Source organism: Anas platyrhynchos, chromosome 5 (genome assembly GCF_047663525.1).
Source record: "Anas platyrhynchos isolate ZD024472 breed Pekin duck chromosome 5, IASCAAS_PekinDuck_T2T, whole genome shotgun sequence".
In the NCBI taxonomy this organism is placed as follows: domain Eukaryota; kingdom Metazoa; phylum Chordata; class Aves; order Anseriformes; family Anatidae; genus Anas; species Anas platyrhynchos.
The window spans coordinates 49117161-49261339 of NC_092591.1; the positions used below are offsets into that span (position 1 = coordinate 49117161).

General features: G+C 38.3%; 2 protein-coding genes and 2 long non-coding RNA genes across 5 annotated transcripts; 1 reads left to right on the plus strand and 3 right to left on the minus strand.

Moving 5' to 3' along the window:
* Positions 1 to 18633: 18633 nt before the first annotated feature.
* Positions 18634 to 20178, minus strand: LOC113843884 (uncharacterized). The gene is made up of 2 exons (XR_003497792.3): positions 20051 to 20178; positions 18634 to 19112 (listed from the first exon to the last, which is right to left on the minus strand). It is a non-coding gene; the product is annotated as an uncharacterized lncRNA (long non-coding RNA).
* A 33540-nt stretch (positions 20179 to 53718) lies between these two features.
* APIP (APAF1 interacting protein) lies at positions 53719 to 68770 on the minus strand. Of its 2 annotated transcripts, none has more exons than XM_027458059.3 (8): positions 68563 to 68770; positions 64607 to 64707; positions 62182 to 62230; positions 60785 to 60902; positions 59366 to 59501; positions 56330 to 56497; positions 55663 to 55776; positions 53719 to 54473 (listed from the first exon to the last, which is right to left on the minus strand). In XM_027458059.3, the coding sequence occupies exons 1-7, from the start codon at positions 68599 to 68601 to the stop codon at positions 55677 to 55679; spliced, it is 711 nt and encodes a 236-aa protein (XP_027313860.1). In that variant the 5' UTR covers positions 68602 to 68770; the 3' UTR covers positions 53719 to 54473; positions 55663 to 55676. The 2 variants fall into 2 exon arrangements, with proteins under 2 accessions (XP_027313860.1, XP_021122419.3); XM_021266744.4 differs by lacking the exon at positions 68563 to 68770 and adding an exon at positions 61464 to 61623 and having other exon boundaries at positions 54336 to 54473.
* PDHX (pyruvate dehydrogenase complex component X) lies at positions 68664 to 108909 on the plus strand. Its single transcript, XM_072039003.1, has 11 exons — positions 68664 to 68825; positions 75772 to 75855; positions 79771 to 79871; positions 87022 to 87230; positions 89175 to 89273; positions 94166 to 94349; positions 95018 to 95165; positions 97436 to 97494; positions 99633 to 99791; positions 105121 to 105185; positions 107199 to 108909. Exons 1-11 carry the CDS (start codon positions 68699 to 68701, stop codon positions 107461 to 107463), a joined length of 1500 nt encoding a protein of 499 aa, XP_071895104.1. The 5' UTR covers positions 68664 to 68698; the 3' UTR covers positions 107464 to 108909.
* Positions 108910 to 123568: 14659 nt separating this feature from the next.
* On the minus strand, positions 123569 to 131902 carry LOC106014471 (uncharacterized). Its single transcript, XR_011809353.1, has 4 exons — positions 131651 to 131902; positions 129688 to 130451; positions 127408 to 127458; positions 123569 to 127266 (listed from the first exon to the last, which is right to left on the minus strand). It is a non-coding gene; the product is annotated as an uncharacterized lncRNA (long non-coding RNA).
* Positions 131903 to 144179: the final 12277 nt, after the last annotated feature.

Sequence of the window (144179 nt, forward strand, 5' to 3'; positions counted from 1 at the left end):
AAGTTTTATTTTTAAACGCAGGCATAACCCCTGTGTTTAGCAGACAGAACCAAGCAAGTTCCCTGAAAGGGCTGTCGTAGTTTGAGAACGCAAGAGTCCCGAGCCAGCTTTCGAAAAGAATTGGAACCAGATATCAAGCAAGTTCAGACTGAATTTTAAATAAGCACACAGCTGGTTTTCCAGTAAATGGTTGGGCTTTTTGTTTCAAGCAAGCTGAGGCCAATATTTGAGCCAAAGACAAATGAGAATATTGTCTGGAAACATGCAAATAAATGCCTATTTAAAAACAAACAACAAAAAAAGACCCTCTTCTGTGCTTGTGACTTAAAATCAAGCAAAACTGCAGCTTTCAGCCACACTCTAAGGCCATATGAAATAAACATTCAAGGTAAAATTCAATTTGCAAGTCCTATGTAAATTGAGAGTAAGTAAAAGGAGCACTGGAAACAGACTTTCTTCCAAGCTACATCTAAACACGAGATACATTTGCGTGCATGTCTGCAGCAAGGGTGAGTGAGAATTGGTTCAGGTAAGTGAAATCTGGTACTGCAGACAGATGTGCAATTAAAAGTTACCAATACTAATGGCTTCCAAGCAGTGTCAATGTGATAATTATAATAATTTTGGAGATGGATTATCTATCTGGGTTTGCAGTGTTTGCTCCCCTGCTGACAGAGCTTTGCGCAAGGCGGTCCAAGTCCTGAGTGGCTGTGGAAGAACATAGCTCTGCTCAGCTTTGTGCCAGCCAGGAATTTCCTCCGACAAGCACTCTTGCTGCCTTTCCACAGTTATTCAGCTCCTTCAGTCACCCAGCACTGTTTCAACATGTGAAGATGTTCGATAAAATGCCAGAAAGATTAAAAAACAAAACAAAACAAAACAACAAAAAAAAAAAGTAGGAGAAAAGCTGAGTGGATGGCCATGTCTTACTGCACCGAACTTTTCTGCGTGGAAATACAAAGGCAGAAAAAACGATGATGACTGACTGAAACCTACAGCTTCCCATCAGAATTTGGTTGCAAAAATTAAATACAAAGTGGTGTTTACAAGTCTGTAACTGGAAGGGGAACAAGAAATTAGAACAATATGCCTACATAACCTTGTAAAGCTAAACAAAATGTTTAATTATCGAAGTGAAATAACTGAAAACATTTTTTCATGTTTTTTTTTTGCTGAAGAATTTTCCTCCTCTGTCTTCAAAATTGTATAATATTCTCTTTTGCTCTCACCTCCTTTTGAATTTTCAACGATAAGATTTGGTCTTAACACAGGCAATGAGGAGGGAGAGGGGTGATAAGTAATACTGCACCACATATTGCAAAACAAATAGGCAAATTATAGCTTCCTCTTCCTCAGCTATTTGGCTCGTTATTCAGCATACTTACTGTTCCTAGGAAAAGGGTACTTTGTGTGAGGTTCGGGATAAATTTTTGTGTAAATATGAAATGTCAATAAAATGAAAAGGAAAAATAAAATTATTCTTAAGTTTAAAAAACTTTATTTTTTCCAGGGAAGCTCTGATGAATCTACCCCTATCAGTAACTATACTGGGCGATATTTTTTTTCTTGAGACTGTTAACTTGAAAGATAAATTTATTTGAAAAGTGCTGATTATTTCTGTGAGAAATTTTGAACATTCTCAGGTGTTTTCATTTTGATGTGCTTTTATATTTTTTCCACAGGAAAAATTTAACAAGATATATCATGCAAGAGTATTTTTAATATTCAAAAGCTATGATTGGCAAAATTTGTTACTGAAAAACAGATTTCCAACAAGCCAGGAAAACAAAACAACACAAATCAGGAGAGAATTTTTTTTTTTTTTGGTAATATTATTTTTCATTTTTAAGAAAAGGTTAAGTAATACCTTTCCTTTTAACATTTTGTTTCTGTCTTTTACATAGTAGTCATTACCTCAGAATTGAATCTGTTTGAATGAATGGAGTCATCCTTTAAAAAATATTTTGTATTTTCTGTATCCTATGAAGCAGATGAAGAAACTGGTACAGTTTCGGTGAAAGCTAGTGAAACATTTGCACTTCTCCAGTGATTCACCCATTTTTGGAAGATCCAAAGATAAAAATACATCAGAGTTGTGAGAAACTTTAATCACAGAACTCAAGACTGCATGAAAATTGCATGCAGCATCTGCATCAGTAGCTCTGTATTCGGCCGTCCCTCACTGGAAAGTTTGTTCTGGTCTGAGGTTTTTCTAGGAGAACCTGATTAATGAAACTTTCCGGGTAAAAGTCAGTATGCTGGCAGTCACGACTGCATTTTGTTTAAAGCAATATAGTTCATAGTTTTACAGCAGATCTGGCATAAACAAGTATATATTTTCATTCTAATTAAACTAATTAAGGATCTGTCCCACAAATTTTACATCGTGATGGATCATTGCTGCTACCTTGATTACTACCCTTTTTACCACAGGCCATCTCTTTTCACTGTCATCCCCAACACACGCTGCTTAATACCTATTTGATGCAGAGTATTTGATGTTCCAAGTGTTCCCTTGAATTCTAAATTAAAAGTGAGAAAATCTGAATGCAAATCTCCAAAATTTCAGCATTGCAATTCTTTTTTCCTCTCACATCTTGCCTAGGGTTGGGGAGACAGGATGGGCCAGAAATGCAGTTTCTCTTCCTAAAGTTGGCCTGCCAGGCCTGCTGAAGAGCAACGCAAAATATGTTTTTGCCCTTTGCCTTTACAAACAAGGTTGCTGCATAGGCAACACTTCTTGGCTTCAGGGAATTAGGAAGGCTTCATAAATATTTGTCATCTGGTGTTACAGATTTTATGTATGTCTTGTACTTGTTTTTTTTGTTTGTATCTGAGTCTGCAGTTTTACACCTCTCTAGATGTTGAGATAGTTTCTTCTTCCAGAGAATTACTTTAAGTGATTTATTGTTTAAATTAATTGATAGCAAAATGAGATTAACAGGTGGACTATTTATTGCAACTATCATTCATTATGAAAGTCACTATTTCCATTGGCAGATGCTTCTTGACTGATCCCAGGTTTCTGCATAAGTGAATGATATGCACTAGGCTTTCCTCATTTCAGGCTGTGGGCAGAGGAGTGAATGCCTTTTTAAGCAATGATTTCAGTATCAGCGACACATCTTGTGCATTTTGCAGAGGAGCCTCCCTCTCTCTGCCTGTCTTTGGAGTGGTGAAGAGAGCATTAAAGCCCAAAGAGCCTATACAAGCCTCATTTGTGGAAGTGAGGGCACTCGGGGCTGACCACAACACCTCACATGCCACTTTTCAAAGTTCCCTTCTGCATCTTGAAAACCTTGGGCAATAACGTGACCTTCAGCATTGTGTGGCAAGGAGATTATTGTGCTTCACAGCTTTCTAAGGCAGGCTGGAAGAAAGCTCCATAGCTACCTACAGGTGAGAAGTGCTGCATTTGTCCAGGTTGCAGCCTCTGGAGCCCGTAGGATTCACGGGACAGAGGGGCATGGTGCTGCTCTGCACCCTCACCTCCTGGGCCGTGGATCCAGCATTTCTCCAATGTGCTGCACAGATGTAGGCACCCTGAATGCCATGACAGTGAGTACTGCAGAAAGATCAGGAGATGAATGGGACTGCAGAACATCCGGGAGGTGATGGTACCTTGAGGATGCTGAGACATGGCCCTTCGTGGAGAGCATGAAGAGCTCTGGGGGAGTGGACTGAACCATCTCCTTCAAGTCTTGCCAGTTTCTCTCACTGTTTGTTAGCTCCTACCTCTGCTCCCTTCTCCCAGCCTTTTTTCCCAGGTGGGTGGTTACAAAATCACCAGCCATACTCACAAAAACTGTTCTTTCCCTGGAAGCTGTCAGCTCACCAGTCTTCTGAGATAGGCTAAGAATAAACTAGCCCTTTGGCTCTAGCTCACACAGTTATAAGCTTTGAATTTGCCAAGTCATGGAAATTCAAATGTGCAAACCAAATCTCCTTCCAGGGGCTGTCTTACTCTCAGTCAGCACAGCTGGGAGAGAATGGAGGATAACACCAGAGGTCTGCTGCTGTCCCATCTCCAGTGAACTATAGTACTTCTCCTCGATACAGCCACCCCACCAACCCAGCATCTGAACACTGACAGGAGGAGAAGCAGCATTTGTCACTGGAGACTTGCAGACTGCACTCTTATGCTCTCTAAGAGCCCTATATTTTCAAAGAAAGCTTAAATAGACAGACAATTAATTAAAAAGGGGGGATGGGAAACGCCTTAAATTTTATCCTTCTTACGGCAGATATAATCATAATGTTTGAGGTAATTAGCTTTGCCTTAGCTGATGATCACTCATTTTGGGAGCTTATAAAATCTATGAGTAGCGATGTGAGGCAACATGCAAGTCTCCATGCATTCTTCTAGAGTTCTATCTGTACTCTTGTATCTCTCTCTAAATCATAGCTCCTCTCCTCGGGAAAGGCTCACTGGTGCTTATCAGATTCAATTACTGCTGTTTCATATCAATGTTCTCATGTGAAACCAGAATACAAATAAGCTAAGACTACTTCCATACCCCTAAACAATTACAAATGCTGATGATTCACCAGTTATTCATGCCAAACCAATATTTTTCAGTATTTTACAGAGCACCAGTGAAACATTTTGATATGTTCAGGCTGAAATCACTGGCATGCCAGGAGGCATCTAGTGGAGAAGGCTGCTCTGCGTGGGGACACATGGCATGCTCAGCAGCTGTCACACAACCGTGAAAAGTTAATGGATACTCTTCGCTTTTCCTGTAGATCTGGCTAGAGGGAGATAAGAAAAGGTATATTTGCATATTCCCAGGCCCTTTCCCATCCTGGGGCTGCCCCATGGCCCTGCAAAAGGATTCACTTCTGTAGAGCTCTGCTCAAGCTGGCCCAGCCAAGGGGGAAACCACCCTGTCACATCGGACCCTGTCACGTCTGCCACCATCAGCAGCTGCAGAGGATTGGCAGCATGGCAGATGGAGCTGTCCTTTAATTTTGCTATAAAAACTGAGATCGAGGTTGACAGTGCTGAAAATTCAAAGACCGGAAGACTGCAATAAATTTTGAGGCTAAGAAACACCCTTTGATTCCCTGAAACTTCAGCTCATGGCTTCAGTGCAGGAAAGTAACTCACGCTGGACTGTGTGCTCACACAGGTGAGGAACAACCTGGTGCTATCAAATTTAAGGGGGCAGAATACAAAGACCCACTGTGGGTGTCCTGGGATCCACGCAGGCACCATCTCATCCCTGTCATGTTCTGTTGCCATGAAGCTTGGTCTCCTTCAGCGGTGGTAATGAGACCTGCTTTCATCTCTGTTTCCATCAGATGTAATTTTTCAATACATATACAATGAAAAGTTTTGTGCTGAAGCTTAAACCCCTTTCTTCTGGTGTGCAGAAAGAATTTAATTCACTACATACGGATAACCCATTTGTTTATAGTCAAGTTAAGAACAAAGCCAGCTATTAAGCTTTGCTGTCACCTTTAATAAATGGTTTCACAAGATAATAACTCCATGCAGCTACGCCCAAGGGCCATCAGCATTTTTAAAGCCTCTTTACGTGTCAAGAAAAAGCCACACTGTAACAACCAACAACACTGTGGGAGAAATATTACAAGCTGATATTTCAGTTGGACATCAAGGTTATAAGTTACAGGGACCTGCAGGCAAAGGTGAAGCTTTAAGCAGATCCCCCTGCCCTAGAAAGGGGGGAGCAGGCTTTCCCTCAGCTTGGAGAAAGACAAGGCTGGAAGCGGGGCCTTATCAGAAGCATATGTGCCAGCCTAGCTTCCATGTGAAATACCTTGAGCCTGATTGCAGGTTAATTTACTCATAGTCTCTATAAACTGACCTGAGACTGCTGCTGAAAGGGTGGCTTTCACTCCCTTGCTTTGCTGTTCTGTGCCTGCTGCTGTACTGGGCTGGCCCCACTTGCTGATGGATCCAAAAATTAGTCTGAAATAGAGACGGATAAGATTTTTTTTTTTTGAATCCCTGCACCCTGAGGCTGCAGGTTTGTTGGCCCCAACTTAAGGGAGAAGGTTGGAATCTTTGGTTAGACGAGCAGGAGAGGGAGGTGACCTCCTGTCCCTTGAAGAGCTGCTTCAGGTTAGATCGACGTGAGCCAGTTGTGAGACCTGAAGTGATCGTCTGCTTCGTAGCAAGGACAGAGGACACATGTATGAGCCATGCAGGGGCACCTAACAGGTGTATTATGCTTTGATAAACATACTGACACCTTCCCCTAAATTCTTCATGGTAATGAAGTGATGTACTGTGCTTCCACCACAGTGTTTCTATGGCTCTAGGAGTGCTTTTCTGTGCCTAGCAAAGTGCAACTGTGATGAGATCAGGGTGCAAACCTATGGAACTGCCCCACTGCCTGGCACAAACCAGGGGCATCCAGGATGATTGCAAACCTCCTCGGCTAAGCTGCAAGGACAAGTTTGTTGAGGAGTTGCGAGCGTAGGGTGTTAGTTTGGGAAAGAAACCTCCCACCAGCGAGCGTTACCTCAGGAGGCTGCGTGAGTCACAGGGCCCTGCTCGCTGTGCGCAAGGGTAGGCACAGCCTGTGGGGAGCGGGGACCCAAGGGGACCAGAGCTTCTGAGGTACAGTATGGAGCGGGGTTGTATACTGCTGGATGAAGAGATGGGTGGTAAGTGGGGGAACGTCCATAAGAAAAGGAGGAACTGGAAAGATGGATTTGGGGAGTAACTGCCAGGCTGTGCAGCAAGTCCCTGCTGAGCGCTGGCTGTGGGGCTGGAGGTGCTCAGGCTGCAGGGCTGCACCGTACTCACTCGCAGTGTGCGATCAGAATTAGCAACCATTATAACTGTAATGACTGAAATTGCAGCATGATGCGTCTAGGCCTTTTGAACTCTGGATGCAGCATTTGCATACTAATATCTGAGAACAATTACCTCATGTCTCCTAAGGGAAGTGGTTGAGGCCCCATCTCTGAACACCAGTAGGGCCTGATTTTCAGAGGCAGTGAGCAATCACCTATCCCATGAAAAGTCAAGCTGGAAAATAAACTGCAGATAACAATCTGGTACTGGCAGAGGGATAGAATAGGTGGGACCTATTATGTTTTTTTTCCATCTTAAAATTTTATGATTTGGCTGTTCACCCGATATGCTACTTTAAAAAATAATAATACTGTGTGATCAACCCACACAGCTCCATTCCTCAGTCAGTTCCCACACCTTCGTTCCCCAGCTTATTCAAAGGGATTGGTTGGGGAAGAAAAAAAAAGCAAAACACAACACACAAAGAAACCACAAGCAGAGCGGATCACCACAACACTGCAATGACTTGGTTACTGATAATTAATTTCTTTGGGCTAGATTATCCCCTGGGTTTACACACCTGCCCAAAAGAGCGAGGCAGAAGAGAGCATCTCCTGCCTGATGCTGAGGAGCTCCAAGATGTTTGGGTTGAGGTATGATGCCCAGGTCAGGTCTCCCTTCTATGCACTCCTTGCCAAGAGCAAGGAGCTACAGCAGTGCTTCTCCAGCGATGGAAAAGGGGGAAATGGGAACTCCTCTGAGAGGAGTAAAAGGCATTACTTAACTTCCAAGGAAATTCAGGAAAGAAAATATGACCCTCAGTGGGCAATTCTGAGGGATTTTTTTAAGGAAAATGACTGCAAGTATCCTTTCAATCTAGCCTTGCATAAAGAGCTCAGGGTTGTAAAAGGTCTGTGGCTTACAGTTAGCAGAAAAAAGTGCTCCTTTAGGAGGCTGAGGTAATGCGGTAAACAACATTCATCCTTTTGTGCCTGCCGTGCTATGGTGAGAAACAGGCAGGTGCAGTGCAGGTGCCTTGCGATGGAAAGGGACAGTACTGAACAAATTTAAGTCGTACTTTTTAAAGATGTTCTTGAATATGTTGTTTTGTCTCTACCATGTGCAGTAAAGCATAAATCATAAATACAACCTGGATCATTACCTGTATGTGAAAATGTACCCATGTGATCATACCCAAGTGGTTTCTCAGAAAAAGACAATTATCTTAACGATGGAGTCCAAACTTGTTAATCACTCCGTCATGTGTTCTCTCCTTTTCTCATCAGTACCATCAGTAATGTGTTTTTTTTCTTCAGCTGCTGTCTTAAGATGCTGGAGCTGGAGGCTTCATAGTTTTCCTTCAGTGTATTTGTAGATGTGTTTTTCCTAAATAGGTCAGGCTTCTGATAAACAGAGTAGTATGTTCATACCTATGTGGAGTGCTATGTGGTTATTTATTATGAGACTTTTTATGTGCATGGGGGCATAAAATGTGCTGAACTGATTTTGATCACTTGGAGAGATCCTGCAGTGAATGGTCTCTGCTATTTCAGACAGACACTCTCCTGTTTACCAGTGCTGTATACCAGACATAAATCTTTCTCAATGCCTCAAGTGATTGCAGCTGGAGCATTGCATGCAGAAAGCTGACTTGTGACACGTAAATATGTGTGAGATGTGAGATATGTGAAGGATTTAGCTGCAATACCTAGTCTCACTAAATTACTATTTCTGGAGAGTGGTGTATTTGAAAAGACTATTTCTGCAGTGCTCTGAAAATATATTAGATCAATGCTTTTGTTTTATTTTATAGCTTTATTTTATGTACTGTTCTGCTCTAACATGGAGAAAGCAATAGCTTGCTAAAGAGGACCTGTATAATCCACAGATGAGATAGCTCAGGTTGCAGGCAGAGGTCTCTGGAGCTGTTTGCCCGTAAACCTTTAATTCCATTTTAGACCTGTCAGTTTTACTTCACCGCATAGAAATCATAGCTGAGATATTCAATATTGAAAGACATATAACACAGCTTTAAAATCTCAATACATTTAGTATGGAGTGAAAGAAGAAAATTGCTGCTAGTAAGTTTTCCCCCCAGGTATGTCCCAGGTGAAACAGAGAAGAAATACTAATCTTCTTAAACAAATCACAATATTTTCTATTATTTTTCAGAAGACAGTACAAGTAAGTAAAAACAACCATGATTTATAACTTTAAAGGTTTTACTGTTTAAAAATTTTCTTAAAAGTTTTTGCTAAATGCATTGGGTTATAAATAATGTTATTTTTCAGTTTGGAAAAGATTTGTTTCTTTATCTTTCTTTCACTGTTCCCATCTATCTAGAAAGAGCATTTTGAACTTTTATAGCCCTCCCACTGGAAACGTGGCTGTACTTCTGATCAGTATGTCCACAGAAATTAACAATAGCAAAAAGAAGTGAGACTTTACACTGGAAAGGTAAAAGAAAGATGGTTCAGATCAACTGGAGGTTTTAAAATCCATTCAGAACTCATTAGTGAAGTGGCTGAGGCACTCTGAATTGTTAACAAAGAAGTTCCAAGCAGCGATCTAGTAAACTGAAAATTTTAAATGCAAAAAATGATACTTTTAAAGGGGATGGTGAGCAGAAGATGACTAAGACAAATATAGGTCAAGCAGTATAGCTTCAGTGTCTAGTGGTACTAATAATGTATTTGAAAAATGCCTACAAAAGTCATAATGAATTTCCAAGCTCAGTCCCAACCAATGTTATTCTGTGATAGCATGACAGGTTAACATTTCCTTAATAGGAGAGAAAATGTGCTGGGTTTAGTGTGCTACGCTTCTGACTTATTACTGCTTCATAAGATATTTTCATCATCAAGGTATGGAAACATGGTCTTGATGAAATTAGTCCAAACTGTGTTCAAACGGGTTGCCAAATTGTACTGCAAGAGTGGTTATTAGTGATTCACTGTCAAACTGAGTTGCATTTAATGTGGCTCCACTGTGATCCGTCACGGGCCAGGTTCTATTCAATATTTTCATTAATGACTTTGCTCATGGAAAAAAAAAAAAGTCAATTTACTGAGTTTGTAGGTCATGCCAGCTGGAAGATGCAGCAAGCCCTTTGAAAGACAGCATGAAAACTCAAAATGATGATGACGCATTAGAGAAGTGATTTCAAATAAATAAAAGGTGTTTTTGACAGACACAAACAAGATCAGTGGCACAATAGCAATACACAGTTGCTCAAATATGAGATGATAAATGGTTTACTGGATGTCTGCTTCACATAAAAAAGGAGCGTAATGTTGCAAGTTAAACATTAGTTGGCAGTGCCATGCTGCTGCAAAAAATATGTACAAAAACACATAAGCAGACTTGACTTCTGTGAAAAAACAGTGCCTTTCCAGCCTGCTCACTGCTTTAGCTAGAATATTGTGTCCAGCTTCATACACTACTTCAAAGACATCAGGATCCCCGCAGAGTAGCAAGAAGCGCTAGAGATCCAGGAAACATGCTTTATGAAGAAAGATTAGAATAGAAAATCAGGGTTAACATAAAGGGAGAGGACAAGAATAAGAAGAAAGATGGTTCCAGTCTTAAAATATGTAAAAAGCTGCCAGAAAGGAGGTAAACCTTCTCCCATTTCCAGTGTGACAAAGCAAGAACTAAGGCTAACAATTGCAAAGGAAACTCAGGTTGGATGCAAGCAAGAGATTCGTAAAGGTACAAGTAGGAGTCCCGTCAGCAGACACAAGAACAGGTTAGATCAAGATCTCTGGAATTATGTAAGCTCAGCTGACCTTTTCTTTGGGTGAGGGATGGACTGGCATGATCTTAGACCACTGCCAGCTTGACTTTCTATGACTCTGCAGAATGTCTTCATGAGTCATATAGGCTTTGATGAAATGATTGATGTCTCAATGGAAAAAAATAGATTTTTTTTCAAAAACTTTTGGCCACCTCTAGCTGCATGCACTGACAACTCCTAAAGCCACCTTGTGTTAGGATTTCACTGATATAGTCAGTCACTTGAGTCTACATTCTGTAAGAAATGTTTAGACATTCAAAGAACAGAAGAGTATCATACAGACATCCAGTTTAAATTAGAATGTATGCAAAATTCAAACTGGTTGAAGACGACAAAGGGGGGAACAGATCATACTGACCTATCCTGAGTTTTGTCAGAGCCTCACCTATACAGCCGGGTAGGTACTCGTTTACTGTTTCCCTGCAGGTAAATGATACAGCAAGTTCAAGTTTTAAAAGGAAATGAGAGAGGTTGTTAATGCCATTAGATTGTAGGGAGTGTTAACCTGGATTGGTCTATCCTTCTACTCTGACAGGATCATGTGCTGCAAATAACTGCCTTTCTATCTACAAAGAGATAAGATGAAAATTTTCCTGTGTGTATATAACACATACAGCTCATACCGGTGTAGTATCCTAAAGCACCTTGCGATCCTGTCCTCACAGTATTGGTGTCAGAAACGGAAGTACAGTTATCCTCTTTTTATACACTGTTTATACACAGAAAATAAAGTCCAGATCTCTTCGGTGTTTTTGAAATGCTTATCTATCTGCATGTAGACTTGAGATGAAGCAATTTCCTCAAAGTTGTAGAAACAGAGAGATCCTGAATGTGAATGCATTTGCCATATGCTGTCAGCTGCCCTGCGCTGGGATTGTTCTTTCATTTGCCTGTCTTGAAGCACAAAATCATCTAGAGTGACAAAATTGTCACTCTAGTGGTGTGAAATGCTTTCGTTTCTTCTTAAAGTGCTATAAAAAATAAGGTTTCATTTATTAAGTTTTATTGTAAAGATTTTTTAATGGATTATTGTAAAGATTTTTTAAATTTAACCTGCAAATCTGTGCAAAATTTGGACTATGGTAACTGAATGGTGCAAAATTTTAGTAAAACAATACTTAATTACTACAATTAATACAATACTTAAAAAGACATGACAAAGCCTGAAAAATACGATGTAACATAGACATTTCTGGTTTGACAGGAAAACCCATCAATCCAGTTAACCAGCCTGCCCAGTTGACTTTTTTTGAAGGAAAATTAAAATTTTTAGCCAATCCCATTCTTGTTGACCAGTGGGAGACAGAGTCTCATCGGAAAGTGGGTATGGGGAAGAAGCAGTGTTAGAAGCACGCTTTAGAGTTTGTGCCACTTTTTCCTTTCACGTACAATATGTACACCATCTGTTTTGTGACACTTTAATTCTGAAGCTATTTTGCAGTTAAGTTCTTAATGAGTAGTTAAAGAGCTGAGGGAAGGACTAGGATGGAGAATGTTTTTTTGTTAAATAAACCAACAAAATAAACAGTGATACGTCCATCCAGAATACAGCTGATACACAAAAAATACAATAGCATCAGTCTTCTAAGATGACTAATGCTTGGTATTTATGAAGGTAGTAACAAAAGGCTGGCTGCAGCCTACCAAGACTAATCATCTGAGGATCATCTGTAGTCAATGAAAGCTTTGTGTTTGGGACGTACAGGATATGTGATTCCTGTGTTGGGCGAGTCAGCAGGCAAACTCACAATGGGTACTCTGCACAGTGCTCCAGGAGGAGGCAAAACCTATGCAAGGCATATGCTAGCTCTGCTATCAGACCAGATTAGTTTGTAATACCTAAAGAAAATGCTAGCAACTAATTAACTTCATACTAATCAGTTTGTCCCACTACTTAGGACAAACTTCTCTCTGTCTTGGTGTCTGGAGGATTTCAGTGCAAAATGAGAATATCTAGAGAGGGTTATCTGAGTTAATCAGATGGAAATGCCTTATTGATCTTGCCAAATCACAGAAAAAAAAAAGGATCCTGGCCATCTAGAATGACTTGGCACCTGGTAGTGTCGTCCTCAGGCACATGAAATGATGTGGGAGTTGGGTGTGTCAGGAAGCAAGCACTGAGCCTCATGCTGCTATCTTCTAAGGATAACTTGCTGTCTTCCTGATGCCTAATAGGAACTGGGGTATGCCTAATCAGACCAAACAAAAGATGTAGAGATTAAACTGCACCATTAGTATGCAGTAATGAGATGACTAGAAAAGATCTCTCACATGCAACACCTTCATTTCCATGCTTAAATGATTTACTTCTTTATTAAGTCCACTTGAATCAGCATTTCATCCAGGGAAATTAAATATATGTAGAAGAACAGTTGGCATCTTGACCACAAGCTATGCTATGGATGTGGATTTAAATGCACAAGCCTCAGAGTTAGATATTGCTTATGAATGAAACAGAGCAGGAAAAATAAAAAATAAAAAAAAAATTGCATATGACTGTTCTTGCCAAAAGTCTTACAGAAATACAGCAAGATAAATGAAGAGTATTTAAAAGATGCAAGAAAGAAAAGCACTAGCCAAATATAATTTCTCATAGTGCTGCTGTTTCGCTTCACAAATAGACTATTGATTTCAGCAAAGTAGGAAGGGTGGTTGAAGTATCTGTTTGTACTTGTGATCCTTACAGCTTTAGGAATCTGCTTGTTAGCTGACATTCTAGGAAAAAAGGTATAGCCTGTGAATAGCCCACATCCTGCACCGCTCCAGCCCAGAAGCAGACATATTTCAGCAAGAAATGTTCTATTTCTAGAAACTTCTAAAATTTTTGCATATGATTTTTCTGCAGATGTCTAAATATTTCATCATCATCTTGGAGTCAGCTCCTGGCTCACCTCTTGCCCACTGCAGGACAGAGGAGGAGGTCAGGGGAAGGCGGTCCTATTAGGCACCGCCTTGGTGCACCAGGGTTGATGGTGTTGCAGTGGTACCATGCAGCAAGAAGCTGCAGTCACTCCCAACAAGGGATGTGAATTGGAGTTGACTGCTCCAGATGAAAGGCTCCGTATCCCAATTACTCACAGCTCAGCTATCCAACACACCCAAGTTTTTCAATTTGTAAGAAAAACACATTTTGATCTTGATTCTCTGGAAAGAGGGCTTGGGCAATTTGTTAACCATGAACTAATAGGATTGGTTCTTGTCATACCAAATTGTTCAGCTGGGTTTTGAGAGTTTTGCAAATTTACTGTGGCACAGAAACTGGAAACGTTTCCATACTAGGGTTTTCACTTTCACTCACAGAAAAGTCACCTGAAATCTAAGATGTTGGGTAACTTAACTTTTCAGCATGGATTTCAGTTGAATTGTTGATGAAATAAAGATGTCAGTAAAAATAATTAGGAAGCATTTCGAGTTGATTATAGGATAAATCTCCATAAACAGTTATTTGCATTCATATGAAGTGTTTTAGATTAATATTTATTGACTTATGGACTGATAAACAATTTACCTTGCTGTCGTAAAACTAAATTGTAGCAACACATGACGAATCAGTCATCACAAGTGATGCACAAATGTTAAGCCCTTCCCAGTAGCTGACAAGAAGTGGTGCACAGAAATGTCAGGCGGCATGCTTTGATAGTTGAACTTAAAACAAAACCCGACAAAAGGAGCCCTAATTTTGGGATCTGAGCATCCCACAGCCATCCTAGCATTGATCACCCGTCAAGTCTTGAGCGGTGGAGAACATCAATTACTTGTATATTACAGAGAGCAGAGCTGCCCAGCCTGGATGTTGGTTTGCTCCAGGCCATACAGAGTGTGTGGCAAAGCAGGGACGTGCTCTGGGATGGCCACGATACTCAGCAGTTCCTCTGAGCTGGACAACCTCCTCCTCACATGGTATTTTTCCTCCCTTGCAGCTCAGATCCCCTGGTTGAACCTAGGAGGGGAACTTCTGTGGATTTCCCCTGCTCTGTCCAATGACTGAAACCTTTTCTTTTTTTTCTTTTTTTTTTTTTTTTTTTCTTTTTTCTGTTTTCTAAGCTTTTGGGCTGCCCATTACCAGTAACATCTTTGCATGGGAGAACAGAGGCCATCCAGGGTGATTTGGGGAGTGCCACAGTGCTTGGTAGGGATAGGGCACTCCCATGGCTCATTTCTGTTGATCTGTTTTGTGTGTGTGGTTTTTTTTTTTTTTTTCTGTTCATCGTATGGATGAACATAGCCTAAACAGAAAACCTGGCAGATGAGTGAATTTTAGGAGCTGTTTAAAACTAGCAGTGTAAGATTTTTATAAATAAATGCAGGTCATCAAGCATTTGAGTGAAATAAGAAATAAGAAGAAAATGTCACCAAATCACTATTTTTAAGTGTCAGGAGGAAGGATTTGGCAAAGAGAGTGCAGCACACTGGGCAGCTGCTCAGTGTATCTCCCTGGCCTTTTGGACACCTCTGAACAAAAACCCAAGTGACCAGCAAGTGGAGGCCGGGGACTTTTCAGTACCATGGCATTTTCTGCAGAATTACTGTAGGTGAGAGGAGCACGTCCCTGTTTCCTGGAGCTTGTTTGGCAATGCAGAGCTATGGTTATGTTTGAATGGGGCAGCCAGAAATAGCTGGAATTTTTTTCTGAGGTGACTTTGTTTCCCTTTGTTTACAGGCTGCAACTGCACATGCTGTTAAGAGTGGAGGGGCACTGCTCTGTGCAGGAGGCATAACCGGCAGCTTTGCCTTCCTGACCCCTCATACTGCGATCCTGCACGCTTGCTGTGCAGTGAAGCATGTTTCCCTCTGCACGAACTGCATGATGTTGGCTGCTCTGTTGGTGCCTTAACCTGGGCTTATCTTGAAGTGTGGGTGCTTACCCAGTCACCTGGGCGGTAAAACTTTGTCCATCCCCTTAGTCCTCTAATTTCTGTATGTAAATATATCATTTTATTTATATTTCTCATTTTCCTGTCTCTTTATGTTACATGTGTGATGCTAGAGCAACCTCAACAAGGAGATGGTGAAGTTGCAAAAGGAGTCGGTTTATCTGATTGTATTTGTTTTCCTTCACTGTTCCTTAAAAATAATTATATGTGATTTGTAATATTTGCTGTAGCCTGGCAATATGTATAGCGGCAACAGCTCAGATTCAATCTCAGATGAAGCCATCATCCTCCGCTAATCAGGGTGTGGGAGAGGCATGCAGACAACATGTTCAGCCCATTTATTCAGTTATGTAATGGCCTTTTAAACATTTTCCATTTATGGTCTCTATTTAATTTACTGTAAGTCACAATGGTTTAATGTAAATTCAAGCCATAACATATACCTGACAGCTCAACCATAAATCAGACCAACCTCTGGTCTTAGTGCATTTATTCTTCTATGAAATAACAGAATGTCCATTACTTGCCTTTTAAAACAGTCTGGAGAATATAAATCATTTTTGTTAATGCCTTGAACAAACCAGTTCAGAGAGACTGGGTCTTTGCCCACAACAAATGCAAGAAAGGTTTAGAAACTCTTCCTTTTAAAAATATTTTCACTCACCTTGTGTGTTATCTGGCTTCGGCTGCGACTGAAAGAGAAAACAAGGTAGGGAAAATCTCTCCTGCAGTGTAACTTGCAAACTTCCCAACGTCAGGAGCACGGGAAGGCTCTTTTTGCAAGATTTCCAAGTGTCTCATTAAAGGAGGTTTGGACTGGTGTCTGAACTAGGATACTTACTGAACTAAGCAAAACCTTGGCTCTACTGTAAACAAGTCATAGCATGAGTTGCAGCAGTGTGTGCTTCCTCATTCATCTCCACGTTGGAGCTTTGCTCTCTTAGCTTTTCCAACCAGGATCTGCCTAGCACAGCAGCTGAGCTTGGGTTGTTTTCTGGTGAAGGTGCCGATCATATAACCTGCGATATTTGGCCTTTCCTCTGCATCCCTCCTCCCTGCAAGCCTGCCCCAGAGCACCAGCTGCGCTGACAGGGCCCGGGCAGCACAGCCCAAACCCCACAGAGACAGTCTGGCCCCAAAACCAGCCCCGTCCCTCTGATGCATGGCTGGAAAACTCATCCCAGGTGGCGTCACACAAGCCAGCTAGGGTTGCTGCGGCCCCCTAATTAGCAGGGCTTGCCTCTGACATCGTTAGGTGGCTCACTGCTCTGAGAGGTGCTGTGCTGGGTGGTTGGGCTCGCGCACATACGTCTGCACGGTGCTGCCTGGCTCGCTGGCAGACACACTGGTCCCTCTGGTCACATCTTGTGTCCCTGAGGGAATCGTCCCTGTCAGTCCACCTGAGAGCCCTGGGCAGGGCTTAGGACAGGGCAGGGCCTCTGCTGCAGGTCTCAGAGGAGATCTGCTGAGGTTAACGCACCTCTGGGAAATACTCTGGGGAGAAGCAGGCCAAGTCCCTTCTGGGACACGTGAAAAAAGCACAACTCGTTGTGGTTTATTTCAGCCCAAAAGGCTCGTCCCGAGGTCTGCTGGCTTAAGGGCACAGTGTAGAGGAAGAGTAGAGCTGCCGGGCCTACTCCTGCATTAATGAAGACAGAGTGTACCCGATATTTCTTCTCTGTACTGACTTTATCAAGTGGAAATCTGATGGGTCTGGTGTATTTGCGAGAGCCTTGTGTGCATTGTTCTGCTGTTTGGTTTTGATAAAATGTGGTATTGTACTTGATGTTCTCTAGCTACGTCAAACCTTGCTTCACGGCTAATGCATGGCATTAGTCCATACCACAAGTTGTGCAATGTTCTGCAGCAAAAATATTGATGCTTCTTGGGGATTAAGAGTGTTATTTCAGCGTAAGTTTGATGAAAGAAGGGAAGGCAGGATTGAAGGAAGGATAATTTTGCTGCAAAATGAATTTTGGCAAGTTAATTATGGGGAAAAAGACCCTCTTTCTTTACCCAGTTAAGAATTACATATTCATCTGTTTCTAGAAGCTTTTTTTTTTTTTTTCAGTTTGAATTTCAAGCTGAAGCAAGACACTACTGAAAAAAAAAAAAGAAAAAAGAAAGAAAAAAAAAAAAGAAGCCCTTCAGAAAACACATATAACTGGGGCTAGAGGAGAGAATGACAAAAAATTTTACAAACGACTGTCTCTCTCTCAGTGGATAGTTTCAGCAAAGTCTGAAGAATTTGGGGCATCCCAAAGAAGCAAAGAAGCACGAAGGTTCCTCTCACCAGACCAACCTCCTGTAATTTGTGGCTGCAGTGAAGGGAGTCACGGCCACAGATGGATGTGGCCAGCAGAGTCATGCACTTGGTCTCAAGTCACTCTGGGAACCTCTGATGCCAACTAAATGCATGTTTGGTGGCCTCGGTGGCTATATCTGAACAGTTTAATGAAGCAGAGTGAAGAAACTCTCCTCACTCAGTTGGTTGAGCCATGACGCTCCCTCAGCCTTCTTAGCACACTTTTTACCGTGCTCCCCAGTGGTTCCTGGACGTGTTTTGGGACCGGCCGCTCCCCACAGCAGCCTGCGTGCAGCTGGGGCTGAAGCTGCAATGTGCAAATCTCCTTCCCGCCCCAGCGGCGCCAAATTTAAGCTGCTCCTCACATTTCCTGGCCAAGGAGGCCCCTGTGCTCTGCCCAGGCGGGTGAAATAGTCCTGCTTGCAGGAGCGACGCCTCCACTACTCTGGGTAGCAGGGAGATCGTGCTCGCACACCCACCCTTTGGACTCTGATTCATGGGCTCTACCCATTCACGCTGGGCTGATCCGAGAGATTAGCTGCACAGCCGGCAGCCACACCTGTCTGCTGGGGGTTGTTGCCCTGCGATGGGGGCAGCAGAAAGGCAGAGGATCAGCTCCTGACACTCCCCAAGGTACATACAGGCTGATAAACCTGTATGAATGGCTGCTTTGCTTTTGGTTCATGTTATCGTGCCTTCGAACGTGGCAGTAGTTCATGACCCCTCAGCTGCAGCTAAATCAAGTTCGAAATAATATTTCCTGTGTAAACTCTTTGAGATGGAGTTTGCCTTTTAACTGTTACATATTTATTTTCCAGAAAGCCTGGTCTCTACAGAGAGTGGCAGTTGGTACTCCCATTAACCATAACAACAACAACGAATACCTGCATGAACCAGACAATGAGTTTATTAGATGCCACAAACACCATTATCGTGCAGCACAAATGCTTGTGTCATACAGACGCATGCCTTGATTCCGGCTAAAAACCAGAGCGCTGGCTTTCTTCCAGGGTGTTTCTGCATGTCCGTAGCATAGCTGCAGGGTCAGAGCGGCGGGCGGACACGGCACAGGCCAGCCCAGAGCCGGGCCATCCAAGTCCGACAGGTAAGGGAGGGATGCTCCGCCATTACGCAACGATTTATTTTAGCAAGATCACTCCATCTCAGTCTAAAACCAACACTCATGCATATTAGAGGAATCTCTACCCACCAGAGTTTGCATGTGGTGTTTTTGCTTATTAAATTCTCGAGTCCTCAGGTCATCATTTGCATTGTGTATCTTCCTCTCTTGGGCTGACAATGTTGCAGTATGAAAACACTGAGGCTAATTGTTCTGCTATTACAAAGGCTTCTTGAAACAAAGCAGGTCTGGAAAATAATTCAGAACAGGTGCTCAGTAAATGGGAAGTTCAGTTGTCCGAGTAACAGATACCACACAGGGTTACCAGCTCTGGCATTTGCTTATATTAGTCTCCAGCCATTTCAAGCCTTCAATAATAGAAAGGTAGCTTAGAAAACCTCCATGGCTATCTTCCATATCTAAATGCGATGAGCATATCATTATTATACCTTTTGCATAACTACATATGTTTTTCTGGAGCTAAGTTTGGCTTTTTTTTTTTTTTTTTTTTTTTTTTTTTTTTTTTTGGTGGGGTGTTGTAATCCATCCTGCTGAATTTAGGAGAATGGCATTGCTATAGAGTCCTAGATTTCTGAAGTTTTTACAGAAAGGGTAACTGTTAAATTCTACAACAATTTCCAGGAGGAAAATGTAAACATATGCCTTTATTATTACTTCAGTACCTATTTATCCCTAAACTGTAGTAAGAGAAAGAAAACCAGTGAAAGGAGAGGAAGCTGAACATCCTGTTGCAGGTTACTTGCTAAATCTGTCCTTTTCCTTTAACTGCAGCTGTTAATCAGTGGCAAAGAAAAGCAGGATGACAGCTCAGACAAACACAGGAGCAACCACATGAAGATACGCTGCATTTTAAGAAGTAGCTTCTACGTTCATATTACATAAAGGATTTTTAAATATAAGTTTTGATTTGTTCCAGGCAGCTTTGTATTTGCAAGCAAAACTAAACAAATCTAGCAATGTCAGAAATATAACTAAAAGTTAATTGTCAAATACTAAAAAAATAAAAAAAGGAAAAATAATTTTAAAAAGGGAAATAATTTTAGAAGTCAGTCTGAAGGAGGTTAAAGTTTGTTATTGCTGGTGGTGTTTTTTTGTGTTTGCACAAAATAAAATATCTTTTTCTTCTTCAATAAAATGTAAGTAACAGAATGAGAGAAGAACTTACTATGATGCAGGAATTCCAAAACAGATCCTGCAGAGGTTGTGCTGTGAATTGATCCCGAAAGAAAAACTAGAATACCTGTGTTTATGCTGGTCTGTGAAATTCAGTGTCTGATTCAGACAGACATTCCAGGAAAATTGCTTACACATAATACATGAGTAACTCAACTACAAATGCACTGGCAATTGTAGCAATATCCAATTACAGCGTTCGATAGTCCAGCAACATTACTTTATGGTAATTACCTTTACTAGTAATTCCTTGGTGTTTGTTTTATGTTTACTTTAAAGATGGCTCATAACAGAGCATGCTCATAATTACACGACTTTTTATAATTATATATATTAATACATTTTACCTCATCAATGCAAAAAAAATATGAGAAATACTCACACTTGGTCCAGGCAGGGGAAATTTAATAAAGGGAAAGATTTTACAAACAAACAAACAAAAAACTCTTATGGAAATAAGCACTTATCTCTCTTCCCACTGTGATACCTCCATGAATAAACAAGAATTGCTTTGTGCTTTTTTTCATTAGCAGATTGTTTTGCAGAATTATATGTATTTGGTTCATTACTGAATGGTGAGTTGCAATTAGGGATTTCCTAGGTGCTAGGCAATGACCTAGTAATTCACTGTGCTGTAGTGGCTCTCACATTAACCCCCTGCATGTATACACTTGCACTGCAGTCAGTAGCTAACCGATGGAGTAAATGAGGTGCAATTTACTGCATGCGAAGAGTTAATGAAGAGTTGTTAATACACTCTACAGTCACCATTTAGTGTACTACTCAATTACATACCTGGGAAGAGGAGCTTTGGGTCTGATCAGAGGACAGTTTTGTGGATCATTTCTCTTTTTTAAAGGCCTGTTAATTTAGCATTCCTTAGCTGATAGTGCTGATCTCCATAAAAATGCATGGTAACAATCCGGTAGAAATGTTAACTAATTGTTTAATGCTTTTGGAGTATGCGTTTAATGCATTTATACTGCATACAGAAGTGCCTATTTTTTTAATTACCAGTTGTGAAATAAATGTATGCAGATACCTGTGCATTATGTGAATGGATGTATTTATTCATGTTTTTCAGAAAGTTTTTAGAAAGGAATTCAAATATTTACAGTAGATTTAGGAGCATCATAAAATTAGGTTTCTTAATAAGTAGCTTGTTTTCTTTCTAGAGGTTATGAATCACATTTTATGTTTCTTAACTACCTAGGAGTAGTTCATGAATAATCAGTCATGCAAAGCTGTCACACTCGGTTAAATAGCTCAGTCCTGTTTTTACTGCTTCAGTCCTTTATATCTTTAATTACCTTTATTTAGCTGATATAAATCACCCTAGACTGCATGCTCTCCTAAGCAGCCCTGCTTTTTGCACGTATTTTACAAAGTACTGATCACACTTCTGGTGAAGTGCAAAGTACAACTACTATATCTCTCTTTCTTTGGCATAGTTAAGAAAATATTTTCCATACTCTAATCATTTTATGTAGAACGAATGAACTCATTCTTTTTTTTTTCTGCTTTTTCTTAGACATAGTTCACTGCATTGGTATTTTTGCTTGGTTGCCTTCTCATGTAGGTACACACATTTTTGGTTTATGCAAAGCCCTGTGTAAGAATGTCCTCTTTTCCAGCACCTTCACTACTGGCACAAGCTGCTGTGGATACTCAGCCCAAATTTCATTATCAGGAAGCTTCTTCTCCGCTGTTTGCAATTGGATCTGCACTCCTGCACGCCTAAAGAGCTTTGAATCCCAAACTCCTCTGTACAGCTAGTCTCTAGTTAACAGCAGGATACCCTATGTTTAAGAAAATAATTCACTCAGAAGGGTTTTGATAACACAAACAACATTACTGTCATAATAAATGCTTGGAGAAGCCACTTGGTGACCTAACCTACTCAATCAGGTTGTTGTAATGAAAAAGCGATGATGTGTTAAAGTCATAGTAACTCGAAAAGCCAGTCGATGGCAGCCAAAAACACACTCTGGCTAATGTGAATGTCACTTTCCATTTATTCTCTCATAATCTATCTGTCATAGTGGACAGACAAATTTGCTATAATGGCTAGGTGTCTGCAGATTAAATGTGATTAATTCTCCAAAATGAAAGGAGTGCATCTTCATGCAAAAAGTTAATTAGGTTCTAAAAATTGTCTTGCAAATCTCCAAAAGAAAGACAGACACAAAAACAAAGAAGATAAACTAGCTGGATTATTTCAAGATGATAATTTAGTTAGATCCATTACCTCAAGTTCTCTCCATTTTTTTGCATGTTTTAACTTCTGTTCAAGGACCACAGCTGATTATATGCATGTATGTGTATATGAATGTAAGCAAATGACTGCAGCTGAGCAGATGAATTCAGATGCCCTATATTCCCGATACTGTAACAGGCTTATTACTAAGGACAAGATATTCCATGTGTATGTGAAGGTTCAGACAAGCTTTCTCTCTCCCATTGTCCCTGTCCCCTCAAGCTTTCATCTTCTTTTCAAAAATTTCTCTTGAACCTTCCAGCTCATGAGTAAAATGGCAACATCTATAAAAACAATACCTACCGTGAAAATATCTGCTAAGGAATAGCTGCATAATGTCAAACACATCAACAAGTCATTAGCACCCTAAGCTTCTGATGCATCGTCTGACATCAGTGGTGCCTGCAATCGGACTGGCAGGGGCTGCTGTTCTGGATGTTCTTGCTTTTTCAAATTCCTCTTTGCATGTTCACTGCCAACTGTACAGAACTGATACGCCTTTTTGATGAAACAAAGGGCATATTATTGGACAAGCTGCTGATTACAATATGTTGTTATTTGCATATCTAAATGCTGGCTTGTGAGTAATTGCTGTAGGCCTGGGAATGGGTGGGTTTCTGTTAAAGTGACTCAGTCTGCAGCTTTGCCTAGTATGGGAGCTTTAGTGAATAATAATCGCCAAGTATTCTCCCGTTGTATGTACACAGAAAGATAAGAGCTACTCTTTCCAGTGCAGAGAGACCGTCATCACTCAGTACAGACAAGATAAGTCAAGCTTTTGCTCTAAAGTGATTTTTTCTCGGTGTCAGGTGAAAACATCAATATTTTCCATCATAGGAAGCTCTGTGAAATTTTCAGAGGTTTCCCTCATTTTCTAACCATGCTTGGAGTTTCAAATTTTCAGAAGTTTCCTTCATTGTCTAACCACGGTTGGACTTTCCAGGACCTAAAGTGGTCAAAACTTATGACCCCACTTGAGTCTGCTTCTTTGAGTTTTCTAATGCAAATGTTTTGTGTTTTCCAGGCTGCAGACGATGCAGCTAACAAAGTCATTTGTGCCCTAGATCTGAACATATTACCTCTCTAATTGGGATCCAGTTCCAACATTTTCCCATTCATCCTCTTCCTTCCCTAACTACTTACCTTACCTACCTTTTATACCATTGCCCTTCCACCTTTTTAGCAATCAATATCAAAGTGCCCTCCAGTTCTCCTCCTCCAGTTCCTGGGGTTCTTCCAACATACACTCTTTTCCTAACAAGCTGATGAAGCTGCTATCTGGCACACTATAATGGGTACACCAGTGCTAATAGTGCAGGGCAGGGGTGATATACACCTACTACTTATTTATTCCCTCCAAACTAAAATGTGCACTCCCTTCACAGGCACTCAAGAATCAAACTGGGCAGAGCAGCTCCAGGTACCCACCCTTTGAAGGGAAAATCCCAGGTAAGAATCAAAATGCCCCAAACTCTTTATGACCTGTAGACCTGTTCCTTGTATAACAGGTGTTTCCAACACTGGAACTTCAAGTGTTTTTCATGGCACTCCAGGCTTTGGAGATGATCCAAATCTCCTCTGGAAAGACCCTTGTGATATACAGGTGTATTTTGCATGCAACGAGCCATTGTGTCACTTGTTCCCAGTCTCTCTGGACTCCGTCACTCCCTGAGAAAATGAATGCTTCCTTCCAAGTCCTCTGATGCACAAAGACCTTTCTCAAGATTTTAGAGCTCCCCACACAGTGAAGAAATTAATTTGGAGGACATAGACAGTGAGGCATTAGCGAAGACTCTCCTATGCTGCATTTAGCCAAAGAGCAAGTGCTCCCTGTACCGTGCCTGGGCACAGATGAGGGCACATGGGTCCTGTTGTCCCACCATGCCCATACCACTCCCATGTTTCTTCTGGTGGGCTGGGACCTAGTGGTGATATGTGGGGGTCGGCATGTACCTGGGCTTCACCCTGGTGTAAATTTCTGTTGTGTAGTAGTGTCTGTAATCAGACTCAAGGGTTCAAAAGCTTCCTGATCCTCAGTTCAAATGCACGTGTTTTACCTCCAACAAAGCTCTCCAAATAGCAGTGCTGTTAAGGAATCCAGTGGACAGGTGGTGAACACTGTGTCATGGAGATGACCTACCTGGCACGTTTTAGGAAACACAAGAAGCAAGAGAGAAGGGCAAACAAAGGACAGGTGTAAAATGGCTGCGTGAAAACAGTGGCTGGACCTTCTCCCCTGTGTTTGTAGTTCCTGCAACACTCAGATCTTTCTTTTCACTGTAAGAGCACTAGCGAAAAATGGGACCTGGCTTGTTACATGAATGTTGCATAGTAGACACATTTCTGATGAACCTGTGGGAGATGACTCCTGGCCTTGGTCTAACGAAGCTAATCACCTCCTCATGGTCTATTCAGCATTTCATCTTTCCTTAGGTTGCCAGAACAATTTGGAAAAGTCGCTATGTGAGCACTTTTACAGATAACCTCACGGAGAAGTGAGAGTATTAGGGAGATGATGGACATCTTTGTTTTAGCAGTGCCATTTATAAGAGATAGTCGAGATAGAGCTGCTGTGCAGGGGTGGTGGTGGAGCAGATGAAGAGACAATCTCTGTGGCTTGTAGCTGCTCTCAAGTCTGCCTCTCCCTCAGCCACATGGCCAGAAGGCATTTTCCAGCCCAAGTCTGTGCAGTACAAAGCCTTCTCCTAGATTTTCCTTGAAAATGACTATTGTAAGGCAGGGGGAATAGGAAAAGCTGAAAAGTGGATAAAATGTGGTTGGGAGCGGTGAGGAGAGGATTGCCATGTCCTCCTGTCTCCTGTTTGACCATTCCCACTTGGTGGCAACCTGACCCATCCTAACACTGGTTCTGACGGTGCTTGCAGCCTGGCCTCACCAGTTCCTGGCTCAAAAATGAAAATGACACAGGGGTGGCGTGCCGTTTTCTCCAGCACACAGCCATTGCAACACAGGTCCAGGGAGAGAAGGAGGACACGGGAAGGCCTGGACTACAGGAGGCTTTGGAGGCAGTTTTACTTGGGGAATGCCTTTATGCAAATAAAACCACTTCTGCTAGACTTTCTTTTCCGTGCACAGTGCTTTTGGTTTCTGCAGAGGAACTGCGAGAAGCCTTGGACCCTGCTAAAATGTCTTCAGCTGGAAGTGCCCGTTGGGGTGGGCTACAGAGAGGCATCATTGCTGCCTCCCTGTGAGGACATGACAGTGCAGGAGGCAGGGGGTGGAGGAGCCTGCTGGCAGCAAGTGTCCTGACTGGCCAGGGAGCTGCCAGGGCTGATTGCTGAGCTGATTTAGGCCAGCTGAGCACCCCAGCTCTGGGGCTGAGCTAGTGGGGTGGGGGAAAGTAGGTTGGCTGCTTGGGCCACCAACAGCTCTGTGCTTGTAGCTCTGCTGGTACAGGCTTTGGTGCCAACTGTGGCTGCATGTACAACCAAGCTAAGGAACATGACCCCTTGGGTACCACTGTGGTGGGATGGAGACACATTCCTGGGAGATGTCTCTGCGCTCTTGTGGCAACCTGAGCAGCCCGGTACGGATGCAGAGCGGGTGTCCTGGTGGTGCTGCAGGGCTAAAGATGGGACAGATCATCTCTGTGAGAATTTGAGTGCTGGCACATGATGTGAAGGTACAGCGATGTGAACCAGTGAATGTTGCTTTACTGTGTGTGTGGTAGAAGGCTTGGGTAGCTCCAACTGGGAGCAACTCCTCCAGGCTCCCCTGGTTGCATGCTGAGAGCTGAGGGGTGCTGAGAGCCAAGTGCTCCTGAGGTTTTCTCTCTGCTGAGATCTCAGGCAGGCCATTTCCAAGGTGCCCTGCGGGTGCCCCTGTGCCACGGCTGCGTGAGGAACTGGAAAGTTGGGTTTTCAGAGCTGTGCAGAGGGCAATCCTACGGGCAGCGTAGGTGCAGCCGTCCTGTTCCTGGTGAGCCTCTGGAGAGAAGGGTACGCGTGCGCTGACCTGGTCTGCAGGCAGGATTGAGTAGGTGATGATGCCCTCTAGTGACTTCCCAAAGAGAAAATAGGACAGTGCAGCTACCGAGGGAACGCTTTTCATCTGTGTAAGACCTATGGTGATGAAGAATTCAAGTCCTTTTTTTTTTTTTTTTTCTTTTTTTTTTTTTCTTCTCTGACCGAATGCAGTTTTACCATATTTATTGCCAGCAGCACATTAAATTGTTTCCGCATAACAAGAGCGTAGTGGAACGCTGGGCTTGGTAAAGTTTTGGTTTTTATCTTACTCTTTTTTTTTTGTTGTTAAAGAGTTCTGTTCTGCTAGAGAAGGGTTTGTGCAAAAGAAAATACACAGCTTACTAGTCCTCTTATTAAAAAAAATAAATATTTAAATGTGCTATATTTTCATGCAAATGTGCTTAGTCATATTGTGCCTGTCTCCTTGTTATGGGAGTATCCATAACTCAGGTTAAAAACTACATAGTAACTAGATTTATTCCTTGCACTGTCTTAGTGGGTAATGCTTAACTTTCTGAGAAGTCTTTGTAATTTGGGGAGACTTTGTGATGAAGTCTTTCTGAAAGCCTCTGCTGTGAGATCTATTACGTGCACATGCCCATTTACTGTTGTTCTTGGATTACATTTGGGTCCTGTTTGGTATCCCTTTTTTTGGGAAGGGAGCTCTTTAAGACTAGGACTTTGTTGCTGTTCCATTCTTTTGAAAACGTGTCAAAAACAATGATAAATAATAATTTCCAGATTATTTCAAGTCCAAAAACTCTTCTTACTTTCCCTGGTATTTTCACCATGGTTTATTATGGCCTCAGTCAAAGGTGAAGGAGTAGAAGAATGAGGGGGGAGAATATCCCCCTCTGTGCGATGCAAAGGAGCTATCACCTACATCTTCATCGCCTCTTCCTTGTCTGTAGAATGCATGAAAATGGATAAAGATAATAGCGTGCATACACATTTTACCTTATACTGAATCCTTATCCTCCTTGTTTGGTTTGCTCCTGGTGTCCTCAAATGCTCAGTTAGTGCACAGGATCACTAGGTGAGGGCTGTCCTCCTGCTCTGTGGCTGCAGCCAGTGCAGCAGGACCTTGGCCCTCGCTGCAGCCCCCAGCTCCACACTGTGCGGGTGGGTGAGACTGAGGCTGCGTGAAGAGACCGTGGGAGAGGGGAGAAGGAGATGGGAGAAATGGGAAGGGACAGTGAGGAGAAGAGAGGCAATAAAGGAAAGGATGTAGGGAAAAGAAAGCTTCCAGATTCAACTGGACTTTTTTTTTTTTTTTTTTTTTTTTTTTTTCCTCAATACTGCTCCTTCCTCCCAAAACATGGGAAGCAGAGAGTATGTTGGCACAGGGTAAATGGTAAGGAGGGAGAGACAAACAGAACAGAGAAAACTGTTGGAAGTAGGGCAGACAAACTGGGTAAGTGTCACAAGTTACCTCAGCATTTTATCTTTGCTGTAACTTGCAAGTGACCATCTGAAATAATCAGAAGGTATCAATTAGATTAGCAACAAGAATTCAGTGGGTGGAAAAGTGGGACAGTGCACTTATATTATGCGTGTCAGTACATATGACCTCTGTGCTAATTCGAGGTGTCTGTTTTTGCCAGTCCAGGGTGTTCCTTCGAGCTGACAGAAAAATGCTCTGGGTGGAAACAGATGTACTTAATTAGGAGCAACACCAATCTGTACTTTACTACTTAAAGATCTCAATTAGAAGAGCATTCAAAATGTGCTAGATCCTGCACTACAAAGTCCCTATGGACAAGGAACCCTGCCTGCAGCACCTCCCCTCCAGGAGGATGAAGTGAGGAGTGAAATACAAGCAGATGTCTATCTGTTTGGTGCTCAGTGTCCCCAGTAAGACTGCCGATTATCAGTTAGTCTTATGCTTTCAGTATACTTTTGTGCACAGGTTTTTATATACAGGTGATGTTTCTGATAAATGGAGTGAGTTTATGTAGTACTGGAGGAGGGGAAAGCAAGCCTCTGAATTAGGGTGAGTAGGTCTCTTCAGGAGATGCTTAGGAGAGTGTCAAATTGTCTTAGTGTCCTTCTGTCTGTGCTCCTGGACCGTGCCTCAGCAATTGCTCTGCCCATCTTCCCCCTGGGGAGCAGTGCTCCTTAAGGTTGTGCATCCCCACCCGCAGAGGGCTGTTTTGGTGTGTTTGTGGTCTTTCCACAAAGAGTTATTACAGGGTGCACAGGTGCACTATGCCCAAATGCCTGCTTGAGGTGGGGTGGGCTCAGGGCTTGATAACAGAACTGGAGAAAGCCTCACTCTCATGTCCCTTTTGCTTCCAGGAAGGTCTGGGGATATTCTTTAATGAATTAATAATTAATTTAAATTAGGAATTTCTGGGGAGGTGTTATTTATGTAACTTATCCCATTACAAAGCATTACAGTGGAGCTGGAAATTTTTCTTTCTGGGTGCTTCATCTGTTGGTTGAGTGTGGTTTTTCTTTTCTTTTTTTTTTTTTTTTCCCAGTTTGCTTGGTATTGATCAGTATTTATTGTTTTGTTTGCTCTGGTTTCCTATTTTTAGTGTGAAGTAATAATCCATGAAAATAGGTCTTCAGAGTATTTCAGTTTGTGTACTCCAGTCACAGGGCTCCAAAGTTCCCTGGTTTTCCTTTTATTCTTTATTCCTGGATGTCATTTGATGGAGCAAAATCAGCTCTTCAATTTACTTAAAGGTTACCCTATGCTGTCTCAGTTAAATTTTAACCAAAAATGCTGTTCACTGCAGTTCAGTGATCAACTGCGAGCCAATTTACTGTCTCTTCACAGACCTTTGTTAGGAGTTGTTCTAAAATGCCCAGCAAAAATACTGTAAACTCCCCCGATGCTGCCAAACAAACCTTTAAACCCTGCTGTTCTTGTTGTCAGGCTTGTCAGAAGCTCTGTCCATGAGTTACCAGCACAGAATCAGGGCAGCCTCTTCTAATAAGAGGCTTTTATTTTACTTGTTCTTTCCTTTTGCTCTTTGAAAGTCAGGGAAGTAAAATTCTTTACATTATAGGTAGTATTTAATTAAAGATAGTTCACAGCTGCATCTTTTCTTATCTTCTCTGTTATTAGTATTTTGACTTGCTTACTCTTTTCTTCTGCTTCCTACACAAAGCAGCTTAGTTTTGCCCTGTTTTAAAGTTTTAACCTCTAACACTGTATTTGGGTCTGCAGGTACTTTTATTGGTTAAAGTTCCTTCGATTGTTTCAGCTGGGTGCTACACTCAGCCAAGGGACGGTAATAAAGTAATACTCCAAAGTTTGGGAGCTAGGAAAAATCCATCTGTCCATGGTATTTATATAATGCTTTACATTTTCAGGATATATCTCATGTACCAACTAGTCTTTGAAACAGTCCAAAACACTTCTGCATCTAAAAAAAAAAAAAAGAAAAAAAAGCTGTCATCTTTCTTACTGTTCTTGCTCTGACTGTAATGATGGAGAAATACGGAATGATCTGATGGTGCCTGTGCTGCAGTGTTTATATTCTAAGCATGAGATAAGAAACGTCAGCTGTTCACAGATGTGGAAAATAACAAACTGTCAGCAACATAAACATTATTTTCTTCAATAGGCATTGCAGCTAAGGGAGATAAATGACGTCTGTGTGATTGAATGATTATTATTTTTTTTTCATGATATATCTGAGGGGAAAAAAAGAAAACTAACAATAGCTTAGAGGAGCTAATCCACTGCCACCACCACCGCCTTTCCAAGGGAATCAGTGCTCAAGAACGGATGGCTCCTACATTTAAAGCAGTCGTCCTTTGCACATTGTCTATTTGAAAGGAATAGGTCTGTGCAGGTAGGAGTGGGAGCAGAATTTGGCTGCGAAGCCTTGATGACTGGTGAGGGTACGCAGAAGGGCAGGACCTGTGCTGTATTTGCATAACTGACTGTTTGGGGTGGGGGGCACAACAAAAACCAACACTTTCAATTATAAACCAAAAAGATAGTGCACAAGAAGCGCTGAGATAGAGATGCCTTTAATCCTACACTTTCAGTCACATGACGGGACAGGACCACACTTCGAGGCAATCTGATTTTCTTCCCATAGATTTAGGATTCTGCTGCGATTCCCTAATTGCTGTGGAATGTTGGTAATAACAAGCAGGGCATTATCGCTCCATCTGGATTGTACAACACTAGAATAGTTTGCATTTCTTTAGTCTCATTTACCATGGGGAATTTAGATGTAACCTGACTGGTGAACCTACATGACTAATATTCCCTTTTTAGGAGCGCAGAAATTGAGACAAATGGTGATGTTGTTTTCTTCACGTTGAACATACTAGGAAACCCTGAGGTTGGAATGAGGTCTTCATATCCTTAAAGGGTTAACTGATTTAACCTTAAACTGTATGTGTAGCTTGCACAAACATCTTAATTCTCACTTTCAATATTTTGGACATACTGAAGGAAATTATAGCGGATATATAAATATTCATATTTGGCCAAACCATTTTTTATGAGAAAGATAAATTAGGATCTTTACAACAATGTGCAAGATTTGGGTTTCTTAGGGGAAGATGTTGGTTTCTCCAGTCTCACAGGTGGGATGTACTATAATTTCAATGAAGTGTCATGCTGACTACTCCTAAATGCTTGCTTGCCTTTTTCCCCACTCACAATGGAGTAGTACAAGTAATATAATGCAGTAGTCTAGATGGTAATTACCAGACATTGGCAGGGAAAGAACTGAACAGATTGATGATGAGGACTGTGTGTGGCTTGAATTCTCTTTGTGCAAGGCTCTTCGCATATGGGAAGCTGCAAGGCATGACAGGCAAAAATCAAGAGTCCCTTGCATGCAAGTGCACAAACTGCATACTTTTTTTTTTTTTTTTGAAGGAGAGAAAAACTTCATAATTGCATGGCTGTCACGTTTATCACTAGCACAGCTACTAGTATTTCCAGCAGTGTACTACTATATGTTATGAGCCTAAAGGTGTAAAATGAGACTCACAGGGAGGGGAAGTTCTGCTCTGCATTAGAAAGCTGGTGGGAGCTCAGGGTCCCAGAGGTACTGAAATCTGTGTCCCCACTCCCTCCCACCTCGCTGTACTGAAACGACCAGCTCATTTCCCACAGCTTATCAGCCATCTGATGAACGCTACTGACCTTGACTGGACTGGAATGATTATTTAGCTGTTGAGCTGTGGGAGATAACGTTGGTCCAAGTTCCTGGCCATACTTGATCAGTTTTCAGAGTAGTGCATGTATGCATGATGAACCTATCACAGCTGTGGTTTAATGGGTATAAACAATTAAGCAATTATAAATCAATGAGCTCTGTAACTCTGGTATTATAATAATTACATTTTAAAAGGCACTACTTAGTTACAACTCGGGGATTATTTACAGGCAATAATTAAGGTCAGGCTGACTTCCTCCTGTTACACAGAGTATTTGTATGAGCAGCATGTCAAACAATAATTAATTTAAGGCAAACCTAATTGCGTATTGTACTGAAGTGTGTCATTACCCTAGAGAATATGATCTTGTATCTACCACTGGTTAGGTTTTAAGGGAAAAATACATCTTTAAGTGAAAAGGCAAATTGTCTTAATGTTATGTTTCAGTTAGAAAGGTATTATTTGCTCCAGTTTTTATTATTATTATTCAGCCCACAGGAAAGGGAATAAAGTAACAGGAAAAGGAGTATGGCACGCTGTGTGTATGAAGCAATCCTATGAAGAAAGAATAGATGGGAAAAATTAGTGCAATCTTTTTACAGGATTATTCCCCACAGTATATTTCCCAGTGCTTTGTCTGGTCTAGTTTGCAAAGATGCAAATGATGTCGTCTTTATTGCTTCCCTAAGGGGAGATTATTCCAGTCTAATAACATTCACAGTTAGGAAATTTTACTGATGTTCAAACTGTTTTTCTTTACCTGACTTTACCCCATTGCTCCCAGTTGTAAACTCCTGCAGGCAATTCTGAATAGTTCCTCTCCTTCCTGGGTGTTCTGAGCCAAGCAACACACAAGTATTTCTTTTAATCTTTCATCGAAGTCCATCTAAATGATGGGCATTTGGGCCTTGGAGGGCCTCCAAGCTTGAACGCAGCATCCAGCTGGTGCCCCATGCACAGGCGTACGTCCCTGCTTCGACACACTGACGTGCAGACTTGTGCGTGCCCGTGAAATGCACACCCCAGGCGATGTGACCTCCTGGTACCCACTGGCTCATGAAGTGTTCTCTGGGTAATGCATTCCTCTTCTGGTTAGAGGAAAAGTCACCTGCGAGGCTAGCTGCCTTGAGAAAGGTGAATTCCCAGGATCAGCACAGTCACAGAGGTGAGAAGGGACCTGAGGAGATCTCTGACCTGACCTCTATTGCAGGGCTGCATAAACCCTAAATGCAGACCACACTGCTCAGGTCTTGGTCCTGCCAATCTTCAACACCCTCAAGGACACACGTTCCACTGCTTTTCTTGGAGACCTAGTCCACTACTACATATCCACACTTTTTTTTCCTTTATATCCAATCAGATCCTATATTAGACTTGGTAGCCTGCTGGGATGTGTTTTATTTACATCTGAGGTATGTTTTTAAGCAGACACAGCAGTGGCAAAAGGGGGCAGCAAGAAGTCTCAGCAGGATGTCTCATGAGCTTTGAGAGGGGGCACAGGCTTCTCCAGTGTCGGTCAGAGGAACATCATAAAGTTCTCTCCCCTCTCTGTGTTTTGCTTTCCTGTCCACAGTTTTGTTTCTGTAGTATTAAATTAAAAACCTGAAAGAAAAATTACATTTTTGAGTGACATTTTAAGAAGATGTTTAAAATGCTCATGTTAAAACACTTTGAATTCAATCATATTATGAAAGGCATCTCATCAAATGTTGAACAGTTTCTGCTATTTGAAATATCTAACATTATGTGACCATTAGTAATCACATTATGCAGTCTGTGTTATTCATATGAGAAGTGGGTTCTTCTACAGGACATAAGGTTTATTCTTTCTGGTCATGATCCACAAATTGGATCACCTCAGTGACACCTCTTTAGGGGACTGACTTTCAGAAGCAGGTAACTTGGTTGTTGTGTCCCCATACCTCATTCCTCCTTGGTGCTCCTCTGTGTTGTTGGTTTTTTTTTTTTTTTTTTTTGGTTCTCCTATTGCTGAATGGGCACCAAGGTTTCTCCAGCTCACTAGCACAGACCTTCTTTCTCATCTCAGCTGGCGCTGATACTTCAGGCACGAACTGGTGCCCCTCCCTGTAACAGATCAATACATCTCACAGTTCTGGCAGGCTTGGTTGTTACCTTGGGATTGCAGTCATCCCAGCTGCAGGTGTCACCGATAGAGATAACACCTTGCCTTCTTGCAACAGCAAGTGTAGCAAGCAGGCTTCTTTTTTTTAGGCTAACAAATTCTAGCTCCTTCAGTCTTTTAAAGACCCCTGCCCATTTTTCTTGATCTCTATTACTTCTGGATGTCATACTTGTAAAGAGGGGTTCCTGGTCCTATGCTTAGCATTCCAGGTAAAACCTTGCTGATGCTGAAAATAAATACTTCATGTGTCTGTCAGACTGTGCTCTGCTTTACACATCCAAGGGTGAAGGCAGCCTCTTTCTCTTTGTTGTGGCAGCATGGTTTTGTTTACTCAAGTGCAGCCTATGCTCAGATATATCCCTCAGTGTATTCAAAACTGTTTTCTGGGCAGTTGTTCCTCATTCTACTTTCATACAGTTGATCATGTCTGTGCAAGTGTAAGATCTTCCACTTGACCCTGATATTAAATTGCACTGATTTTCTTCCAGATGGTTTCTTGAATTTTCTTATTGATAACTACACTAGCACCATTTTCTGGGGCCGTTCTCCAGTGTTTTATTCAGAAGTAAGGATTTAGTAAAGTGTAGTACTGCAGACAAAAACCCTACAGAACAATATATTAGAATATATTGTCAGGTGTAATTCTGTTTTGTGAAAGTCACAGTATTTATGATGAGACTAGGTATTAGGTTAGTGAAAAATATTTGTATGAAAAGGTAAGAAAAGAGTGCCTACTTTATAAATAGATGTAATGGAAAAATGACTTGACAAGTCCTTATGAGATAATGCTTCCAAATTACAAGGATGAAGTATTTCATGCAAAGACTGCCTATGAAGCCATTTCAACAAATAACCAAATGAAAGACTTATGTTCCAAAGTGACTGAATTTGTTTTTCATTTAACAAAAAGTTGGTTTTACACTATGGTTATTTTGTAGAGATGTACAGATACATATGGAACCCAAAATAATAACTGAGGTATACTGTAATATCCTTTAGCAGAAGTATTTCAAAGGGGACAGGCTTTTCAAAAAGCTTGGCTTCTGTTTAAGAACCAAAACAACAAGCAACATTCTTAGAGACTTTTAGCATGCATGGCTTTGAGCGCTTCTGAAAATTTGCCTATAGAGGTGGATGCCGAGCACTTGAAAAAAATTATCCTTAAGCTCTTTGGAAAATCTGGCTACATTTTAGACAAATGCTTCTTCTATGATCTCTTGCCCTTTGATATACCAAAGCTTCGCATGCTATGTGATGAACTGCTTGTTGTCAGATGTTTATCGGTTTTAAACTGGTTTAAAAAAAAATAAAAGTTGTGGAGGAGGGTCTTTTTGTGGAGATGTAGCTAAACTTTGTGTTTAGAGGGAAAGTCAAGCAGTCAATCAAGTGATTTATCAACGCTTTCAGTCCTTTGACAGGACTGGGAGCATACAGACCAAGTGTGGGCCTGGAGAACTTTTCTTATGTTCCAATCCCTTGTTGTATCAAGGCATCATAGGTTTACCGGTATGACCAAGAAATGTTTGCATGTGTTTTTCCACTGTCAAATGGGGTCAAAATGCTACAGCCTCTTATCTGATGCAGGGAATGATTAGCCAGTTTGGAAAGTACATTGCAGATAAGTACTAATCTCACTGCAGAATATATTACTAATAAAAGAAATAATAAGAGTATGTATAATTGGATGAACCCAACATTTCATAAAACCTGTCTTTAAATATCGCAGTCACTATATTTAACATCTAATTTAAGTTTACGGTAGCACCTGCTTATTAAAGCTTCTGGGTTACATTTGTGTTTTTCAGATATAAGTTTTGTCATGACACACAATTCCTATTTTCAGTCCTGCTCTACTGGTAAAGTTAATCTGGAAGCTGTCCTCCAGGCTCATGCCTTCTGAAGAGCATCCAAAGTGAACACACAGATTACATGTTCATGGAAAACTCCTGGTCTATTTAACTGACAATGAAAATCTTGTTGTGGCCCTTCCAAATTTCTGAACTTGTAACAGCCAAAATGCAATCTGATGCAAATCCGGATTGGATCAACAGGAATATCCTGGCTGGCCTGAAGGTGTCCTTGGAGAAGCTGTAAGACTACCCACTAAAATATTCCCACAACTACCATGTGGGCAGCAGCCAGTGCCTGACAGGCTGCCTTCAAGGACATGGTTATATCCTTTTTCAGCCATGTACACACAAAGATTTTATATATATATATATATATGTGTGTGTGTGTGTGTGTGTGTATATATATATATAAATATGAAAGGTCTAATCATTTGAAGATATGCCTCTCTTGCTATACTCAAGGATGTTAAATGTAAGATGAGTAATTATTTACAGCACTAGGTGGTTAACCTGTTCTTGTATCAACTACCAATCTTATCCTGATTAATCAGTATTTAATTCTGCATTCCCCATCTCTATTGACCTTTAAAAATATTCTTTGCTACCTATTAGAAAATTTTATATGGTAGGAATTATTTTAGATCTTATTTGGATGATTAATTGCTTTGTTTTTCAGCTCAGTGGGAGGGGTAGACTCGTTCAATGCACTTCTTCAAATTACATGAAAGTAGTTTCTGAGCAATAGAAATGGCCAAACTGTGCCATGGGTGCAGTAATCTGGGCTTCATGATGGAAGACTACATTAATAATTCTTTTTAGAAGTTATTTGTTTACTTATTCCCCATAGCTTCTTTCCAAAGATTGTACAAGAGATGCTTAGCTATAACAGCAAGGTAAAGATATGATTGCGTAATAGATAGGGTTTGGGATGAGTTTTAATCTTTACTGAATCTTCTCAGTAACTAGTGAATGATATGTAGCTGATGGAAGAGATACAGGAAAGAAAGAGCAGCTGGTGTTTTGACTGATTCTGTAATATTGTAATTATGTTTCTAAACCTGTGCCAGGTGCTTTAACAACTCTAGCTAGGTTTTATTTTATGTGGATGTAAATAAATAAAGATTGTGGTTAATTTTCCTGTTTCCTGAAATAAGCTTTTATAGGTGTCAGTGAAAGCAATGTAATTGAGGCCTGGAAAAAAATATGAGACTTAATTATTGGAACTGTGCAACCAAAATAATGGGGTGCTTGAGAGGGTGACTGAGCTGCTAGGGAGGAGGTGAATTGGCAGGCTATTTATAGTCCATCAAAGGTCTGTATTTGTGCCTTTTAATAAGGACATGAAGCAAGGAATGGCCAAATATAACCTTCAAATACTTATGACATGAACATGGTGAGGACAATGACTGGAGCTAGCTGGGTGCATGCTGTATAGATTAGTCATTAATCAATTGAAAAATGTGTTGCACATTGACAGCAGAAGCTAAGCAGTAGGAAGTGCATGGCAAAGTGTAAAAGAAAGAAATTAGATATACATAAAGGGGTGGGGGAGTGCCTATGAACTTTTAGGTTCAGCTACGTGAAAGCTTGACTTACAACACACTTTATCACTTAGTATGCTGCAGCAGTAAAGGCAACCCAAGCAACAAATCTTGTCTTGATTCAGGCATGCAGTTAAAGGTGACTAGGTGAGTGAAAGTGCCTGACTGATGGGAGAGGGAAGCTCCTGCCAGTGTTGCAGGGCTAAGGGATGAGCACTCAAGCCTGAAATAGCATTCAGGGACCCTAAAGAGCCAGTGGTCCACGGGAGTAGGGGGGTGGTGGTGGCGGGGAAAACTTGCAGCTGACAATGGCATACCTGTCATCTTCAGGAGGGCTTAATTTTATTCTTAAGATATTTAAACGTAGGTGTTTATTTCAGCCCAACATAAATAAAAATCAATACAATTAATGCAGTATTATCTGCTTCCAAATAACTGTTGTTAACACAGACGTCATTTCCCTCTCCTGAAACTATAAAATTAAGAGGGAAAGTAACAATCTTGTGCAGCCCACAATGGAAGAGATTTGATTTTTTTTTGTGTGTGTGTGTGAAATGCAGTCATACCTTATTACACTTTTATTTTTGTATTTTCTGGTTTAAAATATCCTGTAAAGCCATACGAGATTATAACAAATCTCACAATTTTCCCTGTAAGTCTCTGTGATGATGGCTATTGTGCAATTTTCATTTCAACATACAGCTGAAGTCCAGAAAGCGTAACCGTACTGGAGCACGATCAACTTCAGGATAAACAACAAAGAGAGGATATAATTATATGTACTCACAGGAGACGAAAATTTGAAACTGTTTTCCAGTTCACAGATGTTAAATGGGCTCAAGTCAATTAGCAAAACTATCTTTCACCATATGTTATAGCAATTAATGTATTAAAGTGAGGGGTGGTCACCTAGTGAAACTTCTTAAGCAGCTGTGCTTCTTTCAGTGAGACACAAAAGTCTTAAATCTTTTCTCTGCCACAGTACCTAGCAGCGGAAACCTGTCCTTGCCAAAAGCCATAAAGCTGATGCCTTATCCCTCTCTAAATCCCTCCTCAAACTTTTTTCTTCTGTGATGCTGTGAACCACTCCCATCGTTAGGCAAGTAGTGAGCTGTAGTGAAGTCTGTTTGTTTTACAGTTATTCAGTCTTTCCAATCCACTCCCACCTCGTGGTTTATCTGTTCCATCCACAGCTTTTATCCTCACCGATAAGACCACTGTTAGATCTCAGATGCAGGAACTTGTATTATTGTTTGCAAAACACCAAATTAAACTAGATCCTTTCATTTGGGGTTTCTAGGTGTGACTGTAGTATAAATAGTAAATAATAACTTTGTAGGATTAGCATCATCTGTAACCCAAAAATCTTAAATTAAGACTTCAGGAGTAAATGATTTTTTGTATGCTAGGGGAACTAAGCAGTGGACAAGCCACTGGGCTGCTGCAGCACAATTTCATCACTAGATGAATCCCAATCTCTAATACAGAGCAGTGCCAATAGACTTGAGGAACTGTGCATGTGTAAGCCTACACCACTTGCTCTCAAAACACCATCCAGACTAGAAAGAACAAAAACTATTTCCACTTTAAGATGCTTCTTAGTATATCAGCAAATTCACTTTCCCAGATCTAGGTCTGATTTCTTGTTTGTTATTAACCTGTGGTTGGCCATCTGTGCCAAAAAGCTTCCCACATTAATGTAGCTAGGGATACGTAACCTGGAGTTCCTCACGTTTGAACCACAGTAACCTATTTTGTCCTGCAGTGACAGTGTCGTAACAGAAGTGAAGAGATCCTTAGTTACACCTGATAGGAGAAGTCACAGGAGAAAGTCTTGGGTCATAACCTCAGTGTGACAAGGCTCTTAGCATGTCATCTTGGCTGTGCTATCAATAAGTGGGTCAAAACCAGCAATAAAAATGAATACAGTGTGCATCACTAAGCTAGGAGGAGAACACTGTGTCTTTTGAGACCTCCGTGTGACTGGTCATACCTGTTCTAAAATGAGTACATTCTTTGAGAAGCATTAAAAGAAACAGACCTTACCTTAGTGTCTAATCATAATAAATGACAGGCTGGTTTAATTATTACTTGGTAATTCTTTATTTAAACTTTGTACTAAGATTCATTTGCAGTATATTCTTTCATGCAGAACATAAAAGATATAATTGTGTGCAGAGTAGGTGTGGTGTTTCCCTAGGTCAAGTAAGGAATGATTTGTTTATGTATTTGTCCTGTATGAAAAACCTGTGCATGCTGTACATGTATGTCGCACTTCATATGACTGTTTCTACTAATTGTTTGCACAAATTGAGGACAGGTCATTAATGTATGATAGTCCCTTTTCTTCCCTGAAGGGGGAGGGAATTTGACTGTAAGTCTGATACGGAGGAGAAAGATAAATGTGTTGGCACAGAGCTGCAGTGACTTAAGAAAACCTTCCAGACCCCCCTCTCTAGATCTTCATCCTTCTCCACTCCATAGATAAGTACTTCTGAATTAGTTGGCCTGATTACTCTGTCTTCTTGTAGGACTTGCTAAAGTAAAGTCAGGGACACTCTTTGCTTCCAGGATGCTGATCAGCCATCCTCAACAATGAAACAAAATTATCTGTGCTCAACCTTTTTTGCTTGTCTTACTGAAGCTGGCTTTGTGCCTTCAAGAAAGCAGTTACAGTCAGTATGGGGTGGCTAAAAAATAGTGATCCAGTGAAATGCGTGTTGCCTTTGTACATGTTTCACACGTATAGTTGCTGCACCAAGGAATGTGTGTGAATTAAGAGGCACTGGACTTGTAGAATGAGATATGGGCAAATAAAACTAGAAGTCTCTTTGGAAAGCTTTGATGTATTTTATTTTTTTACAAAAACAATGCAGTATTCTGAGAAAGGTGGAGTGATAACTAATTCTCAAGGGCTTTGTTTATTCTTCTGCAAAATTATTCTCTTTATTGGAGGGAAAAAAATAAAAAAAAATCTGGACCTGACTTGCCACCAAATTTCTATTAAACACTACGTTATCCAGTTGAAATTGAGAGAACTCAGTGTCATAGTTGTAACTAATTCCCAGCCAGACTTCTTCCAGCACTTCTTTCCAGCAGGCTGCTCCTCCCAGCTGCTGCCCTCTCTCCTTGAGCTTGCTCTTCTCTTCCTTCTCTTCTCTAGCTCCCAGATTTTGAGCTAGAAATCCCTGCCATTCCCTACCTCAAGAACTGGTGACTAACCATCTGGTACTATCTCCCTGTGCTTATTCTGGCTCTTTTATTTTTTTATTTTTATTTTTTATTATTATTATTTTTTTTAGAATTGCATGAAGCTCCCAGTTCATGCAGGAAAAATGAAGGAGTTGAGTCAATATCAACTCAAATGTTAAGAATGAAAGTTAAAGCCACTCACTTCAATCACTGCTGGCTGATGTCCACTCACAGTATCTGGGCCAAAACAGGTGAAAGAGAGAAGACCAGCAAAAGCCTAAACTCAATTACACTGGAAATTTCAGTAATTTTCACAGAGAGGGAGAATGAAGAAAAGGAATTACCTTCACCCCAGGGGATGAGGAATGACCTGCTAGCTCTACAACATATACGGAAACAAACCGTCAAAGTCTTCTGTGTGCCTATCCTGTGGAAAAGGGGAACCGCATTTTTCAAAGCTGCTAATCAGCCACTTTAATTAGTGCTAAACTTACTAGCCCTCAAGGCAACTTTCTTTATTAGTAGCACTTCTGTGCAAGTATTTTGGGCTCACAGACACCTACTCTGTTCTTTGGGGCTCTGCCCTGTAGAGCTCTCATCAACTCCGGAGGGCCCAGGACATTTGACGGTACCACAAGAGCGATGCAGGCAGTTAGAGAAGGAAGAAACTTGTTCTTCCAGCATGGAGAAATGGATAGTACAGTGCTGGCCTGCCACAGGGCACTCATTGTTTTATGACACAGCCACTGTTTTTTCTGTTATCAGCCATATTTAGAAAGTAAATGTTTTTCTAACCCCAGCTGTTTTTCTGCCCTTTTGATACTTTTGTTCTAAGTTCTTTTGTCCCATATTTCTTTTTAATGTTTTCTTTTCTATGGATACCTTTGTGTCCTCTTGATATCTTTGAGTCTTTGTCATGTTTGTAATCTTCAATAGGTTTGCCTCCTTTTTCATTCTTTTCCTTTCATTCTCTCTTGTATAGTTTTCCTCCTTTTCTCTAGTATTATATTTATTAACTGCACTTAAGCTGCCATGATTGAACACGAGGTCCTATTATGTTAGTCACAATCTACAGATCATGGCAGAAAGGAATTTTATCCTCCTTCCACAGATAAGGAAAACAGGGCTCTGACCAATCACTGTCTTGACCTAATTCACATAAGCAAGCTAGATGTTTCCAGGCTTAAGACCATTTCTCACAAGTCCCACTGATGTAAGGCTGTCAGTCATCTTTTTTTCTTTTTTTATTTTTCTTTCACACACTTTCCCTCTGTGTGCTCTTTCTCTTTTCTTTGTACTTTTCCAGAGAGAACAGCTTATTCCCTAGGGTTGCTATCCATTGGCCACTTTGCAGAACGTATATATTTCCACCCAAATAGGTGGCAATGATCTCAGGTTACAGGATGTTTCATCAACTTCAGAATACCTGTATTGCATAACTCAGGTAAGTTGAACAGTACGCCCATCGTGAAATAACACTGGGCATACAAGTTAATTGCATAGTTACTGTAGAAAAATAAAAGAAAATTATTTGCTGGTAACTACTCCAGGGACTCTATCAGCAGTGGCAGTAACTTGCTTGTTTAACTTGAGATAACACTTTCAGTGCTTGCTATTTTCCAGTAATCATGTAATTGACTGGTGTGCAAACAAAACGACACTTTGGAAAAATGCTTGCACATAAAATCCCAAGCTAACAGCAAGAAAAGGTTACTCCTACTACCTCCATCGACATTACTGACAACAGTTATCATAGCTTCTTCAAAAATAAGTGGTGGTGGGGAATAGAATAAGTGCCTTCATTGAATTCCACCCACGTTCTGCTGCAGGGCAATGGGGAAAGATGCACAACTGGGGGAGGAGAAGGAAGAAAAGAGGTACTTGATTGACATGTATAAATGAAGATCAAATAATCTTTGTTTTTGTTCTCCTTCTCTGTGGTAAATTATTTGGATGAGGGAAGGTTATTTGAATTACATGGTGAAACATAAGCTTAGATCTATCTCATTCACAAGGCAAAAGGACCACTGTCCTGTCACTTTGACTTATTACAACCTCTGAATCTCCGAACTTAAACTTATATTTCTGAGAGCAAGGTAGAATCAGCTTGTGTTAATAGGAGTGGAAATTAATAATGTATCTAAAAATTTGACTACGGTTTTAACATGGGAATGAGTTGACAAAAGTGAAAAATAAACTCTAGCCTTCTTAAAACTAAAGCAAGAACTGTTTTTGAACCCTTTGTTTTTTTCCCCCAATTAGTTTTGAATCAATAAAATCAAATTCTTCTCCCAGCAAATTTCAGCATCCATGCTCAAACGTGGACTGAAAGAACTAGGTCCTGGCCGAAGCTTGTGTCATCTAGAAGGTGGATGTGACACCTCATCTATATCGGGATCAACATCAAAATAAAGTAGGGCATGGATAAGACATTGTTATTCTCATCCTGAAGTGGATACTCCTATTCCAAGATAACTTGTCACTTCTAAGTGACTTCTTTAGTCCAGAGGCTTCACCTGTTACTGTGGCACCATTGCATGGGTACAACTAACTCCCTTGCTCCAATATGACACTCTTATATGAGCTTTTTGCTTTTTTTCTTTTTCCTGATTCAGCTTAACCCCTTTCTACTCAGAATAATGTAGCGTTTAAGGCAGTAACACTACTCTATTCACAGTCACAACATATCTGTGTTACTCTATTGTCTCAAGATCACACTTAGTCATTTCTACGCATGTCAGCATTTTAATTATGCCTGTTATCATTTTTCCTGGGTAAATACCAGGATACTGTGTCTGGAAGTCTGGGATGCAGTGTCGAGTGCTAACGTAATAGAGATCTTGCAGAAATATTACCTACTAGAAGTTTGCAGGAGCTGTTCTGTCTGTATTTCGTTGAGGTGCTTCGTTATTAATGGAAATTCTAAGGGAGTTGTTATCCCATATTAAAGCATAACAAGAGATTTCAATCTATTATTGAGTCATAATAGCTACTGGCATGGTGCTTTTTTCAATAGTAAGTGGTTGGAGAGCAACCTTTGGACATGTTCCTGCAGCAACACCCACTCTTCTAGGGAAAAGGATTATCAATGCAAATTACAGGGGTGTGTTTATTAAAGGTTACTAATTTGAAAAATGAAAAATTTGCCAAGGCGAATGATTGGTAAAAGCATCTGTCATCTATTTCAGGACCAAAAGAAGACTAAGAATCACGGAAAGCAAAAAAGGCTTTTTTTGGTAAAAGGGAAGCCTGGAAGCTATAATTACTCATTTCCTTAGATTTGTTCTAAAGTGTTTATCCAAACCTCTAGGGGCTATTTTCAAGCATCTTAAGTATTTCTATTAGAACTATTTAATACCAAGGTAACTTTTTTCCCCTGTTGTTATCTAATAAAGTTCTTCTAGAATGATGTTTAATAAAAAGCTGTGGGCAAGCAAGCACCTACATCTAATCTGATCCATTACAGAAACCAGAGTCTTGATGTATCTTTGTAGGGTATGAGCACACCTGGATCATGCTCTGAATAAAATTTCTCACAATGTACTGACATAGAAAAGTAACATTTCATATCTCACTTTTACATAAATAACATGAATTCAAAATCTCCTATACCTCACTTCAATTTTTTCTTGTGCTGAGGAGTGCAAATTAGAATCAAAGATTCCCCTTCTCCACAGAAGTAATCTCTCAGCTGCTTGAGAATTCACCAGTGCCCATTGCTGTCTCTTGTAGTTCAGAGCACATTCAATAGGAAGAAATGAGAGTACTCCTTACATATTTAGAATAACTCAAATTCTAGCTCTCTTCATGGAGATGGGAGAAATTTAGCCGGACCTCTTCATTCCAAAAAGGTACCAGTCTTCATCAGCCTGAGTGAGACCACTTACTGTCTGGGTACCATCTGAAAGAGCTGGGATTACTTCCTTATGCTCAGAAATAAAATGTAGCCAGAGATGATTAGTTTTCAAAGGCAAGGCTTAGCCATCTGTCTTCAGGAATGGATTCTAGGCTGAGATTTCTCAACTAAGGAGGCTATTCTCTGCTGTGTTCAGCCATCTAACACTCAGACACGGATCAAGATTAAAGACCTGCTCTTATTCTTGTTTGCTGTTACCTGTTTATTCTACTTCACACACACAGCTTGTATTTAAAAAAAAAAAAAAAAACTTTAATCTTTATACCTTTGAATGCAGAAGTCTTCACAAGGAAGTCCATTACAAGCATCAAAAAACTACCTTTTATTATTATTATCTTGGAGGGGGTATAAGTGCTTGAAAGATGTATAAGGAAGTAAAGCCTTCACAGAGCTTAAGTTGATCAGAGATGAGTCAAAGACCTGATACTACTTCTCTGGGCAGGAAATGACTTTACCCAACAGAGGGAAATCACATCCTTATCCATCCAAGAATTTAAGCAAGGAAATCACAGTTTTGGGAAGATAGTGTGATTTTTTTAATATATATTTTTTTTATGCTGCTGTTGTACTCACCTGAAGTTGAAATGACCAAAGTGGATATTTAAATAGCCCCAAGAGACTGTCACAAGGACATCTACGGTCTCTGAGGAACTCTCCAAAATGACTGTCTCTTGCTCAGCCCCTAACAGCAATGTTAAAGTTTTAATACTTTGTAAAGTAAATGCAAAAGTTTTATAAGAAAAGCATCAGCTACTAGAATTATTCACTGTCCCTGGGAAACTATTTCTGGCATAATCTTAACCTACGGCATTTTAGTCCTTGTACCCTATATTAAAAGTATAGAAGACAGTATGAGTTTCCACCATAGAGATTAGTAGTTTTTAAAAGTACTTTACATTTAAAATTTCAGTGCACGGCTGACAAAATGTGAAAATATGCCTCGTGAAGTTATCCTGACTTTAACCTCTCCTGGCTAACAGCATTTCAAAAACCCCTGCTGTACTTCAGCTGCCTTTTTTTTTTTTTTTTTTTTTTTCTGTGAAAATAAGTTTCTTCTCATGTTTGCAGAATCTGAGCTCTGTCATTTCCACTAGACTGATACTTTTGGGAGGATGAAAAATTCTCTTAAAAAAAAACACAGAAAATCTCCATGTGACAGTTCTAAGGAAGAAAAATAAATCTGTTCTAGTCAACTGTAGTTTAAAATAATAACTTAGGGATATTAACAAAATGCACAGAGGGGAAAAAAATCTTGATTATTATTTATTTTTTTAAATGAGAGGATAATTACAAGTATAACAAAGCTAATGTCTGTGGCATGAACCATAAAGGTCTTGATCTCTCTATTGGCTTCCAAACACATAAAATATGCATTTGTGTCTTACAGCTCATTGTGTGATAAACTTAATCCTGTAATGAGAAATCTTCTTTTGACCTAGATGACATCCAAGGTGCAAGGCTAAGTCTGGCTATTTAGATCTGTCAACTTAATTAAACTTCTCCTGAGTGCTTTATGGCCAATTTTCTCTAATGTGCTCCTTTCCTTTCCTTTCCTTTCCTTTCCTTTCCTTTCCTTTCCTTTCCTTTCCTTTCCTTTCCTTTCCTTTCCTTTCCTTTCCTTTCCTTTCCTTTCCTTTCCTTTCCTTTCCTTTCCTTTCCTTTCCTTTCCTTTCCTTTCCTTTCCTTTCCTTTCCTTTCCTTTCCTTTCCTTTCCTTTCCTTTCCTTTCCTTTCCTTTCCTTTCCTTTCCTTTCCTTTCCTTTCCTTTCCTTTCCTTTCCTTTCCTTTCCTTTCCTTTCCTTTCCTTTCCTTTCCTTTCCTTTCCTTTCCTTTCCTTTCCTTTCCTTTCCTTTCCTTTCCTTTCCTTTCCTTTCCTTTCCACTTCAATGTGTGCTAGATTAAAGTTGGACTAGATGATTTTAGAGGTCTTGTCCAATCTGAATGATTCTATGATTTTGTTATGGTCCCTGGCCTATTACCTTTAATTCCTAGAATACTAACACCAGTTCCCTATTATAGTTTTCTCCTTCTTGTTCATCTTCTGCATATTGCTCTGTTCAGGAGTCTTGTGCTCATTCCTCATGCTCTTGGTGAAATCCTTTTACTGCATATGAATATTTTAAAATCCTTCTTTCATCCTAACACAGTTCTCATTCATGGACACCTCTTCCTTGGAGAAATCTTTGCAAAACTATTCCTTGTGGTGTTAAGATCAGTTCTGGGTATTACACAAGGAAAAAAAAACTCTGGAGGATTTCTGGAAGTGTAAATGAGAATGGCCTATCACTAATAATAAAGTAAGAAAGCAAGATAGTCTGGGGACTTCCCCCCCTCTTAGCACCTCTGCCCCCCCTCTCCTGAGATTAAGTGTTCTGATAAATTTCTTCATATAGATTTTTGCACAGATTTCTACACACACACAAACATGAGTAAGGAAAACTCAAGACTTGCGTAATGCTGTGTTGCATGACATAATGCCCCAATTTTGATCTGTGTGTCGCAGCCTCGGAGCCTTTGTCAAGTTAGAGTTAAACACAGACCGTACATCAAACTTAAATACAGCTAGAATGACTTCTTTCTATCTGTTGTCCCCCTGTGGGAACAGGTTGTAATGCATTATCATTTCTTATTATTTGGTAACTCATTTTGGGCAATGTGAGTTTCAGCTATCACATAGTTATCTGTTATGATTACTCGATTGACTATTGTTCTGTTCTGGTCTAATTAGGCTTAGTTTATTATCTTCAGTATGGGGTAGTTTTGTTTTTAAACACTTTCCAAATCTGTGAGGAATGTATTTATTAACTACTTGAAATGTCCAGATTTTCTTTAATATATACCAGTCCTCCTTACTGAGCACAGGAAACTTCAAATACATCTTAACGTGTAAGGTATGACTCTTTCGCTAATAATAATGGACTACATCCAGGCTACAGGGATCGGGCTATTTTAATCATAGTTAAAAGCACAGTAAAACAAGGTACTACCTCCTACTACAAGGAAAGTGTTGCATTAATGCTTCAGTCGCAATAGACAGCGGTGATCCTCCTGTTCGTTTAATGGTGCTTGTCTGCTAATGTTGCTGCCATTGCTACTAGATGCTTTCTTAGTTAGGTGTTTAAGGTCTTAATTATATTCTCTTCTTGCCTTTATTACAATTAACTAAATCATTTGTTATCATAATGTTCGTCTTCCCCTCACTTTGTTTGAAAGATTATTCCCCTCTTATGCTGTGGCTCGAGGCTTGATACGCTAGGCTGCCACCGAAATACTGTGGAACTATTTCTCCTCCCTCTGATGCTTTTCCAGAGACAGCAGCTGCCCTCTTCCTGCTCTTGCACGTTTCTTTGTATCCCCTTTAATCTTAACCATGGGAGGCAAACATGACAGTAGCCTTTCTTTTCTTTTCCTTCCCCTTCCACCTCCCCCCTTTTTTTTCTGGCAACTGGACTTTAGGATTCAGATAACTTCCCCATCTGACTTAGATTAAAAAAAAAATAATAAAAATCTTTCAGGCCTTTCTACAGCACCCCAGCCACAAGCCTCTAAGCCTGATTACATGAAGGAAGTATCAGCTGACAAGCGTGACAAATTCCTTACTTGGGATTCTTCAAATAAAAAATTAAAGCGTGAAACTGTATTCAAAATGGGAGTCAGGGACAGCCAGTGCTAAGCATTAATCTGTTCAGAAACATTTGAGTGCCTTGATTTTTAATTGCTGATTTCTCTTGAGGGCCTTCTGTTAAAACTCCTACGTGGACACTCCTTTATTTATATATACAAGTTGAAAAAAAAAAAAAAAAAAACCTGTGTTATGAAATCTCATTGTTTTTGGCTATGTTTTTTGTAGGTGTATTCTGGGACCTTTATTTTTGTGGTGCATGTGATATTTCATAAGTTATCATAACCTGAAGGTGAGGGCATTACATAAAGTGATGACCGAAGAAGATGTGGTAGCTTGATTTCGAACATATGACACCAGTCATAAAAAGAATAATTTTTTATTGTATGAATTAAGTTGCAGGGACTGTTAAGTTAAACTTAAAATAACCCTTTTAAAAGTTGTTGAGGATAATGAATTAGCCAGGAGGAGTGAGAGCTTGATGCTGCCAACTAAAGTGCTTGGGGACTTGAGATAGAAGCGAACGATAAGAAGCAGCTTTCATGCATTCAAATAAATTACATGTTGGGCTTGGCTTAATCCTGGCATCAGAATGATCTCTGGGGTTTTCCCTACATTATCTTAGTCTATGATTATGCAAATATCCTTTTAATGTAGCGACTCCTTAACAGGAAATTAGTCTCATACTTGCTCATATGCTCTCGCAACCAACAGACATTTGCTTGCAAAATCCTACTGTGTCTGAGGTACAAAAGGCACTTTAACCCCTTCCGTACCAACATTTTGCAAACATGCAAATAACAGGACATGCTCGGATATGTCAGGGATGTAGCAGATGAATCAGGGAAGAGCTGAGTTGTTCGCTGCCTAACACAAAAATGTTCCTGGGTTTGAAAGTTCAACCAGAATGCAAATGGTATGGAGTTTACATTCAAAGACAGTACGGAAAAACAGGTGAGGGAGAAAACTCTAACAGAAAAGCAGGATTAGAACTGAATAAGACACGGAAATGAGACAAAGCATAAAGACAAAAGAAATGTAATCATTAAATGCACAGCAACCAGCTGAGCCCAGGTAGTTTGCCGTCATCGTTCATGCATATACATGTGCTTAAGCACAGCACAGCAGGGTTGTTTTCAGAAACTGTACTGAAGCAGGGACTGGGGGGATAACCTGCTTTCTCTGGAGAACCGGAATTTAAGGGTGAAAAGCTGATGTCTAATCTGGAAAGACAGAGGGCTAGTATCCTTTGGGAAGGGTGGAATTAAAATCACAAAAATTGATTTATGTTACTTATGATAACAGTAATGTACACATCTGAGTAAGCAGGAAAGCTTGGTTCTGACCTTGGTTTTGTAGATCTTTGTGATGTGAAGTTATCTGAGGTAATCTTTTCCTTAAAGTAATTGTTTCTAGTGCAATAAGGCTTTTTTTTTTAATTTTTTTTTTTTTTTTTAAAGAAAAATAGTACCTGCTAGGTATGTGCCATCTATGTGGAATATGTGAGTGATAAGTTAGCAACCAGAACTTGAGGTGCCCCTCATCCCCTTTTCTTTTTTATCCCCTGATCTTCAAAGCAGACGGTGAAATCCTGGGAGTTCCAGGGGAGCCTGATGAAATTTCACACCTAAATCTCCAGTTGGATTTCTGGTAGTATCTGATTCATTCAAGCTCTTTTGAAACTCCCATCAAAGTGAACTGTTCAAGGCATGACCTTAAGGTAACACTTGAATCAGCCACAGAATCTAGACTTCCAGCTCTTTGCTTTAAATATAAGACCCATTCTTTCTTCTATATCCAGTGTATTCTGTTTGTAATTATCAGAAATTACCATTAGAGAAATTGGAGCTAATCTGAGGCTCATTTGGGAGCGAGAATTTATGCTCAACTATTTAAATAAATTCTTGTTGAGCTAGTTTCTGGAGATTAAACTCTGTAATTTTATCTGTTGTAGATGTAAGAAACTTGCTAGTACAATAGCACAGTATCTTAGAGTAAAACAAAACAAAACAATACACATACGTAAGTACAGAGAGTGGGTGTTTGCAAATGCTGTTCAGGCGATTTCATTTCTGTGATTTTTTCCATTAAATTTCATCTAGTCAAACACATTCAGTCCATTCTTAGTATTGCATGTTAGCCACTCACTAGGTTTTTTTTTGTTGTTGTTGTTTGTTTGTTTTTCTGATTGAGCTCTAGCAAAATCTAGCAAACGTGGGAAGGTTTGAAGACAGTGAAAAATTCAGAAATGAAATATTTGGAATTCATTTTGTTTTAAATAGAATAAAATCCTAAGAAATAACCAACAGTTGTGGTTTCACTAGAGGTTTCATATCCAAAATAATTTTGCAATGGTAATTGCAAGGTATATTTGCAAGTTGGTATATTGAACCACTACTATTCAAATTTAGCAGGAATGGGTCTCCATGCTAATGTAGTCAACTGAAAAATAGTCAGTTTTTATTTAGCATCTGAATTATGAAGTAAACCCTTGTGTACTTCCAGAATAAATGCCTGAGACTGTATTTTTTGGACACAAGGACTTAAAAACTTGCTCTTTTAAAAACCATATCAGGTAGCACTCTTCTGGAGTAACTTTAAACATTGCCAATCATCAAGGGACTGCGTTGACATAAAATTAAATCAAGCATGCAGACTCACTGACTTCTGTGAAAGCTTTGATTAGCTGGTATCAAAGCTTTGTCATGTGTACCCCTGTTACAAAACTCTACCACGACTCAGAGGGCTGTACTTGTGCACAACGTGGGTCTCTAAGTCACAGATTTTATTAACCTTACATGTTGGGAAAGAAAAGAAAAACAAAGCCTACAAGGATTTACCTCTTTACCTCCCTTTATAATAAAAGGGAATTTCAAAGGGTCTTGAAAAAGGAAGCATTCTCCTATTTTTATTTTTATTTTTTAGGTTACATATGAATCAGTGAAGTATATTGCCAATAACTCCCTTCAGCAAGGATACCTTAACTTAGCTCAGAGGTAGGGTTTTGGGCTGTTTTGTTTTAGAGTTTTGAAACTAATAAGGGTTAACGTCAAACTATACATATTTTTTTTCTGTTGGTACAAAAGTAATCCGTCGAAAATGCTCCTGGTTTATTTGCCAATTTGTCATTTCCTCTAAAGATTGCACAAAAAAATTGTTAGACATTTAAATAGCAACAAAGTATTTAGAAGAATAATGCTAATGTAGTCCTATCGTTCCACTAGTCGGTATGATTTTTAGATGTTAATTTTTAAATGATGATTTCAGTTAAAGGAAGTAGAATGGCAGTTGTTCAGGCATTACAGCATCATAGAGAACTTACAGCAAGCAGTTATGATGCCAATATAAGTTATAGCTCTATCACTCGATATTAGGATATGCTGCTTTCTGCAGTTTTATTTCCTTCTTGGAAAGCAAGTAGGATGTTAGCTAGGAAATTACTCTTATTGAGAAATACTGGAACTTAATTAGTATTTTGGATGACCCACTTGAAATGGGAATTATTACGTTTTTACATAATCCTATCTGGTGATATTAAAGCAAGATAATCAGCTTCTATGGAGATCAAGTATTTGTTGCAAACATACACATCTAGCTGGCTTATTAGTCTACAATTCACATGAGAATATTATCTAGACTTCAAAATGATGAGAAGTTAGAAGCTATAAATCATGTAGGAAATTTTTAATATTTTCGTTTTACATAATTGGAACTGAACTGTAAGAGCTTTATGAACACTTCGGGAGAGAGTAATCATTTCATGGGTCTGTGAAGCCACCAGAGTTGTCAAATCACTGATTTCTTTGTTGAGATTTCACACACAGATGTGAGAAGAATATATTTAACTCATGCAGTGATACAGAAATGGGACTCAGTATCTCTAAATCCGCTATGAAAGAACTCTACAGAAAATTCCTATTTCACGCAAATTTTAGACAGGCTAAAGAATTGCAAATTGTATTTGGGCGAGGAATTGAATATTTGTATTTAACATATGACCCCAGAGGAATATATTTGGCAAATATACTTTTCCTTGAGTGTTCTTTTTTAGTTAGTCATTAATAAATATGCAGAACAAAACATTGAGAAGCATAAAATTATCTTTATCCTTATAAAACATCATTATTAGGGAATGATATAGTTACATCTTCTTCTGACATTCAGAATAAATTCTCTTTTTGCAGAAATCTAGCATTTTAAAGAAGGAATCAAAGATCATAACCAGTAGGTGGCAACTAGACTTCAACAGTAAGTAGATTTTTGCATTAATATGTAATTGAAAAACACCACGGTTTTCATCTAAGTTCTTGCTACAGTCACGGGATGTGTAGTTAGTCACCCCAAGGTATTTACCACTGACAAATAAGTGTCTAATAATGAAAAAATGTATCAATAAAACTGTAATCAGCAACCTGCAGTAACCTGGAGATAACCGCCATTTCACAACTAAGGCCACCCTCCCCCTGAGGTGTAAAGGTCGCACACTGCCGGGACACCTCCACCTACCCTAGGGAAGGGCAAATGTGCCCAACTGTCAAAAGAAACTTTTCATAACGAAACCTGCTGCTCTGTCAGCATGGTGCTACTGGCTACTGCTTTTTTTTTTTTTTTTTTTTTTCCCCCTGTGAGTTGTAGGAGTCAGGGAGCACCACTTGGAAAGGGAGTTCAGAGGATGAAGTGAATGACACAAAACTCAGCAAAGGAAAGAGCTATATCTGGTTAATCCTTTAATGTAAGAATGTAGTGGCAAAGATTTTGTTCACTTAAATTTGCCCTAATGGATGCTCGTGTGCCTCACAGCCTGACCACCAGGCAGGGGGAGGCTATCCAAACTGTACGGCAATTCTCATTAACAGTTCTTCAGCTGTTAACTGACTGACAGGATCAGGAAAAATTAAGAGCAGAGCTTAGGTATTTTCTGCTGAGAAAACCTGAAGGCTCCCAGCAAGGTGAGGGTACATTATACCGGTAGATAAATTGCTGGCAAGCTTCCTGTGGTGCATCGTTCCCTACATGCCCCAGTCCTGTCAAACAGTAACTCTTCATCACTTGATGTCTTGATTCCTTCTTTGATAGCTGGTCTTGTCTGGTAGCAGCAGATGCTGAACATGCTGTCTTGTGCCTGGCACAGAAAGACAGGCTGTAGTTGCCACGAGGATGTGGAGATGCAATGCATTTGGTTGCTGACATAGCAGCAACAACTCTGTTGGCTGCACCAGGCTGTCATGGCACAGGTAACCACATTTTATTGCTTTAGAAACAGCTGTTGCCCAACCTGGGTTGGCTCTGGTCAGTAGGCACTTCGCTTATAGCAAGATGCCTTACTGAAAGAGTTTTGCTGGAGCCCAGTGAAAGACTTAAGTGGGGACACAAATGACCAAACCAAAACAGGATGGTTTATTTTTTTGGGTGCAAGGTCAGCATAAAACAATCACCAGTAATTTGAGCTTTTGTTGTGATATAATCAGTAGGTCTGATGTACGTAATTACAAAAAGTCAATGCTTTTTAATAGGTAAAAAATAAAAAGTTCTTCCTAATTTCTTTGTTTAGTAAAATACCTTTCCAGAAGTAGCTGATTAATTTTGAACAGTCATCCCCATCAAGTATGGGAATGTCTTCTCTGTCTCTGATGTTAGCCATCTCTTTTGCCACAGCTCTGGTACTCTGGACCCACCTCTAAGCTGATTTAACATTCTAAGGGGATGATTAAGTAAAATATAATTATTTTATTTTTACCCCCTGCAGTAGTTTTTTCTTAGGTTAATAAGTTAATTCGCCTCACAGAAGCTCAAACAAGTGCCAGATATGATGCAAGGGAAGTGGTGAGAATGCATGGCCCCTAGCAGAAAACAGGAGGGAAAACAAGACCTCTCCCTTCTGGCAGTGTAAGCTGGTCAATTGGTGTTCTTCCCTGGGACAAGAGTCTCAATGCTCAGTCAGAAAGTTGGTCAATCATGGCTTAGATTGATGCCACTGGGGGCTATTCCAGGAGATTATGAAATGAGGCACTAAGATACATAAACACATGAGACTGTTTTAATAAGCTGTTTGATTAAGCCTACCTTAGGCTGGATAATCATTGTTCAGAAAAAAATATCTTACAGTTGTAATAGTTTTAAACAAAATCACATTGAAAGTGAATGAATTGTAAGAGGTAAAAAAAAAAACAACTGACAAAACCCAGAGCAATCTCTCAAATTCTCAATGCACGCTATAAAACTGAGTTTCTTACTCATTATAATGACAAAATATGATTTGAAAATACATATGCTACAGGCTTAATTTCACAGAAATCCTATTAACATAGCATAAATGAAACAACAGTTTAAACAATCCTTTAAAATTCATACCTAACTTTTTAATTAAGGGGGGTCCCCACATTTTTCCCAAGAATAAGGACTACTTTATCTTTCAGAAATGAAGATCTAGAACAAGTTAAATGATGTAGTAGTTGAGCAGGATCAGCAAACATGTATTTGTTGAAATATAAAAAGCATACAAACAAAATGTCACATTAGTTCTCTGGAGCTTTTTTCACTCTTTTTTTTTTTGCATCTGAATTTTCATTCTTTCTACTGTAGATTTTGACAGCACTCGTGAATAGCAGTAATTGTCCAGGATTTCTGTTTTAACTCTCCTTTTCTTCTTTGATGTGTTTGATAGTCGAAACTGACTGCTAACATCTGTCAATCTGCTGAGTGTAATAGCACCCCCTTCTGGTTTCAACAGGGTGAGGTGTGGAATCTGGAACTCCCATGTAGGAAGATACCTGTATGGGGAAAACAGGATAAAAAATTAAGGTATTTTAAAACTACGTATTTCAGACCAAAGGCAAAAGAAGATTATTGCCACTATGTTAGTACAACATGTTCAATTTCAGGAGCTGAAGAGCAATTTTAGAACCCTTCTCATGGGCCATAGGGTAGCTCTGTGCAGGTGTGCTAGGCAGCATGTCTTCATCCCTCAATGCAGTGGCAGCTCTCCAAATATCTCCTCAGACAAGGACTCATTTGACAGCAAGCCTCCTGTCCTACTGCTTCCTTCTCTAGCGTGGGCATTACGGCTAATGCTCTGAGTACCCAGCTGGTCTAGGTAACCTTCTATGCTGCCTAAGCAGCCATTTTTCATCTCTTCTGATGCAAACATGGTGGGTGGAGAGAATTATCTGATGGGCCAACTCTGTGCAAGAAATTAGCCCATCCTGTTTAATTAGACCACTACTTTGGTCTAGGAACTCCTTTATGATCTCAGTACCAGTATCTTTAAATTTGCTTAGATGTTAGGAAGAGGTATCACAGACTCTGCAACATCATGCTACCACTGTGTTTTGCCGTACTGAGTCGTATAAAGCCTAATGTGAATTGTTTGAGAACTCTTTCAATTACATAAAGTACTGCCCGGTCACTTTATGTATGTGCTTTTACTTCAGAACAGTGGCTACAAACAGAAATTCACTGTGACACGAGTCACAGAGGTGCTGGTAATCAACACAACAATCAAATTATAATCAGCCATTTTTGCTTAAGACCAGAAAACCACACCAAATAAGTAACACTACTGAGACAGACTGAAACCAAACCTGATACCACAAGCTGAAGAACAAAAGTAGGTGTTCAGATATCTCTTTATAGATTAGCTTACTAGGATGTGGGCTTTTTCTTTTACTGTTTTCTGTCAAATAATGCTTGATATACTTTAGTTTTCAAAAGCAATTCACTCCATGCCACATGTATGCACTAGAAGAGGCACTGGGCATGCTTAATATGTATCTTTCCATTGCATTGCATGGTAAGGGAGCATTATTTCTGGCATAGATACAACTGCAGTGGTAATGGAGCAGAGAAGGGGAGAGTACTGAAGTTTCTAGTCTGTTGACTGACTGAGAAAGCAGACTGAACAGATGGTGTCAACTACAGTCTTTCCCTCCAAAAAGATCATCTGTACAGATAAATTCACACCTGAATATTGTCATTTATAAGATCCCATTTTCTTCTGCTGGATGTTTTGAAGGATCTAGTCCATGCTTTTTCATTTTCACTGCGATGTCAAATAGGTAATCATAACACTCACACCTAAGATTAAAAGGAAGAATATGTGAAATGTAAAGTTAGGCTCAAGTTTTACCACATTTTCTGAAAGTTATTAGTTTTCTTTCTTGAACTGTACACCATCAATGTGACAGTCTGTCTGGACAGCTGTTGTAATTTATTTCCATCACTGCTACGTGGTGAGTGAGCTGGGCCATGCCCAGCATTTTTGCTATCCGAACTTGATTTGTTGCTCTTCCATCAGCAAATGAAGAATGCAATAACCCCCTGAAAATGGACTAGGGAAAACGGGGAACAGTATTGGTAGATGTCAAATAAAAGCAAAGATTGTCTTCAGGTTTCATATGCGAAGGGACTTGCCTGTGTAAAAGGCAAACACGGGGAACTCACTCAGCACTGAATAGGAAGAAAAATCAGTGAAATCATGGATGAAACCATTACCAAATACATTCAGTGAGGCCAGAAATTAATGAATGTTCTGAATGATTAAAAATGCTCAGAAATACACATAATATTAGGGTCATTAAAATTTTGAGGTATAATGGCAAAATATACTATATTTGTAAATTGTACTCACATTGTTTTGGCTTTTTCCCATGTTTCTCCCCATACGTAAACTCCATGACGTCTGACCAATACAGCACAAGAATCTGGGTATTTTTCCATTGCTTTTGCCATTCTTTCTTTGAGATCCTTCTCTTCTGGTGTATTCTCAATAATGGGAACCACTAGTGTATCATCATATCTAAGAGAAAAATAGATGTTTATATTTTAAAAATGCTATGTTTGGAAGCCTGATCTTATACTTTAGCTCTTCCAAAAGGAAGAGATTCTCTTTGCATAAAGATGTTAAATTCTCAACACTATAAAGTTTTAAGCTCTTCTATTGTTAGTCAATCGCAGTGTAACATATGAACTCCAGAGATATCTCCCACTCCTAGACTTATGCCATGCTGGCAATATCTGAACCGCACTTGAGGCAGTAAAAGAAAACAGCAATTTAATGTATTAGGTGTAGTTGTTTGTTCACATATCATCACTTTGTTGGGTCCTTTTACAACTTTTTCAGACTCTCTTCATCCTGTATTGGCATCACCTACAAGCTTGATCTCAGATTAAATTATTCAAAAGAATCACATCATGAAGAAGGAAATAAAGCTGTTTGCTAGAGACCAGAAAAAAAAAATAATTTAGGTAGTCCAAAAAGCCCCTGGAAAGAAGATTGTCCTTCTAAGGCATATAAATAGAAAGAGTCAACACATGAAAAATAAGTTCTTCTCTGTGATAGAGTGATTGGTGGGCTACATGTGATCTTAAGGGAGCCTGAGAACCCCAGTTCCAAAGACAAGATGATGCATGTTATTCAATGGAACTTGCCTAACAGTTTCTTGTGAAGGAGGACTGGGATATTTGGCATTGTTTGAACCTTAATTAACACTGGCAGAAACTTGTTTAAATAGTTTTTAATAAGTCCCCAGTTCACATGCAGATTTATCACTGAGATCTCATAGATATTTCATGAGTGGATGCTAGTACAATTCTTAAAAAACACAGAAGGGAAGCAATGGTAAAAATAATATAGCCTGTACTTCATATTACATATTCACAAAATTAAGAGGTCTCATCCCTTGCAGTTTTCTGTGATGATCGTTTTCACAAGGACGTCTAAAAAATAACGAGTGAAGAAAATTTAAGTTTTTATACGTTTACTTTGACTCCCATGTATTCTGATCACTTAAAATTGGATTTGGAGTGTTTGCTACTAGTAACAACATCAGCTAAGGGATTGGTTTCCTGCTTTCTAGTTGGACCTTAGTTTTGAAGCAGGTATAGACACCGTAAACTGATTCCCAATCATAAACTTGTTAGTAAGATTTACAGAATCATAGAATAGCTGAGGTTGGAAGGGACCTCTGAAGATCATCTAGTCCAACCCCCTGCTGAGCAGGATCACCTAGAGCACATTGCACAGGATGGCATCCAGGTGAGTTTTCAGTATCTCCAGAGGAGTCTCCATAACTTTTCTGGGCAACCTGTTCCAGTGCTCTGTCAGTCTCACAGAAAAAAAGTGCCCTCTCATATTCAGCTGGAATTATTATCTGTAAAGCCCATAGAAGACTCTGAATGAGTTAAACTAAACAGATATCAAGTATTTTACTGAAAGATAAGGAACCCGCATTCAGATAAAACTTTATATAAAATACTTTGAGACAATCTGAGACTTTCAAAGCTATTTACTACAGATCTAGTTCTCTGTCTACAGAAGTCAAAGGTAAAGTTATTCTGGCATCTCTAGGATCGTATTTAGGCCAACAAATACTTCTGATTATCCTATCTGTAACATTTTCCTGGATAGCTTCCAGAAAAGGAAGCTTTTTGGTTTTGTTTTTGTTTTTTTTTGTAATTAGAAAAAATATATTCTCGATATCCCCTGGTGTTGTTGTTTTTTAAGACCCTATTCTGAACTATAGAGTTTCTTTTGAATTCAGTGCGCAGTCTGGTGTGACGCAAGACAACAGAACTGATCTAGGGTGGATGAACATGTACTTAGCAAAGCTCCAGATTACGTTTGCTTTCTTCATTTTTTCTGGTAGATTCGCAGGATGGCATAGGACAACTTGTAGATATGGAGCATAATAAATACAGTGTTTCCTCACTAACATACAGGAATCTTTGAAAACTCAAAATGCAAAACAAAACAACAAAAAAAGTTTTTTGGTTGTTGTTTTTAAACCAGTGTTGTTAGACAATTCAGTATAAGGGATGTCTTTTACTAGGAAGTTTTGCCACATAAAAATACAAATGCTAATGCTGTCAAGAAGGGGAAAGCTGGCAAGTCAACCAAAACTCTGAATAAAATATGCCTAGGCATAAAATCACAAGTCAAACATATTGCTTGCTCCCTTGCCAAAGGGCAATTGTTAGTTACAAAAATTAACATCAAAAAGTGGAAAGAATTTAGCATTTCAATTTTTCATCTAATTGTCACATATTATATAAATGTTGTTTGCTGGTCTCAATTCAACACTCTGTGGGTGGAGTCCTCAAAACAAGCCATCACACATAATTTGGAGTAACTCAGCACTTACCTCAGAGCTCATCCTTGAAAAGTAATAACATTATCTTTAATGAGCTGTTTATTCTGAATTTTCTTTCAAAGTCTGTCAAGTAAAATCTGAAATCCTCTACTCTCTTAACTTGCCCCAAACTAGCACAGGCAATGATATGTGAAGTCCACCCAAATGCAGTTTGTGCTTTATCAATCTAACCTAATGTTGGCTGGCTACAATTTCAGTTTAACATCGTATAGATCTGTTCACATCTCTGTTCTTGAGATATTTGTCGGGACATGGCTCTTTATTTGGTTTGTTTCTGTAGCTCAACAGACCACAGGAACTTTGACATTACAAGATTTTATCTCAGATCTCTTCCATAGGCTTAAGACCTTCGTAGGGGAAGCCAATGACTGATTTATTCCAGAGGTCTTGTTACTACTTATTCCTAATACTTTATATTATACACGTGAACACACATAACTCAAGTTACTTGTCATCTATTTATTTTGCTGAAAACAATCAAATAGCATGCCTCTGTTTTTAACATAAAGATATACCGGTAATAGCCTCCTGAAGTACACTTCTGTATTCCTTTTATCATCTCCTGATGGGTAATAGTGAACTCACTCCCTCGGTAAAGAAGGGTGGCCATAACAGCAGCCTTGGAGTGAGTATGGATCACTGCGCCTGCTCCTAAGAAGAGAAAAAGAAGAAAAATAGATATTTTATATTTTTAAAATACATCTATAAAGAACATTTTATTCACATGCTTGATACATTTCCTTTGGCTAGGCATCGTAGCAAATGGTGATCTACTGTAGTAGAAGAAAAAATGTACAGCAGCCTAAATAAAGGTAGGAAACAATTACTCATCTATAAAAGATAATTACAGATTGTCTTACGGTACCCGTGTCAAATTTTAGTTAGTGACAAATTCTACGAGAAAAACTATTTGCATAAAAGCAAAGAGAAACATTCCTCGCATATTTATTTAGGTACTGCGAAGACTAAAACACTCTAAGTTCATCAGAAATCTGTGATTCTAGAGAATTTCCAAACTTATTTGTGAAAGTTTAGACTTTCTTTTTATGCAAGTAGTCTTCCTCAATAATCCACTGATTCTCTGAAAAATTATTTATTGTTATCTTATTGTACCATGACAGAAAGATAGATAGACAATAATTATAATTTACTGCTTTACGGCTGCAATGTTGCCAAAAAATACAAGTTTTCCTGAGGTACAAATGCAAGTTTCTTGTGTAGTAAGATGAGCTGAGACACCCTAAATCCTTTGTATACTATCAGATGTACGGATGTAATCTTACACAACAGCAAAACTGTCTATTACTGTCCATCTGCAGATGTTCCAGTACAGTCATGCCAGAGAAACGTGCAGAACATTATTTGCAGCCCAAATCCCCCAATACCTTTTCCCATATGTATGATTGCAAGCCATACTGCTACCTAAATGTACTAAGGAATTATAACAACTGAGCTTTTTTTAACATCTCTGACACCAAAAAAAGGAAACAGATGCCCAACTGGAAACTAGCAGTGTGATTACAGAAAAGCTTCATATTTTTTTTCACCTATCAGTAATTTAGAGCCTTTAACCATAGCCAAAACTTGTAAAAAGGGTATCTTACACCTTGCAAAATGTGTAAACGCCCCATTCCCTCCTGCAACCACACTAAATCAACAGACTGCATTAAAAGTCAGTGCTGAAAAGATGATGATCACAGGTGTACCTACATAAGAAAGTGTAAATGAGACTCATGGGATGTAATACAGATTACCTTCCATTGTATATGTTCCTGTACAAATTAATTTATTTTGTAGTGGTTTTTTGTTTGTTTGTTTGTTTGTTTTTCCTCACTGTGACTTTCATGTATAAAGAATCTGGTACTGAATTTTGATTTTGAGTGTACATATATAGTGTTTCAGTCATCACTGAACCAAAAAGATGTGCTATGTACCTCTCATAGTGTAGGCATTCATAAAAAGAGGTGTGCACTGGCTTTTCTTTAGTTTCTTGTGTGGTGGGGGACCACTGATGTCCTGTTCATTCATGTCGCAAACAAACATATCTTCCGGCTGTAAGACAAAAAATGTTGTTACTTGCGATGCTTCAACAGTTTTGTTTTTCTTCTAGGGAAATATATACGTACAAGAACGCCACATACTTATTATAGCATGCAATTTTAACTTTGGAAAAAGTTGAAAGATTAAAAGATTAGAAGTTATTCTAGCTGCTAACATTAATTATCATCACTATCTAAAGTGAGTGAATATTAGGTACTCTTTTATTCAGACTGCTGTAGAGCAGATATTTGTAAAACTATATATTTCTAGGAAAGGAGACATCTATCTACATAACAATCAATACACAAGGAAAAGTAGGAACCTATTCAAAAAAAGAAATGTAGATGTACTTTTCCTTTACACCATTAAGAACCAACAAAGGAAACAAATTAAAACTAAATATATTTAATTTGTAAAACTATGTATTTTTAACCTTGCTTTTAGTAGCTTTACAGGAATATTACCTTTGCATCAATCAGCTAGTCATCACAGTAGAGAATTGCTCAGGTTAGAAATAAAACTGTTTTCTAATTTAAAAAAAAATCAGCAGGAAATATAGTCACAAGACATCACCTTGCTCACTATGCTCAATCCAATGCTGCTGCCAATGAGGAACAAAACATGACATCTTGTCATATTTTTTGCTTATCTTGCTTATGTTCCTATCGGGCACTATGCAAGTTTCTATCAGTGAAGAGCTTCCTTTCACTCATCATTGTATTTTCCCTCAGACCTGTAAAATAAATATTTGGGGGAGTTCCTGCTGTTGTAAAATAGCTATCATTTACCATTTCCCCCTCCACTTATATTTTGGTATTTTGCTGTTTCAGGGAAGGAATAAAATAGCCAAGGTCACCTTTTTGAGGTGCAACCCCATCTATTTTCTGAGAAGATCAAGAGAAAGATTAGCAATCACTCAAATGACAAGAAATAGAAAGGAGGTGTTAATGCTTAATTATGTAGGTGTTATTGAAACTGTAGACAGATATCTATAAAGCCATTTAATCTTGAAAAAGAAAACAGCTGGTCTAGAGTATCTTTCAGTCTTGAGAGTTAATTTAGTCTTGATGATCTCTGTTTTAACCCACACTGGCCACTGAAACAAACATTGGCTTGCTATGTTATCCAAGTACTTAAATAAGGAGAGAACTCCACTGTTAATACAAGAATGCAATGAATAGTATAGTAAGTGTCTAACTTCACATACCGAAAAATGGAACACTAAACAAAGGTACATGTACTTCCACCCATCTCAAAATGAGGTCTGAGGTAAAAATAATGTTCAACGTACCTGTATTCTTTCCTTCTGGACTCCTGAAGGAGCGATGTAGATTTCATTCCTAAGGAAAGTCACAGACAGGAAAAAATATAAAAAGCACACCTATTTAACTGCATGGGCATTGTAACTGTAGATACATTGAAAAGGAAATAGCAAATCTAGTCTGTGAAAATTTAACTTTCTTACTCCTGCATATAATCACAGGTAGATGTTCTTTTGTTTTAAATGCAACTGGATCATACAAGGGCATATCAATTCTCTAGCTTACATGAGTACCAGACAGTGTTTCCAACTTATGAAGAAATCTGAAATACATGCAGGAAATGCAACTTTGTTTTTCCTGTAAAGGAAAATACACAACTTTCATCTACACTAAGTCAGAACTCTACACCTCAGAATTCAGAACAAAAACTTGTACAAAAGAAACAATCAGTAGCAATCAGATACTGAGCTGTAGCAAAACTACTACTTAAAAATCAATAGACTACCTATAAACAGTATAAATTGTCTACTTTATTATACAAAATAAATACTTTAATTTTTGTTGTAACTGTCTAGTCTATATACAGTCTTAAAATGTATTTATATATTTATTTGCATTCATTAAAAATCACAAATTCAATGCAATGAAGTGACAAATTTAAGTAGAAGTGCATCACTTCTTGCAAGCTTTATATGATTAAAATCAACAAAAAATAATTTAAATGATTTTAAGATGGCATCTGAAATAGTTTCAATAACACCAAAGAAAATCAGATTATTATATCTTATACTTGTAATCACTATTTGGTTTCAACAGCAATGTATTAAATTTGGGAGTGCGGAGACATCTAGTGAATAATTACTCAAGTTACAGATATAGCTAGGAAGCATGAGATATCTATTTATTTATTTATTTTCCACTTCTTTAGAAATTTGTCATGCAAGGAAAATCTGATGATGAAATACAGACTATGAAATAAGGGATACCTGATGGAATTCTAGATCCACTTTTTATAATGCTATACCGTATCCAAACTGGCATCTTTTTTCTGAGTAGATCCTGTAAATTACACGGTGAGTAATGCCGATCAGGATTAGTTGGTAAGACTAGTTGCTGGAATTTCAGTTGAATTTCAGTTGCTCTTTAGCTATCTCCTGTGGAGCAATTCTAGGCTAGTCTACTCGTTGCCTCATGGCCATTCATTGAAATGCTGCTGTAGTCATGAGTACAGTTATAGATTACCACTCCTACCACAGTAAGATGAGTTACTAATAGTAACTCAAATACGTATTTCAGTGTGTTCTGAGCAATAAAATGATAGAACTGTCGAGGAACGCCATGCTACTATGTTCCTTTATTTGCTGTTGACAACATTTGTCTTGTCACAATGAACATGAATTACACAGAAACAGCAAAGAAAATAGCCTACATTTAGCTACGGATGAGAAAGTAGCGTTAGAAAGATCTTCCTGTAAGTGAAGAACTTTGAAAACAAGAATTAATCCTCATCATTTCATTTCTCTGATTATTTATTGCTGTTGGTTTGTTTGCAAAAACAAGCAGGGAAGTGACACGACCTGCCCAAAGCCATTATATCACAAACATTACTGTTTAGGGCGGTGTTTATTTGAGATACACATACATATTTAAATGGTAATAGCTGGTTTCTTTCTGGTATACACTGCATGGAAGGATATGTCAGAAAAATGAGGGATCAGTCACTTTAAAGTTACAGTGTCACAACACCCTGTGAGGTGGCAGACACTGTGAAAGCTACTTTGCAGCGATCATTTCTCTTTTTTTCGATGGCCACTGAGAGGAGCTCTGTCTCCATTAGAAGCTTGGAAAGTATGAACAAGGGCTGATGAGCAAGTAAAAAGCAAAGTGTTGCTCCTCAGATACACACCAAAAATTGTTTTGCTCTTGCCTGTTCTGCTTTAATTATATGCCAAGAATATCTCCTTAGAAATTATCTCAGTTGAACAGTGATTTCCTTATTGAAGGAAATGTCTTGTCTGCGACATGTCTAAGGTGGGATTAATCTCATCTAACCAGAGGCATTTGATAGCCTGGCATAACCTAATCTAGATTCCATAGTCAATGGAATGAAAAAGGGAGAAGAGATAATTCTTTGAAGGCAATTCATCTACCTTAAAGATAGAAAAAGGACAGAATAAAGAAACTCTCTGAAGTTGCCTATCCTCCACTGAAGGAACCTCAGTAATTAATTCAGGCTAGACACCTCCTTTCTGTACGGCTAAATTTGTGGTATTGTTCATTTCCACTTCTACCTTGTTACATGCACTTGACTGTCAAACACTTGTCATGGAACTGAACTGCCCTCACCAAATACTAAATGACAGCCACCTTCTCTCTATGCCCATCATAGAATGATTTGGGCTGGAAGGGACATTCAAAGATCATCTAGTTTCTTTTTCTTCCGTCTTTACTTACCCATGCTTCAAGCTGATTCCTCCACCAGTTCCTGTTACCCAGCCTAAATGATAAAACTGTCTGCAAAGCTCTGGGATAAGGTTTCTTGGATGCAATTTTTCCTGCAAATAAATTAAAAATAAATTAAAAGCTATCATAAACATCACAAAACCAAGAATTTCATTTCTGAAACATAGTTTAAAGAGGTAGTGCTTTCATACTGCAGCATGACAGTCTAATTTACACTTACAAACTTCAATTACAAAATGACTGTGTCTTTGTACAATGTCTTCTTTGCTTTGTTGGGGCCATTCATGCCTTGAAACAAACAAAACTCTGAAATAAAATATTGGTACTTATCCTTCACAGGAATAGTCTCATCTCAAATTTATCCAAGTGCAGTGGCCCATGAGTATTACCAACAAGATCACATCATGGATTATATGGAAAATAAATGTACGTAACTTCTTTCACTTTGAAAAGCTCTACTGTTTTTCCATTGTATCAATTTTCTGTATGCTTATTTTGCTAGCTTTGAAACTTTATAGTTTAATTTATGAATTACTATATGATTTTATCCATACTTACTATAAATTACAGTAGAATATGATTTTAAGCTGCTAATATTTTACACAGCAGTGAAAAATACCATAGAAAAGATAGGCAAATTATTTGAGGAACTTCACATTCCTGCATTTTTACAATGTGAGGTTACCTCACAAGCAGTTTAGCCAGAAGGCAAATTGCATTATTTTAATATTTCTTTCAGAAGGAAAAAAGTTATTTATTTTTTCCACATTCTGTTGTTTATTATATATGTACTATATGTGTATATATGTAAATATATTACATATATAAATACACATTTAAATACAGATGTATACATCTATCTATCTGACTTTTCAACAAAGGTACCTGTCATGGCAAAGATACGTTTATCATTGACCTAAACCAGACTGGCTTTACAGTACAAGCCAAAACTATTTATTGGAAATTCTAAACATTTCTTTGCACTGAACATATAAAACTCATAAAGCTGTACATAACAGGTAGGTAACAGTCTTTGGTAATTAAGTATTAGAAAATTTAAGATCTTGAATGTTGAAATATTTATATGAGAAAAATAACCAGTATATAAAAATTGTGAGATACAGACTTTAAGTCATAGTGTGCTTGAATTTCCTCATTTGCACGTTGACTTGAGTACTTCTTTTAGCTTATCTTAGAGAACAGAAACCGAACAAAGCCTCCCTGCTTTACCACTGTAAAACCAAAAATTATATGTATTTTCACAAAGATCCTGATATAATTGAACTCTTAAAGTAATGGATAAAACAGTAGTGAAACAGAGAAGTACTTTCACATAAATGTATCTTCCTAGAATGGGGTAAGATCTGTAAGTACAATACCTCAGTAACAGAGCTGGTTATGTTTCTTATATGAGTGCGTGACACAAATCAGCAATTAACACATGTACTCCCTGAATTGCCAGTTTTCATCAGAAAAACGATCAATTTTAGGAAGGCTGTTTTGGAAAAAAATAGACCCTTAGGTCATCAAATACTGACCCTGGATATTGGCGCAAACTCTTGCATAATTTATTATATATATTAAAATATGTATGTAAAGTCTGATCAATACTTCAATTTAGCAGCGTAGCACCATGTTCTTCAATGACACTTGTTTATGAAGATGTCATCTTTGAAGAACTGGCATTCACTTCAAATGCTAATCCTGCCTGCTTTGTTTCTGTTCTTTAATCTCCTTCAGTATATTTAAAAAATAAAAAAAATGCCTGTTTATTCAAGTGTTAGACACAGACTAATCGACACACCTACAAACTTAGGTAAGAAGTTAGATTTTTCAAGCACCAACTTCACACTACTTAAAACAGAATATTATAGACAAGAGTACACAAAGAGGGAAAAAAAAAAAAAAAGCAAACTTCTACATTTACAGTGAAAAAATTCTGAAATCCCTCCCTCAATCACATAGCTGAGAAGGAAACCATTCCTTTCTAGCTCTTCTTCACTGAGAATAGTTAACATACTAACAAGTATATTCCAACTAAGCATATTTCTCAAATGCTACCGTCTCTGAAATGTTACTGTGATTCTGAAAATATTAATGCATGTGTTCTATGTTTACAAAAACAAGTGCATAGCATGTGTAAATTATGGGTCCCCGTTCTGTTGTTCTAACTTGTTACAGACCGCCACAGACTGAGTCCCATGACGTCTTGTTTTGACTTTCATTCAACACGACATCACTGACTAGTTCTAACCCATGAACTGGTATTTTTCATTTCAAAGAAAAATTATCCCTTCTACTTCTGATGGAACAAACTCCAATTAAACAGATTTATACTGCCCTTATTTATTGAATGTACACAACAGTGAAAAATTCTGTTATAGCATTCTTCCAATTGTTTCAGATTTTCTCTGATGAGTCTGGACATTTAGCACAAAAGTCACATTCATAGCGGAATATATGTGCTTTTTGCCACTTTAAATCTTCAGAAGTATTTTTTTAAGTTCAAATTCAGGAACTACTTTCAACAAAAACATACAGAAGTAAGTATCATCCAGAATTTTTGACTGTTTTTCTGAGGAACTCTAGGATCAGAAATCAGTCTTCATAGTTTAATATTTTTCCAGGATTAGTGGATACTGGTTATAACCACAAACTACCTGAACAGAAATATCGTTGTATTTCATGTTTAAAATTACTGATAATAAAGATGACACCCCTTTTCAAATCTAAAAAAGGTTATTTACTGTAACAAGCTTGGGAGTGAACTTGTGACAGCAGCAGGCAACCACAGGATCTCTTTGTCAATTTCAACTAACAGAACTTTAACAATTTTTAAGTTGAAGGACAGATGCCACTTGGTTTTCCCTTCCTTAGGTCTCCAACTCAGGATCTAGACCACCAGTTTTCCAACACAGTCAGTGTGGGCAATTTAGCTTCTTTGCTGCTATACTGTTATCATCTTGACCTGAGCTTTCTACATGCTAGGTATGAGGAAAAACTCCACAAATTTTCATGAGTTAAAAGAAGTGACTGATTTTTCAATCCTTACATTTTTATTTTTATTTTTTTTGAAAACAAGTTTGCTGGTAAGTTTCAAAACAGAAACTGACAAAGTATTCACTTAAAATTTAAGCTATTTCCATCAGTATTTTTATTTTTATTTTTTTTCAGAAAACGGTTTTTGTATTTTGCAAAAAGACTGTGGCTGCTCAAGGAAAAATGGCTTTTTCCTATTTTATCCAACTTTTTATTCTTAGTACTATTAAAACTAAAAAAATGATAATATCATGTAAATCTAACATAATGGAAATCAAGGTGGCCCCAGGCTACCTGTGCAACAAACACATCGTAAAACTCAACTAAAGTGAGTTTATTTCAGGACGTGAGTTTATTTCAGGAATATGAGGTTATTTCAGGATATTACAGTCAATAAGCAGTACTTGATATATGCATACATATATACAGATGCACACACATGTATCTCCCTATCTACATCCATATCTATATATATCTACATATATATCTGATATATGATGTATATATGATATATGATATATATAATGTATATATGTGTATATATATACATATCCGTATCTACATATGTATCACATATGTATCTCACATGTACTTCTCCCTCACAAATTACTTAGAAAATATATATTGTCCTGAGAAAGAAGCAGGGATGGAGTCATATAGCTGATATTTCACACTGACAGGTAGTAAATCATTATTCCTTGGACGAGCTCAGTTTAACGTGGCAAAGCGGCTCCGTGCTGCCCTACGTATAAAGGCTGAAACTGATCACTTATGTATTTATTGCGCACCACTTTCACTGCTTATTCCCGCAATTAGCAGCTTTAATGAGTTTTAAAGGCCGGGTGTTCAGCACCTGCCCCCCCCCTTTCCCCCTCAACGGCCGGGGGCTGCGCGCGGCCGCCCGTTACCTGCGCGCCGTTACACCCGCAGCCGTTGGCGGCAGCCATAGCGCCGAGCAGGGGGCCTGGCGGCGGGGCACGGCGCAGGCAGCGCAGCGGGCAGCCCCGGCGCGACGCGGCGGGGCGGGGCGGGAGGCGAGGCAAGATGGCGGCCTCCTTGTGGCGGGGCGGCGGCGGGGCGCTGAGGCGGCTGCTGGCCGGGAGGCCGCTGCTGGGCGCCGCCGCCGCCCGCGGGGGCTGGAGGCCGCTGCACGGCTCTCGGCGGCGCTGCGGTGAGTGCTGGGGGCAGGGCCGGGCTGTTAGCGAGCGCCTTGCGGCAGCCGTCTGGCCAGAGCTGGTCCCGTCTGTGAGGAAATGGGTTTTAATTTTCAACGCGGGTTTAGGAGGCGAGTTTGGGGTTTGTGCTGAAGCGCTGGTCTTAATTCCCAAGGTGGGTTCTTGGCCTCAGAGCTGGGTGAGGGCTGCCGCGCTCAGCTCCTGTATTGGTTACTAACATAGCAATGTTCCAGCCCTTGGCATCTAGGCTTTTAAAAAACATCACCTAATAAACTCCTAGGAGAACTTACACTTTTATTTCTTTGCTGTGAATGATACGGAACTGTCTAAAACATGGTAAAAGGCAGGCAGATAAAGGGAGGAAAGGAAATGTAAGTACAGGTCAGTTTCAAAGAGGTTGCTCATGCAGGCCTTGCAAGGAAGGACACCAGGAGGCCTACAGCAGGAATCTGGTGGAATTGCCAGGAGTAAACGTGTAGGAACAAATCTGGGAAGGTCAAGGTATAACACGATGCGGTTCTTGTCTTGCAGAAGTATCAAAGAAATCGCCTGTAAGTAAATTAGTGTGAGAAATAAAGAGTTAGTCAGTTACACGGTGAAACCTACCAAGAGCAAACCATGTATATATACTAAATGACTAGTATATAACTAGGTCATGGTTTGGATTTGCTTATAAGCAGTATCTGCTTATAAAAGCTGTTTGTTTGTTTGTTTGTTTTTTAGAAATAGAATAGCTCTTTCCCTCTTAACTGGTAATTGCAACACTGTAGTCCAGCTAGGGGGCAAGAGCTCTGTGATACCTTGTGACATCTCTCTTGTCCTGCTGGCAGGCCTTGCAGGTGCCTTACGCTGCAGCAGTAGAACTATGTTATTTTAATCTGTTTGTATTAAACGGCATGATCTGCCTCCTGCCTGTGGAATGTGAAGGATGTGCAACTTGTGGAATATAGGGGAGGTCAAGGAGAGAAAAACAAAGGGGTGGTGGGAGCAAAAACTGGATAGCTTCTGCTGTTGGTTCAACCCTCTGTTATCTCTTAGGTCACACCATGCATCTTCATAAGCTGAAAAGTGTGAAGTTCCAGCAGTGCCTATGCGTAGGCTTTCCAATGTCTTTAATAACATTAGCTGAACTACCAATGTTTAGATGTGCTTCAAAATAGTGGCAAATTGGTATAAATTACTTATGTTTGGACAGGTAATTGACACTCTAGTAACTTTGAGGAGCTGCACAGTAGACTTGGTGTAAGGCCAGAGCACTGATGTACTTTCTTCATAGAAAGAAAAATAGAACAAACCTCTAAAAATATTAGAGGTCTATCAACCTTTTTCTTGTGTTATTTTTTTAGTATTCCTTAATCCTATCATTGATGTCAGGTTGGAGTAAATCTTTTAAATCTGTTGTCACTCAGGAGTATTACTTAGGAAGTTGTGAAAGAGCTCACCAGTGGGGCGCATTAAATCATTTTGTTTGTTTTGACAAAGCTGTAACTGTTTCCATGTCAAAGGAGGTCAAACAAGGCAACAAACCAAAGTTATATTTGGATATGTTTAACTACAAAATTCATCATCACCGATATTCTCAGGTTGTGGCTAATAGCCTATTACAGAGGTCTAGTGGTCTGCTCTTTAGTTCATTAAATATACAGTGTAAAGATGCATTAAATCTCTTCAAGGAGGGGAGAAGGAGGAGGCAGAAATCTCATGCCCATGTTTGACATAATTCTTAAAATGTATCACCAAGAAAAACGCTCTTGGCTACATAGGGGGTTATCTTTAAAATAGTAGCTCCAATTTATGTGAAGGTTTTCTGTTGTAGTGTTTTAGATCTTTCTTCATTTTTTCAAGTCAGCTAAATGTGAAATGATAACACTTCAAATTGATAGGAGTCGAATTAGTGGATGGAGACTGGGAATTGAGAATTTTCTCGTGGTTGTAGCTCTACGTTCTGTTAACTGAGTGAGCCTCATCTTTGTGGGATTGTGTGAATTGCCAGAACTTTTCTTCATTGCATGTTTACATGCAATGAAAGAGCAACAATATTTACTTTTAGAGTGGTTATAAAGACTGCTTTTATAGTTCAGTGCAATTCTCTGTGTGAATACGATGATTTCTTTTCATAGAGTCATAGAAAGGCTCAGGTTGGAAGGGATCTTAAAAGTCATCCAACTCCAACCCCCCTGCCGTGGACAGGGATGTCACCCACTAGGTCAGGCTGGCCAAGGCCACAAATTACCCTAGACAATAAGATGGATATTAAAATGCATGCAACGTCCATGTAGGAAGATACGGAAAGTTTTCAAAAGCCAACACTTGGCAACTACAAATAAACTTGTATTTTCCTTTTAAGTTTTGACCTGTGATGTGTCTATATAACTATATAACTCTTTTGGTTTGAATGCATTTGGTGATCAAAATATTTCCATATGCAAATTATTTTGTGATTTAAACAGTATGCTGAACTTTCAGGTGAACGGTCTAAAGAAAACATCTCAACAGTCCAAAAGAAAACATCAACAGTTGTTTTGCAGTATATCTTAAGTCTTGAATGACAATGCACAGAATTTTACAGCCAGATGTTTCTTTTCCAGCCTGGAATCCCCACATCACTCTGTGTCTATTTCAAACCCAGAATACTAAATATAGTATTCTGTTTTGAAGTAAAAGGTCAGCTACATTCCAAGTAGTAGTATGGGCCCTGCAAGTTGCAGTCCATCTTCAAAGAAAGTGGACCATAGGATTAGTTTTCACAATCCTAGGTTTTGTTTGTACAGTTCCTAAATATTGTTGCAGAGCCATGGTGGTAGAATTTTTCTTTCTTTGTGACTGTTAAAAGCAGAGTCATACACCTTGCACAGTCAGTTTGAATGCTGCTCCTCACTTGCGTTTTCCATTATTGAAAAGAGGCCCAACAGTTCCTCATTTTCAGAGGATGCATGCCTTGATTTTTGGATTCTTCCTCCTGCTTTGTCTCTGGTTTACTTTTCCAATACTTCATGTATGCTTGCTTCTGGATCTTGTCTTTTAATTTGCTTAAAGGACCAGAAGGGACCGTATGGTTTGTTGTAGCTGCTCATAACAGGAAAGGGAAAATGTTACAGTACCCCAGATTTGTTGCTCAGTTTTGGGTTTATTCCATGGTATGGAGCATATTGTGGGGAATGGGTCAAGTAACTCTTTACTAAAACAAAAACTATGACACACCGTGTTTAAAAACATATATTTTTCTCATTACAAATGTGGAATGCTTTCATTTTTTTTCAGTGAAGTACGTCCAAGTTCTAGGTAGTCCTAAATTTTTGTGGGGTATGACTTCAAAGTAATTTTTTTGTTGTATTTGATCATCAAAGTTGACTTATCAATTTAGACAAATGAAATGGAAAGCATTTATTTACATAGTGTAAATTTTCAAGTAATGTATTTTCTACTTGCTGTTACCTATAAATGTATTTCAGTGAATGTACATAACATAAAGAAAAATAAACTCATGCTTTAACTTGGAGTGTAAGGAAAAAAAATCATAAATAAACGATTATGTGGTACATGAGCACAGAGAAGAATTCTCAGAGTAATATACATTGTTAATGTAGATCATTTTCATGTGTATTAGCCCAAGATGAGAGCTTGCAAAAAGAAACTTAAAAAAAAAATTCTTGGAGGAAGTTCAGATGAAGACCAGCAGTGCTACCCAGAACATTGTCTGGATGCATTTCTAAGGACTACAGTAATGAATAATGCAACTCTGACAAGTGTTTCAGTATCACAGAAAGAACAGAACAATTTCTAGGGCTGAGTTGGAAAAGGAAAAATACCCTGGGAATAGGCAGCTGAAAGAAATGTGTATTTCTTCATGCAGTCTGCTGGAAACATGAACCATGTATATGCTGGGCTCATTTCCACAGTTCAAGAGTTTTGGGGAGCATGACCCTGATTGTTTTGATGTCCTGGGGACTTTGGGGAATAGATAGCTCACTCTCTGCTCTCTGTGCCTCCTGAAATGGTGAGGTCATTAATGGCTGCTGAGGTTGTTAGATATTTCAATACATTATTTCAATTTTGCATTTTAAAAAATGCATTGTGTCCAGCAATAATGGAAAAACTATGTCATGTCTATAACTCTACATAACCTCTGAAATATTTATGTTTTAATACCTTTTACAAGTTTAATAATTTAATTCTTTCATAATCCTGTAACAGTGAGACAGGCAAGGGCAGATTTATTGGATATATTAACATTAATTAATTACAGAACAGAGGTGGATGCTTTTAAATCCCTTAAAACATTGTGTATTAATTGAAGTTTTCCTTTTTATCTTTGTCTTCTCTGAGATCTTAACCATTAAGTTAGGACTTAGAAGTAAGGATGGAAGCGTTTTCATTCTGGCCTTTTAGCTGAAACCTCTGATTTTATTTCATTGCCTGTTTTATTCTGGACAATGGGAAAAAAACTGGGGTCACTCCTAAGTGTGTAAAGCTGTTCCTGTTCTAAGCAATACAGGAACTGGGAGAAATGTGCTGCTGCTTCCTATTCTTGATAAACCTTAATGCTGCTGACAGGGTACAGAGAAAAGGGGAATATGAAGCAGAATTGATGTTTGCCATTATGTGCAGTGTTCTTCCTATTTGTCTGTTTCTGTGCTTTAACTCGATACAAATTCCGATTAAAAATAATTCAAGAAGAGCTTTAAAAATTGACCAGGCACTGGAAACCTGCTCTTCCAAAATAGCACCTGAAGAGCTGTACTAGTACTGTACTAGTTTGGCCTCATTGCTCTCCGCAGAAGGTCAGCAGGGTATCTCCGGTGTCACCAGCTGGGTGTCTGCATGCCCCTGTGGCACCAGGATCAGAGGGCAGGAGGCGGCGTGCTGGGCATGAGCCCTGCGCTCGCAGTCCCACGTGGGCGTCACGCAGCTGGGTGCTGTGCAGGGCTGCTTCTCCCGCTGTGTTCGGGTGCCCTGGGAAGGTTCAGCTGGCTGGCACGTGGCAGCGAGCTGCTGGCTGCCTGTGCCAAGTACATGTACGTGGTGTGGTGGGGCTGGGGTCTCTATTGCTTAAATACGTGGTGGCACCCTGCAGATCTTTGTGTTTGGCTTGTCACGGGAAGGAAAGGGCTGAGAATTTACCTGGTCCCTCTATAGAGACACCCACGGAAGATCTCTGGAATGAGAAATGTTTCAAGGTTTTTTTTATCAGACATAAGATCCAATCACTGAAATTTGGGTTGGGCAATTTCAGACTGCAAAGTAGATCTGGTTTCCTAGGAAAAAGGATAAATAAATGCTGGAACAGTTTATCAGTGCAGGAGGCAGCTCATCATTGTCTGGAGTACTGGGGTCAGGGGGGCTTTATTAATTTAAAAGATATGCTTTAATCTGTCATCTGGAAAAAATTCCAAAGCCTGCAGTGGAGAGGAGAAGGAACACACGGTGTTTGTGGTAGATTTTGAGAAAATTGATGAAACTTCTGGTCTCGGAATCCAGGACACTGAACTTCAGGGAATGGGATTACATGCTTTGCCTTGGCACGCTTTTCGTATTCCAGTTCAGCATTAAGACAGGGGTCACAATTAAGTTGAAGTCTCTCACCTTTGGTTAAGAGTCGGAGATGATTCTGACATTTGGGTAGCTGTGTCCTGTGCATTTCCACCCCACTCTGTCCTAACACACATGCCCGTGACTAGAAATCTGAGGACAGAGAAGCACTCTGAGATAGAACAGGAGGTGCTTTGTAGGCACAGAGTGCTCATATGTTTGTAATCAGCCTGCAGAACTAGAGAGACAAATGCTGGTGAATACTACTGAGGCATTTCTGGTTGGAGTATCCGATCCTTTATAGCCCATCAGGGTACACCAGAGGGTAACTTACCAATACCTCTCATCCAGTTTCTTGTGACTGCAGCAGTTTTGGCCTCTCGTAAGGATTGAGATTGGTGTGCATGCACACTGCTGTGCCTGGGGTTTTTCTTTCCTTTGGGTTTGCTTATATCTGACAAGACTTATGCTTGGACTCCCTTCCCTGCTCACTTGTCTTTGAGACTCATTTTGTTTGTCTGTGTGTCCTGGAGGGAAGGAGAGGCTATGGCACAGTGTTTTAGCCAAGGTTTTGCTCAGAGAAGCTCTGATGGGGCAGAACTAAGCATGTGCAGGGCCACGTGTAGAAACACACGAAAAAAAATGGAAACCCAGTTTGGCTTAGTACCTCTGCCTCTGGTATGCAAGAAGCAGAGGCTGTTGGTGGCTCAGCTTTTGAGTTTTGTGACATTTATATGAGGAAGAAAATTTACAGCTTCATCATAGCTGATTATATTCTTCTAGTGATGTTTATATTTTGTTGTTGCATTTTCATTTGATGCATGGTAACACCCGCATAGTTTGAGCTCTAAGCGAGCTGTAAATTTTTTTTCTGTTTACATTTCTATTGGGCAAAAGTCTTATAACTGTGCTTCACTTCCATCCACCAAAGCATTGTTCAGTAGGTCAAGCTGAACTGAGAGCTACTTGAAATACTAGTGTCTATTTTTAATAATGCGCTAAGTCTTAGTCCTAGGAAAAGTTTCCCTTAAAAACTGCTTTAAAGCTGAAAGAGCATGAGCGTCTGAAATCATCTTCATCAGATCTAAAGTGTCCATGTTGTATTTTTATTTAAGACAGGGTTCAATTTATTTAAAGCTTTATATTTTTATGGCTTCATATTCAAGTTGGCTCTTCCCTGTGTAACAGACAGATTCAGTGCTTTGTGCTTTGCTTCCCTTGGTGCTCTTGGGAGTGCATTTACAGTGTGTGCATGTATGTACATTCTAGAAAAAGAGCATCATCGTAGTTAATATTTTGTTCAATAATTGTTCTTCAGATTCATTCACTTCTAGTTGCATTTGAGTTAAGCAATTTACTGAGAAAAGAATTGGAAAAGCATCTAGTCTGAATAATAATGTTATTGTTTTACAGGTACGCCTGCAATTAAGGTTCTCATGCCTGCCCTTTCTCCTACAATGGAAGAAGGAAACATTGTGAAATGGTTAAAAAAGGAAGGTGAGACTTTTTTTTCCCCCTTGGGACCACAGTTGTAATTCTTCAGCTATATATTCTATAAGAATAAGATCGGTCTTTCAGGTTATACCTTAGTATTTTGAAGCAAAATACTAACAACTGAAAAGTAATGACTTATGTTAAATTATGTGGGAGTAGCTAGATAACTAAGCTGAGTGTACATTTTGTCTTCATATAGATTGTATTTAAGTGGAAAAAAAATCGGTAGTCCCAGTTCCGTCAGGAGAAAATTTATTCTCTTCCTACCCCTTCTCCTTCTCCAGTGTAATATTAGAATTGGACTTTGTAGTTTTGGATTCCAGGTGCCAGTTGTCCATTTGTATAGGATGCACTGTGAAGTTTTAGGTGACTGTAGAGATTCTGTCCTCAGACATTTTTGGTTTTACGAAAGAAGCGGACACGTTTGGAGCAAAGCACATCTCTTAGTCCATTAGCTTCAACAGGCACCATTTGACCAAAACATCAGTTTTGAGTGTTCTGACTATATAAGTAATTTATTTTTTTCCGCTTGCCTTTAAAGTGTTCGTACATCCTTCATTGCTGTATTACTGGACTACTTTGCTTGTATCAGTTTTGAATACAGTTTGGGAGGTAGACAGATAGCAACAGTATAGCTCAGAGATCCTTTAGTAATGGACATGATGTTTGGCTTCTGGTAAGAATTTCTGAAGAATTTACGAGGAATAATATGATAGTTTGTCCATAAAACATGGATGAATCGGTTTTCCTCATAAACTGGTCCAAGGATGTAACCACTATACAGTGATTTTTCTTCCCGATACATTCCAAACACAATGCAAAAGAAAAATAAAAATATTTTAACTAAATTAAAATTAATTCTTAATTGATGGTTGGAGTTCAAGAAGCTATTTCAGGATATTCATTGTTATGCGTGCCATTTCAAAGCAAGACCAAATCTATATGATATTGCTTTGTTAGAAATTAACTATGATCACAGAAGTGCCAGCGAACTTCTTTTTTTTCCCCTCTGGAAGTCTGGAAAGTAAACATAATAACATTTAAAAAGAGAATATAAGTGTCTGATAATCTAATATCCAAGAAAATAAATATTGCCAAGCAATTGACAGAAGAAAGCTGGTGATTGCATATGAAGTGTTATTTTCCACTATAACCAGCAGGGGTCAGTAGAATACTACTTGATCATTTTTCTGCTCTTTGTTTAAGTATCAAGTGTTTTCATTTTACAGTTTCACAGGATGGGCAGATGATATTGGTACAGCAGAAGGAAAAATGTTGAATTTAATTGACAGCTTTAGTCTTTCTCTCTCATTGTTAATGCAGTTTTATATTGATTCCTGTGGGTAATAAAGTCCTTCACTTAAAAAAAAACAACTGTGTTTCTAAAAACTTGTATTTATTATGTATGAATTTAATGTTGATGAAAGATGATAGATTAACAGCCCTGGAGACTAAAACCCTCTTGTTATCATGAGCAGGAAACAGACCAAGCAGCAGTGCTAGCAGTTTCCTAGTGCAGTGCAACTTGGCCTTCTTGTGAGACATCACCTCCAGGGAGTTCAGTCTCTATGTTCAGTCAACTTTGATTTGATTTGCAAACAGTACCAAGGAATGCACTTTGTATCTTGTGATTTGGATACTTGTCTGCAAGTAATTGAATGGAGGACGCAGGCTACTGAATGCCAATTGGATATGATTTCCTAGAAGGAAACTCAGCTTCAGCAGGAATACTAATCGTTCAGTCTAGCTATAAGAAATTAATCACTTAAATTTGAAAAAAAAAAAAAAAAAAAGGGGGGGGTATAAAAAGTTTTTTCAAGTGCATTATATATAATCTCAGAGTACCATTCAGGCAACTTCCGTTGGAAACACTGCTTTCTCATTAGAAAGCATAAAAACACACATTTTGCAAAGCTGTTCATTCCAAACATCTCTGCTGGGAAAGCTGATTTGTAACTGACATCAAAGTGGGTGCTATTTAGGAGTGATCACAAATTTTGCAGTCTACTGAAAATAACTATGATCCTTTCTATAGCACTGAGATATTGAAACTCGTGAAATTTTGAAGGCTGCTATAAATTGTTCTTGAAATTGCATATGAACAGTTTTCTTCCAAATTTTTGACCACTTCTTGGCTGCAGTATATACTGGGACTAGGGAAGGGAAAACAAAACAAACAGTGATGGAAAAGTGGTTTGCCTATTTCCCTGAAGACTCCTCCTCTTGTCTTCCCTGTGTAAGGGAATCCTTACCGTTCTGTGGACAGCCCCATGTATATAAGTTACGAGATGCATTGTACGGGACAAACACATGAAATTTATTTTGCCTAGCTTGCATTGTTAGAGTTAGTGCTAAGCAGCCTCCAATAGTAAGACTTCTTTTTAAAGGTACAGAACATTTACAGATTGATTACAGGCTGGGAGAAGACACTAAGATGGAATTAAGCACCTTTCTGCTTACCTGTGTTAGCTTTGTAGATTGCACAATTTGCCCAACAATTTGGTTTCTTAACATCTATGAAGTACTTACCTAATGATTTAATGATATATAGGCCACTTGAATTAATGATCCAATGGGATTAAGCCACAGATATAAAGCCTGGGAATTTAGTTTCCTATGTAGACTGTTTATGCTCTAGTTATCGCAAAGTGCGGTGCGGCAATTAGACTATTAAATTAAATAATCAGGTACTACTTTGTGACCTCCCTTGCCAAGTTCCTCAATAGGAATTTTTACGACTTCTAAACCTATGTAATTGGTTGAGCTTTGAATGCTGCTATTGTTTGTTACTGCAGAGATCGCGAGAATCATATAATGCTTTATTTTTCCCTTCTAATTGAGGTAGTTTTGAAACAGGCAATAATTTAATGATAAAATTTTAAGTGTATCATATACCTAAATACAGATTGTAACCTGCACAACTTTTTTTTCTTTCTGATGCTTAAGAATCAGTAGCAGAAAGAATTAAATGCTTAGATAATATTGTTGCAGCAGTTCTGGTACTGGGGAGATATTAACATCTGTACATGTTAGACTTGCACATATTGACCCCATTTTTCAGTGCTCTATAAGGAAAAGTATAATATTTTGTTGGAGACCAAAGCATTCAACTACCTCAAAGTTCTTCAGTGTAATTTCAGTTTTAACGTAGGCCATCTGGTCAGTATTGGTGTGTTGAAGGATTCCAGACCCATTGTAATTTTATCATGTGCTTGCAGTTATAGGTATACTTGAAAAGCAGGGGAAGGGTAGACTTCAAAATTATTCTACTTGGTTTTCTGTAATGTTGCAAAAGCATATTCTAACATTTGCGCATATTTTTATTTCACAAAGTAAAAACATTTCTATTAGACCTCTTTTGATTGTATGAGATTGAGGAAGCAAGCCTGCAGATAAACTTGCCAAAAGGATTCAAGTTCCTGAGATTTCTAATTGAAAATCTTTGATAGTACAGGTACAAACTAGGGAACTGTAATACTTACAGATATTGCTGACTAAGACCAATCTTAATAATTACTGGTTTAAACATCTTAGGCTTATGGCTAGCAATGAAAATGGAAGGCTGGGGATTATATTTGTGCCAGTGCTACTGATTGATGGTCTTGTGCAAATAAATTTAATTTTGTGTGTGTGTGTACTTCCTTTTGGAAAGCCTACTATAAACAATGCTATTTGGAATTTAATGAATATGTTAATGTTCTGCTGCTGCAGTTTCTGTCTCTGAATGTTAGTGTTCATATTTGGAATTGAAAGATACAATATATCATGATAAACCATGATGGGGAATCTGCTAGCTATAGAATGTATTGAAGGATGTAAAGTGCCTTTATTGTATGTTTAAGTGTCTGTCTTCCATGGTTAAATAGTTCTGAAAGAAAGTTTAGCCTAAGTATTCTTAAGTTCTGTTATATTTTGCAGGTGAAACAGTGAATGCTGGAGATGCATTGTGTGAAATTGAAACAGACAAAGCGGTGGTTACCATGGAATCGAGTGATGATGGCGTATTGGCAAAAATACTGGTAGGGATTCTGTCTGAGTAGGATGTTACAATCTCTCTTGAGACTGTTGTTTAGCATAATGCCTCAAAAACTAGTTTAGACAGATAGCTTTCAGTCTGCTCAGCTCTTAGTATAATGTACTTATTTGCATTCCCAGTGAGAAATAATTGCTCTATTTATATCAGTACGTATACCAGACCACTCGTATTTGTAATTTCTAGACATATTTAGAGAGAGATTTTCAGTTAGTCCAACTGAGTTGTATTAATTTATCTTTTGTTCATTATGAGTCACACCTGTGAAATATTGCAGTTTTTCTCAGAGAAAAAAGTGACAGTCACTTGGAATATGTAGTTTGGGTGGTGCTTTAACCAACAATACGGTAGTGATATTCTGTTGTTCCTGTGTGTGAAATTATTAATAAAGCTGTAACATACTCTTTCTTGCAAACCACACTGTTTTATAAGCATCATTTGCATGGTGCTTATAGTCTAGTCTCTACTTCATTCTAAATGGATACCATGGATAAATTATAGGCTTCATTCCTTACACTCAAAATAATCCAACCATGTGGTTTGTTTGAGAGGACCATAATTTTTCTCCCTTTTCCGTTTCCTATGGATTTCTTTCCCAAACTGCTTACTACTTGAAGATTTCAAAACTCTCTCATTTTCATGCTGGTGGGAGTATAGTAGATGTTTTTCCCCTCCATTCACAATAACTAAACGTTAACAGTGAATTTGAAGTTTTGAATAAGAACTTTGGAGAAATTGTTTTGTCACGTATGTGCAATAGATAATGAAACCCTTTATAGAAACATTTAGTTCAAAGTGGTGTGTTGGGAAAGAAGGGAGTGGACAAAAATGTAGAGATGGAGAAGTAAAATGCAAGAGGATGAGTGGCATTTTGATGTTATTTGGGTTCCTATAAACAGTTTTGGTTACCTGTTGCCACTAAAGATAAATTTCCAGAGGAAGGGTGCTGAGCAGAGTTAGTTAAGAGTTGGCTGTGTTTGGGAAGGATCTTGGTTGCTTGAGCTTAGCAACATAGATTTGCTTTGACTGCAAAATCAAGAAATCCAAGTATTTGATTGCACCCACACTAAGGGAATAAACTGCTTGAATTGAAGAACTACAGGAATAAATAATACTCCTTCTTTGAAACGGATTTAGGACTGACCTTGGATTTTCAATGCCAATGGCATATGAATATTTTTTCTGTTTTTTTTAAATGTTTTTGTTTTGCAAGTAGGCATCTAAAGACCAGAGATCTTGTGCTGCTTCAGTGAGGCAAAAGCAAAGACTCAAGTGTAGACAGGGACTTGAATTTTGTCTTAAGTTTCAGTTCAGTGGTTTAATCACAGTATCATCCTTCCTTTTCTATCAATTTCTTAAAACCTTACAAAGTGTAAGACCAATTTTCTTAGGTACTGTCCTGAAGATGAAAAATAACGATTGCAGTAGTTCTCTCCAATGCCATTTTCTAAGACTAGGTCCGTGAAAGATGGCTCCTGCTCTGAAACAATAGCTTAATTAACGTGGCAGGAGATAACCTTTCCATATGCCTGGTGTCAGCTAAACAGTGTTACTCTGGTAACTGCCCTACAATTAATGAGAACTGGGATTGCGCTCTGAAAAAGACTGCTGTTGATGACAAATTTTTATAGTAGATAAAATGTAATTTGGTCAGGGAGGTCTCATTTAGGGAATATCTAATCAAGAGATGGGGTTGTGGAGCTATATAGGCATACTGCTACTAGTAATCTAGCTACTTAGAAAATTACAGAAAGGGTGTAGCTACAACTAGTTCCTAGAGCCAACAGCGTGCAAGACAATTCTACCCTGCCCACAGTGCGACTTGTTTGTGCTGCTATTACAAAAGCTAGTTGGGTTGGTATGTTACATTGCCTCTTGCTGTTGTACGAAAATGCAGTTGTAGCAGAATGTATTCGCGTAGCTACTCTTTGCAAAAAGGGGCGAGTACTTGCCTTCATGGGAGAATTTGAGAAGTGATGGTCCATTTAGCATCTTCCTTTTTTGTATGAGCAAAGGGAATATTCTTTGCAAAAATGAATGCATCAAAATAGGTGGGAGGTGTTTTGGGAGGAGAAGTGATCTAGGGTGGAATGCAGCTGCAAGTTAAGCTTGTCAGGGTTTATAAGAAATTATTATTAGCGTTGCATTTTCTACAAAAAAAACTTGCATTTCAATCAGTAGTTCATATAGATAGGAAGTTTGTAAACCTTTTCCTTCTTGTAACTTACATTGCTAAATAGTTATTATTTTTTATTTTTTTTTTGTAGCACCTTGATAAAACTCTTGCTTTTGCATTCAACTGCATATCAACACATCTAGTAATTTTCAGAGAATCCATTCTGGTATTCCAGAACAAAATTTCACAGCAGACACTTCTGAAAGCATGGGGATTTTTTTTTTTTTGGTCTTCACATTGTTATTTTCATAACTGGTAGATGAGTAATGCTTTCACTATTTTTAATTCTTTCGTCTTCAGTTTTGAATGCTTCTGAAAATTATTGTGCAACCTCTTCATTTTTTTTCTTTAATAGGAAGTATCTATTCTGCATTTACAGATACTGCTTTGTGAGATTATGTGAAGAGGAGGCATGGGGATTCTCTGTGTCAAAATTTTCAAAGTACACTTGCCCAAGAGACGTAAAGGATAGGATAGACTCCAGTGTTCACTTGCATCTTTAAAAGTGGTTCATGATGACTACAGATAGCATTAGTATTTCAGAAACTGCATTTTTCCTGTTCCCTGCATTCCAAAACCATCCCAGATTCCAAAATTTCCTTATGTATATTTTGCTGTTTTGGTGCCATTTTATATCAATCAAAACCAGACTCTCTAGCAACATTCAACAGTGGCAACAGTTAGATTCTCTAGCAATGGCATTCAACCTTAGCCAAGACATTTCACACCATCCAATAACAATCATACACTGGAAGCTGAGTCTGAGAAGGAGATGTCTCAAGGGGGATAATAGCTGTAATGTCTTTCAGATTAAGGGAAGAGAGGCAGCTTTATTGGAGTAGCATGAACAGATTATTATGCCAAATAAATTTTTAATGGGTTAATACTCCATTTTGGAATCTGGAAATGACGGGCTTAAATATTGTAATACAGAGTAGATATTAAACTTGATTCCAGTCTCCTGAAAAGTACTGGATGAAACTGATGTTTTGGGGAACTGGAATAATAGGGGAGCAATAGGATGTGATTTTCCTTTATTTTTCTAATTTATTTTTTTTAGCTCAAGTACAGTTCTTAATAGTCTTTTTGCAGTATCCTGCACCATACTGGATGTTCAGGAGACCTCTGTGCAAAATTTTTGACATTAAGCTCAGGTTTGTGGATGGGGAGGTGATTTCATATTGAAAAGACTATCCTTTCAAAGCCCATCTCAGAAGTTTCATGTGATGTAGCTGATGGGGAATTAAGAACAAGTATAATGCATTTCAGCAGTCAAATCAGTTGAAGTTTATTCATTTCCTAAAAGAAACAAGGCAACGGTTTTAAATTGTTTGATTCCAGCTACAGTTCTGCACTATGGTAACTGAGCGGAAAACTTGAGTCAAATAAATGCAAACTAGCACTGTGGTTTTTTACCTTTAAAGAGGTAAGGTTCATTAGATTAAAGGAATTCATGTTTCTCTAACCCCTTTTTTATGACTATATGCTACAAGTATGTATGATATAAGAAAGAGCAGGCTAAGAATAAAATAGGTCCATACGCATACATTCCTTTTCTCTCTGAATCTGTCTTTTAATGATCACATCTGATTTGGTATAAAATGCACTAAAAACTTAAATGAGTGAATGAAAATTTTAGAAGGGTAATTTCAGAAAGGTGATTACTCTTTCAGTAGTGTTAGTTCTTAAATTAACTGTGACTTTTTTTTTCCTAAAATACTTAGTTCAATTTGGACTGAAAACAGGGGATGAACGATTGTTTTAAAGAATTTAAAGAATGTATTTAAAATCCATTCCCATTTTCTCATTCATGACCTAAATGAGAATTGCTATGAACAGAAACTACTTCATATAAAACTTCCACTGTGGTCAGCCAGCATGAGTTCTGCCCACCCTACCTGCCACTGTGCTGCAGTTGCACCTGCTCAGAGGAAAATTTAATTGCATAGAGGAGTAACCTCCAGCTTTTTCTCCCTGGCATTGCTCAGCTGAGCATTGCTGATTTGTCAGCTAAACTAGGATTTTTTAGAATCTTCTGGGCTATGCTTACACGCAGAGCAATAGAAATATTGTGAAACTACTTATTTGAGTCTTATCTTTCTACATCTGAGATTCCAGGGTTCATTGAGGCTTATGCAAAGGGGTCTTTTGGTAATACAGAAGATATGTATTTTGGAAAATACAGAAGATATTTTGGAAATACAGAAGATATGATTTAAAAAATCCAGGAGATGAAAAGTTAACCGATACAACTCTTGTCTCTCTGTTCTGAGCTGCAAAAGCTGTACGCATGTATTCTTATTTTTTGAAAATATTTTTAAACACATGTGTTTTTAAAAATATAAACTATGTGTTCATCTGGGTTGGAAACTTGTACTGGAAATGAAGGAATGCTGGAGTTTTCACAGCTGTGTATCTTGAGGAGTAATGAATATGAGAAAAAAGCACAATAGGGTCACTATGAAGACTGTTGGTAGGTTTGAATGTTCATGCAATGCTGGTCTATAAACAAATTCTGACTAGTAGAATTGTTATATTACTGAATGGTCAACCATTCCTCTTGGATTTCTGCATGTGCACTCATAGCACCATTAAAGCACTCCTAGACCAAAATTGCAATGAAGAATTAATACCACAAGCATATCCTAGTGCTTACTGGTCTGTTCAGGTACAATATGTAGACTGCTTCTTAAAATGGAGCTGTTCTTTATTGTACATGCATGCTTTTGCAAAGGAATGAAAACATGCGCCAAAAAAAAAAGTTCTTATGTTGCAAAAAAAAAAAAATAAAAATATAACTGCTGCTACATATTAGCATGGGAACTATTTTGAACTTGTGGGACATTTGTGTTGTCATTGGTATGAGTCTTGTATTCAGCATCAAACATCTGATTACTATTCTGACAAATGGAGGCTTTTAAATGCCTTGTTCAGTGCTAAGTAAGATAATGCTGTAAAATTATTAGAGTGAATAATTTCAGGTTTCTTTTTGGTTTATAGCATAGTTTTCTTTTTTTTTTTTACCCTTTTTTTGTGTGTGTTTTCAGTGGCTATGTTAGGTAGGTTGTGTTTACATCTGCTTCAAGCTGCTGTTTTATTTGGTTATGAGTAGTAGTAATACTGCAAGCTTATCCAGTTATACAAATATGCTTGTCAATGGACCTTTCTGTTAAAGGGTCTTTCAGCTTTACACTAAGCAGTTTGTGAGTTTTGCTTGGCACTCTGTTATTCCCAGGTACTTTAAACTCACCTCAAAAAAAAAAAACAACAAAACCAAACATGGTCAAATCTAGAGCACTTCAGACCTTTTTCTCAAATAAAGCTTTTCAGAGTATTAATGGAGAAAAGTGCATCAAGAGATCAGACAAGAAATAGTGATTTGTCTTAGATTTTTTTATTCCTCATGTAATGAATACTCTTTTAAAAAGAAGTATTACACCAAAATTTATGTACTGTTCCTGGGGGAAGACGAAGTGGACTGACAAAGCTGTAAATGTGAAATGTTTTATGAGAATATACTCAGAACAGACTGGCTTTGCTGTTCATTTTTACATCTAGTGTTGGCCATTCTAGGGAGGGGGACAGGTAATCCAGTGAAATCTGATGTGTTCTGACAGAGGAGGTAAGTGTGCCGACAACTGTGTTCCCTGAATAATAATGTTCTAGTATCTGCATCTGCCTAGTACACTTTTTACAGTTTTACAGCATTCTACTTAGCGTTTAAGTGTCTACAAAACTTGATGAAACTAATAAGAACAATATTACACTCGGTGCTATGTGTATCTATTTATTTTGTGTCTGGTTTTTAGTTTGGACTTTTCAAACATTTGACAGTGATTTGCATTTTCTTGGTCAAAATGTCAGCAGTGCAGATAGATGCGTACTAACTCTGTCTGAGGCAAATGTTTGTGCAATATGGCTTTATGTAGAGCTTTAGTGTGTTTCCGTTGTTTGGAAATTAACTCTGTTTGGGCTTGGTACAGTCTAAGTTATATGTGGCTACCTGTGGTCCCAAGAGCTATTTTAACTTATGGCATGAACGTTACTGCTTTTGAGGATCTAAAGAGTTCTACTTCTGCAACCATTTCAAAGACCATAAGACTGTCCTATTGTGGAGCCCTTTATTAGGTTAAGTCAATGTTGTTTGTTTTTTTTTGTTTGTTCGTTTTTAAAGTCCATGCTTTTGTCTCCCAAAGCATCATAAAAGCTATTTTGATTGTGGTACAGAAATGTCTTTTAATTTTGAGAGGAACATCTGGAACAGATTGGCCTTATCTGGTCTAATTACATTATGTTCTTTCTGTAAGATTTCTGTTCAGATGTTATCTGAAATAGTGAGTTGTATATCACATACATGCTGGCATATTCTTTGGGACACACTTGTTATTTGACACCAGTTAGGTTAAAATAGACAAATTTTAGCAGTGGATGATAGCATGAAGCAAGTGTTATCTTTTTCAAAAATAAGTTAAGTTGTTGTTATGGGGTTGGGGCTTCTGTTTTTTAGCTTCTGAATTTACAAAGTTGTGTTTTTAAAAAGTGCCATTACTAGATACAGTGTGGATATCTCAAATTATCTTGCTGTACATAACTAGCAAAATTTTCAGGCTTTGTTCCCAAAGATTAGGCATCCACACTCATTTTCAGTAGCTAATAGGGCTTTTTTTTTTTCCCCCCCCCAGTGGTACTCTGAGTGTCCTCACTTTAACTTCTGAATGCTAGCTAACTTTAGATGTATGGAACTTTGAGGCATTAATGTAAGTTAATATTTCCCTTTCACCTTAAAATAGCAGCTGTACTTAATTTCTGTCATGAGTCTTCATTATTAATAGTAGAAATAAAATGGGATATATTTTCCTGATGAAGTGTCATTAATATGCCTGAACTTTTTACATCTACCCTTTTTAGTCATGTTAGTCTAGACAATGCTAACTTAATGTTCTCATTGCTTTAAATTTAGGTGGAAGAAGGAAGCAAAAATGTACGCTTGGGCTCGCTAATTGGTCTGCTGGTAGAAGAAGGACAGGACTGGAAGCAGGTTGAAATACCAGCTGATGCTAGCGATCCATCTTCTCTGGCTCCACCAGCAGCTGCACCTACTTCAACTCCTGCAAGTCCTTCAGTTTCAGCCCCTCCTCCTAAACTGGAACATCTACCTGGAAAATTGCAGTGAGTTTCTGTGCTCATTATGAAATGGAACACTTCCTCAGTTGCATCAGTAGAACTGAACCAAGAAGAATATTTTTTCCCTTCTTACCTAGTATTAAGCTATTGTTTAAGAGAGTGTTTCAGTATGTGTGATGTAATAAAGCTTGCCTTCTCAGAATATTTTTCTGCTTGTACTCCCAAAAAGTCAATTCAAGCAACATACGTTTATTAGAGCAACTTCTGTTAATGTGCTTTTATTCTGATACATAATTGCTTTATGAAGTATTCTAAGATTAGATGAGGAAAAAGTTTTTACATATGATGGATGCTAATGCTTATTATTAGATGCTTATCATGAGATTATCAGTTTATCTTTAACTTAATCTTTTTCCTTAAAAAAAGGAGACAAACAACAACAAATGACTCACTCCAAACATGCTAAGTTCTTCCACTTTTTGATATTAGGAAAAAGGAGTATTTTCATTTTCCTAACAGAATTGTGAAAAACTCAAGATCATGAGCTTGTGTGCTCTTTGTTAGGTTGTTTTGTTGTTGTTGTTGATTGTTTTTTATATGTTTGGGTATGGTAAGCATTTGCAAACATCTTAGAAGGCAAATATATTAACCCCAAAGTGTTAAGCAGGTAATAGTAATCTATGTATCACAGGTTTGTGTTTCAGGCTCCATGTTAGACATTGCTGCAGATAATTCAAACTAAAGAGTTTTATTCAAACAGCAATTTCACGTTAGAGTTTATAAATGACTGTGGTGGAGATTTTTGACTAGGTTATGTCGTTATACAAGCAAACAAACAAAATACCAAGTCAACCAAGGGTGTTACTCTCCACTTGGAGTGTAACATAATGGTAACATAAAAGCTGTGAAGTCAGTCTATTAAAGAAAAGAATGGAGAACTCATTTTGGCAGCATGTGCTACTGAAACTGTTCTGGTTTGATTTTTTTTCATTTGTTTGGGGTTTTGCGCTTTGTTTGCAGATTTTTTTTTGTTTGCTTATTTTTAAACCTCTGTGCTTTGCTAATCTGGTTTGCTATGTTCACATTTGATACCATCATTTTGAGCTATTCTAATGCAAGTGAAAGACACGTGGAACCAACTGAGTGGTCGTTTGGTCAATGCCCAAATATTACCTGTAGGAGGACAATTATCCATGCACTTGAAAGGATTAAGTTTTGTATTTTTGTCAAATGTGCAACTGTTTCTCTGCAGCTGTTAATTCCAGAGATGCATTAGCATCTTTGGCATCAAATGATCATTTACGATGTGTTCTTTTGACAAGGACGTATGGACAGTCCTTAAATTTGATGTAGTGCAAACATTCTCATTCAGGAAATAACAAATAGATATGTCTGAGTGTGGGATGAATTCATATTTAGTCTTCCAAAGCAGATACTGAATTATGCAGCTACATCTATATGACTTGCTTTCCCAAAGAGCATCTGCTTCATTAAATCAATACTGTAAAAAAAAATGGAAGCTAGGGAAAAAATAATGTTATAATAAGAATTAAACTGCATTAGTAGTAGCCAACTAGCCAAACAAATAGTAGAGATGAGCAATCCTTTTGTCCAAGTTCCTGAAACTCATTTTTTATGATACTACAAGCTAGTCTTCTTTAATATGCTATCATATTAAAGAATGTATTTGGTTCTGCACTGATAATCCTTTCCCGCTATACTGCTGTGGAAGGAAAATTTGAAGATGGGTTTTGCAGTCTTTATTTTGGTCCCTGTAAGTCACTGTTGTGCTTTTAAATGCAACCTGGTATTGAAGCTTGGTGAGGGGGAAGAGTCTGTCTTTAGTATTAAGATCACAGCTTTTGCATAGAACTGTTTTCTTCCCCAGCTGTTGCTTGCACAATACAGCATAAATTCTATAATTTCTCTTACAGTAAAGAAGTAAACCTTACTGTTTTAAATAGTTAATTTTCCTCCTCATTTCCTTAGGGTTCGCTTAAGTCCTGCGGCTCGCAACATTCTGGAGACACATGGACTAGATCCAAGCAATGTTACACCTTCTGGGCCTCGAGGAATCTTCACTAAAGAGTATGTAGATATTTCAGTAAACATACAACCTCATATTCCTTTATTTCTTCCTTTGAACCCAGAGCAATCTCCATGAAATTGAAAAGTCTATTTTCATAAAAGCTACCTTTTTCTTCTATATTTTTCCTTGGAGGAGTTGCCTAGTGTAATTTGAAGAACCTGTCAAGCAGATGGCGATAATAGGTTAGGAGATACTTAAAGAAGCCTTTAACTTCAAAACAAATAGATTTTTGTTTTTATATTCAATGTGGATTGTATGGTACTGCTGTCACATTAACAGTGGCTATCAGTGCCTTGACAGCAGTGTTCGCTACTGTTGTGAATCTAAACTATTATTCCCTACTAGAAATACAGAACCAAAACAAAACAATAGCGGACTTTTTTTCTTCAGCTCCTATTCCTTGACGAATTCAGATCTTTTTCTTCTTTCATTGAAGTTAAACTATGAAATCTGTCAGGATTTAATTTGCTCTCCTTTTTGTTAAACTGTGGAGAGCAATGAAATGTATGTATGGTATGAATGAAATCCCAGAGTTCTGTTTTTTCTCCCATTTGTGTTTCTTTGTTGTTGTTATTGTTTTTCCTATTTTTAGTTCAGGGAATGTTTACAGCTCTGTTTTGTTGTGATCAGTGTTCTAGTAGTTTAATGTTGTTTTGAGTATTCTGTTCTACTGATTAACACTCAACCCTTGGAGGTAGGAGCTTGCGTGTAAAATGGTATTGTGGTAGATTCAGAATGCTTAGCCTTGAAATGGTATATTATCTTTGCATTAGTTGTGTGTAAAGCTATCAAAGATAACTTTTCGTAGAAATTCTTGGTTTTGTTCTAAGTGAACGTGTTATTTTTGACTGATGCCATCATTCACCTACGCAGCCCTTGTTAGCTGCTGTAATTTTGTTTCCATACAAACTTTTTTTGAATTTTTGTTTCCATACAAAGCTAGGTTAGTGTAACTGAAATGTACTGGAAAAGCAGACTATGGAAGTTCATTCTGTTTTAAAGCTTTTTCATATAGTCTTTGGTTGAATTGAGTGAAAATAGGGATTTGAATGGATAGAATGTGCTATGTACAGCAAATTATCAGATATTTTCTTCATTATGCAGTTGTAATGGTATTTTGTGGTGCGTTTGTAGTCTATGGCAGGTGGAAACCCTCTAGGACTTAGAAACACCTAATTAACATTCCTAGTTGTCATGGAGATGTAGCAAAGATTTCTGTAACTATGAAAATGTTCTGACTAACAATCTTATTTTTTCAAAACATCTCTTTCATACAAAAGACTTGAGTTTGAAAATACATTTTAAAATGCAGACAGATTTTTTTTAAACCATTACTTTGAAATGGTATTAGCCTTTCAGGTGCCTGCAGGCTCTGCTATTATACTTGGAAATGAAATGTTTGCAGATTTTTTTTTTTTTTTTTTTGTAAAAAGCTGCTACAGACATTCAGGGAAATACTACTTTTGCTAACTTGAGATTCCTGTTAAATACGTGCCATACTTCATAGCTGAGTGACTCATAGTCTTGTTTCTAACTAGAGTAGTGATCAATTCTTCAGGGGATTGTAGCAGGTTCGATTTTCACTGTTAAACACCAAGTTTCCTTGGTTAAATCCAAGACTTTTTAACATTGTTAAAATCCAAGTTTGAGATTACAAGAAACAAAGAAGGATAGTGAGTTATGTAAGAAAGCAAGATTCTTTTCCCCCAACTTTGTATTTTTAGATTTAATGCACTGTAAAATTTACTTTTAACAGAAATAGGTGATTTCACTTGGTAGTTTTCTCTGTCACAATTTGCGCCCTTAGTGGGCTGATAGTTCATTTTCTTCAGGTCTTAATTACTATATTCCTTGTTCTGATTGGTTTTGTTCTGGAGTGGTTTATTTTCTTCAAGCAGTGTCTTGTGCTTTCTTCAGAAATATGCTAGAAAATTAACGTATTAACAGAAAGTAAGTCAACTTCTGTTTCTAGTCATCAGCTCAGACACTGTTTTTGTATGTTAAAATTGTTGATTGTCTCAGACTGCTTCTACCCTTTCTCATCGTGTTTGCTGATGATGTAGGGATTTGTAAATGCAAACAGTAAAAGGTGGGCATGTTAGTTACCAGCAGTAACTGGTCTTCTGAGGCTTCATGTTCATTCCATCTATACCTCCCTACCCGCTGTCACTAAGTGAGGTGTGATTGAGGATTTCAGAGTTTCTCAGGCATTTATGTTTTCCACTTGCAAATAAGATATAGGACACTGATGTAGTAATGGGTTTCCAACGAGTGAATGTATTTATAAAGTGCAGACCTGCAGTGGTATCTGTGCTTCATACAGCTTATCAGCTGTCACTATGGGGGAATGAGTTCCTTGTATAACACTGATGGTGCAGTAGAAGCTGTGTGTAGCATTCTCAGCTCACCTTTCCCCTCTCCCAAGAAATCTATGAATACAGTAATCAGATGTTCAGGTGAAAGGAGGCTGAGGAAATTTAGCAACAATAACTGCCACCAGGGTATGCTACTGTCAGTATGTGAATCTCATGGTGCCAACACTGGATCTTCAATGGTTATTAGTAGTGTGTGTGAAATGGGCAAATTAGAGGATGTAAAGTATATTTTGAGCACAAAACACACAGTTTACTGTGGCTGTTTTTTGTCTTTTGGTCAACATGATGAAGTAGAAAGTGTTAGTCTGCACATTTCTGTAGTAGTGGTTAAACTGAAGAGTTGCCTTAATTTGCATTCTTCTAATAATAACGGTTTGGTATAGCATACTGTTGTTTAACAAATGTTCACCAAGCTCTGGTATCTTCCCTGGGCAGATTGCTCTCTTTCATGTTTCTGTACTCCTCTCATGTTTCTCCATTACTATCCTGTATTGATAGGGGGTTTATAAAGTAGCTTGGAAGGGATGGTAACATCTTTCCTTTCCAGTTTTGATGAGATGTCACTTGTTGGCGTTGTACAGAAATGTTTAATTTGATATGTTTTGGTGCCTCCTCCATCTTATGTTCAGGCTCCCAGTCTTGCACCCACGACAGTCATAATATTGATCTGCCTATTTTTCTTAATCTGTTAAGTCATGCGGAGTAGGTCGTTTAAAAAATAAAGTGTCTATCTCGTACTTGCGCGAAATTCAAAAACTCCTCAGTGAATATTCTAGTCTAAAAATAAGCTCAATTCTAGCAATAATTTTTTCAGTTAACACACTGAAAGCTATCAAAATCATTAAAGCATTTTGACTTGGCTATGGTAGGTAGGGCCATCTGTTTCGTATGCCATTTGCATAATACATGGAAGTAATTTTAAAACATTTTCTTAACTTTAAATATATAAAAAGTTATTAAAGCTTTATCCTATGTAATATGGGAATAATATAATGAACAGATGGTCTGTCTTATGGCTGCCAAACTAAAACCCTTAAGTGATTTTTGGTAGCTTCTAGTATGTTAAGTAGGAAAGTTGCATTACATCATGTAGTTACTTTTTTTTTTAAATCTGAAATTGTAATGCTAGAGACGGTTTTTATTCAGTGAAATCTAACCATCTTTCTCCCTCTCATGTGGTAATTATGTTAAACATTAAATACTTTTAAAAGAAATGCTAGCATGTAATTCTGGAAAAAACAAGTAACAGCTTTAGTGATGAATTACTCAGCAATGAGTAATAGATATATTGAAAACAAGGAGCTTTTTAGGTTTTAATTCTTGGCTCTGGATTGCTATTGTTAAGAAAAAATACAAGTCCATTCAGATTGTTCTGTGGTTCTGAGATTTTGCCCCTTCACAAAAAATTAATAGCATATAAACTATTGACACTCACTGAAGAATAAACTCTCCCTTGAGCAGTAATTAATGAAAGTCGAAAGCCTTTTTGTTTGGTATGTCTTATATTTAGAAGCCGTGCTGTGGTTGTCAGTAGTCTGATTTTTACACTTGCTTTTGATTTCCTCTACCAATTTATGTAATAAACCTTTGTGTACATACTGTGGTGATGGCTTCATGAAGTGATAGAGGATTATGTAGGGTACATGATACAAGCTTTTGTTATCAGATCCAGAGCATACATATAAGTGATCCATGACTGATACAGCTCTTTTGCCAAGTCCCTGGTAGAGACAGATTTTATTAGCGTAGCTTATTTTACTTGCAGTTGGCAGTAGTGGTGTAAATATAATTTTATCTGTTTCACCTCATACGTGCAACAGTATTTAGCATGTAGCTATATAAATGCAATGCACCTTTGTAGGTATAGGATTGTAGCTTAAGGATATGAGTTTTCCTTACATGTATGTCTTCAGCATGGTGCTATCTTTCAAACTGTATATGAAGTGTGAACTTGTATACTACCTATACGTTTGTGCATATTTATGTCAGGAAGGTACAGAGAAATGGTTGGTAAGTGTAATGCTTAATTTCCTGTGAGCATTATTTATAAAGTAGCATTAGAAACCTACCATAATTATCACAACATAATTAATTTTAGTTGAAGTGGTTCCAAGTATAACAAATGAAATAGCTTGTATTTGAGATTTTCAGAACTTTATAGCCTAAGTAAATGTACTCTGATACCTTATTTACAAGAATTGTTAGTGCAGTTTACAAATTGTCTTATACACCAACAATTAGTGATGACAGACATGCTTCTCTGACACAAATGTTTTCTGTTACTGCATATTAAAAAAAAAACAACTTTAATAGAAATTAATGAGATAATTTACTGTAACTCAAGATACAAAAACAGTAATTGTATCAGTTTAAAAATCATCTTCTTAACATTTGGTTTATCAACAGAAATTGAAATGCACATAGTTTGCCAACAAATTAGTGATGGAGCAGTAATACTTTGGGAATTTTTGAAATTGTTTCTTCTTTGTCAGTATTTCACTGTGTTTAATCACCAGGGATGCTCTCAAACTTCTGCAAGAGAAGCAGAAGGGCAAACCCAGTGAATTGAAACCTATGGTTTCTCCAGCTCCTTCCCAGCCTAGTGCAGTGCCTTCTGCTTTGCCAGCAACAGCTGTGACTTCTGCTTATCCAAGGCCAGCAGTTCCACCACTTTCCACACCAGGACAACCAGCTGCACCGGTAATGTTTCTTTTAAGTCCTTACCTTTATTAGAGGTAAATATTGCCACTGCTGCTTAGTGCTGAAAGCCACTGCTTTCTTAAAAGATGATTTGCTTCTATGAAGAAGTTGGGGAAACTTTTTGTATTGAAACATTACTGAATGTATCTTGGAGAGAGAGAGGAAGAATAAGGAAAAAGATATGCAGTGAAACCTGTCTGAAGCAACTACTCTGAGAACTGGAAAAGTAGTAATTCACTGAGGAAATATGTATTATAATCTATAGGGAACTAAGCATAGTCTGAGCAATATGTCAGGTCTGGTAGATGGAGAAGAGTGCTTACATACCCTGGCTGAGAACTGAAGCCTGAATATTTGGACATATTTTTTTGAAGATGTCTACAGGAATTAATTTTAGGATTAATTCTATACTGTAAAGTGAAACTGTCTTTGTTCTGTACAACCTGTTGATTTAATCCAAATTCAGTGGAATAGACTAGAACACTCACTGATCTTAATCATGTTACTTTCTGTAGTTGGAATGTGCTGCTTTCTGATCCTCATAGGTGAAGTTTAAAGTGAATGGGAGCCACCAATGATAAAGCATCAGTATTGGGAATTTTGTTTCAGCAAAGGGAGTGTATGTTTGCTCTCTTGATATTTAATGTGTAGTATGTGATTTCTTTCAGGGCACATTCACAGAAATCCCAGCTAGCAACATCCGAAGAGTTATTGCTAAGAGATTAACGGAGTCTAAAACTACTATACCTCATGCATATGCTGCTGCTGACTGTGACATTGATGCTATTTTGAAATTAAGAACTGAATTGGCCAAAGGTCAGTGGTTAAACTGACTTATGTATTGCATGTGGTACTAATGTGTACTTTGCCTTGTTCACATCACCTTGTGTCCAGGAGGTGGTGGACAGAACATGATGGCATATTTGGTGTTTTGTATGTCGGACTCAAGCTATAGTCCTGTGTGATTAGTGGAACTGGGTAGCTTGTCAAGATACAGGAAGACAGAGCTGTTACTTTGTCTACAAACCATTGTGTTAGCTGGCAACTGCAGAGGACTATGCATTGTCCAGTTGGTTTTTGTTTCATTTCATCCAGATACAGGAATACTTAGATTTTTTTTATGGTTTAAAAACTCAAATTCTTCTTGTGAAAGATAACAGGGGAAGCTTTAAATTAAAATACCCTCGTGTACTATCGTTTGGGTACAAAGTTAAAGTTTTTAGTTTTGCTGGCTTCTTCACTGAATTTATTGGAAAAGGGAAAGCTAATACAGTCTCTCAAATTCTTGTTGAGAATGGCTTATCCATGATAAGAACAGAAAGTTCTTAACCCCTGCCAGCCAATGCATGGTAAATTCCCCTTGAAGACAGACAGTAATGGTGTTAATGTGAGGCAACGAAAAACTTAGATACATGCTTAAGGCTGTGTTAAGATGGTAGGTAAACAGAAATCTTTCATGCAGAGAACTGGATAATTTTGAAATACACATTGACAATTGAATCAAGCGCTATAAATCTTATTATATGTAATGTGGAAATTCCAATTTTCATGTGTCACTGTTTAATTTATACAAAAATATATTTGTATAAGACTAAGAAATGAAGTTTTCACTTTTTTGTCACAACTTGTATTCACTGAAATGGCATGTTTAGAAAATATTGTGGAAGTTTAAGGTAATAATCAGAAATTGCTTTGATATTACTAAAATAGTTCTTGTTTTTCCTAAAATCAGTTAAGTGTACTGTGCAATAGGATTTCTTAATATTTTAAAAATTAACAATGCAGACTAAAATCTTTCTACCCAATTTTCACATCAGTAAAGTACAATTGACATGTATTTAAAAGGGCAGGTTTTTTTTCTCATGCTGCAGTTCCATCAATCCAGTTTGGTACTTGTAGATTCCCTGGTGTTATATTAGAGTTCTGGGTTTCTTCTAATGGCTGACATTGCAAGTCAATTATGTGGCAAAATGGTCACTTGGTTAATTCCTCTAAATTAATGATCACTTGAGAAATTTACATAATTATCTGTAAATGATTTTCCCATCAGAGAAGCATTCCTAAAGACATGTATATTTATTACATGCCATAAGTCAGTCTCAAAAATTAAGTAGTTTTGCTTCTTGATCTGTGACAACAGTCACGACGACAGCAGAGTAATTTACCTTTTTCATTATAAGCATGATGAATTTAATATTGTGTAAATACCTTATCTTCAGGATAATTCTACAGCAACTATGGAATATTCTGCATTGTGTCTCTAGGCTTTGCTTCTGTTGGCAGTCACGATCATTATTAGTACTTTGGTCTCCTAAAGCTTTGAAAGATGCATGCAGAGCATATGTAGCCATTTTTTCCCTTCCTTCTTCCAAGTTTTGGGGGAAAGGAAGCAAATGTACTAAGTGATATGCAGTATTTGTTATGCTTAAGTCAAAATAAATATATCCATTCCTCTTAAGGTTATCTTATATGTTTCTAGCTAATATTGACTTTGTGTGTAGTTTTGCTTATTAACTTGCTTACTTGCATATTATTTTGCAGCTTGCTTTAAAAGATAGCATTAACTCAATTTAAGGATTCGCAGGTGCCTTCACCTTGCTAATTCTTGCATTGCAGGGCTACAAGGGTCACTGGAGAATGACATACTTGTGATTCATAGCTGAACAAAAGCTGATCTTTGCAATTATTCCAGTTTATGCATTACAGTACACAATTATAACAGTCTTCAGTATTATCTTTGTGTAGTTAGATCCTACAATAGTCTTCTACATGGAAAGTAAATATATGAAACATAAAACACATATGGAATACTTCTCATTAGAGCGAACGATCATATTCAAGTTTGCAGCTACTCTGACTTTATATCAAAAGCTAGAAAGGATGTCTATGCTGAGGAGACTTCTCTTTCTTGATATTCCTTTTGTTCTAAGGGGAGAAAGTGTTCTCACTTTTATGATAGTAATTTAAAGATGAGATACTTTCTGACAATGTTTCTAAGAAGCAAATCTGCTGAATTGCTGGAATCTTGTCATTACACAGGTCTGATAAACACATCTTAAGGGTAATGATTTTTTTTCTTTTTGCAGATGACATTAAAGTGTCTGTAAATGATTTTATTATCAAGGCGACAGCAGTTACTCTGAAGGTAAGTGAATAATTGCCTTCAATAATTTAATAATTGAATTTTATAATTGATGATCAGTTATTAAATGAATATAAGAATTCTTAAATTATTGAAAATAAACACATTTTTCTCTATTGCTATTCACATTACATTGTTGTACTGTGTTAAATGCTAGTACTTGATGTGAATATATACTCTTAATCACTGATGACAAAGGAAACAGTGGGTCTTACCATTGAACAAAAGCTTTTTCTTTCCATGTAAACTTATTTCGGAGTTATTATTTTATCTCTTCTGATTTAAGTATTTTTTTTTCCTGTAGAAATATTATGACCTTTGCATTCATTTGGATTTCAAATGCTTGGTTTTCCACATTGCAGTTTCGTTTGATTATTTTCTCCCCTTTCCCCTCCCTTTTTTCTAAAAAAGTTTACTTTTTAAATTTATCTAAAGTAATAAATCTAAAATAGTAAACTAGCTTAGTGTAACAGTGATTCAAAGAAATTCACATTTAAGCTCAATTTGAAAACAGACTTAATTTTCCCTTATGTGAAGAGCATAGCAGCCTACATATGTTATTAAAGATATACATATGGAAAGACCTCTGCTGTGGTTTGGGTAAAATGTTAAAACCACGTTATTTATAAATGCGTGGGTTTAATAAGCTAAACCTCTCTGTAATACAGGTAAAGGTTTGTTTGCTTATAGTTGAAACAATGAAATAACTTTCTGGAAAAAAAAGAGTCTTGATTTTTAAAATTCTTAATTAGAGTATTTAGATCACAACCCTTATCAACCATTTTTAAGATTGTTTATCCAATCTGGGGCTTTAAGACACTTGATTTCAGGTCATATTCTCCTTTTTTTTCCCACTTACAGAACATTCCTACAATGGCTTAGACAAGTTGTGACAGAAGCATAGTTTTCATCTTCTCCTAATGGCATGTGAAGCTTAGACTGAAATATATTGCTTAAAATTGCTTAATGTTATGTGGCCAATACCGTTCATTCAGTTATTTAGTATTGTACTTAATGGTTCAGGAGTTATACCCATAATGCTGAAGTGACAAGTTACCCCTTTTCTTATGTTAGAGAAGAAAAACTAGAACAAAAAAAAATGTGAGTTCCTACACACAGACTGGATTATTATTTGTTTTTTATACTTGATTTTTTTCTTCCTTTTTTTTCCATTAAATAAATTATATGATAGTGTTAGTTAGTGTCTTCATGAATGAAGCTTAGCTCTGTGTACCTCCCATAACTTTTTTTCTGGAATATCTTCTGCACTGTGGTGTCAGTTTTCAATTTCCCAATCCCGAGTTTCATTAAGGTTACTCAATATTAATCTTGGACTTACTAGAAATAGCACCTTCACAGTGTATCTGATCAGTGACCTGAGACTACACCTATATGTTGGTTTATTATTTTTCTTTTCCCCTGAGCTGCTCCAGCTTTATATGATAAACTCACAAAAAATCATTAAACATATCAGTAAATATTATTTGAATTTTAATTGGAGGTCTTTGCAGAAAGATTTCTGATGCATTTTAGGAGAACTTCATCCCAATAACAATGAGTGTACCCGCAGCATATTCCTCTTTTAGCTTTATTTGTTGAGGGTAAGGCTTGAGACAAAACTGGAAAAGAACACACGGGTATAGTAAGATCTGTTTTCTATGCTTTTAAAGTCAATATCCTGTGAATTATTTGGGGGGAGAAATTACAATGCTTTGTGGTTCTTGTGTTCTGGGTGTCGGTAAGGTGGTGCCAGTGACTCCTGAAGGAATTTAGAGGCTTTTGATAATTTGTTAGTTCTCTAGTAGCACAAAAAGAAATCTTCTGGGTCCCCTGCCGTTGTTTATTTTGGTTCCTGGAGTATGTATTCATGCTTTTTGTCAAAGTAAGTTTAAATCAAGCTAATCATGTAAATCTATTCTTAGAGCTTTACAGTGATTTTATTATTTTTTTGTCCTGCTTGTAGCAGTCCTGATGACAGGTGTGACCTGATCTTTTGCCTTCATTTACAAGCAGCAGTCTGTGATGCACTAATTAATTTGGTGAATACCTGTATCATGCTATGTGTCTTAAAGGATTTTCCTTTTTCTTGATAATTGATTGCACCATTGTTCTTCTACCAGCTGTCTTTTTTTTTTTCCTAGCAAATGCCAGATGTGAACGCAACCTGGGATGGAGAAGGCTGCAGGCAGCTGCAGTCCATTGACATTTCTATTGCTGTGGCAACAGACCGAGGTCTCATTACACCGATCATAAAAGATGTTGCTGCCAAGGGAATACAGGAAATTGCTGCCTCTGCAAAGGTAGGACTTCAATGTACAGTAGGCTGAGAAATAAAATAACTATGTAGTTTCTTGTAGTGAAAAATGTAGCATGACACATCAATAAAAAAGAAGAGCATTTTCAAAATGGATCTAAAGCTGTTTCAGTATTTCTTAGAGTTAATTATTAATTACTATTAATTTTACAACTTATTTTATTGAACAACGACTTACCGTGCAACTAAACAACATGATGGCTAGCTAGCCTGTTTGAAAAATAAAACTGTACAGACTTCTGCATTTTGATGCCATCAATGTATTTCTCTAATTCTTATGAGGTAATATTGATTTCTGTAGTATTTTCAATTTTAGTTTTGAGATTGTGTTTTGTTTTCCTACCTTTCCCAGAAATGTGTTTGTAGCTGCTCATGTTACATTCTGTGTAGTTACATTATGGCACTTATTACTTTCTGCAACTTCTCATACTGAGAATGTCACCCCAAAGGAAACATTAAACTCCTCTTACAAACAAGCAGTATGGTGTGCATAGGCCAGGTGCCAATTGGTGACTTGAATCCATGGCAATTTTTCGCCAGCCATAGTGGAAGTGTTTTGTGGCAGGCAAAAACACAATGAATGATGAAATGCTCTAACCTGAGCTTTTCTTTGTCATTTAATGTGTGCTAATGTAAGGCTTGCAGTATCTGGAGAATATAGTGAAGGTAGCTGCTAGGGCATGAAAGTGTCCTAAAACAAGACAGAAGCTATTCTTTATAAATTTTTGTCTTTTACTGAAAACTACAGAAATCATGATAGTCTGCATAAGCAGAAGGGAACAACTAACAGAGTTGTAACAAAAAAAAGACTTGTCATCACACAAAATGTTCTGAATAAGATGTCTTTTAGATTTTCTGGTTAGTATTACTTGTTTCATGTTCCACATGTTGTGAAAGTAAATCATTTCACTAATATTCTAGCCAGCCAATGAGGAAGGTCAGCTGAGATTGTTCAATTACTTTGTGATTAGTGATAGAATGGCAAGAAGGAAAACATTATTAGAAGTGAAATATAGGATATGCTTCAGTTTTCATCCCCAATATGTTAATACTGTGACACAGTATTGCAAACCTTTCTTACCAAAAATTGTGTTCCACAGCTCCCACAATTAAAGCGTACTCGTGCATTATGTTTAATAGGCTATGATAAAGTAAGCATTTCAATTTCCCTTTCATTTCAAATGGAATGTGTGTAACATAGGTCACAACTACTCTGTACAAAAGCCATTGAGTCAGACAGATTGCAGGTATCCACGCCAACAAAATTTTGCTCCTCAACTTCACTGAATTATTGAAACAAATATGTACCCCTCACACAAGCACATGCTCTGAAGGTACAAACTATGAAACTGTATCTGTTTCTCCACCAGTTTTCCTGTATTTTGGCAGCTGTTTTCTTTGTGAAAGTTGCCTACTCGTCTCCTGTTGCATGTTAAATCTAACTTTTTTCCAGGTCATGTGCATCCTAGTACCATATTTTCATCACTTGAGTAATGCAATTGCACATATGTATCATGCTCATACAGACTCTATTTTGTGAACACAATTCCTGTGGCTATTAACTCCTAGTTCAATAATTATTTAGAGATGAAGAAAAGCCTAAAATAAAGTTAAATGTATCCATTTAACTTTTAAATTCATAGAAAATGTGTCATAGTTTTTAAAACTTGGTCTAAGCTTGAATTACTTAGTGGTTGATTCATAAGAAGGAGATTTCCTTAAGCTTCTTGCTGTTTAGTTTTAAGCTGAAGGCATTGCAATTGTTGGACTACTGTGGCCTTTTATGATCCTTGCCTGGAAACTGTTTAGAAATGTACGTAGGGAAGACAGTTGTTTACCTTGACCAGCAGTGTCATGGATGTTACTGTCCATCTACTGGTTGGGTTTGTCTCACAAAATGGTTCAAGAAGATGTGCCAAGATTTTATTTCTTGTGGAAAATACTCATCAATAGAATTAAGCAGTCTGTTTATTTCACTTGGTTAAAACTGATAAAAGCAACTGTCATAAGTGGAAACTATGATGGAATTGACTTCTTTTTGTTTGCATGTGGGTGGAGGATAAACTAGCTTGGATAAACTTTGGCACAGATAATGAATTGGTTAGTAGTTATAGTTGCGACATGAATTAATCCCTTTTTGTGCTGTAATATAACTTTTCATACACGGTATGAAGTAGTATTATTCCACTAGGAGCTGTTATATCGCTGATCTCTGTTGGATCCAGTGGCAAGTATAATAGTTGTTTTATAATTTCCAGACATTGTACAGATATACATTGGTAAAAACAAAGGTATGAACACCTTAGAAGGAATTTCAATGATTATTACATTAATGCTTATGAAGCTCTCTGTAGGGAAATGCTGTAGAAACGCAGATTTTAAATAAACAGAATAATTGCATCCACAGTTAAGTTCACAGTCAGAGTTTCTTCCATGTTTGCTGTTGAGGATCAAGCCTCGCTGGAGAAAACTGAACTGCCTTTCATAACTAACAAAGGTTATTTAAAAAAAGAAATAGTTGTACGTACCTTGCTTATAAGCTCATTTAAAAAAAAAATCACTGTTCATTACATAAAAGCAAGTATAACCTTTTTTTTTGTATCTGTAGTTTTAAAAACATTGAAGTAATTGGTAACAAGATGTCTTCATGGTTATTTCATTTTTATTTGTTAATATATTACTTTTAAGTTGACACCTAAACAACATTATTGTGTATATAAAAAGCTTTTCTTGCTAGTCGTAGTAGAACAGCAATACCTTTTTTAGTCTTTATTTTAAAGAGGATGTCCCATCGGAATTGCTGAGATTTTAAGGTAGATTGTATTTAAATTCTGTTTTATGAACTACTTTATCACTTAAGTTTCCATTGCCTAGCACTATTGCTTCAGACTAACTTTTAAGGGAAAACCAAACTATTTAGTAATTCAATAGGGATTGCCTGCTCAAAAGAAGTGAATATATACAAATAGATATATATATCATGCTTTTATGAAGTCACTGATTCAATTTAGTTGACTAAAGGCAACTTGGCATGGGTGAGCATGGGTTTATTTTTGGTTTATATTTTGGTTTATATTTTATTTATATTTTGAGAATATTCAGGTAACCACCACACCAAAAAACACACGATGTTTGTAGACACCTGGAATTATTACAGTTTTGTAGCACTGGGATAGAAAACTCTCGTTTGATCAGGCTAGTAGTTCTAGTGATAAAAGAATTAACTAGATAATGCTGTTTCCCAGGGTTTTTGTAGGAGTGCTTTAGTTCAGTGTAGTTTTTACCTGGGTAGATGGACAATGTTTTTTTCAGAGCTCGTTTTGGAGACTAGGAAAACATTTCTGTATATCCTTGGAAAACATCTAGGATTTTTGAGAAAACATGGAAAATCCATAAACAGCAGAGGAGGAAGGTTTTTTTCTGGAAAAAAATCATGTTGACGGAAGAGTGGGGTCTTGGAAATGGCATGGAAAATTCCTAGAAAGCCCACTGGGGGAAGGGAGGAGGACTCCTAAAAATCCTGCGGAAAATGCCCGGAAAGCAGTTGGAAAACTGGAGAGCAGAGAGGGATTTCTTTGAAATTCATGGTGGGGAAGAATTCCTTGAAAAAAGGGCAGTGAGGGTTCATAGAAATGACCTCTTGGGATGGTGATATTCATAGAAAGTATATGTGATTCTTGGAAAGCACATCTGTGGGAGAGAGGGTTCCTAAAGAGCACTTTAAAAGTCTCTAGAAAACACAGATACTCCTGCAGAGCACTTGATAGGATATCCATGGAAAGCATGTAGAAAATTCTGTGGAATGGAGAGGGAACGATTCCCAGAAATCAGGCTTTTTTATTAAAAAAAAAAAAAAAAAAAAAAAAGAGGGTATGTGGGGCAGAAAGGTAAATTCCTGGAAAGAAGGGTGATTCCTAGAAAGAATGTAGAAAAAATCATAGAAAGCAGCAGTAGAACTCCTAAAAAGGAAGTAGAAAATTCCTAGAAAACAGAGGGGATTCCTGGAATCTTTTTCTCCAACAAAGTTTCATAGATGTTATATATTACTTTTTTTTGTGAGGTGATAATCAGGCTTTTTTTTTTCCATTCACTTCCACTTGTATTTCCCTAACATAATTAAATGCTTGGAAACTCTAATTGTTGTTATTTTGCACGGAAGGAGGAAAATGCAGAGACTGTTGCTTTTATCAATCTTCCCCAGTAACTGAGATCTAAGCCTACTTCTCTGACTGTGCTTTTGGAAGAGTTTATTTTAGTATTATGCTGTTGTAATGCTGGAACGGTCACAACTTGACATTCTCCATGCACTTTTCCACCTGCAGAATAAGTATATTACACGCCAAAAGCACTAAATGTATTGCATGTGAATAGGATAATTTGCCTGTTCTGTATATTCCCACGTCAGTCTATGCTGTCATTTGAAGAGCTCCAGCTTTGGAAAAGATTGCTACTAATGGAGAAGTCACCCTGCACATTTCCAGTCACCACTTTTCCATTGGAATCTGTACAAAGGTGTAGGAACAGCTTGCTGGCTTGAGTAACTGGCTCGTGATCCACTTATGGGTGCCATTTCTTTTGGGCTCTACACAGTCCTCCTGATGTGACGCGTACTGCAAGAATTACTCATCTGGTAGACTGGTAGACCTTAGACTGCTTCTGTCTAAGAAGTCCACTAAGCTAGAAACATGCTAGGGGATGCATAGTGTACTTTATGATCTTATCACCTTAGAACATGGTATGAATTTCTTGGGTCATGTTTTAAAGAAAACTCTTCTGGAGAGTTTCTTTTCTTGTGTTTAGAAGCAGAAAAGTCTCGTGGATGAAATGGATGTTGCAGGAAGGGCAGTCTTACTTACGTTGAACATGGCTGAATACTTAGCTGAAAGAATTATATTTTCTCTCCATCTAATAGCAAGCTCTATAGTGATACCTGACAATTTCTTAAACCAAATATGTTGAGGGGGATACAGTGAATTTGTCTCATCAGTATATTGCTAGATATTCCTGTTATATAAAAACACTGTGGTTCCATTGTGAAAACTGAAGCAAAGCTCATAAGGTGAGAGAACAGCTTTTATTGCGATAGGCGATATAGTTGGGAAAATGAAGCTTTGTGTCCTAGTCTTTTTTGTCAAATCATTGCACCTACAACAACAACATTGCTGAAATGCTCGCCACAATCCAAAAGCTGACGACTTTTTCTTGTGGCTGTATGGTACTTACAACGTCTCGCTGAAGTAAAAAGAATGAAACTCTTATGGCACTTTAATTTCTTTTCCTTGTTCCTCATCTTTTTCTTATTTCATTTTCCTTAGGCTCTAGCAAAGAAAGCAAGAGATGGAAAGCTGCTACCTGAAGAGTACCAGGGAGGATCTTTTAGGTAACATTCTCTAGCAGTGTTTAATATAAGCAATGTGGGTTCAGAACTGCTATATTCTCAGCCATTTTACTATGTATTAATGTGTTACCTTTTAAAATCTTGATTCATTTAGGATGAAACTCCGTTGGGATAATTATGAGGGCTAAGCCTAGGCTGAATGTCATGTATTGGGGGAAAGTATTATCTTGGTACTAGTTTTCAACAAGTCTATTTCATCAGAGCCTGCTATGATTCAGGCTTTGCATTTTTTTTTTGATGAATTCAGGTTTTTCACACCAAGACTGTTCCGACTTTTGTATTTGCACCTAGTTTTTTGAATTTGCAGAAGAAAGGTTTTTTGCTTGTTTTTCTTTAATTTCATCGTTTAATTAGGAGAATGCATAGATAATAGTTTTTGAAATAAATATTTAAAAAAGTTCTTTGTCAGAGGTAGCACAGCATACAGTAATGCACTGTTTGTCTGAATTCATCTAGAAGAATGTCTCTAGAGGGGTAACAAGTGCTATAGCAAAGTTGTGGTGTTAACTCTTGCAATTTGCTTTTAACTGAAACATCAAAACCAGAGCACATAGAAAAAATATTAAATATATGCTACTATTTAAAATCTATTAAGTGAAGTGTTTCTTGCCAAACAGCATCATCAAGGAACATTTTTTGTTAAATTTTAGCTCACCTCTCTTTTTGTCAGTTTTTAAAAGTTAAGTCTGAATGATCATCATTAATATTCTTATCTTCTATAATGGAATAATTGTGATGAGAATACTGCTAAAAATGACACTTCTGCAGAAATACTGCCGTAATATATAGCAGAGTGTGCCTGGGCTGCACCTGTCTTGAATAAGTGGCTGTGTCATGCTGGAGGAGTGGTCATAAAATTTGTAGACCTTTCAGTATAAAAAGATTATGTAAATGCAACAGTGAAGGCACGGATGTCGTCTTAAACACAAATGGCCCATGAGAGAATAACAGATTATCTTTTTCTACTTCTTGCAATAACTTTAACAGAAGGAGAAGATGGTAGGCCAACTTTCTCTGGTGAACAGTCTATCACAAGAGTCCAGCCCTCCCTTATGTACCACTTCCCAGCTGGTGATACAGACAAAGTTTTCAAGAAAGAAAGGCATGATAAGGCTTTTCTGTGCCTGAGTGACAATCTAAATGCCCAAAACATACTGTTTGGCTATTTTAACTTGAAGTTGTGAGGTTTGATCTAAAAGGCATTTGGCTTAGAATAGGCATAGGCAAAGTTTTATGTGAAGGTATCACTTTCCTGACAGCCCTATTTATGAAAGTAAGCTTGTCTGCTTTCTGCATTTTTAGCATTTGTCTTTCTATTCTTGCTTTTTTTTCTGTACTCTGAAGACATTGTTTTTGAAACAGGCCATTATGGGCCCACAAATATCATTTTAAAATGTTATTGTATGGGGACTGTGTAGTTCTCAGGTTATGTTAGATGAATTTCCTTATCTTGGTCAGTTTTTGCCCAGCAATTTACAGAAGATACTAGGCACACTTACAATTAAAACACAAAACACTATGGTTTTTATTTTAAGGGAAGGTAACTTTTTATTTTTTTTAATCTGTGATTAGAGCTCCAGTGACAGAAATTACACGAGTTGTCTTATTTTGGTAGCTTTCTGGTATCTTGCAATACATCTAGTGCTTCCTTGGAGATGATGCGTTTATCTGCCCAAAGGAACTTTGGATGTTACTGTGTATTCCCAGGCAGCAAAAGTGTTGCAACTGCTTTTGTGATCACTGTGCTGTAATGTAATGATGAATTCCTTTAAGGAAATAGGACTCTAGAAAAAGGTGCATTACTTATAATTAAAAAATCCCAGGTCTCAGAGTCTGAATATGCCCAACTGGAATCCAGTTCATATCTTTTCAGTGAGTTAATGTGTTTGGCCTTCAGAAAGAAATTAGCTCACAGTAGTCATTGGATATAGATTTCCTTCTTCTAGGAGATGTCATTTCTGACATTACTGATAACTCTTTTTCTTTTTCATTTAGTATCTCCAATCTGGGCATGTTTGGCATCAACGATTTCACTGCAGTCATAAACCCTCCACAGGCCTGCATCCTAGCTGTGGGTCGAGCAAGACCAGAGCTCAAGGTTGTGGAAGATGAAGAAGGGAATGAGAAGCTTAAGCAGCATCAACTCATGACAGTGACTCTTTCAAGTGATGGTCGTGTGGTAGATGATGAACTGGCTTCAAAGTTTCTGGAGACCTTGAAAGCAAACCTTGAGAATCCAATACGACTTGCCTTGTGTTAAACTCGGTGAAGATTGCTTCCTGTTTTGACAACACAGAGAGCTCTGTTACAGAAAAACACCCCCAAGTACGTTACAGGGGAGTAAATAGTGTGAGATAGACAGTTAAAATATTTAATTTATTGAATTAATATGAAAAACTGTTAATTTTCATGCTTTTAGTCATTTCCAATGATCAGGTTTTATATTGTAAAGCTAAAAGACTTCAAAGTTAACATACCACATTTCTTTAAACATTTAGTACTAATAGGGCATAATGTTTGCATAGAAAAGTCAATCTCTGTAAAAGAAAGCTTAAGAAAACTTAACAAAATTTAAAAAGGGAGTGAGGTGCTTCATTTAAGGGCTAAATATCTAGCTTTTATAGCGAGGTAAGCAAGAGTTAGAATTGAGCAATTTGCTGCTATGACTCCTGATCAATACTGAGGTTGTGGAGTAGCTAATTTGTATCGCTGCAGTAGTTTTTCAGTTTGAAAAATACTTTTCTGGCATGTTGCACCATTCAAATAAGATTGAAGTAGGGTTCATAAGCTTTTTGACAGAAATTTCAGTGGATTTCTTCATAAAAGCAAAAACGTTATAAACCAAAAAAAGTTTGGGTTTGGTTTCATTCTTTACTACAAGCTGCACTGAGGGAAAAATGTGAGAGACTAAATTAGATCAGAAAAAAATAATTTTCAAAATATGAAATAATTCTGATAGAATCCACAGCTGATATCATTAAAGCACACTTAAAGTGTAGCTGTATCTATTTTTTTTCAGTATTTTAAGACTACTGCTTCTCATGCATTGAGATAAGTGCAGAGATGACAATGAACTTATCAGAATAAATGTATCCTCTGGAAATGATGAAATCTCAGCTTCATTGATTTCAGTTTTTGGTGTTACCAATATCTGGGGAAAACAGAGCAACAATTAATTAGTAACAGGTTTTCTTTGGCTTAATTTGAAAAAAAAAATAATTATTGCCTTTAAAGTTGCCCCAACTCAAATTTCTTCTTCAGTACCACAAAATATGAAAAATACTGTTTTCAGGTGTTCTGTGATACGCTGTGGTTAGCTTGAAAAACAAGTTATTTGTGCCAGCAATATTATGATGAAAAACCGGTGTTGATCTTGTAATCTCACGGAGGTTGCAGTATGAAAGGTCAAATTTTGCACACTGAAAATTTGCTCATTAATGTTGTTTTTTGAATGGATAGATTAAAGATGTAAATACAAAGTGTTTCGTCATTTGTTGTATATTGAATTGTAACTTGGAGTCATAAATACAGTGGCCTGAAGTTTAAATGAACAGAAATTGATTGTTCTTTTTTCCTGTATATGAATATGGAACCATGAGTTTGAATGAATGCATGTGAGTACGGAACCATCTAAAGTATGAATTTGTAATGAAACAATTGTGTTTACAGGACCTGGTGAAAATATAAATTCAGTTAAATTCTGTGAGTTTGTCTAATTCTGTTTTTTATAAGTACTATTTTTTTAAGATTCAGAGGACTTGTTGAGCTGCTGCTATAATTAAAAAAGCTAATTACAAGAGAAAAACTTTTAGTTAATACTGAGCTGACAGTTTTCATTACATGAATTTTTTTCTTTAGCTTGTTCTAATACAATGAATTTCATGAGCTATTAATAGTAAAGAGAGAACAAACTTTTGATTACTAAGTTCAGTTTACTGCATAATAATGGTAATCTACTGGTATTTCCAGGAGTTTTTCACTCAAATTATATTCATAATTGCATGCTTAAGACTTATTTGCAGTTTTAAGTTGTTGACCATGAATTGTTCCGAAGTTGTCTATTAATCCCATAGTACTTTCAAGGGGGTGGGAGGGAACCATAATATATTGTACTTAATGGGTTTTCATTTGTTTGTGTGGCTTCATCTGCACAAGAGAGCTTGCAGGCTAATTTAAAATCTGATATAGTGATCTTCATTTTTGTACTAGGTACTCTGTAGTGTTGGTGTGTGCTCCCCAGCTTTTGTGTATTCTGCTCTCTGGCTGACTACCGAAGGGCTGCAGGACTGATTTGTATACACAACTACAGTTTTGTGTGTCTGCTTGTGTTCATGTAGGGCAAGTCAGCGTATTTTACTTAATGCTTTTTTGGAGCCACTGAAAGGCAGTGTTGCATGTATGTACTGCGTTTATCATTCTGTCTCATTCATTTGGGTGCTAATACTTGCCCTATTTAACAAAAACACGTGTTAAGACAATGCAACTTTGTCTCAGTTCAAAAGTTGCAAGGGTTTAATTAACCTGTAGACAGTCTCTCAGCAAGGCAAAAACAAAAAAAAAAGCTTTAAATCTGTTTTCTTTACATCTGCCTGCTTGCCAACATTGTCAACTGACAGAAAAACGGGTGTATGTGATGTGTCAGTCATCAGCCTGTGAAGGACCTCTCTGGAATTCAATCATGTTGTGATAGCAGTCAGATCCCCCCAAAATGCCTCTCCTCAAGTAATTGTACCATTTGGTAACATCTCCAGTTTTAGCAGAAAGGAGATAACAAGTTGCTTATATGGATTAAAATAAAACAATGAATATCCTTGTGGAGAATTCAGGGGTTTGGGAATGGGTGCAATGACTAAAATGGACCTGAAAGCGAAGCATATGAAACAGTTATGCTTACATTGAAGTGAGTTGATGTGGAGGAATCGTTAAGTGAGGCGGGACATGTGAATGTTGAGTAGTTGGGAGACAATGGGCTGGTGAAGCACCGTACTCAACTCACATGAGCCTTGGCACGTACACCGCTGGCTGAGAGCCAATCAGGCTCAAGGACACGATGCCCTTGGGCCATCGGGAAAGTCCCTAAGGTGGGACAAGTAGCCAAAAGAAGGAGGACCAGACTGAAAAGCCCGGGAAGTGTTAACCAATCCTGAGCTTAGTTTCTGCAATATGTATGAGTTGATTATGTTCAAACTAGATAAAAGACGACTGAGCTATCCATTAAAGTGAAGTTCACTGTTCACTCATATTGATGTGCTGGGTCTTCCTTCCGTCGGCAACAAATTGGCGCCCGAACAGGGACAAGTCTGAACAGGATTTGGACACTGCTGGCAGTGATCCACGGCCACGGTTGGACGGAATAAAGGAGAAGCCGGTCCTGCAACGCAGCCCAGGAGGTGGAAGGGACAAGAATCCCCGCACCCGCGCCGGGAAGGTGCGCGCGAAGGTGAAAGGGAGTCCCCGCACCCGGGATGAGCCTATTTAGGGTCCCGCCGGAAAAGCGCCGCCGAGGTCTTTGCAAAGGCTGCAACCAACGTATATAAAGGTATGAAAAGATAAGCGGCGTATTATTTGCTCAAATGCTTTTTAGAAAAGCAGAGCATTTTAGATACAGATTGTAGAAAAAGATTTGCCAGGGTTATTAGTATATGGGCTAGCTAAAGGTTGTTTTACAAGTCCTGATACAGTTTTTGAACAAACAGAGTGACGTAAATTTGGAAATAAATTGTTTGATGATGTTAGGAACGATGTTAAGTTTACTGGGAGATCTGATGAGGCCATGGAGAGTAGTGGCTAATGCATTAGCCACACATAAAGATGAACAAAGAGTTGCCGCTGCTGCAACAGAGTGGTCAGGACCACCAAGAAGGGTTAATAATGTTAATCCACAGCAAATAAATATGGAAGGAACAGATTGCCCGTTGCCACCTTCCGTTAGAACTTCTACTATTACACAGGGGGTCTCGGGAATTTCGGGGGTGCCTGTGACAATGTCCTCTGTAGCAGAGGAGGAGCTCTCACTACCAACAGCTCCAACTGCTCCAATAGAAAGTGAGAAAGGAGCAAGTGAAAGGACCAGTGCTAACTCATTTCCATCAAATATAAATCCCTTCACAACGGGGGCGCAGGGAAGAGAAGGTCTGCAGCCATCGAAGGCCTTTGCTGTTACGCCCCCTGTTGACCTGAACGTGCCTTTTGACCCAGGCCCTATTGGCCTTGGAAAGGAGCGATGGAGGCAAATAGCAAATGAGGCACTGCGTGAAGGGAATTATGAAACGGCAGCACAGTTAACACAAGGTTTTCCGGTAGTATACTCGCCAACAGATGCACAGGGGAATGTGACCGTTAATATGACAAATTTATACTGGAAACTACTAACTCGATTACGATCTACAGTAAATGGTTCTGGTTTAAAGGGGGAACCTACTCGGCAAATGTTAGATTATATTTGGGGAACTAATATATTGCTCCCCGGGGACATACGTGGTATAATGAAGCTGATCCTAACACAACATCAACAGCTTCTTTTTAATGCGCATTGGCAAAGTGCTTGTCAAGAGGCAGTAGCTGTAATAAGGGCACCTGGAGATCCGTTGTATGGTGTCACGTTGGAGGAATTGATGGGACTCGGACCATATTATAGATTAGAGACACAAGCATTGCTGGGTCCAGACAAAACTAAAGAATCAATGAGATTGGCTCGAAGAGCCTTGGACCAAATTAGAGAGCCAGGGGGGATACCATCCTATATGGGCATCAGGCAAGGAAGGGAGGAACCATTTGGGTTGTTTATTGATCGAGTAGCAAACGCAATACAAGCGGCTGGGGTACCTGATGATCTAAAGGGCACTATTCTAAAGCAGTGTGCAATTCAAAACTGCAACCCTTCAACTCGTAGTATATTAGCTACGTTACCGGGAACTTGGACAATTGAGGAGGGTTTAGAAAGGATGGCTCAGGTACCCGTGGGTCCGCAGGCTATGCTGGTAGATGTAATAAAACAACTAGGGAATAGCATGAAAGAACAGGCACAGGTATTCAGAGAGACTGCACAGCAATCGCAGAATCAAGTATTCGCTGCCCTTGCTCCTTTGCAAACGCCCGGAGGCCGTCCTACTGGCCGAGGGACTTCACTGCCACCGCGTTGTTTTCGCTGTGGGATCACCAGACATAGGAAACAAGAGTGCAAAACGAGATCAGTGTGGTGTCATCTGTCGGTATGGTGCGTCGGGAAACGGCCAGAGCAGCGGGAAGGACCGCCCCGCGACAACACAAAAAGCGGCATTTACCACAGCGGCCGGAACGACACCGTTTACCTCCGACCAGTCACCAGAGGGAGTCTCGGCTTGGATTTGGCAACAGCAGTAGATGTAACGTTATTGGACTCTAAACCCACCAGGGTAGGAACAGGAGTTATGGGACCAGTTACTGTCAATGGTGATCCTGTAGGAGCTTTATTGATCGGAAGATCGTCTGCTACCTTGAATGGATTACAAATATTGGTTGGACTTACAGATAAAGACTATTGTGGGGAAATACAGATTATAGTTTCTGCAATGTTTCCTCCAATGCATGTGCCGCGGAATACAAAGATAGCTCAATTAATTCCGTTGCCACACCTTGCAGCATCTCTACCACCGATGGTCAATAAGGACCAAGGACTCGGAGCATTTGGCTCCGCAGGAAAAATAGCGTTATTAACGCTTGGCATGCAGCAGAGACCACGACAAAAAATCACAGTATGTTTAAAGGATGAGAAACTGCAAATTGAGGCATTGTTGGACACTGGCGCAGATGTGACAATAATCATTGCGCAAAGTTGGCCACCGCATTGGCCTACATTCGAATCAAGTCTACAACAGAAAAATGACTTAACACTGACCTTAAAACAAATGGGACTCATACTTGCACCGGAAAAGGTTCAGGAGACAAGTCCCTGGAAGTTTTTGGGTTGGAAAATTACAGATTCCACCATTCAGCCTCAAAAACTTACAATCCAATCAGATATCAAAACTCTTAATGATGCTCAAAAACTGCTGGGAGATTTACAATGGATCAGGCCAGTAGTCGGGATTCCGAATGAACTGTTAAATCCCCTTCGGCCGTTATTAAAAGGAACTGATCCTGCTTCAAAAGTGACACTATCAGAAAAACAACAAGAAATACTACAACAAATCGCATCTTTGATCACAACGAGTGTCACGCATCGACGTATATCTGATAAGCCACTCGATCTTACCGTTCTATGTGGCTCAAAATGCCTGATGGGTGCCATAACACAGCAAAAAATAAAAACGGGGGAGAAGGGAGGAGAAACTGTGGTATTAGAATGGATAGCTCCTCCGTTACAACCTCGACGAAAAATTCAAGAAAAAATTGCAACATTAGCAGAATTAGTAAAGAAGGGGAGGAATCGAATATTGCAAGTGGATGGGGTTCCTCCAAATATTATCTGGTTACCCATGAAACCAGGCGATTTGGAATGGTATATACAAAACTCCGAAGAGTTACAAGCTGCACTACTACAGGATGGCGCTACTATAGTAGCAAAAACATTACAATCAACAGCTCTGACATGGATGGAAAACCAGGGATGGATAACTAAGCCAAAACGATCCTCTATCCCACTTAAGAATGCAGTGACAGTTTTCACTGACGCAGGAAAACGTTCTCGAACTGCTGCAGTGACTTGGAAGGATGAGCATGGTTGGAAACACCAAATTTTACAAGCCCAAGATAAAGACTCATTAAGGGCTAATGGAACAGTTAAGCAGTACTTGGAAAAGTTTAAAGACATTACAGATATTAGAGGGTGGATAAAACCTTATTTGTTCTCAATCATTTGTGTGTATTTGGAGATGATGAGGAACCACCCGCGACATGTCATTACATTAAGTCTGAAAATGATAATAAATGTATTATGAGAGTACTGTACCAAGATATGAAAACGGGACAATGGCTGGGGCCTGCTGATGTGATTTATATGGGGCGAGGTTATGTGTGTATCTCTTCCCCTACAGGGCCAACCTGGGTTCCTAGTCGATGTGTTAAACCAGCCATTGAAGAAAAGTCATCAAGTACGAATAACAGCAACCATGGCTGATCTAACGGCACAAGGGATTTTGGTTGCATTATCTTTGACAATGACGGTTGGACGTAATAGTGCCATCCTAAGCAAAATCGATCCTCAAACCAATACATGGGTCACTTGGGCAAAACAAACCGGACAAAGTTCATTTTGCCTATTCCTCGCTTCTGCGTCTGATCCTTTTGTTGATCAGTTGATTATGTTTGAAATGGTTAAGGGATCATACGCAAAAAATTGTAGTACAAGATAGTTGGTTTGAAGGTTGGTTTAAATCTGTTTTTGGGAACATGGGTGGATGGTTTTTTCTTCGTCAAAGAGGAACTTCGTTTTCTACTTATAGTTATATTGATTATAGTTGCTGCAAAATAAAAACGGGGGAATTGTGGAGGAATCGTTAAGTGAGGCGGGACATGTGAATGTTGAGTAGTTGGGAGACAATGGGCTGGTGAAGCACCGTACTCAACTCACATGAGCCTTGGCACGTACACCGCTGGCTGAGAGCCAATCAGGCTCAAGGACACGATGCCCTTGGGCCATCGGGAAAGTCCCTAAGGTGGGACAAGTAGCCAAAAGAAGGAGGACCAGACTGAAAAGCCCGGGAAGTGTTAACCAATCCTGAGCTTAGTTTCTGCAATATGTATGAGTTGATTATGTTCGAACTAGATAAAAGACGACTGAGCTATCCATTAAAGTGAAGTTCACTGTTCACTCATATTGATGTGCTGGGTCTTCCTTCCGTCGGCAACAAGTTGAAGTAAAAATTTCATGTATAAAAAATATTTTTTTGTTCTTTAAAATGACATCTGTTAACATCTCTTTTACATGCCTAAGCAAGAAATACCAGGAACACATCTAACTTCTTGAAAAATTAAAACACTAACAAAATTTGATGACTGTGCTGTTGTCTGCTAGAAATATCTGCCTTTAAGATATGCTTGTTGAAAATTGCTTTCTTCGTGTAATTTTCCTTGAAATAGGTGTAGTTAGGAAAACTAGGAGGTAGTGATATTTGACAAGTCATGAACTATATGTATAAGGTTTCAATCCCTAATTATGCTCTCAGAATCTCTGACTTTGGGGGATATTTTTTTTCCTGCAGTATATTCCTTCTAAAATAAAATTTCTGGAATTAGTCTTCTGAACATTATCCCTGAAAGAACCTCCCTCATCATAAAGTGAATGTACCTATTTCCACCTAATCCTTTTGTCCACATGTTCATCTCCATTCATACAAAATAGACGCTTTCATTTCAACTAGAGATTAGTCCCATTGGATACAACAATTTGAAAGTTGATCAGCAAGCTACAAATGTGACAAAGCCAGAAGACGTGCTTTTATGTATATACATGCTTGCTGCATTGTACAGCAAGTTGCATTTTGATTGCGTTAAAAGTTGGTCGTTTCAGAACGAAGCTGCATTTGGAGGAAACTAATGCAGAATCACTAGAACTAAGTGTCATGTTTGACATGTATTTCCTATGCAATAGGCTGTGCCATAAAGTGAAAGAAAATAAAGTTGCCTTTAGGATTAGTCATCTGATTAGTTTTATTGTGGTAAAGTGTAGTTTTTTTTAAAAAAAAAAAAACAACTTTTTTCTCATGATTTCTAGTTTTTTAGTCTTTTCATGGATTATTTCAGACCATAAATACTTTTTTCCTCTCTATAGTCCATTGACAATTTTGTACGTTATTGTAATTTCCTTGAGAACAATGGAAATAAAATATAGTGAATAATGGTTGCACAATGACCAGTGTCAATTGGATTGGTGGGTTGGTGATTTTTCCATCTGATGTGCACATTGCAAGCCCCTATCAGTACGACTTAGATTATCCTAGCAGTTTCAGTCATGGGTTAATCACAGTAAGGAAAACAATTTATTTGTACGCTTTGCCAAAAATGGGGAAGATCTCGAGCAGCCACTGGGAATCTTAATTTCCGCCATTTCTGCTACAGATGGTTTTGTTCTTGTTTTTATTGAGAAGAATTTTGGTGTCACTAACGGACAACCCAGTATCTTTTACAACCACTCCACTTCAAGAATGTGAAAAGCTGTATCATGGAACTAAAAAGTATCATGGAACTAAAAACATTGAATAGGAAAAGGAGCGGTTGATGCAGCAAACATGACCATAAACAATTTTAAAAGCTTTGGTGGCTGAAAAACATCCCAATGTTGTCTTGTGGCAGAAGGAAGCCATATTACGAGGAATCCTCTTGCCAATGAGGCAATTCTCTGCAAGCAAGCAAGCAAGTCGGCTATGTAACGCTACAAGATGTATAGGTTACTGAACCTAGTAGGTCTTTTTATGACTTTTTTTTTTAAACCTTTCTGTTTTTATCCAGGTTTCTTGGGTCTGCATTTTTGATAATGATTTTTTTCCCCGTTCCTAAAATGTAGAAGTATTGTCTTAAGAATTCATAGTGATGCACGTCATTGACTTGCTTATCAAGGAACGCTGTATCTATGTGTTCAAAACCCTCTTTGATCTGTTTCCAGACCCAATATAGTCCATACAGCTGTGTAAGCTAGAAAAGAATGCAGGAGATGGATAGTTGTGACAGACGGGCTCTCTTCTGGTATTCAGCCAAGCTGCCCCTTCCTGTAAGCCACAAAGCTGTACGTTGTGGTAGTGCTAGATAAAGAGCAAGAATTCTTTGAAACAGGTAGTAGTGGTGATTTTATCTGCAGGTTAATGCACGCAATGTTCCTCTGTCACACACAGTTGGGTGAGCCTATACAACTTCAATTCAGGATTGTAAATTGATGTTCATCATCGATGCAAGTCAGGTACTGTTTTTAGAAGGAAACTTTTAGGAGTCAGACCACATGGGGAATTATAATGGAACTGCTTAATTGTATGAGAGTGATTCCCAATAGCGTAGTGCAGCAAGGGACTATCCTTCATAGTATTAGGCCACATAAAACTACTTTTCAGTTACCTGTTCAAGTTGAGCTTATATTTGATTATTTTTATTGCTGCAAAGTCATTTACTACATCATTGTACCAGTTACTCTAGTAATCTGAGTAATTTGTTGTCTTCCCCATATATAGGTAAAATATAGGTAATATTTCAAATATATAAATATTTCATATATATGAAATATAAGTAATATTTCAATTTACATTCTATACTGTCTGTACCACTTCCATGTTGTGGAAGGGCTGTTTTAAGTCTCCTGATCATGTCTGACTTGCCTTCTTAACTGGCAAGTCTGGTTCATGCTATTTAGAGAATGTTTGGGTTTTTGGTTTTGTTTGTTTGTTTTGTTGTTGTTGTTTCCCAAGGCTTTGAAATATAATATCCTTCACTACTACTTATGAAGTACTGCAGCACAACTAGTAAAATCTAACTAGCTGTCCACATGCTCTCAATTTTCTAAGTTTTCTAGATCAGGAGAAATATTCATTTAGTGCGATAGTGCACCATGGATTAGAAATAAGTAGCTGTTAATTTCCTTCACCCTGAAGGTTGCTAATGAGAAGTCGAGCAGTATAATTCAGGAAGTATCCTAGCACCTACAATTTTTTATACTCCAATATCTGTTTGTGGCCTGCTGTTTGTATTTCCTTTTTTTTTTTTTTTTTTTAATTTAAATAAGGATTGAATATCATGTGAATAGTCACAAAGCATAATGCATTTGCAGAAGAGAGAAAAAAATATGGTTGTTCAGTGTGTGTTTTTATATGGTTATTACGATAATATTTTTTTCATTATCCTTGAAGTTTCCAAATATTGGTTAAAAAAATGATGGTCCAGTCAGTGTTTCAGTAACCCTGAGTATCTCGAAAGTTGTTCTGTTAGTCTTTGCATTCTGGGTTAAGTGTTAGAAACCTATAACGTGATTTTTTTTTTCTTTAATTCAGATGAGTAGATATTGTTTAGTTCAGATGAGTAGATACTGTTCTTGCAGAAGGAGGATATATAAGATAAGCCTAACAGTGGTTTCAGAATGCAATAAAAATGAGCAGTGATGCAGTAGCTTTAAAGGATATAGAGAAAATCTTCAGTGTCTCCTACTAGTTCCCTTTCTGCCTATGTTAATGTAGCATGAAAAATCAATTTTGTAGTTTGACAGCCAAGCATGTGAGGTGCACTTTTAAATCTATATGTTTTATATATTTTAATATATGTAATATTGTAAATAACATATATATTATATAATATAAACTTTTATTTCGTAAATTGTCAGAAATGTGCATATTTATGCAAAGTTCCTTTCCAGGAAGGTGTGTTAATCAGCATGTTCATCTTTGTAAGTGTAGCTGTTCACTGAATTGTTCTTCAAAAACAGGAATCAAGCGGGCTCATTAATAATCTGAAATAGTAAATTTTGTATGTGGGAAGAAGCGTTTAATCCCAGAGAATTGGGACATTTGGGAAGAAGATTAGGAAAAGATAGTAAAAACCTGCAGTAAAAAGGTTTGCATGGAAATTGAAACAAAGGACAGTAACTAGTAAAGAATAGTAATAAATAAATAAATAAACAAATAAAAGGGAATGGGAAATCAAGGAAATGAGTAATATCCAAAACAAAGACGTTTTAAAGAAAGCCTCCTTGGGTGCATATTGGCACATTCGAAGGATATTGTTAGAACTGGGGGCACAGAAAGCAAGAGGACTTTCACTAAGTATTGCAATCAATGGTGGCCACTATATAAACTAAATGGCCACTTTATGGATCAATCGACTATAACACTACCTTGCAATTATTGTTGTTTTTAAGGAGAAAAGGAAAATAGGATGAAATGTGTTATACTGATATGTTGTTCCAGCATCTTAGAGGGAAAAGGAGTGGAATTAAGTTGGCCCCTGACTGAGCTTTTGGTGTTGGCATGAGAAAAGTACAGGCTGGAGAAAGATAAAGGATTGGTTAAAAGAGTTGATGAAGGTGTTAGAGGTGTGGCATGTAGGATTTTACAGAGCTGTTTGAAGTTGAATGAGCAGGGAAAGAAGATGTAGGAATATTAATAGTTCTGCCTCAACAGGAGGCTGTGATCTCAAAATCACTGGTGTGAGCCTTTTGGGGCAGAGGGACCATGATGGGTCCGAGAGAGTTGTCATGGAAACAGGAAAGCAGTTAACCCTTAAAACAACCTGAGTTTATGAGTGAGCTCAGATTGCCAATGGGACCGCTCAGGGAGCTGTTGACAATTGCATTCCCCTTACAGACCCCACACTGAGACTATAATCACCCTCGAAATAATGAACGGTAAATATCAAAATCTGGTTAAATTGGGAATTGAGAATCTGTTCCAACAAGATCCAAAAGAAACCCCTATGGAATTTTTGGACAGACTATGAAATGCAATGGAAAACAAAACAAAACAAACGAAACTGGAGAAAATAGCGGCTAAATTAGAACAAGAAAAATGGACACTGCCAGACAGGCGAGAGGTATTTCCAAAAGCTTATGCGAAGCAAATATTGGGACATTTGCATGCACAAACACATTGGGGTAAAAGGCATTAAGTGATCATTTACTAAAACAATTTGGTTGCATTGTGTTTTTTTGTTTGTTTGTTTGTTGTTGTTTTTTTTTTTTTTTAAATAGCAAAGCAAATTACACAACGTTGCTTAACTTGTCAGAAGATAAAGTGTTTCAACAAGCAGCCAAGGGAGGGGAAAAAAAAAAAAAAAAAAACAGCTTATAGACCTTTTGAGAAAGTACAAGTTGATTTCACTGAATTGCCCAAGGGAGGGAGGATAAAATATCTATTGGTATTACTAGATCATTTAACACAATGGGTAGAAGCTTATCCCGTAGCACGAGCTATGGCACAAATGGTGGTAAAAATTCTATTAGAACACCTGATACCTAGATATGGGATAATCCAGTACATTGATTCTGATCAGGGCACACGCTTTACTTCTAAAATAATAAAATTATTATGTCAATCATTAGGTATTCAGTGGGAATACCATACTCTGTGGCACCCACAAAGTTCAGGGAAAGTAGAAAGACTGAATCAAACAATAAAACAACAATTGGCTAAATTAATGATCGAGACACAAATGCCCTGGACGAGATGCTTACCATTGGCACTTTTAAACACAAGAACTAAACCATACAGTGAGACTGGATTATCACCATATGAAATGTTATGTGGTATGCCTTCTTCTCAAGGGATGCCTCTAGGGAACAATGTAGTTGAGGATCATAGCATCTAGAAATGTATAATTATTATTGGAAGGAGATTACAAGAGCTAAGAGAAATTGGAATGATAGCTCAAACACCACCTTTAGGATTTGCTATTCATAAAATACAACCAGGAGACAAGGTCTTAATAAACACCTGGAGGGAAGAATCATTGAACCCCTGACGGGAGGGATTGTACCTTTTTTTACTTACTACCTCACAGCAGAAAGGGGTTGGACCCACGCATCCAGAATAAAAGGACCACTAACTACTGAAACTTGGAGGGTTGAGTCCACTCCTGGGGCACTGGAACTCAAGCTACAGAAGAGCTAATATTCTGGCAGCGAGGCTCTGCATGAATTAAGGATGCCAAATAAAGGGGACAAACATAAAAGGAGGAAAGGGAGAAGGCAAGACTGGGGCAGGACCCTCCACTGCGGTGTGTATGGTCTACCGAGGGAGGCAACCCCTATGGGTATTGACTGCCGAGTGAAAGGGCCTCGACCGGACTTCTCCCACACTAGGGTCAGGTTGTCCCAAGAAAATAACATAAGAACCTTTTTTTTTAAACCCATATAAAATTGTGATTTGTTTTCCAGGAGCTGGATCACCCTGACAGGGACGACCTGCTGGAGAGGAGCTTTGAGGAGAATGACCTAGGGGTCCTGGTGGATGACAGGTTGACCATGAGCCAGCACTGTGCCCCTGTGGCTAAGAGGGCTAATGGGATCCTGGCGTGCATTAAAAGGAGCGTGGCCAGCAGGTCAAGGGAGGTGATCCTCCCCCTCTACTCTGCCCTGGTCAGGCCTCACCTGGAGTACTGTGTCCAGTTCTGGGCTCCCCGGTACAAGAAAGACAGGGATCTCCTGGAAAGAGTCCAGCGGAGGGCCACAAAGATGATACAGGGCCTGGAGCATCTTCCCTATGAAGAAAGGCTGAGAGACCTGGGTCTGTTCAGCCTGGAGAAGAGAAGAGTGAGAGGGGAGCTCCTCAGTGTATATACATATCTGAGGGGTGGGGGACAGAAGGATGTAGCCAACCTCTTCTCAGTGGTTTGTGGGGATAGGACAGGGGGCAATGGCTGCAAGCTAGAGCACAGGAAGTTCCGCACTGACATGCGGAAGAACTTCTTCACGGTGAGGGTGACGGAGCATTGGGACAGGCTGCCCAGGGAGGCTGTGGAGTCTCCTTCTCTGGAGATATTCGAGGCCTGTCTGGACGCCTACCTGGGCAGCCTGCTCTGAGGAACCTGCTTTGGCAGGGGGGTTGGACCCGATGATCTTTCGAGGTCCCTTCCAACCCCTACAGTTCTGTGATACTGATGTATTCCTTGCTGATGGATTTGCTTGATATAAGCCTTGATGGTGCTGCTATTTTCTGTTATTTCAGTCAAGGACTCATTTTAAAGCGAAAACTGAAATACACAAAGGCCAGCAGAGGGCAGACAGAGCAGGCTGGTTTTCTGAGAGTCTGGCTCTGTTAAGGTCTGCAAATAATCACTAAACTATTTTAGTACATAGGTATGCTTGAATTTAAAGTTTAGCTTGATGATTCAGTGTTTGGTTTTGAAGTGTTTTGGAAAGCACCTGACGCAAATAAAAAAGGAATAGTAAATACTAACGTGCCTTGGTCTGTTGGAATTAAGATTAGGCAGAAACCGTGGTAGCTGTATGGCATTTCCTGTGAAACAGGATGTTGTATTCCAGTTGTCCTTAAAACGTTGAAGGCATAGTGAGCAGATTCCGTTACATCAGCATGGCAATTACATCCATAGTAGATTAAACAGAGGAAAAACTGTTCCAAACTTTAGTTGAAAGTACCTTTCAATATGTCCTTAGTTAAGTATAAGATGTAAAGTTACATGCTCCCATAATTTCTTCCTTTGTAATCATGCTTGAGTAAAGCAGTCAGATGTCCACAATAATTTGCTGGTGATTTGTAGAAACATGCTAGCTAGTAGGTGTCCCAGGAATCAAGGAGATTCAGGAGAAGGTAAATGTGTTAATTAAACCAGGACACAAAACATTAACTGGAGGATTGGATGTCAGTTTTAGTTAAGGAGATTTTGTAAATTACTCACCTTGTATTCCCTTTGACGTCAGTTTTGCTTTGACTCGACAGTATCAAGGTAGATAGTTATTCAGATACAATAACCATATTGTTCTTCACTCTCTCCATAATGATTGTCCTGGCAAGCTAAACATTTGTGTCATTACCAGAAATGACTAGCTGGAAAATGACAGACTTCTCTGTTTGTTCATTACCTGTACTAAGGACGATGATTCATGCTATGTCAATAAATACCATTGTTTATCTCCTTGAAGATTAGAGATCAAGAGAAGATTCTTTTTTATACTTTAAAAAGTTCCTTTCCTGCGGCCTAGAGTTAGATAAGAAGAAAGGACAGCTGTGATCCTTTTTATTTTTGTTCTCAGTTGTATGAAAAATATACTCAATTGTTAGTGCAGTAGATATTCTCTCTTCTAAAGCTTCATGATTTTTGCATTGTCTGCATAACATTATAGGGTGCTGTTCACTTCACTTTGAAGGGATTCAAGCAATTGAATCTTACAGGATACACTCTGTTAACCTAGTTCATCTACTAATTCCTAATTCAGTTGCTTTTCTTATGAAGATTTAAGTAGTTGTGTTTTATTATGCAGCTTTGGTGCACTTCAAATTTCTTCCCTGCCAAATAAATTACAAACTTAAATGCCCACGAAGGCTGTCTGTTAGCCATGTGGAGACTCAGAGTTGCTGTCACATCCCAATTGTCATTAGCAGCATGCTCTGATATTCTCTCTGTCTCAGCAGATAACATCACTCTGTTTCCTCTTCTTTGTATGGAAAATAGGAGCAATAATGGGTCTTCTGGCTGATGGAGGAACTTGCTTCGTCTTCTGAAACTCTTCTTAGCCTTCCAAAATGTAAGACTTCTGGCTCAAAGTTCAACTTTCAGCTATGTGTGATGAGTGTAACACATTGCTTATGCATTTTCTAATAGTTCCAAGGACTAGAACACCTTTACTATTCACTTCATAGTATAAGCATTACACAGATTCAAATGAAAATAACTTTCACACTGTTCCTTTAAACAAACAAACAAACAAACAACAACAACAACAACAAAAAACAAGTAGAGAAGTTATCTAGAGGTTTATTTTGGAATCAATTCTCAAATTGGTTGTGCTTACAGGACATTATCAGATGTGGTAACAACTTGCATTTTCCTGTTGATTAATACAGAAGCTGCGTCTTTTTCAGGTGGATAAGGAGTCCTTCCTCTGTCCGTTCTTATTTTTAGCCTGATCTGGTTTTCATAGTCTTCAAAGCAGGCCGATGTCTTGCTGAAACTGAAACAAGTGCTAATGATGCTGAGCAACTTCCAGCTTGGAATGGAAGAGAAATTTTGGAATGTGCTATACTATACTCAGATAGTATAGCAAGAAGACAGTGCTCTAAGGCACCTCCTCATCTGCTTTTCCTATATATTTGTATGTTGTCAGGCTTCAACCACTCTGAAATCTGCAGAGGAAGACCCCAAACAAAGGGTGTAAAGGTGCTCTTACTGAAATAAGCAAAGCTCATAAAGAAGTATGACCATCTCCTCTTACAAACATTTTGTTCAACACATCGTCTTTAGCCACGATGCACCTAGTTTCATTGACTGTGAACTGAAGGACAGGCTTGTAGTTTTACCATAAGAGACCTGTGTTAAGACTGCTGTTTTAAAACAAGTCAGCTTCTCCCAGCTGCCTGTTGCTGTGACAGCTGCGTTAATCATTACTTTGTGACACACTTGGGTGTATTAAAGGGAAGAATGATACATATGAAGGTCAATACTCACTGTTTACCCAGAGGTTATCAATTTCAGCTTTAGCAATAGCACTGATGTTGCTATGATTTCACAAAACTAAGTTGACCTATCAGAAGTGTCTTAAATTATATCCATGTGGCTTAAATATTGGTTGTGATCTTGACCCTAGAAAGAGAGGGGTATTTTGCCAAAGAATGCACACTGTCAGGAAGGCATCCTTTATGTTGGAAGATCGTTTGTTGTGTAGGGTAGAGGAGGTGAAAGAAAGTCATAAGATAGTTGTCTTTGTCACCTGTATTTGGTCATCTTTCTTTGTATAGCATAGGATTTCTATTTTATTGATTATCAAGGAATGCTTGGATATTTGAAGCCATAAAGCATAAGCAGGTGATCTCTGCCCATGTGATTATCTTTAGTAAATTCCTAGAGAAATATAACTTAATAAGTTTGAAGTCCATAACACTCTTATGAAAGTGACTTTTACTTCTTGGCCACCCTTTTTAAGCATGTGTATTCATCACGTGTGTGTGCATGTGCAAGTGTGCTGAGACAGACTGGTAGAGAGAGCCAGTCTCACTACTGCTTAACAAATGTGTTTGAAAACCTTTTGGGTTTGGGTTGCAGGATGAGCATAGACAGGCTTCTGAGCTTCCCTGCTGAGCCTTCAACTTTTCTACTTTAGTGTGTGTGTGAGAGAATGTATGTGTATGGGTACAACATTGGAGCAGGCCTGAGAGAAACCTGCCCTGATTACATTTGAAGAAAATAATTGCAACATTGCATCTCTTGCTCAAACAGAAGCGATGAGACAGTTGATAGTTGGGAGCAGATACTCTTGGCTGAGAGATATACCCTGAAGAATCTATGAGGCAATCTGTAAGAAGGCGGCTTTCCCTTATGCATAGCTCATCATGGTATTTCGGACTGACATATAAACTTGGCAGGGAGGGGACAGGGAAGTCTTGTATTCTTGTTTGAGTGTAAGGTGTCTAGTGCTCTTGGAGATTTTTAAAACATTTAATTTTGTTTAAAATATGTACAAAAAGCAATCAACTAACCAAACAAAAACTGCAACTGTTATAGTGGACTTTACTACGTTAATTGATCAATCTATTAATCCATAAAGGGCAGTCTAGAAGATCTCAAGGGACTAGGGCTGATTTGGGTTTAGCCTTGGCGATTATTTCCTCTGTCCTAAGCCTCAGTTGTATTAATTTTTATGCTGTTTAATGTAGTCCTTGTCTGTTCGTGGGTGTGCTCTATATCTGATTACCAATTTACTTGTAATTTCAGATTTGAGCAGACAGGCATCAATACCTCAGGAAATACCAGCTTTTTAACAAAAATATTCTCTAGCTTTAGTAGTGGGTAATACTTAATCTAATGACACAAATTTGTCTACCTAATGACAGAAAGCAAGAGATTAGTGCAGGAAAATAGTAACTTTGCTTGGAACAGTCAAAAGAACTCCGGATTCTTGCATGACTAGATGCTATTGTTTTAATACTTTGTTGTTGTTATTCTTTTTTTCAGGTTAATTAAACATGGGAAATTTTAGCTCTGCCTTGTAAGTGAGAAGCAGAAAAAGCCCAAATGAGAGGGAATTATCATACCAACCATGAGTTCTAATTGCAAACTCTAGAATATGTTCTTCTGACTCTGGAATTTTTAGGGGGTTCTGAAATTTTTGTGATGTTGAAAAGAAATATTTGCATGTGTTTAACTATTATTCTTGTGGTTAGCTTGAATGCTTGACTGACTTTTATATGCAAACATCAGATTAAGCAATTATAGATTGTAATTCTAAGTAGTGTTTTCTTAAGGCATGCAACCGCTAAACATATTTTCTAGGATAAATCCCCATCTCACCTATGATAAGAAATGTCAAGAAGAACCTTTTTCTAGGCTTTCAAAAAGGTGAGAAGAACATCTCATCTTCTTTCCTTTTACTCCATTGTGGTTTTTGTTGTTGTAGTTTTTGGTGTTGCCTAACCCCCCTCCCATTTAAGATTAGTTTCAATGTATTGGAAGAATTAGTGGTTTAATCTACCAAAACCACTTCTAAGTAGACTGGCATTTTCACAGAACTATGGAGGTATATCTGTAGTTAAAATTACTTTTGCTAGTATTAATATGAATATTTCAAAAAATGTTAATTTGCATAAAAAGCAAAGCATATTCAGATGGGAAACTTCAACTTTTGTCGAAGTCTGTGAGGACTTAAACTGTATTGGAGTTAAATTTTTAAAGACTTCCTGAATATTCTTTCATCGGTAACTGTTTTCCTGCTTATATGTGAACAGAATCCAGAGTCATAAAATGGGAATGCTACTGGGACTGTCCACAAAGGTGCTAAGAGACTAAAAACATTAAAGTAGTGTCTCCAACAATATCTTGAAAAGCTGAAGTTTGCTTCCAGTGATACGGAAATGTCAATGAGGGAGGCACGTGGTGATTCGTGTTCATGTGTCTCAGGCACTTGGTCTCATCTCTTTCAAACTGTTGTACTATGAGAAGACAAAGAAAACAATTTACAATACAACAGAAAGCTGAAGCACCTAGTTTAGCTACCTGGAGATATTATGAAGACTCCAGAGATTACAGGTGAGAAATCTTACAAAAAGGTTAGATTTTCATTTTCCTTGTAATGAATTCAACATTTTAAGCTAGTTGTTTCTCCACTACAGTAAATTCAACAGGACAGGATATTCCAGAAACAGAACTTAATCTGACGGTTGTAGAGATGTTCTAGAGGGTCCTTGTTCATCTTTGTTAGAAAGAAGTTTTGAAATCTCAGACACATTGTGAATCATATGCTTCAGAAAAAAACAAAAACAAAAACCACAGCTCTGTTGCCTCCTCTCCTGTGAGCTTGTTTCCATCCTTTCTCATTTGTTAGCTCTTCTTTCTCCTTCATCTTGCAATTGGCTTCGAATAATCCCTGCTACTAATGCTTCTCCATGACCTGTCTTCTGGTTTTACCAGTCCCATGTCAGGAACTGTTTGGTAGATATCTTCACAGCTTTTGCAAGAGGTGAAAAATAGAGGCTTTGAGTAAGAAATCTACGAATATCATATACGTATGTATATATATGTATGCATATGTATGATACAATATATATTCTGGATATAATATATATTTGTGAATATTGTAATCACTTACCTACTTCAGTAAACTCCTGAAATGGCTTCTTTTGAGTTAACTAGTGAAAGCCTGTGAAGCAAGAGGAAGTATTATAATTAAGATTACTTTATTTGCTCATTTGTAAATCGTTCACTACTCATTGTAATCCAGCAGGATTTACCACCGTTTCAAAAGAATTCCTTTTCCACCTCTAAACTGTTTTAATTCTTCGGGATTCACTAAAGTAGGCCTCATTAATTTAAATTGCACTCTTTTTTTAGCATTTAGAACAGGGTACCTTTTGCCAAATCACTCTGTTAGAAGCTGTTTACTGAGGATATGTAAAATGCACCATTGCTGAATCTAATATGATTTATAATTTGCTTTTATGGCTTTAATTATATTTTTCCCCCACATTACGTGTTGGGACTGTGGTGGCCTTTTACAAGTGGTTTAAACAAAAGGAAGGAAGCTAAAGCAAAAAGGGACAGTAGCTGCCCTTTTGGAGTAGCAGCTAGAGGCCAGGTGGCATAGCCAAAGTGTCTAAAATAACTCAGGCTTGTGTGTAAATGACTGACTCTCATCACTGAGTAAGCATGGAGAGAAACTAGTATTAGGTTTTGGCTTACTGTTTCTTTTTTCCCTAGAGAATGAGCATGAATGATTTTTGAATGAACTTTAATTGAATGTTTGGCTTTCTTTTTTGAAGGTACCTTTTGTGCTCTCACTACAGTGTATGATATAAAAAGAATACTGTCTTCCTTAGGCTTGGAGACTTGTTTCTAACATCTCCAGATGCGTATGTCCCAGAGACAGAGGGATGTGTGGTACACACAACCCTTAGAACTGCCACGTTCCTGGCAGAGAGCTGCTTCATGCACAGGTCAGGAATCAGCATGCAAGCCACTTTCAACATGAGAAGCAAGGATTTGCTGAAGAATGGCTCAATTTGATTAGTTTTCCGATAGATTTCAAATCACTTACAGCAGTGAAATGAAGTTCAATGAAATAGATACAGCAGGAAAGATACACTTTAATCTTCACTTTTGATTAAATCTGACTCAATCTTCAGCATCAATTCCTGTTATCTATAATTTGGAAACTTAGATTATGAATCAAAGAGAAGGAAAGTCCTGTCTAGTAATTCCTGGCACAAAGCTAAATGCTTGCTGATCACTTGAGTTTTAAGTATAGGTTTCCTGAAAACTCTAAACTACAAGTAGAGTCTCACCCCATACTTCCAAGGATCGCCTGCTTATCAGGTGCTTACCAAGTGATTTATTGAGGCATGAGAAAGAAAATACAGAATCTTTTTTAAATCCAGAACTTGAAAAAAAATGTAATGATTGCTCCTAAAACTGGGTAAGATGTTTGCAAATGATAAATTAAAAGTGTGTTCTGATTTCATATCAAATGCATCCAACTACAAAGACAACTGGTCTCCCTTGTTTTGTGTTTAGAGCAGATGTAAAAATTTAGTGCTCCTCAGGATAACTTCATTACCTAGTAAATAATATGAAATATAGTTGCTTTTTCTATATACATGTATTTGCATCTTTTAAATCAAAAACCACTTAACCTAGATTAAAAAAAAAAAAAAAAAAAAAGAGAGAGAGAGAGAAAAGAAAAAGAAAAGTCTTCTTCTGTTATAAGGTTATGTACTTTTCTGAGCATACCTTAATTTCGAAAGCAACCTAACAATAACTTGGTAGGCATCTCCTAAGTCCTTTGCAAGTACAAAATGAAACAAGAATGTTCAGAAAGAACATTTCTTTAATGAATACTTGGCTGACACTAGGACAGAAAAAAAGTAGGGGGAAAAAACAAGAGATGCTGGTACATGTTGATGCTGATTACAACACACTAGGTTTGTCATCTTAAACCGAGAGCATGACATCATCAAACCCCTGCCTTTGATCTCAAACACCAAGGAGATTTAACTGCTATAAAAGGCAATACACTAGACTTTTCCCAGTACTGTTCCAACTGATTATTTGGTATGAGAATTAATAATTAATTAACATGATTGTAATTCATACAAACAGTCACATAACTAAGTCTGTAATTAGGCCTGATTTTTAGAACAGATGAGCGTGCATTTTCTAGTATGTTCCAAGGAAGATAATTGGGTGAATACACGCTAGCAGGTGAGACAAAAGGTTATAGAAAGAGGCCATGCTGACGAGGGGCATGGAGTTTCCCAGAAGAGGAATGTATACCAGAGACTAAAGACAGATATTGGAAGTGGGAGTGCAGGTCAAGCAGGTGGCACAGTAGGAAGTAGAGCAAGTCTGGTTGATGGAAGGAGAAGGGTCTTGCCTGGTGACTTGCAGCCAGCCTGCTTCAGGACTGTTTCCTTGTCTCAGAACTGTCCAGTGAGTTCCAGAACACGGCACTTACCTCCTGTGCCTCTTCTACATCCTGGGATGTTATCCATGGTAAAGATAACATTCCTTACAGAGGCCTTCTCTCCAAGCATTGTGAGTATAAAATTCAACAAGTCTTTGAGATTTCTTACGTGGACTGTATTGAACGCATCTGTGATCAACAGGATAGAGAAGCAGTTGTGCAGCGGCTTGTTTGCTTGTTCAAGTATCCAACAAGGATAGTCTGTGCCTGGGATGCCAGCCAGGTGTTTTTGCAGTTTGTGTTGATTGAAAACAATGACTCCTTGGCTATGGTGTATTTAATAAATTAAACTGTTTAAGTTCCGGAAGTAATAGCTCTGATTGTGCACCTCTTTTCTGGCCAATACATTGGCGTTACTGTGTGAGCCTTCTGTTGTCACACTGTAAAGCATTATGAGAGGTTGCTTTGATGTGGCCCAAGCAGAGGTAAATAGCAAGCTGTTAAGTGCAGCTTTTATTTGTTATTTTTTTAATTTGTTATTTTGCAGCTTTTCTTTTTTGGTTGCTGATGCACTTCAGCTCTTCTGGTGCCTTGTGTGTAATGCATTAGGCATAAATATTGTATTGGGGAACAGGCAACCTTCTCCAGGAATCAGTGAAGAACTCTGAGATGCCTCATTCTCTGATCACAGCTGTGAACACATGGTATTCATTGCAGATGTTGTAGGCCTGTTTCTGTGGGGAAATGAACAGAAGCATGGTTCCAAAGTATTGTAATTAAAATCCCAGACAGAAAAGGTCACATCTTTATGCCTTGGATATATTTAAGAGGTACAAACATTTGCCTTTGCATGTACAATTTGGTGAAAGGCTTTAGAAACATATGAACAATAACTGTCAATTAAATCTATGTACATGTGACATGGTAAACAAGGATACAAGAAGCTTATTTCATTTCTGGTTGTCTGAAAGAGTAAAGTTTTTTTCCTCTACTCCACTGAGCTGTCTGCAGTAGGGGACATCACCCCACCACAAGTGGAGGACAACATACAAAGGCAGATATATTTCTTTCTCTGATATACCACTGTGCATGGACTAAGCAGCAAAGCTTCTCCCAAGTAAGCATCTCTTACACTCCTTTTGAGCAACACGTAGGCAAAAAGTGGTTTAATTTCATAGTTCCATTGTCATTTTAACAACCATAAGGCCTAGATGAGTTTCTGTTCGCAGCATCATGATAACATGTCAATGTTATCAACCCGTCTAAACTGAGTTTAACAGAAAAGATACCTACCCTAGTGGTCTTGATCAGAAGTTGTTTGCCACAGGTAGTTTGCTACGCACTTTCACACTGTTCTCAAGGTGAATAGATTTCAGTGAGTCTGTTGCTTTATTTTCTCCAGTGACTTTATTCAATTTTAACGTTTCAGAGTCAAATCCATTATCCAGACACCAGTCCTCTGTATGGCAGATTATTTTATAAAATTTCTGTCTCTCTTTAGTTGGAGGGGAAAAACAAACACTGGATTTTACACAGAAGACAATCTTTCAGGATTATTAGTAGTAGGGTGGGTACCTGAGAAGGAGGGATTTTATCCTTAATAGCTAAATACATGTTATTGTACGTCATCCCCAAGGTAACATGATTAAACTCCAGTGAGATATTCTTTTTGGAGCTTTGGAAGCAGTTGTAACTTTCCAGACTCTATTTCCACAGTGTATTGTTTATTGTGAATCTGCCAGAATTTTAAACAGGCCTACCCTCACATGCTGATGCTAAAATATTCTGTAGCACCTACTTCACCAAGCAATGCATCAAAGGGTGTGGAAAACTGTTTAAATTTGCCTGCACCAGGGACAGAAGGCAGAATGATGTAGGAGGAAGAGAATTGCCAATAGCAAAGACAGACTAAAATATCCACATATTAACTTACTGTGTTACTTCATAACTGCTGGAATGATGCAGGAAAAGACGGTTGGAAAATGAGAGCCATTTCCAACTGTTAGACACATCACTCAAGTGTTCAAGGTCCAGTACTATAAGGCAACAAGAAAACACCAGGCCCTTCTCTGTGGTTTTCATAGACTACAGAAAAAGCAGAAGCTTTTTTGTGCCTGCTGGGTAAATGTGAGGCAATCAACCACAGCATGCTGACTATCTGATGCAACTAAAAAGAGGCAAGAGCTATCAACTCAATCTCCTACTCACACGTCTTTGAATTTTGGGGTAGAAAGCCAGAACAAGGGACATATTTCTGCTGAAATTAACCCCAGGATGGTTTATTGGTGATTCATTTTAGGTTTGTATGGAAGTAGACAGAAGAGCTCCATTTGTGGATTGCTCTATAGAATCTACCTGTTTGTTACACCTGTTGTTGACTTTTCTAGTTCTGGTGAACCTTGTGAGCTCATTATTTCATTTTTATTTTCCAGACTTTTTGGCCTTTTCCTATCTGTCATGCTATCAGAGTAGTTTCATTTCTCCCTTATCCTTTTACTTGCAGGCAATTTTCTTCTTTTTCTCTGCATCTGTGAGCATTTTGTTGTCTGGATCTTATGTTTGGCAATAATACAACATCTCTGAAGCAGTCATGGTAAATGGTAAATCATAAATGCAATATTGCCGAAGGCCTTAGTGGATGCTATCAGAAGATATTATCCTTATTTTTATTAATCTTGTCCAGCAAAGAACTCCTAAGGAAAGCTGCCCTTTTCAGGGTGCTTAAATGAGATTTCAGATTGTAAGCTCCCTAAGAACAGCCTCAGGTTGATCAAGAAGTCAGTGCTGAGAGAAGATACAGAAAAATAATCCTGTCGGGCAAGTTACTTGGAGCCAAAGTCCTTGCATGGAGAAATAGCTCTGGAATTATGTGTATTAAAGGACATATTCCTCATGAAGCTTCTTATACTTTAGAGAGCCATTTAAGAAAAGTGAATTACAACTGTGCTTCATGAGCTCCACTGTAGTTCAGTTCCAACACAAAAGATTGGTTTCAGCTTTAAAATATTTACGTATTTTGCATCCTGAATCTCTGAGAGACTACAAAATTTCTTACCATTTCTAAACCAGCAGCAAATGTGATTTGTTAACAAATTAACAACTATTTGATCTTATAAGGAGGGACTTGAATTAAAGCATTCATTAAAAAGTTTAAAATTACCTTTGATATAATTCAGTTCAGTGAAACCTTTGGCGTAATGAAGTTCAGTGACTTCAGAAAATTCAGTGACTCTCTTTCACAAAACACCTTGCAACCATATTTTCCAGATTAAATATTATTATTGAATGCTTAACATTTGGAATTGCTAGCTTTGACTGACCAGTTCCTGATTCTCCTGTGACACACAAGTGACATAGTAGACTGTCTGAGATCACTTGAAGTCATTTTTGAAAACAAAACTTGTGTTACAATCAGACCTTCATTGTTTCTAGCCAATAAGAAGGAAAGTACCCAAAATGAAGCTACTACAGAGGCTGTAGCTTTTTAAGTCTTAGGTTCTGAGTGTCTCAAGATTGCAACAGATTACAACATTTGTGAACAGAAAAAATCATAGAATCATAGAATCATAGAATATCCTGAGTTGGAAGGGACCCTTAAGGATCATCAAGTCCAACTCTTGACACCGCACAGGTCTACCCAAGTTCAGACCATGTGACTAAGTGCACAGTCCAATCTCTTCTTAAATTCAGTCAGGCTCGGTGCAGTGACCACTTCCCTGGGGAGCCTGTTCCAGTGTGCAACCACTCTCTCTGTGAAGAACCCCTTCCTGATGTCCAGCCTAAACTTCCCCTGCCTCAGCTTAACTCCATTCCCGCGGGTCCTGTCGCTGGTGTTAATGGAGAAAAGGTCTCCTGCCTCTCGACACCCCCTTACGAGGAAGTTGTAGACTGCGATGAGGTCTCCCCTCAGCCTCCTCTTCTCCAGGCTGAACAGGCCCAGTGCCCTCAGCCGTTCCTCGTACGTCTTCCCCTCCAGGCCTTTCACCATCTTCGTAGCCCTCCTCTGGACACTCTCCAACAGTTTCATGTCCTTTTTATACTGTGGTGCCCAGAACTGCACACAGTACTCGAGGTGAGGCCACACCAGCGCAGAGTAGAGCGGGAAAAAAAAAACACAAAAAAGAGCGGGAAAAAAAAAGACAAAGTGAGTCATAAATCATAATATTACATGTATCTTTTAAGTTATATGGCTTGGGTTTAGGCTACCTCAAATTTTACTGTTAACTGAGCTGGAAAAGAGCAGGTGGGTAATGTTAATATAATACCAAAGTCATAAATGCACAGGTGCAAAATGTATTGTTTTAATTTAAGGGGAAAAAAAAGGCACTTAACCATTGGATTTCTTCCAAACTCTATTTAGTATCAGCTGAGTCTCCAAAATATGTTTGCTCTACTTGCTGAGAAACTGTTTTATCCTCTTTACCGTTACTGATTCTATTTATAACAAAACAGCCACGGAAAAGTATGTGCAGTATCTAAGAGCTCTGCAGCCGTGTTGTGTGTCCTGTGTTTATACCATATCCCACAGTTACAAACCTGTTCATCTTCTTGTATTTGGACATCTCCCCTCTATTTGTGCCGTGCATTGTGTTACTGTACACTGTTCTGCATCATGGAGGGCTGTATTTGGACAAAGACTGAGCTGACACCCCTGGAGGAGAATGTGAGTGGCAGGCCTCTCTGAGAGTGCTATAGTCCTGAAGGACTTCAGCTGGGACTGATAACACACACACACACGTGCTCTCTGTCCATGGGCCATTTAAGCTCAGGGATGATGGGGTTTCACTACTGGCCTGGGTTACAATGTCGCTGTCAATGTCTCAGCCCCTGCTTTTTGGATTTTTTTGTAGGCCGCTTGTCTCTTGGCCAGACCCCTCAGGTGTGTGCTGTAGCCTTGCTTCCAGCTATGCCTCCTCTAGCTCCTGACAGGACTCCCTGCACGGACTTGTCTCTTGTCTTGGTTGGGAGTGTTGATGGACCCTTATTAGCAGCACATGGCCCACCGTGTGCAGTCCTGTGGGACTGCTCTGAATCAGTTTTGTCTTTTTTTTTTTTTTTTTTCCTCTCATCTGGTTTTGAAGACCTTGAGGCACCATGGCTTCCAACTGCAACTCCCCATGCTGATGCTTTACTAAGATGAAAACATGTTCTCTAGGCCCCAAAGCAAACTGTCCTCTTTTGTTTCTCAGAAATTCAAGTTGTTGTTGTTGTTGTTTGTAAATGTCTTTCTAGCACTTTACATTTTTGGATAAAGAAGCAGACTGTCTCTTCACTTCATATCCGTATAGATATAGCAGAGATGCACAAGCTAAATAATCTTCGTGAAGGATCAACTTTTTACAGTGACATAATCTATCGTGCCAGCATTGTATCTTTCCCCAGAATCACTGCTTCATGTGTTTATCTTGCATTGGGCATGGCTGACTCATGGCAAAAATGAACTTCAGATAAAAAGCCATTGAGCTGGGTCTTTCGTTTGGATCAAGGTAGCTTAAAGATCTGTGTGCAGTTAGTGGGCCAGTAGTTAGCGGGAAATCAGGGCTTGTTTGCTGTGTCCTGGTACAACTTGAAACTAAAACACTGAAAGGTGAAAGTGTTGTAATAAATTTGAATCCCGTTACTGAGTAATGGGACCACATTGCTTAAAAATGTATCCTGCAAGAGCTTAAGTCTTATCATGAATCAGTGGAATATAAATTCCTTAATACCTAAGTCACTGGAAGAGACTTCACTCTTACTTGGGTAGCTGTGGAATTTTTTAATGCGAGTTCAAACTGGCACACCAGCATTAAGGAATAATCCAGAAGCTTTAGTTACTATGTTTCTCTATCCTCGTTGTCTGTACCAAAGTGATTAAATTTACCTGAAGTGTTTTGCCCTAGAATGAGCCGTGCTCTGTATAGGAGCTGGATAGATTCTTTGCAGACTCTTTCTGCTTTCTTTGTTTCAACATCCAGTTTGGGATTTAAAGTGAGAACATCCCAAGACTTCAGCATAAACACAACCAGATACACTTTTCAACTTAAAAATGAGTTTTCATTTTAACCCTAATCAGATTTTTATATTTATGTTTATCGTATATTTATTGTATTAGGACCAGTTTCATTGTATCTCAGCATTTTACTGTGATCTAAAACTTGTGGGCGTAGCAAACTCAGGATGCTGTTACTTTCTGCCTTGCTAAGTTTTAGACAGATTTAGACTGCCCATTTCTTGGACAACTGTTACTTCAAGAACAAGGACAAGAGTGCGAGATGGGTTATGATGCAACAAGACCTTCCTCAAGTTGTGTCCATAACTGCTGAGTATTAGACTTCAGTGTTCCAGCTGTAAGCTATCTCAGCATCTACATAGTGTGTACAACAATGCTCTGAAAAATCAGTAGCCATCATCCTCAGTAGCCTGATGGATGATAGAATAACCTGGAAAGCTTTAGTTAGTAGTTCAGCCAAAAGAACAACTTTAGAGAAAATGAAATGTTGCTTCACTGTGTTTATATGTTTTGGCATGGCTAGGGTAGCCTCTGGAAATTTAACTTTGCAAAGCTTTTTTATTTCACAAATCCATTGCCAAATACATGCAGATTTGTTTTAAAAGTTAGACAACCTGTGCTGAAGTGAGGATAACTTGAGAGAAGATGTGCTATCTAACTTTGTATGTTCACACATTTTATATAGTATTTACCCTCCAGTCAATAGTATATAGTATATAAAGATTTACAATAAGGTGATACACTGCATGATTTTACTGTTGTAGAGATTAATGTATTTTATAGTGTCAGCAGTTTTAAAATGATAGAACCTCTTGGTAGCTAGACAGCTAGCTAATTAAACTGAGAAAAATATATAAAATATTTAGTAGAAGTTTCTACAATTTCAGTAGAATATGTAAGTTTATTAGTGTTCACAAAGCTTCCAGGTGACACAGTAGGAAGATCAGGATTAGAGATGTGATACTTTCTTTGTCAAACCCTAATTTTTAATAATATCTTATCTCTTATCTCTTACTGTCCTTTCCCCAAGGTCTTGTCTTATTCTCCCAATCTTTTTTTTTTTTCTTCCCTCTTCGTCTCAGCGTAGCTCATTTCTCTTTTTGTTTTCTCCAATACTGTTTCCTAGCATTCACTCTTCCACTGGTTCTCACATCATTCTGTTTTGTTTGCTTCTAAATTTTCCATTCAAGTCTCTTTTCCCACTCTTATTTTAGGCCTCAGCTTTATCATTACCCAAATGCTGCCTATTCAAATCTATATTTTGTATGAAACATGAGAGGATTTGAATGGAAACAAGTGATCTTTCACTCATGATACCAAGAAGTTTGGTTATTCTTAGCATTTCTGCCATTTTAATAATGGTATTTTTCTCCAGTTATTTCCATGAGTTATTGAGTCTTTCATACCTGAGTGTTAATATATAATCTTCTCCATGTCAATCATCTGACCAAGATTTTAACTACTTTGTCACATCCGAAAGGAGAGAGACAAAGTTCCCTCTCTCTGCACTCTGCAAATAGTAGCATGAATAGTTTCTAAGGCTGTATAATATACTACAGTGGCTGGCTTTTAAGATTGCTGGAAAGGTAGCCAAGACTGTCACAGCAGAATGGTGGAATAAGCAGAGAACTGGGAAAGGGCTGTGTAGTGACCTGTACTGCGGGAAGTGTTCCAGGTAGACTAATTGCCTCCAGTCTTTCCAAAAAGATCCCTGTACAACTTTGGTTTGGTTTGCTTGAACCTTGTTGTGCCATTTTACTCCATGCTGCTGAGCAGATGCTAAGATGCATTTTGGAGGCTGCTGCACTTTAGAAAGCAAAACAAAACAGATATTTGCTTTTGTATTATTATTAACATGAAAACACAGGTTTGGACATCTCTTGTAAAAGCAGGTAAAGCAAGGGGTGTAGACTGCAACATAGAAACTATGCATTTTGAAAACACCCATTACTATAACAGCCAGGTGTTGTATTCAGCCATTGCTGTGATCTCATATAAGAGGCAAGATTGACTTATTTTTTTTTTATTATTTTTTTTTAGAGGCCTTCCATGAACTTCTGTGTATAACTTCATTTCTACACTCTAGCAAGGGGCTGGTTCTCCACTAGTTTCAGCCCACATATTTCCATTGACTTCAGCTGGGATTTTTCAGTTTAAATTTTTCTTCTTATTACTTATTCAGCAATCTGTAGTAAAATGGCTGTCAAACAATCACAATAAGTACCATTCTTATTAGTTATCAGGATCACAGCAGTTTTGCCAATGCCATGTTTTCTAGAATGTTCTAAGTAAAAAACAAAAAATAAAACAAAACAAAAAAACATAAGGACTTTTATCTTGTCATGACATACAAAAGCAGTATTATAAAAAGGGAAACATTTTCAGCTATTTTGCATTTTTTTATGAAGCAGCTGATCCATCACAAGTCTGTCTGCTTTGTCACCCCTAGATACGGTTTCTAGCTACATTATTTCATTTAATAATATTTGTTGGGCTTTGTGGTTAATTTTTAAAAGGAAGCAGTGTGTTATCTGCTTGGTGCCTTTGAATCATTGAAGTACAAGGCATTGAGAAACAGTTTCTCCCTAACCACTTGTGCTTGATGACTCAATGGCAGCTGCCATTAGAAAAAGTACTGTATTTCCCCAGGCAAGACATTTCTGTATTGGACTCCTCTGTACTGCTTGAAAGTCTGAGTTCCTTCATGAAGAACCATCAGTGTCTGAACTGACTTTCCCACAGCTCATGTAATCTGTGTCCTGGTTTCAGTTAGCACAGAATTAATTTTCTTCCTAGTAGCTGGTGGAATGCTGTGTTTTGGCTTAGGATGAGAAGAGTGCTGATAACACCCCGATGCTTTAATTGTTGCAGAGCAGTGCTTATACTAAGCCAAGGACATCTCAGCCTTTTGCTCTGTCCTGCCAACGGGCAGGCTGGGGGTGCAGTAAGAGCTGGGAGGGGACAGACCCAGGACAGGTGACCCAAACTAGCCAAAGGGGTATTCCATACCATCTGACGTCATGCTAAACAATATATAGGGGTGGCTAGCTGGGGGGGAGGGGGCCGGACTGCTCGGGGTTAGGCTGGGCATCGGTCAGCGAGTGGTGAGCAATTGCATTGTGCATCACTTGTTTGTACATACTATTATTACTTTCGTATTATCACCATTGTATCATTATTATTATTATTGTTATTATTATTTTTGTTATTATTATTTTCCTGTCTTATTAAACTGTCTTTATCTCAACTCACGGGCTTCACTTTCCATTTCTCTCCCCCGTCCCAGAGAGGGAGGGGGGAGGGTGAGCGAACGGCTGCGTGGTGTTTAGCTGCCGGCCGGGTTAAACCACGACAATCTGTTAATCCTGGGTTATGCTAGAGATGCTGGTATAGACAGGCATAAGAAGTGTATGGTTTACAAGAAATTTAATGTAATTTTAATTTTAAAAATAGGAAAAAAATACAACAAAAAAAACCAACAAAACAAAAAAACAAAAATACTTTAAATAAAGAAAAGAGGTATCCAAGTCAAGGATGCTTACTTTTATCATGTTAGTTTTCTTAGAAAGCAAACAAAATTATTAGTTGTGAAATCAGATAAAATAGAGCTACCAAGCTGTACAGTTTCTAGCATGGTGTTGTTTCTTTTTTTCCTCAATTTCAACCAAAACACACTTGCAAAGTTATTAATGTTGAAAGATATCTATACATATACACAGAGAGATATATAGATATGTACAGAGATATATTTTTGCCATGTCTTGGCTAAGCAATGGGTGAGAATTGTTCATACTGTTCTTTTCTCCCTTTATAAGGACTGTTGCCATGGTTGATGGCTTTTGTTGCAGCTGTTTGGTTTTTTTGTTTGTTTGTTTTTCAAAAATGCGTTAGTAGTGACCTAATATTAAAATGTGCTTTGGAAAAATATTTTAGTAGTGCAGCTACTTTACAGTTCTTATTGATTATTTTTTTTGCCATATTCACTTGTCAGGATGGATTTAGTATAGAGTAGGATGTTTTTCTTTCCCTATTATTTTTTTCTTTCATACACTATTATCCAACACTACAAGTCAGAGCAAAGTTTCTTCTTTCATTACTTTTCTCTTGTTAAGGCATATTTTTACAAAGACAAATGTTTCAAGGTTTCTTTTTAATTATGGATTTTAAAATATAAATGTGATAATGGCAAAGCCCCAAAGTTTGGGCCTACATTCTCTTTCACTTGAGCTCATTAGCAGGTGCAAGAGGAACAAGTTTTTTCAGCTTGCTGTGGATGCAACTGCCTTGAAGCTAGCCACAGCAACCCTACAGCGTTTTAAGGTGCTTCCCTATCTAGTCAATCATGCGAGTCTGTGGTTATTGCTCTAAGCTGTCTCCACTGCCTTCTTGTCTGACACTTGTCTTTTGTTCCTGATAACTGGGCCAATGTCCAGAACTGCAAAGCTGTTGTTCCTTTCTGGCTCAAAGCACACTTTTCCTAATTCTGATCGGCAGGAAATGGTTAGCAGCCTTGTGCTCTGTTGCAGCTAGTCCATGGTCCCAGTTAAAAGCCCGATGCAAAAACTTGTGGGTGACCTTCACCCGCACCACACTAGAGCAGTATTGTGTCTAGGTTCTTCTGTGGATCCCAGCCTCTAAGCAGAAAGCTGAATTAAGTAATCTTTGCAGAGATTTTTCAGGGTACAGAAATATTTAAGCACAGAGAGCTTAAATTCAGTGGCACAGAAACTCCAGTCTCTTATTTAGGATCTAACAGTTCAATCTGGGAGATAACAATTCACCTCTGTATCCTGTTTTCAGTAGTGTTGCGTGATTGATGAGCTACAGTAAAACAGAAATAAGACACATGAGGAATGTATTCAAAGTCATACACAGAGGTGGGGAGAGGGTGGGAATTTTCCGGTGATTACACCCTGGCCCATGAGACTTAATTATCCAAAACAGTCTGATAACTAATGTAATTTGTTTGCATAGCTAACTCCCCTGATTAGTTCTGGGGAGGTGTGTGGCTTTATTTCCACTTTAGGGAGTTTCTCTAATAATTTTCTTCCAAAGGTGAATAACATCATATTTCCCTAAATGCAGCTGGCTCTGAGAATCAAACTGTGTGCAACAACTGATTTTTCAATCAAGTGCTAAATTACTCTTCAGTCCATGTATCCATAGTACCTTTAAAGTACAGCTTTCTCAGAGTAATTTTCTTGTTCCATACTTTGTGTAGGTAAATCTGTACTTTATAAGAAATGACAGAAATATCTCAACCACTAGTTTAAAGAGAGAAAACTCATTTGAACACCAGTCTGTATTTTTTGTTCAGAAATTATTTGGATTTTGATCTGATTTTTTTTAATGCTTCAGTAGACTGTAGTGCTCACAGATGTAGGCCATCAGCTGTGCTGTGCATACAATTGATCATCAGTTGACATCAGTCAACTCTACAGGTCAGCTAGTGTGACATCTCTTTCCTTTTCTTTTTTTTTTTTTTTTTTTTTTTTTTTGGTATTTGTTTTATTCATCCAGACGTGTTTCTGAAGCCTTAATGGAAGATTTATTTTTTTGAAAGAAAAGGTCTCACTCTGCCTCAGCAGGAAAGTTAGGTGGGGGGAAGCTGAGTGAAACCAATTAGTTTTGCTAGAAGCAAAGACAGTAGAACAATAATAGTTCCCCTTTATGCATGTGTCACGTCTCTTTTGCTGAAAGCAACTACTTGTAATGCTGACTATTGCTCAGTATCAACAGAGGCACAGAAAAAGAGATGAAACACTGCTTCCAGAGACTTAATGTCATGTTGGACTAGCTGTAGTGAAACAAACAGCACTTAATTTTCCAGGATGAGATATGCTGCCTCAGCAGAGCTACAAGTTAGCCATGGACAGTAACAGAAGATTTGCATATGTCTCTGTGCAAGTATATCATGTGTTCTGCTGTCATAACAGAGCCATCAAGTAATAATCAAGAGATCATGATCCAGTGCTATTATCTGATTTTCTCTCCTGAAGCTGCTGGCAAATGTGGAAATGAACCCCAGAGGGAAATAGATTATTGCACATGAGCTGGCAAACCTCAGAAATTCTCACAATGTTTTTTCCTTCCAAAACACCTAAAGAGGAAGGACCCAGTCCTTGCGAGGGGAACAGGATGTGAGGCTTCCCAGACTTTACCATCACAGAGGCATACAAGGAGGTTTCTCATTCCAATTAAATATTGTGAAGGAAATGTGAGCTGTACATGACTGAAGAACAAAGGTTTTCATCACGTTGTTATTATGGTTGTAATGGTCTTGCCCAGTTAACTTTGATTTCAAAAGTAATTTTCTCTTGGCAGCTTCCATCTGAATATTAAGAGGCAAATGATGCATCTATTGACTTTTAACGCTCTGTCTTACAGGTTTTGAGAGACTATGGGATTCTAAACAGGGAAATTCAATTCACCGTTTCTTTCAGAAGGAAGAGGAAGACTGAGAGACTTTGGTGCATGTTTTTACAGGACTGTCTCCTGTAAACCTTTTGCACACAACTATCTCAGTGCCAGTATTTTTGCTCCTAATCAATTCTATGGGATTCTGGGTCTTTAAAACTGTCAAAGTAACAGAAAAGCTTGGAAATTAATTATAGAAGTCTCAGCTGAAAAAAAAAAAATACCTTTTGATTTGGACGGATGTTAAGCATCTTGCAATGCCTGGAGAATTGGGCTAGAAGCCAGCCTGGTCATTCAAGGCAGGCTGATAGAGGCCGGTAGAACAGTAATTCTAAAATTGGACCTTTTTTTTCTGGGCTTGGAATTCTTCTTTAGTCATGACTTGAAGTATAATAAAAAATGGAATTTCCAGTGAGAAACCTCCCTCTAGAGTTCAGAGCCCAATTTGTCTTAGTGAGGATGTTGGCTCAGAGGCAGCAGGGTTTTTATCAGGTATTCCTCTGAAAGGAAGTCTGACATTTAATCTTGCTCAGGAAGTAGAAGAAACAGGTTCAGTGCTTTCAGTGCCTAGGGTTCACACTTCCAGGGAAAAAAAAAAAAAGAGCCAGAGATAGCCTAGAGGATAAACAGGCACCTGATTATCTTTACTTATACCCATAAAAGTGAGCCACTCTGTAGCCAAGAACACAACATTCAAAAGCAAAGACAGTCAGTCTGGAGGACTGTCCTGGAGCTGTGGTTCTCAGGAGTAAGCCTACACCTTATAAGTTATTACTTCCCAGAAAGATCTATTTACTATTCAGTGTTAGGTGAACAGTAATCAATATTTCCCATCACTGATAAGAAATCTGATCATACTTTCTAGCTCTTGAGAGCTCCGTGAATTTTGCATTTGAACTTTCTGAGCATGTCCAGCAGCAGAAATCAATCATTTTATTGCGCAAACTACAGCCCTATAGGTATCAAAATGTTGAGATAAGATTGTTGAAGATAGCAGCCTTTGGCTGAGATCACCTGAATCCTTCCTGGTTTGCGTTTGAGATATTTCTAAAGCTATTTTTTTTGTATTTAGTTCTTTGTAGGCATCCGTTTGCTGGTTTTGTTGCTTCATGGGCAATTGGTGCTCTACCTTGTCAAGGCTCAGAGAAAGGAAGGACCAATTTTATCAGTTGAAGTAAATGTAACTTTCCCGCTTGCAGCACATTTTGCAGAAGAACATGATATCTCCTGAAAACAAACAATGTAAATATATTATTTTCTTCCCTTCAGGCATAACATTTGGTGGGAGAAGGTGAAAGTGCTGCCTTCTAAATGATTAATGCCACTTTCTGCAACTGTTCCCTTTTCCAATGTGACATTAGAGAAGTTGATATGTGCCAGTGAAGGAATTTGTCATGTACTATATGTGATGGTTCACAGCAGGTGAAACCAAGGAAAGTCTGAATTGCATAGAGCTGGGCTGAGATAATGACAGAGCCAAAAGCATGAGTTACTTGAGCATGATATATCCCCTTGTCACAGTTTTCCATGGTTAATACTGCATAGCTACAATGCATGGAAATGTTGTCCTGCTATAGCAACATGACTCATTTGTTCTTTTAAAGAAATCTTGATTACATCAGAAGGGTCATTTCTGGAAATCTGATCATTTACACTGAGTCAGTTAGCTAACTGTCTTTTCTTTCCCAAATGTGCTTGATAATCTTCTGAGTAAGCTTGGAGAGTGTGAGGCTGAATGACTGTTGGCAGGGTCCACCTGTCTACAGGCAGAGAATACCCTGAATGAAAACGTGGCCTGTACGTCATGCCAGTGCTATTCACACACATACTGTCTAAGCAAGGCAGCAATTTAGGAAACAGGTTTGTTTGTTTGTTTGTTTTTAAAGTAAATTGAAGAATGCACACTAAGGAAGAGATAATACAACTTTCTCACCAGACTTTCCCAGTTGTTTGAGTTTGCAAAAATAACCCTGAAATCAGTACAGAATAACTTCATAAACAAAGTCCGAAGGCTTTTTTATTACATACAAACTACATGTTACAAAAATAAATA

Bases quoted from the DNA above. Each gene is read 5' to 3' on its own strand.
- APIP (XM_027458059.3), bottom strand. From the start codon at position 68,601: ATGGCTGCCGCCAACGGCTGCGGGTGTAACGGCGCGCAG. The intron at 62,231-64,606 runs GTAAGTAAAGAC...GACTTTCCTTAG, and splicing joins GGAATCAGCTTGAAGCATGG to GAATGAAATCTACATCGCTC. The intron at 56,498-59,365 runs GTATATCTTTAT...TTTTTCTCTTAG, and splicing joins ACTTCAGGAGGCTATTACCG to ATATGATGATACACTAGTGG.
- PDHX (XM_072039003.1), top strand. From the start codon at position 68,699: ATGGCGGCCTCCTTGTGGCGGGGCGGCGGCGGGGCGCTGAGGCGGCTG. The intron at 95,166-97,435 runs GTCAGTGGTTAA...TTCTTTTTGCAG, and splicing joins AAGAACTGAATTGGCCAAAG to ATGACATTAAAGTGTCTGTA. The intron at 105,186-107,198 runs GTAACATTCTCT...TTTTTCATTTAG, and splicing joins TACCAGGGAGGATCTTTTAG to TATCTCCAATCTGGGCATGT.